This window comes from Tasmannia lanceolata, unplaced genomic scaffold (genome assembly GCF_043159265.1).
Source record: "Tasmannia lanceolata isolate RefF3 unplaced genomic scaffold, GAP_Taslan_0.1 ptg000019l, whole genome shotgun sequence".
In the NCBI taxonomy this organism is placed as follows: domain Eukaryota; kingdom Viridiplantae; phylum Streptophyta; class Magnoliopsida; order Canellales; family Winteraceae; genus Tasmannia; species Tasmannia lanceolata.
In genome coordinates this window covers 18,193,930-18,338,108 of record NW_027518696.1, presented here as the reverse complement: position 1 = coordinate 18,338,108, position 144,179 = coordinate 18,193,930, and the positions used below count along the sequence as shown (strand labels likewise).

At 38.0% G+C, this 144,179-nt stretch overlaps 5 protein-coding genes and 1 long non-coding RNA gene across 12 annotated transcripts; 5 read left to right on the top strand and 1 right to left on the bottom strand.

The window, feature by feature from the left end:
* Positions 1–19,922: 19,922 nt before the first annotated feature.
* On the top strand, positions 19,923–21,466 carry LOC143852387 (uncharacterized). Its single transcript, XM_077361768.1, has 3 exons — positions 19,923–20,030; positions 20,147–20,906; positions 20,994–21,466. Exons 1-3 carry the CDS (start codon positions 19,923–19,925, stop codon positions 21,464–21,466), a joined length of 1,341 nt encoding a protein of 446 aa, XP_077217883.1.
* Positions 21,467–21,839: 373 nt separating this feature from the next.
* Positions 21,840–22,769, top strand: LOC143852386 (uncharacterized). Its single transcript, XM_077361767.1, has 2 exons — positions 21,840–22,115; positions 22,203–22,769. The coding sequence occupies exons 1-2, from the start codon at positions 21,840–21,842 to the stop codon at positions 22,767–22,769; spliced, it is 843 nt and encodes a 280-aa protein (XP_077217882.1).
* An 18,765-nt stretch (positions 22,770–41,534) lies between these two features.
* On the top strand, positions 41,535–69,659 carry LOC143852633 (glycosyltransferase-like protein). The gene is made up of 11 exons (XM_077362116.1): positions 41,535–41,977; positions 43,203–43,352; positions 43,527–43,579; positions 57,075–57,183; positions 57,504–57,638; positions 57,716–57,760; positions 62,747–62,934; positions 63,107–63,248; positions 68,490–68,536; positions 68,806–68,893; positions 69,011–69,659. Exons 1-11 carry the CDS (start codon positions 41,633–41,635, stop codon positions 69,311–69,313), a joined length of 1,605 nt encoding a protein of 534 aa, XP_077218231.1. The 5' UTR covers positions 41,535–41,632; the 3' UTR covers positions 69,314–69,659.
* Positions 69,660–71,398: 1,739 nt separating this feature from the next.
* On the top strand, positions 71,399–124,797 carry ARP (apurinic endonuclease-redox protein). 3 transcript variants are annotated; one of them, XM_077361888.1, is made up of 13 exons: positions 71,399–71,486; positions 72,161–72,326; positions 72,417–72,514; positions 85,383–85,462; positions 85,638–85,901; positions 92,373–92,680; positions 94,056–94,163; positions 100,646–100,783; positions 100,911–100,958; positions 105,987–106,067; positions 108,543–108,702; positions 111,851–112,006; positions 124,487–124,797. In XM_077361888.1, exons 1-12 carry the CDS (start codon positions 71,455–71,457, stop codon positions 111,970–111,972), a joined length of 1,605 nt encoding a protein of 534 aa, XP_077218003.1. In that variant the 5' UTR covers positions 71,399–71,454; the 3' UTR covers positions 111,973–112,006; positions 124,487–124,797. The 3 variants fall into 3 exon arrangements, with proteins under 3 accessions (XP_077218003.1, XP_077218002.1, XP_077218004.1); XM_077361887.1 differs by lacking the exon at positions 124,487–124,797 and having other exon boundaries at positions 111,851–112,277; XM_077361889.1 differs by lacking the exons at positions 71,399–71,486; positions 124,487–124,797 and adding an exon at positions 71,973–72,074 and having other exon boundaries at positions 111,851–112,277.
* Positions 121,410–124,797, top strand: HCF153 (high chlorophyll fluorescence 153). Its single transcript, XM_077361890.1, has 2 exons — positions 121,410–121,762; positions 124,487–124,797. Exons 1-2 carry the CDS (start codon positions 121,448–121,450, stop codon positions 124,601–124,603), a joined length of 432 nt encoding a protein of 143 aa, XP_077218005.1. The 5' UTR covers positions 121,410–121,447; the 3' UTR covers positions 124,604–124,797.
* A 9,153-nt stretch (positions 124,798–133,950) lies between these two features.
* LOC143853106 (uncharacterized) lies at positions 133,951–138,463 on the bottom strand. 5 transcript variants are annotated; one of them, XR_013237021.1, is made up of 4 exons: positions 138,107–138,463; positions 137,197–137,272; positions 135,041–135,171; positions 133,951–134,485 (listed from the first exon to the last, which is right to left on the bottom strand). It is a non-coding gene; the product is annotated as an uncharacterized LOC143853106 (long non-coding RNA). The 5 variants fall into 5 exon arrangements; XR_013237022.1 differs by lacking the exon at positions 138,107–138,463 and adding an exon at positions 137,439–137,547 and having other exon boundaries at positions 135,041–135,409; XR_013237019.1 differs by lacking the exon at positions 138,107–138,463 and adding an exon at positions 137,439–137,542.
* Between the last annotated feature and the right edge of the window lie 5,716 nt (positions 138,464–144,179).

Here is a 144,179-nt window from a genome sequence, read left to right as displayed (position 1 = left end):
TCTTATTTTTCTTCTTCTTTCTCCAAATCAACTTAGATCTTGTGAAAGGAATTGAGGCCAATTGATAGATTTTCTCGCAGAGAATACAACAAAGATTAAGAATAGGAAAATGATAGCGAGAATGGACTGTAGATCTCAGATCTAATGGAGGAAGAAGAAGATTTTGTTCAACACTCAGATCCAGAAATAACAAAACTCATAGATGGAAGAAAATGATAGGAGATAACGTAGATTTGCCGGATTCCGGTAAGATTTTTGCCATAAATAGAGTTTAGTCAGCAAAAATGGGTTAGGGTTTGAGTTTACAAGGCCAAGACATGGTAGAGATGAAGAGATTTGGGATGATAAAAGCTGATTGAGGAATAGAACAAGACATCTAAACGGAGGAGAATCCGACCGGAGCTCGGCCGGAGTTTGGCCGAAAAAAATGGAGGCTAGGTTAGGGTTTCAGCCAAAATTTCTCTCTTCTCTCTCTCTCTCTCTCTCTCTCTCTCTCTCTCTCTCTCTCTCTCTGATTTTAGATCAGAAATGAACTCCCCCCTTCAAGCTCCCTCACGAACTCTATTTATAGATACAAGGAAGTGAGTGATGGTGAGAGTGACTGTTAGAGAGATTTTTGGCCATGGAAATGGTAGCTCCCCTCTTCTTTTCTCCTCCAAACCCTCTATTCTCTCCCTCTGCTCTCGCCCTTTTTTTTTAAACCCCTAATCGATCATATAAGAGAGAAATGATATATTCTGACCCCCTATTTGATTCGGGACAACCACCCACTAGATAATTCAACCCCCTCTTTGCATAAGAAAATGGTAAATTCAGCTCCTCTCTCTTAATGTATTTTCTAATTACATTTTGTTGTATATGGGAATGGGTATGGGCACATCCCTGTTTTAATAAACTGCCACCCCTTTCATTATGAAAAATGGTATACTCGCCCCTTTTTCATGCCTCTGGACAGATTCTTTGGACCATATTTTTCATGAATTTTATGCATTGGGTGATTCAGATAAGAACGAGGGTGAGCATACATCATTTTACTCTTTAAAAACATATCAACACAGTCATTTTGTGATAATTGCACCAATTAATTTTTGTCTTTTCCTCCTGTCATTCTCAAATGACCTTAATGATGGCACTTCTTAACTTCTTTTTTTTTTAGAATACAAAGGCTATTGATATCAACCCAACCAAGCTTTATAAATTTACTTCACTTTCTATTTCATCACAGAATTGATGTTAAACACAAACCTAGCTTTGATAATAACACAAACTCGACTTGTCTTTTCCTCCCGAAAATATTAAAATAAGGCTGCGGGTAAGCATTGGGGCTCAAGGACTTGGAAAAAGGAATGCCGACACCAAAATCCAGGGTTATTTCATAATTTTTTCGATTTTTGTAGGAATGAAGGAGTTGGGGTGACTGGAATACCACTAGGGTTCATAATCACTTGGGCCGTCCGAATTCTCAAAAAATGATCTACATACAGGGAACTTTCAGGCTTTTGAGTTCGTTTCGCGTTTAGAGCTCGGTTCTTCGGAAGCTAATTAGTTTTCGGGATTTTTATTCGAATTTGGGGAAGAAAGGGTCTGGTCAAAATGGGGTGTCTACAACGGCACGTTGGATCATCTACTAGGTCTCTAATACGATCAAAATAGTTAGAATAGATAATTAGTAGATATTAATAGATAGGTATTATATTCTATTTAGAGATTTAGTAGATAATTAGTAGATATTAATAGATAGATATTATTTTCTATTTAGAGTTTAGTGAGAACTTTTATTCTTATTGGCTATTGCTTTATTTAGCTTTATTAGGAGTCTTCAGTTAGGAAAGTAACGTGAGAGAGGGATTGTGGAGAATAAAAAAATGATTGAAAATTTCTATTCACCATCATGAATTAAAAAAAAACATCTTCTTCTTCCTCTATTCTTCTGTTGTTCTTGATGTTATCCCCCCAGATGTGGGATTAATTAAGTCTCTCTTCCAAGCGCCGTATTAGTCTCCTTATTACGGGTCATTGCTTATTTTATTCGTTGTTTTGCATTGATCTCTACCCTAAATATTGTATCTATGTGATGATTAAACCAAGTTATTTATTGGGGTCGACAGTAGACGAGTTTTTATAGGTGTAAGCCCGTATGATACAGTATTTTTCAAAAGGTATTGTACGACTTACACCATAGGATGATCTAAACCATCCATTTTATGGCCCACAACATAAATACGTTGTGCCCCAAAAATTATTTTCATAGGATGATCCCAGCCCACCGATCCATTGAGTTTTCCAAAATATTCAATTCATCTATGATCTGTGGGAGCCGGTTTTTTCCCCCGCGCGTAGAACAGCAGGGGGTCACCACATCGGGTTCTCTCGGGAGTGTATATTTGATCTGCGTTACTTGCGGACTAGGGACCGAAATCCTAACTTCACAAGAATGAGAAACTCAGAGTTGCCACCTAGGTCAGGGCCTAGGACCCATGCATGTTCTTCCAAGCAAATGAGTATTGGAACTCGAATTTCGTTGGAAGAACAGTAACCAAAGGGGTTCTTTTGATCTAGGCCTAGAACCTTATATTTTGCTATGTTTGGTTAAGGCATGGTCCTTACAGATATCTAGGTAAGGGTTATGGTTACAATCGGGGAAGGTGTTAGGCACCCCTCTTGCCCGGATGAATTCAGTCTCTAGACTTAAATTGGCATTTTTAGAAGAATTTAAACCAGGATAACTTATCTTTTTTATCCTTTATTTAGGTTATGCTTAATTCCAGAATGTAAATAAACATGAATTTACAAAAAGACTGAAAATAAGCGGTAGTTATCCTGATCGATGTCGTAAGTTGTATACGGATTTAGGAAGATCTCGCAACTACTCACGATTAGGTTAACTTAAAACAAACGGAAAAAGACAGTGCAGAAACAAAGGTAGAGGGATTTATATCATAAGTTCTGAGGGTGACGTAAGCTGAAGATCTTATGATGTCACCACCTCGTACCTTTGTAAAGGATATTACATAAAGCGGTTAAATAAATGTAATTTTACCAAGAGCTGAGGAGAAATAGGCAAGGTAGCTGCACTATTCTTGAAAATAGAGGGTTCCGAGGCTGCGAAGTTTTCAGCGGCGTAACGGCGCTGTGTTGACGAAGAGACTTTGGGTTTGCCGAGATTTCAGCAGAACAACGGCGCTATTTAGATAATAGGGCCTTGGGTTCTTCGAAATTCAGCAGTGCAACGGCGCTGTGTTGGCGAAGGGGCTTCGGGTTTGCCGAGATTTTGGCAGAACAACGACGCTATTATTGAAAAATAGATCGTGGTTCTGTGAAATTCGACAGAACAACGACGCTATTTGAAGAAAGTCGCTCCGAACCTTTGGAATTTTGGCAGAATGCCGACACCCTGTGTGAGCTACCTAGAGTTTCTCTACTTTCTCTCTTCTAGAAATAAATAGACTAGGGTTTTTTGGATTTCTACAAGGGTTCGGTGTATTCAAGAAGGGGGTGAAAATATCACAAAGAGGGGGGAGAGGGGGGTGTTTTAACAAAAAACAAGGGGAGAGGGAGGCAAAAGCTTGATTTACTCTTACCACCTATTTATAGGTTTGGGGGGGTAAAGTTTGGTCATTTCGACAAAATTTGCCAGGGGCAAAATTTGTGATGTCATCTGGATGAGATGACATCACATTTCGAAAGGCGCGATGTTTCGTCTTCTTTCCTGTCTCGATAAATGTGATTTTTTGTCTTTTATCGGTGAGTTTCGAACGTTTGTAACTTCTCCGATTGAATTCCGATTCACGCGTAGTCAGGTCTGTTGAATTCCTCGCTCTGGGGGCTTTCCAATGAACCTAATATCATACGCTTTTGGGAAATGAAGTGTCCTTTGGGTGAAAACAAAAGTTTCCAACCCAAAGTTAGCTTACCGATTAAAATGCTGTGTGCAAACGGGCTTACCGGTTTATGCCGTAAAAGGCATGAGCTGTGTAAAACAGGCTTTCGGTTTGCCGAAAAAGGCAGGTGTTGTGTAAAAACAGGCTTTCCGGTTGTTAAAACGGCTTTCGAAAATCATTTTCTTCTGAAAACACCTTAAAGAGAGATTGAGAGAAACCGAACCGGTGCTCTGGGACTCGTCATAAGGTTCTTCCTCCCGACACCTATCATTAGTACAACCTTGACAAAATTGGGTGTCTACATGATCGTAGGGCTAGGATCATCCTATGCAAATGAATTTTCGGTAACTACCCATCTATATTGTGGCCCATCAAATGGACGGTTTGGATCATTCTGTGGTGTAAGTCATACGGTATTTTTTGACAAGTACTAGTCTCATTGAGGAATAATGCTTATTAGAACGCAACCTCACTGTAAATATATTGTACCACACAACCTACATCACAGTGGGTCCCACACTTGATTGATCCAAACTGTTGCTGTAAGAGATCGCCTTGGATCTCATATGACCCAAAAATGAATCCAATCATCCAAATCTAGCATCTAATAATGTTTTTTTTTCCTTTCTTGTTGTTGAACATCTAGGCCAAAAATAACGTACAAGCAACGGTTCACATTCAATGACAAAAAATGCACATTATTTGATAGAGAAAACGGTTTCTACACACGATTGTAGATAAGTTATCTACACACTAGCTTAAAATACAGTGAGGGCTCAGATTGTTTGGGTGTTCCAAAGCATTCATTAGATGGGCCTTCACATAGATAGGGTGTGCCAAAAAAATCAATTTCATAGGATCATCCTAACCCTTCGAACCGTGGAGGCAAAAAATGGACAGATTTGTGAAGGTTTATACACGTCCATTTTACCTCCACTAATCGTAGGGTTGGGATGATCCTATGGAGCTGATTTTTTGTGGACACCCTATCTATGTGAGGGCCAATCAAATGAATGCTTTGGATCACCCAAACAATATGGGTCCCCACCGTATTTTAAGCTAGTGTGTAGATAACTTATCTACACTTGTGTGTAGAAACCGTTTTCTTATGTTACCGATACCCCCCCCCCCCAACAGTTTCTGTGAGAATGGTTCACTGCTTGAGGATAAAGTTACCCCCTTTAACGTTTTTATTTGCCTTTAAAACTTAATGAATAACGTTAAGAGGGGAATAACGTTAAGAGGGGGGAGGGATATCATTTCCCATAATAAATTGCCTCTATAAGATTTTAGCACATTCCTCTCAATGTTTTTTATGATAAATTCTCTTTCGAGGCCTTTAGAAAGAGGAACAACCAAAATCTTTTAGATTTCACATCCTAACCATATATCATTCTATCAAAGATTTGATCTCTGACATTGTCTTAGCAACCTAGTTGTCACAATAAATAATCCGCACATGTTTCATTCATATTAGTATGTCTAACAATATATTCATTAGCCATTATGTTGCTACTATAAGAAACCACTTCTCTAGAGCTGAAAAAACATTTAGGCACATCGACTTATATTCATTTGGATCAAAGTTCCAAGTAGCACCACTGTAACATTCAACTACATCATGATATTTCTTGTATATAACCCATGATAAAATGTATCCAAGTATTGTATGTGGTTAATGCTTTTCAATGCGTCATTCTAGGATTTATACTGCTTGCTCAAGTTTCAAGTTTCCTACTATAAAGGCAAAGTTATTAACATAGTGTACCTCATGCTCATAATCACACTTGGGTATTTGAGCTTACATTTTATCTGTTATTTTCATCATCATTTTGACACTTTGATCATATAAAGTGGAAACATGTTAACTATTGAATTCGTCAGTTCTCGTCACACTTGGATCATATAAAGTGGAAACATGTTAACTGTTGAATTCGTTAGTTCTTGTGAGAATCCTTTCACGCCGGTCTCCTCATGAATTTCTTGTACACACATATGTTACCGACATTAAGGCAATAGCCATTAAAAAGTAGTTTTTTGAGCTACCCATGCCACTGCTTGGGAGCTTGCTTTAGTAAGTAGATAGACTTAGTAAGCTTGTAAAGTTTCATTCATTGTCCCAATGTTATTGTGGACCCGCGATCTCGAGGCTGCCCGAGGGGGCCTCTCGATCTCCACGTGATGGAGAGCTCTGCCAAAGCTCTCTCAAAGTAGCGACCTCACAGCATGAGTTACTGGCGAATGTATGTGATACCTCTTGATTCGGAGTTAAAGATCAGAACCAAGACGTACCTAAAATTAAGAAGAGTCGCCATCCATGGATTTAGGCCATGGAACCCATAAAAATACTCTGTTTGCAATGAAAACTAGAAATTAACAAGGTCCGTGCCTAGTTACGAGTGGAAAAAGTGTTAGGCACCTCGCTCACCCGAGCGCACTCGGTCTCTTATGACATTTTCATTATTTTTTAAGAATCTTGGGTGAAAATCATGTGAAATGAGAACATGTATCCCTGAGAAGACGTCTACCTAAGCATGCATAACCCTAGGATGTGCAAAAGAAAACAACAATCCTAACTCATCACATCTAAGAATGCAATAAACAAACGCATGCACAACTACAGCTAAGCAGATATAATGAGATAGGATAAGCTGAAAAAACAGTAAAGAGCTATAGCTAAGCATGTGAATAAACAGATAAACAAAATATGATAAGCAGGTAAATGAGATGAGATAAGCAAATAAATGACGTAAGATAAGCAAGTAAGTAAACAAATAAGCAAAGCAATAAAGAAACGAATATGCTACAGCTAAGCATGTGAGCAGGAGATAGTAAATAAGCAAGCAATAAGAAGCTACAGCTAAACACATAATCAAGATAAATCTATGTCAAATGTGTCAATAAACCAATCAAAGAATCAAAGAAACAGTAAAAGGGGTTTACGAAAGCAAAGGGACTTATAGGCTCGAGAGGGCAATCGTCCTTACCTACAGCCTGTGTCCAATGAAATCAACTCTCATAAGAGCGTTGACTTCAAAGTGCAGTTGACAACAACCTTTTTCTTCCTTGTTATTGGTTGAAAACTGTTTTTTTCTTAGGTTTTTGAAAACCATATTATTAACTTTGAAAATAAGCTAAAATTATTTTGATTGAAAGATTTTGAAAGGTTTAAAAGATTTTTGATTTAAAAGTTCGATTCAAAGGTTTGACTGGACTTGGGATGAGAGTCCCAAGCTGCCTACGTACCTCGTGGAAGAGGATCAAGTCAACGTAGTTCGGAAAATAACTTTTTCAAAATACATTTTTAGTGTTTTTAGCTTTTTTGTGTCTTTTAGATTTTTATTGTTTTTGTATTTTTATGTATTTTAACCCTTTTAGCCAAAGGGAACCTATATGACCACAACCCGTGATCCACAGCCTGGCAGAGTGTCAAACTCTAAGAGGCAAAATCCCTATGGCCTAAGGGTATCCTAAACAAGTAAACTAATGTCCCAGAAATAAATAAATTGATCCCAAGAAGGTAAAGCTCTAACTAGACTGATCTAGTCTCTATGAAAACGAAGATGTCTAAGATAAAGGATAAAACCCCTAACTAAAGGACTAACTCCTAAGCTGTGACCCAAAGAAGGGTGCTAATAAGACAAGGCATGTCTTCTATAGGAAAGGGAAACAAATAGGGGTGCTTGGGAGGCTGAGCTAGTCTCCTAATGGAGAGAACAACTATGACCAGTGCGACAAAGCATGTCTCCTATGGAGGGCTCCAAGTATCCTTATCATTGTCCCTGCAATAATAAACAAGGTATAAAGTATCTAAAAAAACTAAGTTACTCTTTAACTTAATAGGGGGTGTTCTAACAATGAGACTTGGATAGTCTCCTAAAGGGGGCACTACTTAATGAGACAAAGCATGTCTCCTAAAGGTATGACTTCTCTAAAAAGACAAAACTTGTCTCCTAAAAGGGGAGGCTCCGGATAGCTCCATCATAGCCCTTGCTATGATAAGGGGATCTAATGTCTAATGTACATATCTAAAAGATTGAGCAAGTCTAGCAAAAGAAAGAGGGGAACGCTATTAGGATTAGGCAAGTCCCCTAAAAGACAGGCTCTTGATGACTCTTTCATTGCCCTTGCAATGATAAGGATAGAGAACTAAAATATTTCTAGGGACTAAACAAGTCCCCTAAATGAAAGGGAAAAGGGGAAAATGCTACTTGGACCGAGCAAGTCTCCTAAAGGATGGGCTCTACTTGAAATCTCAAATCGGTAGTGAAACTCAAACCAAATCCTTCCCAGAGATTATGCATATTCAAAGTCAACACCCAAAGAGATATAAGACTACATGCCCAATCACAAGGTCTTCATTACTTGAATTAAGCATCACAAGGTCAAGATACAACCGGTGTAAAAGAAAGAAAACTAATACTATTATACTCTAAATATGTAAGCATTGGCACTACCTTGACTCAATAAACACATTCATCTTATTCAGCTCCTACCATAAGAGATTCATTATGATTACCTAAAAGCCTCAAAAGAAACAATCTGAGCTAAAATAATAACTAGTTTTACACATGTAACTTACATAATTAACCCTAAATGAGATATCAGTTTTATTATGTGTGCAACTGTAGAAATTCAAGGGTCCAAAACTGTAGCAAATAAAGGACTTATCAAAACCAATTTAAACTTTTGTTAGAATCAACAATTTTGAAGCTCCTGGAAGGAGACATTGACATGGTATCAAAACCCAATAAATTGAATGGGTGTACCCAAAAAAATATTCCCCCAATCATGAAAACATGGAACCAAAGGAGACACCCTTTCCAAGTATTGTGAACAAAGGGCTAAGTAAAGACATGCACATGACTTTTAGTCTATCTGGACTGATTATGCGGACTACTTTTTCTTGTGCACTTTAACACACACCTGGTAGAAGACCTTCACCTAGTAGTAGAACTTGATGAGTTGAATGAACGAGATACAGAAAATCAATAAGGATAAACAAAACATTCAGTTTCGAATTGTTAACCATGCTCCCTTTACTCGAAATCAGATACACATTTCAAAACAAACAGGGGCTGCATCTTACCATTAATATTTCCCAACTGAAAGCATCACGAGAGCTACACCCAATAAGCCATATTGACCATGACATGAAAGATAAAAGACGTCTAACCAAGCTTTTCAAAGGGATTAGAACAAGGACTTCAACAAGGTAACACAAAGAGAACATGCAAAAGTTGAAACACAATGGTATTGGTTTAATTCTTCTTATTCTACACTTAATCTTCTTGTGTCAACCCTCTCAGGTTTCTATGTTTGCCCTGTTACAACTCATCTTTTCCTCTTTAATTAATTTCTTTTAAAGAAAATGAGAAATCAGTGAAGTGATCAAGGCATAGGGGTGCGCATATTGAAGGCCAACATCAACACCACCATGTTCATACAGTAGTATTCAACCTAATCTATCCCTTTTAACAGATTATGAAAATTATGAAAAGAGATCAGATAAATCAAATTATTCAGAAAATACAGGCCACATAATTCCAAATGATAAAATAGGGTAATGGCAATAGTAAACCTATAGGCACTCTGTTTCATCAATTGTATTCTATCCAATTTATCAATCAGCAAGTGTATAATGTGAGCTTCCATCTAAACCAAACAAATGCCCTAAAAGAAAACTTCAACCCTAAAAGAATACTCAGATTCAAAAGGATAAGATGTAATGATTTAAAACAGGAAATACCCATTCATATGAAATGAGGAGATGAATTAGGCTTGTGTGATTAATAAATAACTAAAGCACTAGAGTTGACTCAGGTTCTTTAAAACAATTAGTTCAAACAAGAACATCTTATTAACTTATATTTTTACTAAAATTGGGACACTTATGTGGACAAGTCAATCTGTTATAGGCTTACAGCTAATGAAACAAAGTTTTACTGACATTATTTCTTTCATAAGGTTAGAAAATACACTTATTTCCTATACATAGTAAATCTTTATTGTCCTACTATATACACAAGGCATTTCATACCATAACTACAACCTGAACTTGAGTCATGCTCTCTGTACTTCATATATACACTCTATCCAATATAATGTTCGTGCTAATACTATAATGTGATGCTCCAGGGACAGCACAAAATTGACTTCTTCTTTTTTATCAAACAAAATGAACTAAAAAAAAATATGAGTTCCTTTTGCATCATATGCTTTACTAGTCTATCAAAGTTCAATTTTGTAAACCATCTCATAACCTAATTCAATGTGAGTATCAAAGTAGAATTACATCCGAAAAATCAACAGTACTTGGACCTCAAATAATTGCAGATTTTTCTCATGACATTCCCCTAAAACCTATACAACTATGCATTAATTGCAAGAATCAATTACAACCATGTTAAATTTGAACCAACACTATTATGTCATATGTATAAAGTGTATAAAGCGTCATCACTCTACCCTTGAATCAAATAAATACAAGACAATACTACTTACAAAATCCTTGATCTTGTGATATGTAAATACCATGGATATATGTATATTTATTAGTATATAGCACCCGATGAATAAAAGGAGCAAATGTGATTTTACTACCACTGAGATATTTATATTGAAATCATCTAAAACGTATTATTTTGGTACCACCTTAAAATTTTAGGAAATAAATATGCCTATTATTATACAAAATGAAGTAAAACAAACAGTTCAACTTGTTGTTTATTACAATTACTAAAGAAAATCAACTACATGACAGAGCATATAACTAAGTTCTCTAATAGCTTGTATTTTCTAAAAAAAACACAGAAAATCAAGTAGACGTCAACAGTGTTTCAAGCAATTTTATCCTTGGAAATACAAAATCATGTAAAGACCTATACAATTTCCACACTAACGTTGAAATAAGAACAATTGTGTAACTAAAAACTATTCTATTGTCTTTTACAACCTTTTCCAAAAGAGTAAATATAGTGTAATGACATGATTTTACAATGAAAAGCTTCATCTGTCATTAATAAAACATTTAATCGCTGAAATTCATGATAAGATCACTTATTTAACAGATATTACACTACAAATCATAAGACTCATTCACTGATTATTTCAATATTTCAAGGATCAGAACATGAAATTAAAAACCAAATTAATTCATAAAAAAAAATCGTTGATGTGATCAATCAAAACAAATATTCAGATTAATTATCTAATTTCAGCGTAAATAAATCAGTTAAGATATAAGACCTAGCTCTACACACAAAGGAACAAAGGAATAAAATTACGTTCTTTAATGAGTAGAAATCTTACTCAAGAATAACTAAGAGGACAACATCAATGCCTTGATAGCGATCAGAATGCTCAAATCCTGATGAAAATTGGTTGAAATGTAGTAAAATTGCTCGGATCTACTCGAATCTCTATCTTGAATAAAAGGATTTGGAACAAAAATACAAAATGACTCTGATTTAGATGAGCCTTATAAAGCCAGCTGAAATCAATCAAATAGAAAGCTCTCTTTCTCTTTGATCTTCTCACAAATATAAATGATCTGATCCAAGATCAGCACATGTAGATCTGAAATCAAGGCACTCGCTAGGGTTTGAAAGAGTTTGTAATGGTGCAAGACGTGAAAATCAACCAAAGAAAGTAGGCTAGCAAAGAAAAATCAGATGAGGATGTGTGACTGGAGCTCCGGTAGGGTCGCCGGAGAGAGTAGCCGGAGAAGAAGGGAAGAGATGAGCTAGGGTTGGATTTTTCTCTAGGTTTCCATCTAGATTTCTCTCCCTCTGATTTTTCCCCCAAAATAAAAATGAAAGCAGCCCCCCTCAAAATGAGCTCCTCGATTCTTTTTATTGGAAGATAATAAATTCGACCCCCTCTATTACCTTGTACGTCCCTCATTTAGATAATCAACCCCCCTTCAAAGGAAGTGCTATTAGTACAACTATGTTTTACTATTTACACCAATTTGTTTTGCCCCTCTACACTAGCTGATCTATGAATTGATATACGCACTCCCTAGCCTTAGTGATACACCCCCTGTTGGTTTAAACAAAAGGAAATGATATTAACACACCTACAATTTGGTATTCGCACAACCCAACCTGATATTTGCACTTACTAATCTTTTCTTATTAGGCAATTTTCATCGATTTTTTCTAAAATTTTACGGACACCTAAATGGGATTCTAACCTACCCTAGAGTTAAATTTGGGACAATAGTTTACTAATTTGAAGGGATTTTATTCAAACAAGGTTATTTAGGGTTCGGTCAAAATGGGGTGCTTACAGTTATATAACTCTCTTATGGATCCATGTAGACTTCTTCATCTAATTCACCATTTAGGCAAGGTCTTGCATATCCATCAGGTGAGGCAAAAGGTTATGGGATCCACTATGACAATCAACAATCTAAAGGTGGAGATCCTTGCAATAAGAGCACAAGTATAGAAGAAGTCATTTCCTTCTCTTTATGTGTACCCGTTTTGCGAACTTAAATCGGGATCCACCTACTTGCATCTTCTTCTTAAACATCTACTTACAACCTGTTGTTTTGCAACTAGGTAATAAATCAAGTAATATCCACATGTTAAAAAAAGGGCGGCCCAGTGCGCGAGGCTTCCGCCATTGCGGGGTCTAGGGAGGGCTAGATGTACACAACCTTACCCCTGCTTTGCAGAGAGGCTGTTTCCATGACTCGGACCCGTAATATCTACATGTTATTAGACATTATTAAATGTATTTCATCCTCTATGGTTTCTCTCCATCAAAGTACATCATGAGATGTCATGACCTTAAATTCCATATAATCTTTTCTCTAAATATTCTTCCTTTTACTGATAGAAGACACATATGATTCAATCTTGTTCTCCTTTCACCTTTTAAATGGAATTTTTTTTATGAAATTCGCATACACAACTTTCACAATCGTATGTGGATGATGAGTTTCAAGTTATGAAAATTTGTAGCCCTAACTTGTCATGGAGTATCCAATGAAGGCACAATCAACGTAATATCCTACTGCAACTATAAATAACTCATTATTGTCTTAACAATAACTAGACAAAATTCATTGCCAATGTAGACATCCAATGTTGGAGTTTATGTGTGTGTGTGTGTGTGTGTGTGTGTGTGTGTGTGTGTGTGTGTGTGTGTGTGTGTGTGTGTTTGTTTATTTGTTTGTTTGTTTAATTAATCATATTTGTAGAGGGGCTAAAATTATGTTTGAAACTCTTATTTTTCAGCTGAATCTTCAAAATTCTATACAAATTGTTTTATGACTTAAAATTATGCCTTCTCGTTAGAATTGGGCCAAAATTGAATTCTACGAAGAAAGACCAGAGTCGCCACCTAGGATTGGTCATAGGACCCATAATGGGTATGTGTAGACACTAGACACCGTTTTGCTTTCCCAATAGCGGATATGTTAAAATTATGCAAGTAATTTAGTATTTAACTAAGGCACTAGAAGTTAATAAACAGGTGAAATGGAGGTATGATGGTCTATGATACCAAAGGGACTGCCCATAGGTCCTTTGCGATTGCATGTGCAGCTTGTGAGCGCACTTGCAAATGTAGAGGACCGTGGGTTAGCATCATGACTTCCAATGGTTCTACGTCCGTGCTCGCTTAACTTTGCCAGGACACAGTGCGTTTGGAGGTTTGACCAAGTCCCTAGGGCATTTCCAAGCAAGAAAATACCTCATTTGCTTCAAAATCTAATTAGACTATCTAATAGTTTTCAAATGAAAATAAACTAACTATGAAAGCTAAGAAGTGATATTATAATAAACTAGCTAAGATAAGAAAACTAGTTAAATTAAATAAAGCAAGTGAAAAATAATTAGAAAGTTATACGCCCCCATGTGGAACTCACAAAGTGTGTAGAGAGGGCCCACATATAACTCTTAAAGGAGACAGGGTGGTCCCACACATCACTCCCCAAGGAGGTAGAATGTTCTTGCGAGCTTCCTCCTCTTACTTTGGAGTATTTTTTATGAGTACAAGCCTCGATTTTAGTATCCAATGCATTTCTCATGGGCTTAGATCCTTTTATAGACCTCAAAAATTGAGTTATGGACCAGATTAATATTTTGAGTTGAGAAAGTTGCCTCTTGGGCCTTTTTCTTGACTTGCTAGGTTTCCTGGAATTCCGGATTTACATGTTTATATTTGCCATCTGCTCTATGGAGCCACAACTTTAGAGTTTAGGATTTCTAAGGATTTCACATCTTGAAGTGTGAAATTACCTTTCTATCCGTAGTGGGTTTGGGTCCACACATACCATGCGGTTGCCTTCTATTGGGTGCCTGTTTTATTCCCATCTGCCTGCAGATGTGGAAATAAAATATGCAAAAATCATTAAGGGTTTGTTTAGATGCTGGTAGTGTAGTTGGTTAAGTAGAGTACGGGGAGGACACATGAATTGGAAAACCCTGGTAATTCCTACGTTTTCGTTGTTTGGTTAAAAAAATATTCTCGGGATTTTACAAAAAAGGACAATCGTATCATGTTTCTTTTTCGTAAAATTCCCTTTACATCCTAAATTGGCATTATGCGTGCCTGTTTAAATCGTCTTCTTCATTACAATGGAATCTTCATCAGGCTTGAACAAAAAAGAACAACCAGAGTTAGCGGAAGGGGCGTTCTTGATGGATGGGAAGGATGGACGGCGGGAGGAATCTGATGCTTGGTTGGAGAGAGGGGGGAGAGAGAGAGACAGAGAGAGAATCTCCATCGAATGCCCGTGCTTTTCCTTCATTTTGGGATTGCTTCTCGAGGATGCACCAGGATGCCACGTCACCCGACAAAGCCCAACATCCTTGGCGAACCCCGTGCTCTATTTTCTAAATTAGCAACCAAGTATCGCATTCTTCATACATGGCATTCAAAAACCAAGATATACCCTGCCTTAACAAGGATTTGTTGCATCCAAAAAGAGTCTAAGCGTGCTTCAACTTAATTGCATTATTGAATCTAGTATTTTTGTTCTTAATTACAGGCCCATAACACTTATAAGTTACTTATGCATCGCTTCATGCTCATGAAAAATAATTTTGAGAATTTTGAGGTATTCATATGAAGTTGAATTACCATTTTGAATAGTTTAAACTTGGCAAGTGAGATTAAATTATATCTCCTTTAACACACAAATGAAAGGACCTTCAAGCTACGTTCATATATCTCTAGTAGTTTCAAGGCCAACTACTAGATTGAGCACTTATTTTGTCTACAACATCCTGATGTTTAGAGTTTTTAGTAATTTGTCTTTTCAATTTACTATCATTTTTTTAATTCGAGGGTTTGATCCATGATTTTTCATTCAAGGAAGTTGATACGATCCTTCCATTTAGTAGTACCTAATGTTGTCGTAGCCTAGACGTTAATAGTGAGGTTCAAACAAAGAAAGGCTTATGATGGATACTTATGCACCCAATGTTAGAGTTGGTGCCCTAAAACCCAATATATTTCGCATATTAATCAATAAAAGTTTTTTTCATGACAATTAATGGGTACCTAAAAATTAAATATGTGTGACATGCTACCTGTTATTGACACGTATTTGTCCTTAGGTAGCCAAGTAGGAAACCCATACTCATGAATTCACAGATCCTAGGGAGCAAGGAGATATGGGATTCTGGTTCTTTGCAGACCTTAATAGTTCCTAATTGGGGTTGAGGTTGAGGTTGGACACCTCATCTTTTATTCAACTAACATCTATCTTGCCAACATGCACGAGATGTGGAGTGACTTATCTCAATCACTCTGGTAGTGGACCCTAAGCAAGATAGAATGGGTACGACAATGAGATTGAGTACTGAACATGATCGCATTAGAATAGCTTGTGGACATGAGACAGTTGAGCTATTCTACGAGACATGACCCTTTACATGTCCTTTGACCTGAGGGGTCATATTGGTCTGTTGGCGAGTCTCTCATTCTTGGTCTATCTAACCATGATTCTCTTGGAGTGACTAGAGGGTAGTACTGGAGTATTGGACAAACTTTCGAGGTCAATAGTGATACCCGACATGGAATTCTCCACTTATTTTATATGATAACATCTACGGTTTTTGTCAAAGCAGTAAGCCTTGAAAATTCCTGGCCAGATGGATTTGATAAAGTGTATATCAGAATTATTTCACAAAACAAGTTTTGAAATATTTCTAGCAATTACATTTGCGGGCCAGCACTGCTTGACTGAAAGGTATATCGTGAGTGAGTCCAGGGGGTAGTTGATATCCACTCCCGTAGGACTCAACTCAGTAGATGTGGACTTGCAGAAAGGACTTGCACATTTGATGTGATTAACAGTATGATGATTTGACGGTTATCTACAGGGTTATGTCTCGATGGAGGCCACTGACTCAATGCGATTGTAGCATTGGCTACCGAGCAATAATCGTAGTGGGGCCCACTTGTGGGTTCTGCAGGATCTATCGTTGAATCCCTGCTATGATCCCACTCACTACTCGATTGACCTATTATAATCTATTGGATAGATATCCCGCATTTATTTGGTTGCTTACACGAACTAATTTTGTGGCATTGGATGTATTGAAATGATATATACAATGTATATAGTGTATATGCACTATGAGATACATTCGGAGTACCAAAATGGTTAAGTATAAACTATAAGGGTATTCTGGAAATTATAGAAAAATATGGATGGAGCTTTTATCCCATTGGATGGGAGGAAATATGTTTATTTAATTAAAAATTAAATAAACAATTGCAAGTTCAGCTTATAGAATGGCTTTACTAAAACAGTCATAACTTACTCATCTATTGGCCAAAATTAATTTGTAAGTACTCGTTTCGAAGGATTTTGAAAGCTCTACAACTTTGTAGTTTATGATTTTTTCTAATTCGACCATTTACTTATCCAAAAAATGAGATCGAAATTTGACCTACAGGCTTATAGCGGGAATGTAGAAAAATGAAAGAATAGATGAGATATTTTTGGGATTGTTTTTATCCAATAAAGCAACCCACATTTTTACTTAGAAAAAACCTCAATTTAGGGATTTCTAAAAGTTCAAGAGTTTCTAAAAATATTCCCCACATTGTTTGGTTTCTATTTTCAAAAAAGAAAACTAGCTTGTTTCTAAATTGGAGCTTCCAGTTATGGCTAGTTTCCATTATTTTTTGAATTTATCTAAAACTTTGGATTGTACATATGAAAATTGAGAACTCTATAAATACAAGACAAATGAATAGAGTTTGCAAGAGCTCTTCCATAATTACATGTGCTGGAAATTGGTAGAGACACTCCAAAGTCTTTCTCTTCTTCTTCTCCTTCAATTCCATCAACTAGTTTTGTCTTTTCTAAGTCAAAGACAAACATCCAAGCAAGCTCAATTGATCTAAATACATATTCTCATATTATAATTTGATTTAGATCAGATTATAAAGTAAACAAAGAGTTGTTTACAAGATCCTTTGTGCAACAAAAAGAATCCATCGGTTCAACTTGTGATTTCGCATCGATTAGATCGTTGGCGAATTTTCGAGGAGTAGATCACGCAGACGTTTTTCTTCTCATTAGCAAAATAAGGTATTTATATTTATTTTTATTAAATCACATTAAAATCAATTAGTCCCTAAGAATTCTAGGTTAGAGCAAAAATTTAATTCTACACGGTTTATTCTTTTACAACATGTAGCGATTTATTTGAGGTTTTACAACAAATGTAACACACAGATACGAGATAAGGCATAGCAAGTGACGGAAAAAAAAAAAAAAAAGCAAACGCGATTTCCATAAAAAATTTATGCTACTTCAATTAGGGGTCTTCCCCTATTTTTCAATGGCTTTTCATGTTCCATTCACTCCCACCCTCAAGTCTCTCCCTCTCCACCCATATCTCTCAACTGGCCCACGAAGAATCTATGAAATATTTTGTTTCATTGTTGCCAAACACATGGCCTGAGAGTATAATATGCAATGTTTTTCTCTCTTAACCCACACTAAAGAAAGAAAAGAATAACTTCCAATATATAATATATTTCTACAAAATAGTTACAAAAGATGACAAAATAGTTACTATGTTTTTGTAAAAAGTAGTTACAAGAAAATGAGGTACCTAATTGTAGGAAAAGATTAAACAGAGGCAATTAACTAAAAGAAAATGTGGTAACTAATTTGAGGAGTTATGCACATATGACATATCTTTCTCGAGTCACACACATTTCTTAATCAATTGGACAACAAAAAATACAAAAATTGGGCTCATAAAGAAGTCTACCTTCCTGAAAAAAACTCGATCTTCTAAAAACTCAATAATTAAAGTCTCCCTCCATTCCGAGCTAGATTAAGATTAATTATAAACAAGTAGATGCCTAAGACTTCAATATTCATTTTGAAAGTAATCTTTAAAACCAAAGTTGATGAAAGAAGAAAGTAGAATGCTACTTTGATTACCAATGTTGACCTTAAGTCATAGTCTTTCTAATAATTTTTTGAGTTATTAATTTTTAAACTTTTATACTATGGGAAATGTTATCAACACTACTGTATTTTGATGAGGGCACTCCTCACTTCATTAAAAGTGTGATATGGCCCCCACCATAGGATGATCCAAACCGTCCATTAGATGGGCCACCATAGGATGATCCAAAAATCATTTCCGTAGTTTGATCCTAACCCTCCGATCTATAGAAGGTTAGGATCAACCTTCTAACATTCAGATCAGAAGGTTAGGTTCATCCTATGGAAATGATTTTTGAGGCACAACCTATTTAGGTTGTGGCTGTGGTCCATCTAATGGACAGTTTGGATCATCCTATGGTGCGGGCCATACCGTACTTTTAATAAAGTGAGGACTGCCCTCATCAAAATACAGTAGTGCTGATAACATTTCCCTATGGGCCTGTTCAGTTGCCCGTTTTTTGCGGAAACGGAAAGGAAACGGACCTCAAATCCTCGGAAAATGACCCAAAGTAGTCGTTTTGTTGGCAGGGAAAGGAAAGCGCGACTGAAGAGGTGGAATCCTTGAAATCCGACGTGTGAACGTATTTTCCGTGAGATCAAATCCGACCAAAATAGACGGATTTCTCACGGATTTGCGATTAAGGGCATGGGGAACCCAAATTATTCTCGCCTCTTTCGAGTTTTGGTGGAGAGAAAACAAAACCCTCGTCGTCTTCTCTTTCAAGATGCTTGCAGAGCAGACGCTTCCAAAGCAGAGGTAAGGTTCGAAACCCTATCTTCTTCCTCTATTTCGTTTTCCCCCCTTTTTTATCTAGTTTTTTTTCTTGTTCTATCTCATTTTCTTCTTCGAAACCCTATCTTTTTTGCTTTAATCTGTGTTCTTCTTCTAAACCACGTATTTGCCTTCGATCTGTGTTGTATTTTCATCTTATTTTCGCATTTTTTGTTGTCATCCCTCTTTGAACCGCCATTTTTGCCACAAACCCTATTTTCTATATCAGTTTCTACTTCGAAACCCTATTTTTTCGTTCAATCTGTCTTTTTGTTCTAAACCCTCATATTTGAAGCTTGTATTTTCATTTGTTTTGCCATTTTAACCCTCATTTTTTTGTTGTGAACCCTTTGAAGCAGCATTTTTGGGTTGATCTCTGTTTTTTGCAGATTTTGGATAAGATCCATGTTTATCAGATTTGAAGCAAACCAGATTTTGGTTGTAAACCCTTTGAAGCAGTTATAAACCCTCTTTGAACTGCCATTTTTGGGTTGATGTCTGTGTTTTTTAGATGTTGGGGTGTTTCATTTGTTGTGAGTTATATTCAATTCATTTTTTTCTCATGAGTTACAGGGGCTTATTTGATCTCCCTTGTTTTGCAGGGGACACCAATTTGTAATTTTCATTTCTCTGAAGAGACCCTAACTTGCAAGGTAATAAATCTTATGTTCCTTTATCTTTATCTTGTTGTTCTAATCATTTATGATGTTCCTTTTTCTTTATCTTGTTGTTGATCCATTATTAGTTTGCTTCATGATTTTAATCTTGTTTGTATGTGATATTAGCATTGTAGGATGGCATTCTGGTTGAATGTTGAGATGGGGTATTAATGGTGGTTTTGTTTGGAGAATATGGTAGTGTTAATGGTGGTGCTAGTGGTGGGTTTTTTGGAGAATTTGGTGGTGGTTATGGTGTTATGGATGGGTTATGGATGTGGGTTGGTGGTTTTCCTGACTGTGTTATTTGTGATTATGTTGATTGTTTTTTTTTTTTTAAGATGCCTTATTTGTGATTGTGTTGTATTTTCCATTCAGTTATTGAGTTCTTATTTAGAGTAAGATGCCTCGTTTTCCTACAAGAAGGAGGAAGAAAGAGTTGAGGCGTAGGAATGAGTTAGTTCGGCAAGCAGTTGCACTACTAATGGCTGGTGCTGCTGCCATCTTAGTACTTTGGAAAGAGTACTATGAAAAGTATCTTCTCAGAGCTCCCTATGAAAGCAATTACTTAACGCGTCGTACGTTTATTTCTTTTGTCATCGATTCAGATGAACATTGTCATAACTTGCTACGGATGAACGCCAGCTGCTTTCGTCAATTTGTTGAAATATTTAAACGGGCGGGAACCCTAGAAGATACAATCCATTGTAAGGTGGAGGAGCAAGTTGCCATCTTCTTGCATATTGTGGCACATAATCAGAGGGTTAGGACTATTAGAGCATGTGCTAGACGTTCAGGGGCGACTGTTTCGACGTATTTCAACAAAGTACTAAAGACAATTTTAGGTATGCAAGATTTCTTCATCAAACCACCGACAGGTGAGACACCATCGCAGATTGAGGGGAATCCTAGGTGGATGCCATATTTCAAGGATTACATCGGTGCAATAGACGGGACATACATACGTGCTAAAGTACGTATTGAAGACAAACCTGCCTACTTTTGTCGTAAGCATTTTATAGCTCAAAATGTTTTGGCGGCCTGTGACTTTGACTTAAAATTCACGTATATCCTAGCCGGATGGGAGGGTTCGGCTTCCGACTCGAGAGTGTTAGCGGATGCATTAACAAGGGCTGACAAGATTCCACTTATTCCAGGTACATTGTATGTCACATAGTTACATTCTAGTAAACAAGTTCCCACGTATTACTAGTTGCTGATATAGAATATTTTTTTATTTGTAGGAAAGTTTTACCTCGCCGATGGCGGGTACCCTCTCTTACGACATTTCATTACCCCACATCGTAAGACCGCATACCACCTAAATGAGTGGAGTGGGCGGCGTCCACGGACTAGTGATGAGTTGTTCAATCATAGACACTCGTCCTGTCGAAATGTCATTGAGCGCACATTTGGCGTCTTGAAGAAGCGTTTCAATATTCTTAATGAAGAACCAATGTACAATATGGAGAAGCAGATTGACATCTTCTTAGCATGTTGTTGCATCCATAATCATATTCGGCGTTTCATGCCTAATGATTCAATACTAGAAGATGTGGACAACTTTCTAGCTAGACAACTCTTGGTACAAACTGTGGAAGATGAGGACATACCACGAGATCCTCCTGAATCAAGGGATGATGACAAAAGAGCAGGAGAGGAAATTAGAAACCCGCTTAGCACACAGATGTGGAATGATTTCAGTAGACGTCATTGACGTTAGAGGATTATAGTTTCACTCCATATATGGTTGAAGTAAATTTGTTATGTTTTCATGGTTATATGACTCTTTTACTGTTTTGAGTAACTTTATTATGTTCTAATAGTTGTATGTGTGTTTATTCAAATAACTATGTTGTTATTAGTGTGATGGATTAAAATTTTGAAGGAAGATAGTAGCTAGTTGTTTTGGATGATGTATGCTGTATCTTTTGATGGTTGTATGTGTATTTATTTAAGTTGTTATACATCTCAGGTTGTTATATGGATGTATGACTCCTAACGACCATATATGTGTATATTGAATCAGAATGATAAGTGCGCCACAAACCTCGCAGAAGAGGGGGAAGAATGTCATTTGGAATGACCAAATGGACAAGGTGCTCGTAAATACCCTTCTAGTTCAAATCGCAGAGGGGTATAAAATCCCAAATGGTTTTAAGGATCATGCTTATGTAGCTGCGGCCACTGCAATGAATGCCTTGTTCAACCTCCAACTCAATAAGGAGCACATAAAAAACCGCATCAAGACTATGAAAGAAACATACAAGAGTGTTTGCATCATCCTGAGTAGAAGCGGTTTTGGTTGGGACAATGAGACCAAAATGGTCACCTGCGAGAGAGAGGTCTACGATGACTACGTCGCTGTAAGAAACACTTCCTCTCAAGATACAATCTTCTTTATAGTAATACCATATCCAATATCTTCTTATTTTTTATGCTCCTTCTCACAGGCTCATCCAAAACATAAGAAACACTTCACTACCCATCATGTTTTGCATGACGATATGTGCAAAATCTTTGGAGATGAGTTCGCGAAAGGGGCCGGGGCTAGGACGCGTGAGAATCCAAGCATAGCAAGTTCGCAACCAGTCAGTCTTGATGACATTGGGGATGACTTTGCAGATGACCATACCCCCATGTCTCACCACCCACCATCTCCAGAAGCAGATCCTACTAATGGTGGTAGTGAGACATCTCCCTTAAGACGGGATGGTACCAGACGACAGAGGACTCGTCAGGGTGGGGCACATTTGGATAGTATGTCGCGTATCTCAACAAGCATGGACAATGTTGCCGATGCCCTCATAGGTGATCGTCTCCCTGCTTACCTTGCACAGCTTCGCGAAGCTGTTAGAGGGGTTGGGGGTTTTTCGCAGGATATCTTGTTGAGGACCACGGAGTACCTCACAATAAATCCATCTCAGGCGCATCTTTTCATCATGTACAAAGAGGATGAGAGGAGGTCGTACATCAGGAGGAAGATGGCTCGTTTCATCAGGCAACAGATGGATGATTGAGGATGGTTATGGTGGTAGTTACTGTTATATGAACAATGCTTTTTATGACACTTTTTGGGTGATGGTTATGGTGGTAGTTACTGTTATATGATCTTTACAGTCTTTGTTTTATTTTGGATAGTGGTTATTTATTTTGGATGTTCGTAGCTATGGTGGTAGCTTTTATTTTGGATGTTAGTAGTTATGGCGGTAGTTATTTTTATCTGTATGGGATCTTTGACATTTGGATGACGGTTAATGGCAGACGGTGCATATTTTCTATTTTGACATTTGGATGATGCTTTGATATCTTTTCACCGAAAATATGTTGTCTTTTTGTTAGGTGAGTATGGGGAAGCAGAAGTACTATGCTGTCTTTAATGGCAGGATGCCTGGGATTTACTACAGTTGGCCAGAGTGCCATGAGCAAGTTGACAAATTTAGCGGAGCGTGCTACCGCTCATTTGGGACGTTGGCGGAGGCTCAATCACAGCTAGACGCATATTTCGAGAGAGCCAAGTATTGGAGCAGCGAAAGGGTTGAGGAGGTTGAGGAGTTGCGAAATGAAAGGGTTGAGGAGGTAGAGGAGTTGCGAAATGAAAGGGCAGAGGTGGTGCCACATAGGGTGTTACCATGGGTTTCCCTCTTTCTTGTTGGTTCCATTTTATTGCTTTTAAAATCAGCTTCTTAAGTTTTTTGTAGGCATTTGGTAGTGTGGGACATGATCCCGCGAGAGGGGCGTGGGGCGCGAGCCGCCGCGCGCTCTCCTTTGGTCTCTCGTTCCCACGCGATTGGTGTGTGCATTTTAATATTGATTTGAATTCGTCTTTCCTGTGGACTTGGGATCACTAAGGCAATCCGAATTCCACACGAAAGAGACTGACAGAGTCGCCACCTAGATGTGGGATCTAGGACCCATAATTAACCAGAAATCTAGACTCGCTACCTGGTTACGAGAATGGAAGGTATGGGGAGTTATCCACCACATGCACCATTCTTGTCCGATAATCGGTCTTCGATTCCAAAAGCTAACTCTTTTAAATTTATTTTAAATGGCTCATTCAACTCTATGTTAATGTGCGAACTAAGTGACATGCATCCTAGAATCTAATTTCAATGTGAATCCTAGATGTGTATCTTGATTTATTAATTTGTCTGGATTCATTCTACGTGAAAGTTCTCCTAGAATTCTAATTTCATGGAAAACCCTAACTGATTTGATTAAGTATTTACAAGAAAATTAATATACAAAACACCACAATTTGTTGTGGTGCCGACTCGCGGGTGGTATGCCGTCAGACATCCAAGCTGCCTACGTACCCAAGCCTCACTGGGATCAGAGTCGACGTAGTTCGGTGCACCTAAGCTAAGCTACATATGCCTAACTCAACTAGGACACCGACTTAGACGGATTTGACTGTTTCAACAGTTTTAAGAGGAATTATTTAATTCAAGTTGAGGATTTTATTATCTTAGGATTTCATCTAAGATGCTATATGATTCTTATCTGAATGCAAGTTGTCCCTTAGACTAATGCAGGTTTTGCCTACATCCTAGTTTACTAGGCTTGTCCTAGGGAAAGATCGGGTGACTAGTGTAACTAGACCTATGGTACGGTTGCTATTCATAGCAAGCGTCCGTGATGAGGCTGGACTCCTAACTCTAGGACTCCCTAAAACCTAGGACACGGCACGACACCAGTGTTCCTAAATTGGGCTCTAATGGTTCTTAGATTGGAAACCATAATCCAATGGTTCCGAAAGACACAAGATAAATCGATTTAAGTTCTCGAGGTTAATGAGTTTCAGATTTCGAAGATTTTCAGTTTCTAGACATTTAAGGATTACCAATGGTTCTAGGGTTCACCAATTTCGGCCTTGAATGGCATCCAAAGGAGGGAATCGTGCGCTCTTTCCTTGTGCAATTTAATACTTAGGTTATAGCATCTTATTGCCTGGCAGAATCTCAGGATTTCCGTGGACACTAACCTCGGAGCCAACAACATGCTATAACTTAAATATTCAAATTGTCAAAGATCAAGTTGCAATTGGGATACGATTATGGATGCACTGGCCATTTTTCCAGGAAAATCTAAAGATCCTAAAATTTCTGTTTCAATGGATTAAGGAGTGAACATGTGACAGAATTTTAAAGTTCTTTAGGAATTTTTATATGATTTTCAATTAATTTCGAATTTTCCATGGATTTTATCAATTTTAAGCATATGAGCGGTTTTACAAGTGAAATTGTTGCAAATAAATTCGAAATGATTTGAAATTTCTACAGCAGCAAGATGAAAATGTATGTAGCTTACAGGATGAGTTTTGCATATTTTTACATTAAATTCACATTTAATCTTGATTAAACCATTAAATGTCCAGATTGCACAATTAACACATAAACTAGTAGAAATATAACTCTAAATTCTATGAAATTTCTACAGAAATACTATATGAATCAAAATAGCATGCAGTGAGATTTTCATGAATTTTAGAAATTATTTACTACCAATTTCGGATTTTACAATTTCCAGACCAGATTATAAATTAACACTACATCCCATATTAAAACAGATCCAAATCACACGAAAATTTTACAGTAACAAGTAATATGGAAGATAAGACTACTGTAAAAATTTTATGAATTTTAATGATGATCTGATGTTAGTAAAAATTCTCCTAAAATCTGATAAGTTTCAAAGAAAATATTAAATAATATACCAAATAAACTCCAAAAATCTTTACAAATTCATGGTAAAATGAATCAGTAACATATTATTTTCCCACGAAATTTCATTAATTTTAGAATCTGTTTGGTATATAATTTAATTTTTCTTCGTCAAAAGATGTTTTTTGAAGAGTTTTCCATTTTTAAAACACAATTTGCGGAAAAAATCAGAAAAATTCGGAAAAATACAGAAATATTTTGAGAACAATGCACCTACCTGTGGTGAAGATCTCCGCCCAATCCAAAAAATATAAAAAATCCTGCCGCCGCCGATCCGCTCCGCCGTCTTTCGCTTTCTCTGGAGTGTTTAGAGGGAGTGATTGAGGGAGTGAAGAGATAATGGAAGAAGAATATTAGGGAGAGGGATGGAAGAATATCTTGAGGAAAGGGATTGGAGGGAGTGATTAGAAGAGATAATGGAAGAGAAAGAGATAATGGAAGATAAATTTCTTTTTTTTTTTTTCCTCTTCTTATGGATGGGAAGGGAGATATATATAGGGAGAGAAAGAGAGAGAGAGAGATATGTTGGTGGAGAGCTCATCATGTTGTCCCTCTTAGTGGAGAATCCATCATTATTGTTCTTAGTGGAGGGCCCATCATGTTTCTTAGTGGAGAGTCCATCATTATTGCTCTTAGTGGAGGGCCCATCATGTTTCTTAGTGGAGAGTCCATCATTATTGCTCTTAGTGGAGGGCCCATCATGTTTCTTAGTGGAGAGTCCATCATTATTGCTCTTAGTGGAGGGCCCATCATGTTGTCTTAGTGGAGAGCTACCATCATTGCTCTTCATAAGAGGCCTCACAAGAGGCCCCACTGAGGCCCCACAACGCGGGCCCCACAATGTGGGCCCTCGGTTGATTCGATTTTAAACAAATGTTCAATGCGGGCCCACCAAACGAGTCCAAATTTAATCAAAATGCATCATGCGGCCCCACCAAATGGGTCCAACTTTCTCGATCCAAATTTAATCGAAGCACCCAATGCGGGCCCACCAAACGGGTCCCAATTCTCTCTGGTTTAGATTTTTCTGAATAATCCTTCTCAACATTTAGCGGGAAAATACGAAACACGACGGAAACGACCAAAAATATTTAGAAATGTAACAAACGGATGCGGGAAAGAAAGACATTGGAAAACCGACGGAAAACAAACCCTAATTTCTTTATCGATTAAGGTAGAGCAAAATGGGGTGTCTACAGATGCCCCTCTTTGGTAGAGATGACGTAGTCATCGAATACCAAAGTCAAAATGACAGAGCCATTTTGCGTAGCTTTAATCGACAAAAGACTCTACACAAACGGAACTTAGACGCAAACATTTACTACCTAATGCAAGGCCCTAAATGAAATCCTAGAATTAGAACATAATAAGAAATCCTGATGCGGTGCCGTTCACAAACGGGCAACGAGAGAATGAGATACCACTTTCGAATGGATTCCGAACAGAAAGAACAAAGATCGTTCTCAAGCGGTTTTTTTTTTTTTTTTTTTTTTTTTTTTAAAAAGAAAATGAGACATCTTTCACAAGCGGGCTCAAGGAGGATAAGAGACCATTCACAAATGGATTCAGAAAATGAGGTACCGTTCACAAACGGGCTCAAGGAGAAGACGAGACCATTCACAAATGGATTCGAGAAACGAGGCACCGTTCACAAACGGGCTCAAGGAAAACATGAGACCATTCACAAATAGACTCAGAAAATGAGGTACCGTTCACAAACGGGCTCAAGGAGAATAAAAAGACCATTCACAAATGGGCTCAGAAAATGAGGTACCGTTCACCAACGGGCTCAAGGAGAAGACGAGACCATTCACAAATGGATTCGAGAAACGAGGCACCGTTCACAAACGGGCTCAAGGAAAACATGAGACCATTCACAAATAGAATCAGAAAATGAGGTACCGTTCACAAACGGGCTCAAGGAGAATAAAAAGACCATTCACAAATGGGCTCAGAAAATGAGGTACCGTTCACCAACGGGCTCAAGGAGAAGACGAGACCATTCACAAATGGATTTGAGAAACGAGGCACCGTTCACAAACGGGCTCAAGGAAAACATGAGACCATTCACAAATAGACTCAGAAAATGAGGTACCGTTCACAAACGGGCTTAAGGAGAAGACGAGACCATTCACAAATGGACTCGAGAAACGAGGCACCGTTCACAAACGGGCTCTAGGAGAACATGAGACCATTCATAAATGGACTCGAGAAATGAGGCACCGTTCACAAATGGGCTCAAAGAAACAAGATAGCTTCAACCACGAAGAATTTAGAGATTTTTCATAAACTTGAATTTGACGTAGGATTGGATTTGATGAATTTTTGATTTTTCAGAAATAAGGCAGCGTCCACAAACGGGCTCAAGGAGGACATGAGACCATTTACAAATAGACTCAGAAAATGAAGTACCGTTCACAAACGGGCTTAAGGAGAAGACGGGACCATTTACAAATGGACTCGAGAAATGAGGCACCGTTCACAAACGGGCTCAAAGAAACAAGATAGCTTTGATTGATGAACTCAACAACGAAGAATTTAGAGTTTTTTCATGAACTTGAATTTGACATAGGATTGGATTTGATGAATTTTTGATTTTTCAGAAATAAGGCACCGTCCACAAACGGGCTCAAGGAGGACATGAGACCGTAAATGGACTCAGAAAAATGAGACACCGTTCACAAACGGGTTCAAGGAGAAGACGAGACCATTTACAAATGGACTCGAGAAACGAGGCACCGTTCACAAACGGGCTCTAGGAGAACATGAGACCATTCATAAATGGACTCGAGAAATGAGGCACCGTTCACAAATGGGCTCAAAGAAACAAGATAGCTTCAACCACGAAGAATTTAGAGATTTTTCATAAACTTGAATTTGACGTAGGATTGGATTTGATGAATTTTTGATTTTTCAGAAATAAGGCAGCGTCCACAAACGGGCTCAAGGAGGACATGAGACCATTCACAAATAGACTCAGAAAATGAAGTACCGTTCACAAACGGGCTTAAGGAGAAGACGGGACCATTTACAAATGGACTCGAGAAATGAGGCACCGTTCACAAACGGGCTCAAAGAAACAAGATAGCTTTGATTGATGAACTCAACAACGAAGAATTTAGAGTTTTTTCATGAACTTGAATTTGACATAGGATTGGATTTGATGAATTTTTGATTTTTCAGAAATAAGGCACCGTCCACAAACGGGCTCAAGGAGGACATGAGACCGTAAATGGACTCAGAAAAATGAGACACCGTTCACAAACGGGTTCAAGGAGAAGACGAGACCATTTACAAATGGACTCGAGAAAAGAGGCACCGTTCACAAACAGGCTCAAAGAAACAAGATAGCTTTGATTGATGAATTCAACAACGAAGAATTTAGAGTTTTTTCATGAACTTGAATTTGACATAGGATTGGATTTGATGAATTTTTGATTTTTCAGAAATAAGGCACCGTCCACAAACGGGCTCAAGGAGGACATGAGACCGTAAATGGACTCAGAAAAATGAGACACCGTTCACAAACGGGTTCAAGGAGAAGACGAGACCATTTACAAATGGACTCGAGAAAAGAGGCACCGTTCACAAACAGGCTCAAAGAAACAAGATAGCTTTGATTGATGAATTCAATAACGAAGAATTTAGAGATTTTTCATGAACTTGAATTTGACATAGGATTGGATTTGATGAATTTTTGATTTTTTTGAACTTAATGAAATCGAGGATGTTATAGATCGTGCCTGACAAAGATATCGGAAACTAGGACTTTGACGAATGATGAAACGGCAAACCGAAGAACCATTACTAACAAGAATGGATTAGAAACACTTTTATGAAACTTCAACAAGATTTTTCTCAAAGAGACTGCTGGTCTTGTCTTTGGGGATTTGGATGACTGAAACCTTGAACAAGACACTTGAAATTGGTAATCTAGAACAACGGCTCTCTTGGATATAATCATGGAAAAGTGGGACTTGCCTCTTGATAGGTGTTTAGATAAACATTTCTTGACCAGGAAAGTATTTAACTAACTGGAAGGAAATTCTGAATTTTAACGGTTCATCTTTCTGAGAAATTGGCTCGACCATCATTGCATCTGAGGCTCTTCCAAGCTTAAGATGCCTTCCTGGGGTATGATCTTTTTACGGAAGCTGGGCTTTCTGATGTTTCTACTTCTGAATTCTTCTGGGTTGATCATCTTTGAAATATAGCTGTTTGACTAGATTCTCGAACTTTTTCAGGTACAATCGCAGGGAGCTGACGAGGCCGGGCCTCCTTCACCGAGACAGTTGCATCATTTGGACATATGGATGACGATTGACTCTTTTTAAATAGAAAACTTAGATAAAAGGCACTACTCAAAGGATTGAGGAGCTCTAAAGGAGTGAACATAGAATAACAACGATTGATTAACTACACTGACAGACACAGTAATGCTTCTGACTTAGTTAACGTTTTATTTGATAAGTCTATCCTTTCAAGGAATATTTTTTTCAATTGGTAAACACTGGACTTTTTCCTTAAAACAGTAATGCCTCAATGATTTAATTACAACTCCTAGGATTGCTTAGCTCCAATGCCCCCAGTTTTGAGGATGTCACTTGAATTTGTTTGAACTTCAATTGATCTTCAGTCCTGATACCGGCTGTAACCTTCTTATAAATTTGCTTGAACTTCAGTTGATCTTCAGTCTTGATACTGGCTGTAGCCTTCTTATAATGATTCTCTTACCGTGACCAAGTCACCTCTTCAGGGTTTTTAACTTGGCGGACCGTGGTAGCCTTAACTTTTGCCTGAACCGTCTTTCTAGGTTTTCGATTCAGCAGGCTATCCCCTTAGCTTTTGCCTAAGCCGCCCTTTCGGGTTTTCAACTTAACAGGGGAATGATCTTAAATTTTGCCTAAACCGCCCTTTCAGGTTTTCAGTCTAGCAGATCTTCAAACTCCATTTTTTTTTATTCATCATCATTTTTTTTTGTTTCGGGACCTAGATCATTAGTTCTGAACACCGGAAGGACTTTATAGGTAGGATAGGGCTTTTCAAAGAATGGCTTAAGGTTCAACAAAGATTTCGACCGAACCTGTGAATAGGTTGCCTACATATCCCAAGGTAGGAATCAGGTCGTGTATAGTTCAGGGCGAATGCCCCTAGTTTGAAGATAAATTGTTCGAAAGTTTATTGATTTTTCTTTTTTTTTCTTCTTTCTGGAATAATTGACTTCTCTTCTTTAGGAACTTGTCCCTTTTTTTTTTCTGAAAGGATTGAATTTCTTTTTTTTTTTTTGGATTGATTGAATTGCTTTTCTTTTTTGAATTGACCGAACTCAGTTTAACCGAGCTGCCTACGTACCCCAGTGTAGGGATCAGGTCTCGCGTAGTTCGGGGCGAATGCCCTTAGTTTGATGGGTTTTCAAGAAAATTTCATTTAGGCTCGAAGGGTTTGCAAACCAGTATTCTTTTGACGTTGGGTTCTGATTTTGGGATTTATTCGGCCAAAGGAGGCCTTCCGATGTTCAGATTGGGAGTCGATCTAGTTTACTAGAGTCCCTCTGGTACTGATTATTTATTTTTTTATTTTCTTTTTCTTTTTTTTACGGAGTTTGACGGCATTTTCAGGTAAGAGATAATAAATCTTCTTCTTTCAAGATTCTAATACGTGCCTTCGACTTTCATAGAGCGAAACTTGTTCTTCGACATCCTCCATCTATGGATTTGTAACTCTTGATATCTGATGATCACTTTTCAATGCTTGCTCTTGAACTTCTTATCTCGAATTTGATGGCTTCATGTTATGAATTTGAGAACCAAGGTCATTGATTGGAAATATGAAAGTTGTTTCCACTCCATGCCCCTTGCATAGCATATGATATTCACTTCATTCTTTCTTGAACCTTCTATCTGGGTCTTTCTCTTGGCATTAATGGTAACACTTACCGGACCATCTTTTTATCCTCAAAATGGGTTTACCAATTCTTCACACTTTTCAGAGGGTAATGTATTTTCAATCGGCATTTACTGGATCAAGGTTTCAGTGCCAGTGTTTACCACTTTAATTTCATCTTTGAAAGGCTGAGATTGGCGCTCCTCCTCTTGTTTGAGCATAGGCTGCAACCTTAGAGGAGTTTCGTCAATTTTGTCCTCATTTGAGGAGGGAGTCTTATTTTAAGATCAGAAGCACACTTAAGAAACAGACACCAATGAACTTTTGGAACTGAAATTTTTATTTAAAGAAAAGGCTATTACATCTGATGACATATCCTGAACATTCTCAGGATTCACAACTCTAAATAAAAAAGAGAAGCAGAAGATATCTTGCCTGGACTAGGCATTGACCTTGAAATGTAAGACCGGACTCAACAATTGTACTGACCATGATTACTGATTCGCATAGGGGAATGCCCCTAGTTCAAGGATTATGATAGTGAACTCTGAAGGACTTAGCAAAATATTCTTGAAAAAGGTTGCCCTTAGAGTAAGAAAAGACCAAGGGTACAAGCAAGATTGGATCATCTGGACCAGGCATGATCAAATGATTGAGACACAATTTCCGCCAATGAAGACACAATCGAATCCCACAAGAGACGAATGATAGACACATGATCAAAATGTGAGATTGCATAGGATTACTTTCAACGGGTAGATCAAGAATAACTAATCCTATGAGATCTTTGGAAATGATGGGATTTATATCCTAACCCCAAAGGAAAAGTTTTTAGTCTTCGCACATTTTAACAGTGTTACCTGAAGGCATCAACCCTAATCCTAATCTAGCGGAGTGGAGAGAGGATCTCGACTCATGACTTTGTTTGTGTACCTAGGACCGATCGTAGCCATTGGAAGATGGACTACGGCCTAATCTAGACACAAATGGGTAAGATATCCTAAACTAGGCTCACACATGTGGTGCACATGTGTTCGTATACTGCATGCATGTGTGGGTTAATCTAGGGGTAAGGCCAAGAGTCCCCTTAGCGCGAATCCATGTTCGATATACTGTACCAGTGTCCGGCGTATCAGTACGTGAACAAGAGATCCGTTTACGCACCATAAAGGTACTAGGCTAAGGGTGGAATGCTTCTCTAGCACAGAGGCACCAGGTGATGAAATCCCAGTCAACCATGCTAGATAACACTCCGGGTTCCTAAAATAGGACGTGTGTGCATGTGAAATGCAAGGGTTTAGATGCAAGTGATGTAAGTGTGTGCAATAAGTTCGCGCAATCTATGATGCCTTCAGGTTTTGTTAAATTAAGTTCGAGTAAAATGTGATGAGAAAATAAAACGAGACAAACTAATCTAACAAGTATAGAGTTTTTATGAGCCAGTTAAATTAAATTCAAATGAATTATCTTTTGAAATTTTAATGAAGTTAGGTGGTCCCCAGCAGAGTCGCCAGACTGTGGGACATGATCCCGCGAGAGGGGCGTGGGGCGCGAGCCGCCGCGCGCTCTCCTTTGGTCTCTCGTTCCCACGCGATTGGTGTGTGCATTTTAATATTGATTTGAATTCGTCTTTCCTGTGGACTTGGGATCACTAAGGCAATCCGAATTCCACACGAAAGAGACTGACAGAGTCGCCACCTAGATGTGGGATCTAGGACCCATAATTAACCAGAAATCTAGACTCGCTACCTGGTTACGAGAATGGAAGGTATGGGGAGTTATCCACCACATGCACCATTCTTGTCCGATAATCGGTCTTCGATTCCAAAAGCTAACTCTTTTAAATTTATTTTAAATGGCTCATTCAACTCTATGTTAATGTGCGAACTAAGTGACATGCATCCTAGAATCTAATTTCAATGTGAATCCTAGATGTGTATCTTGATTTATTAATTTGTCTGGATTCATTCTACGTGAAAGTTCTCCTAGAATTCTAATTTCATGGAAAACCCTAACTGATTTGATTAAGTATTTACAAGAAAATTAATATACAAAACACCACAATTTGTTGTGGTGCCGACTCGCGGGTGGTATGCCGTCAGACATCCAAGCTGCCTACGTACCCAAGCCTCACTGGGATCAGAGTCGACGTAGTTCGGTGCACCTAAGCTAAGCTACATATGCCTAACTCAACTAGGACACCGACTTAGACGGATTTGACTGTTTCAACAGTTTTAAGAGGAATTATTTAATTCAAGTTGAGGATTTTATTATCTTAGGATTTCATCTAAGATGCTATATGATTCTTATCTGAATGCAAGTTGTCCCTTAGACTAATGCAGGTTTTGCCTACATCCTAGTTTACTAGGCTTGTCCTAGGGAAAGATCGGGTGACTAGTGTAACTAGACCTATGGTACGGTTGCTATTCATAGCAAGCGTCCGTGATGAGGCTGGACTCCTAACTCTAGGACTCCCTAAAACCTAGGACACGGCACGACACCAGTGTTCCTAAATTGGGCTCTAATGGTTCTTAGATTGGAAACCATAATCCAATGGTTCCGAAAGACACAAGATAAATCGATTTAAGTTCTCGAGGTTAATGAGTTTCAGATTTCGAAGATTTTCAGTTTCTAGACATTTAAGGATTACCAATGGTTCTAGGGTTCACCAATTTCGGCCTTGAATGGCATCCAAAGGAGGGAATCGTGCGCTCTTTCCTTGTGCAATTTAATACTTAGGTTATAGCATCTTATTGCCTGGCAGAATCTCAGGATTTCCGTGGACACTAACCTCGGAGCCAACAACATGCTATAACTTAAATATTCAAATTGTCAAAGATCAAGTTGCAATTGGGATACGATTATGGATGCACTGGCCATTTTTCCAGGAAAATCTAAAGATCCTAAAATTTCTGTTTCAATGGATTAAGGAGTGAACATGTGACAGAATTTTAAAGTTCTTTAGGAATTTTTATATGATTTTCAATTAATTTCGAATTTTCCATGGATTTTATCAATTTTAAGCATATGAGCGGTTTTACAAGTGAAATTGTTGCAAATAAATTCGAAATGATTTGAAATTTCTACAGCAGCAAGATGAAAATGTATGTAGCTTACAGGATGAGTTTTGCATATTTTTACATTAAATTCACATTTAATCTTGATTAAACCATTAAATGTCCAGATTGCACAATTAACACATAAACTAGTAGAAATATAACTCTAAATTCTATGAAATTTCTACAGAAATACTATATGAATCAAAATAGCATGCAGTGAGATTTTCATGAATTTTAGAAATTATTTACTACCAATTTCGGATTTTACAATTTCCAGACCAGATTATAAATTAACACTACATCCCATATTAAAACAGATCCAAATCACACGAAAATTTTACAGTAACAAGTAATATGGAAGATAAGACTACTGTAAAAATTTTATGAATTTTAATGATGATCTGATGTTAGTAAAAATTCTCCTAAAATCTGATAAGTTTCAAAGAAAATATTAAATAATATACCAAATAAACTCCAAAAATCTTTACAAATTCATGGTAAAATGAATCAGTAACATATTATTTTCCCACGAAATTTCATTAATTTTAGAATCTGTTTGGTATATAATTTAATTTTTCTTCGTCAAAAGATGTTTTTTGAAGAGTTTTCCATTTTTAAAACACAATTTGCGGAAAAAATCAGAAAAATTCGGAAAAATACAGAAATATTTTGAGAACAATGCACCTACCTGTGGTGAAGATCTCCGCCCAATCCAAAAAATATAAAAAATCCTGCCGCCGCCGATCCGCTCCGCCGTCTTTCGCTTTCTCTGGAGTGTTTAGAGGGAGTGATTGAGGGAGTGAAGAGATAATGGAAGAAGAATATTAGGGAGAGGGATGGAAGAATATCTTGAGGAAAGGGATTGGAGGGAGTGATTAGAAGAGATAATGGAAGAGAAAGAGATAATGGAAGATAAATTTCTTTTTTTTTTTTTCCTCTTCTTATGGATGGGAAGGGAGATATATATAGGGAGAGAAAGAGAGAGAGAGAGATATGTTGGTGGAGAGCTCATCATGTTGTCCCTCTTAGTGGAGAATCCATCATTATTGTTCTTAGTGGAGGGCCCATCATGTTTCTTAGTGGAGAGTCCATCATTATTGCTCTTAGTGGAGGGCCCATCATGTTTCTTAGTGGAGAGTCCATCATTATTGCTCTTAGTGGAGGGCCCATCATGTTTCTTAGTGGAGAGTCCATCATTATTGCTCTTAGTGGAGGGCCCATCATGTTGTCTTAGTGGAGAGCTACCATCATTGCTCTTCATAAGAGGCCTCACAAGAGGCCCCACTGAGGCCCCACAACGCGGGCCCCACAATGTGGGCCCTCGGTTGATTCGATTTTAAACAAATGTTCAATGCGGGCCCACCAAACGAGTCCAAATTTAATCAAAATGCATCATGCGGCCCCACCAAATGGGTCCAACTTTCTCGATCCAAATTTAATCGAAGCACCCAATGCGGGCCCACCAAACGGGTCCCAATTCTCTCTGGTTTAGATTTTTCTGAATAATCCTTCTCAACATTTAGCGGGAAAATACGAAACACGACGGAAACGACCAAAAATATTTAGAAATGTAACAAACGGATGCGGGAAAGAAAGACATTGGAAAACCGACGGAAAACAAACCCTAATTTCTTTATCGATTAAGGTAGAGCAAAATGGGGTGTCTACAGGTAGGCATTTAGTTTGTTCTTGAGAAAGAAGTTTCACCTAGCTGATAGGTTTGTTCTTTGCATGCGGGCCGAGGAGACCTGCAACCATGACTGTCTTCACTACAACTTCACAAGCAGACTTTTGAGTTGGATTTTTGGTGTTTTTGGTTTGCAATAAATCATCCCCAAGTCAGTCCAACCAGTTGCTGCTGGACTGTTGGTGCTACCACGTTGGTACTTTGAATCGTTTTGGTCCCAAACCAATTTTCTATGGTTTGGACTATTTCAATCGAGATGGACAGTAGATAATATGTAGATTAGTGAAAGTGTTCAGGAATATTTTCACTCTTTTCTTTTATTTTCTTTCTTTCTTTTTTTTTAAATGGCCAGTCTACACTCTCATCACCCACCCAAGAGGCTCTTTGCTAGATCTTTAGAACTTCTGATTAAGATCCTTATCTTTTTCAATGTAAGTATCTTGTTATCAATAATGAATAAAGTCTTACCCTGTGCCTTTTGAGTTCGTTTTACAGCATGTACAATGTCTTATTTTCTCTCATTGGTAACTTTCATTACCATTTGAAAGTGTGGGTAAGGGATTTGGGGATGAGTTCCCTTGCACCAGAGGGTTAAAGACAAAGTACAGATGCTCAGAAATTTCAGAGGTTTCAAGTGATCTTTTTTTTTTCTTTATTAAAGTTGATTTTGGAATGTTTAAGATGTGCTGAAAATATCATCGCCCAAAAGAAAATATTGTTACCTAATTGCAATTCATGGATATTCTTCTCATTTTCATCAGATTATTAACTTCATTCATAAAGTTTTCATTTTTTTTTTTTTTGGACACAGAATACTGTAAATCTATTAACCATTGTCTAATTTCTGTACATGGACATCAAATCTGCAAGGAACCAAATTCATATCTAGCTGGGCACTTGAACAACCTTCAAAGATTAATAGTGTTGATTTGATTTTTTATAATGGAGCATAAAATGATTTACATTGTTGGAACGTATTGCACTGTCAGAACCAATTTTGGTCCAAACTCCCTACTCCATTAGCCTGAAGCTCTACTACTGGATTCAATTACAGATGGAATATGCTGTTCTGTCAAAGAATGTTAAGATATTGCAATATTTTGTAAATATCTGGGCAATTTATTTTTTAACCAGGTGACCTTATACCTATAATTTTGGGTGCATTGCTCAAAGCCTAGACAGTGGCCCTTGACAAAGCTAGTAAGCGAAGCAGTATGTAGGTTGTTTTGTTTTGTTTATGGGTTGTTCTGTTTTAGATGCATGTTCTCCTTTTGATACTTGTAGTTTGTCTCTATGCTTTATCTCATTGGATTTAGTTTACCATGAATGGTTGGATGAGTTGGTTTCTTTCATTTCTCTCCTTCTCGTTTACTCTATCCAGGAATAGAGAATTTTCTCAATTTTATGTAGGCTGCTGTTTGGAGAAGGGGTTGAAGATAGGGAATTAGGCACTTGTGTTTGTCATCTATGTTAAAATGGGTATTGAATCAGAGATAGAGTTGCACAGATTGTTGAATGAAAGCACTTTGATAATCAACAAGTGCCATGACCAGATGGATTAATTGCTGTTAGCAATTGTTCCTTCTTTGAAGACCTGGAAAGAAGAAAAAAAAGCATGTGCACTAATTGATATGTACGTGAAATACAGATGTTCATGGAATGATACTCCTAATTAAATGATTAATACATGCACGTTCAGCTGTAAGGTGTCTCTTCTCGTTAGTTTGAAGTAGGAAACTCATAAATAAGATCCCGATGATTTGAGATTATCTGGTTGAATTTCAATCCGATCGTCAACCTTTCCAAAACCTTAATTTTTTCAAGAAAGAAGTCAAGAACCACCACCTCGTAGCAGATTTGGTCTTGGTGGCTATTCACTCCCGAAAACGACCTCACTGGGAAATCGCTTTTTCTACGAAATTGCCTGGCAACTGCCTATATTGCATGACAAGCCCTTATATTTAGAAGAATGCTACACTCAAGGGTGACACCCGAGTTTAGCATTCTACTTATTTAAATATGTGCAAATATTTTACAAATGCCAACAAAACTCCCTCTCCGGCCCTTCTCACAACTGACCCCACAAATATTCCATGGAATTTTTTTTCAACATTTCCAAACATGGCCTTTTTGTTCCCAATAAGTACCTTGATTTCTTAATTATTAATGTTTGGTTGCCCATATTTTTACCTGAAAAAATACAAATTAACTCCGTATAATTTCTCATAGAAAATGATATTTCCACCACTTCTGTGATGTTTCTTTTCCGTTTCCCTGGCAACTGAACGCACATTCCTGTTGTTTCTTTACTGTTTCTTTTCCGTTTCTTGGCAACTGAACGCGCACTCTTACTGCTTTCTTAGCAGTTTCTTTTCCTTTCCGTTTTCTTCTGCCACGTCATTTCCTTTTCCTTTCCGTTTCCTGTGCGCAACTGAACAGGCCCTATATTATTTTATACATTTGAAACAAATTTGAGAATTCATTTTGATCATTTCGTTAGAAAGTCAATTATAATATATTTCTAATTTTACATATTACTTATTTTAGGTTTTTTTGGAAAAAAGTTTTCATACTTTAAGACATCCATATTTAATTAAAGGAAATGATCGATATCAGCACAACCATATTTTGATACTTTCATAAACCATCTTGTCTTTTAGTATTTAAAGAGCTGCCAAAAGGTTATTAAATTTTCAAAAAAAATCTCTACCAGGCTACCAGCCAATTAAAGAGGAAAAGACAGCTTGTTTGTGCAAACATCAAAATACGGTTGTGCTGATAACATTTCCCTTGATTAATTGCAAAATAGATTTACGAACATGTCGAGTTGAATGATTGTATCACATCGACTGCTTGTCGAAATGAGATGATAGGAATAAATTTTAAACTTTGCTGAACTTTATTCTTGTAATCAAAGAATTAATCTTGTGAAAATTGGTTACATAATAATAATAAGAGGAAAATGATTGTGAGCTTGAAGCTCATATAGCTTATATGAGCTTGAGGGCCCAAACACATGTGAGCCCTTGAGGGCCCAAACACATGTGAGCCCACATTGTTAGGATGATCCAAAACATTCATTTGAAAGGCCCATCCAAAAGTGGAGGGCAAAATGGACAGACACCGTTTACCACAAATCTGCGCATTTTTGCCCTTCGTTTTTGGAGTTGTTAGGATGATCCAATGGAGCTGATTTTTGGTACACACCCTATCTATGATGGGGCCTTGTAAATGAATGGTTTGGATCACCACAAAAAATGTGGGACCCATGTGTTTGGGCCCTCAAGCTCATATAAGCTATATGAGCTTCAAGCTCACAATCATTTTCCTCTAATAATAATAATAATAATCATAAAATGGTGGGAAGCCGATCTTTGGTTTAGTAGCTCATACATTTTGTCCTCACCTTGTTCAATCAAAATTGTGCAGCTATTGGGCCCTCCCTTGGTTTAGCAGCTCATACATTGCCATGATCAAATAATTCTATCCATCTGAGGCCTTGCAAAATGAAATAAAGCAAAAATAAAAGAGAAAGGGAATAACCATTTGATGGGCAAAAAAACTACAGAATCGTCGGATAATAGTGAGTTTAGAATCATTGGAAGATGATTGGTCCTCATGATCAATTGGACCATCCAGATCTTAGTATGATGAGACCAATGAGCTGACTTGGGAGACACTGTATGCTCATTCTCCTTGTTTTTTAAGTAATCTGATACGCACCATGGACTGCATTTTCCTTCTTCACTAAGGTAACAACGGAGTGAATTATAAGTATACTTCTTAAAGTTTATTTTAACAAATGGATAATGCTATAAAGAAGATCAGATTTATGATTTCTTCCTAATGATCATCCTCAGGGCCCACATTTTCCACTTGCAAGCAATCGGGTTCGTTCATTGGCCGGTGAACAAATGTTCGGATCGGGTCCGCGATCAGACGGTCAATACCAGTTCAATCCGATCTTAATGCCCCACCTTGATCTGAAATCGGTTCAGATGTATGTAGGGCTAAGATCGTTTTGTAAATAAAGATTGTAACATCTTTCATTAGTTAAAAGAAATCGCCAAGTGATTCTGACCATTGATTTGATGGGTCCCATGTTGATTCAAAGATCACATTGACAAGATTGAGGCCTGCAAAGAATCAATGGCTTAAATACATTTTTTTCACCACCCTTGATCAAGGGTATTATAGATCACCCAATTAGAGTGGGATTAGAAAGACAAACTCATCTTGAATGAAAAACACCATGACTCCGTGCTCACGCTTGATCAAAGGTCTAGAATCATCAGATGAAGGTGGGACCAAGGGCAATAGGCCGGCCTTGTATTATCCAACAGTATTCATCTACACAATCACCGTACACGTGGCAGTGGGTGGTCAATGCCCTAATTATAACAAATAAACAAGGGAAGCGTTATATTTGCCCCCTTTTCTTCCCTGAAACAGCCCATTCTTGTGTATGTATGGCTATTGTTTTACATTAGGGCTGTCCCTGGGAAGAAAAGGGCCCGATTATATCATTTCCCAAAAACAAAGCTACTTATATTGGCACTACGATGTTTTAATATTTGCACCAACCCATCTTGTCTTTTATTATTTAAACAGTTGTCAAAGGTTATTACGGTTCCCAAAAACCTCTCAGAAAGTCAGAAGCCAATTAAAATAGCCAAGACAATCTGAATTCGCACAATTATAAAAAATTGTAGTGCCAATATCAGTATCCAATCTTTCAAAAAGGCAAACACTTCTTCTAAAACGGGATCCCATTCAGAAAATAAAAACAACATAAAAATGACCTTTGATTTTGTCATTTCCTCTTGATTTTACTCATTTGGTGGGATGTGAGCTCAGGTACTTGTCTCCCTGCCCACGTGTCAAATCAAAAGAAGTTGTCTTTTTTTCCAAACGGAATCCCGTCTTGCTAGCAGCCCTCAAAAAACGTTACTCATTAATTAAGTCAGAAAACTTTTCGCCCCACTGTAGTATAATCCACCCCCTGTAACGTGAATTGTGGAGCAGGACTTTAACACTTTTTGACTTTAAATCAACGTTAAAGGAGGGTGTATTATCGTAAAGTAGGAGCGAAAATTCGAACAGGTTCTTGTCTTCCTGCTCAGGTGTCAAATCAAAAGACGTTGTCTTTTTTCCCAAACGGAATCCCGTCTTGCTAGCAGCCCTAAAAAAACGTTACTCATTAATTAAGTTAGAAAACTTTTCGCCCCCCGGTAGTATAATACACACCCTGCAACGTGAATTGTGGAGCAGGACTTTAGCACTTTTTGACTTTAAATCAACGTTAAAAGGAGGGTGTATTATCCTAAAGTAGGAGCGAAAATTCGAAAAGAGTCTTCTCGTATTTAATTAAATCTCCCCCTTTCTTTGCAGTTTCTTTGCAGTTTCATTCATAGTTATTCACTACAAAATTCATTACAAATAACTTTTGTTAACTCCACCTCCGTTTCGTAAAACACAAAGAAATACATAAAACACAATCTCTGAGCTTTGTTCTTCATTTTTTTTCCATGGCGGGGCTCTACGCCCCTTTTAGGGCGGCTCAGCCCTCACATCAAACCTTCACCTCAAAGCTTCTTCTTCTTCTAACACTTCTTCCTCTAACCCTAGCTGCTTTTGCTTTTATCCTTCAATGGCGTGGGGGTTTAAATGATCCCTCCTCTCGTTGGCCTTCAGATAATCATCAATTCCCTGGAATGGGAAATAGTCCTTTAAGTACTCAATCTCATTCCTCCTCTTCTTCTTCCTCTTCATCTTCTTCTGATTGTTTGGAAATTCTAGGTCGAAGCTCTTCCCCTTCTTTCCCTTATTATAAGGGTTGGAAGTTCGATTTCAATTCCGATCTGCACCCTAGGGTAAGGTTCTAGCTATTCTTTTTTGTAATTTGTTTCGTTTTTTAGGGTTTTCTCTTTTGAATTTTGATCTCATCTCTTTTGGATTGGAGCTGGTCGATCTTTATTTGGATCGGGGACTTTGGGGGATTAGGGTTCTGTTTAGAAATGTTGACATCTGATGTTTTTATGTGCTTATATTGCTTGTTTAGGTTTTTTTTTTTTTTTTTTTTTTCTTTTTTCTCAATTGTAGTTTCCCATGGATTGGGAGTTTTAAAATGGGATTTGGAGATTTGGGTTCTGTTTAGAAATGCTTGACGGTTTTTATTTCATTTAGTACATTTTTTTTTTGTCACTTGAATTTTATTGATTTTTTTTTTTTGAAATGATTGAAAATTATTTAATTAGAGATAATTATATACTATTTTTTGAAATTTTATTTTATTTAGTACATTTTTTTATCATTTGGATTTTATTAGAGATAATTATATACTGTTTTGTGACATTTGAATTTCATATTATTTTTTCCCTCTATCTATATTGTTGTTCTTGTTTGCTTCTGGTTGGATTTTACATGTATTGGTGTGAGAATGCATTTGAGTTCTGTTTAGAGATGTTTTATGAGGTCCGCGTGAGCTTATGTTTTTTATCTGACTTTATTTTCTTTGTATGGTGGTTTAGCTTTCTATTTTGTTTGCAATGATGGTGTATCTTGTCTCGGCTTCATCTCTATCGTGTCAATGTGGATTTCTGTACAGGTTGGAGTGGATTGAGGACATGATATTTGTGTTCTTCCTTGAAATACTCTGTTTGTGTTTTTTTATTATCTTAGTTTATATTCTCTGTTAGTTTTTCTTGTTTGTAACTTTCACATATTTGGCCTGAACCAGCATAGTAATGATGAATGGCTATTTGTGAATGTTTTATTCCCTGTTTTGTTTTGGGTTGGTCGATATCTTCTCATTTAAATCTGTTGCTACATTTTCTTCATGGTTAAGAGTATTTATAAATTTTGTCCTGGGGCTTGTTATATTTCTCAATCCATTTTCAGGCAAAGGTGTCTCCTCAAAAGACAGTTCATGTGTTATCTGTTTTCCAATAAAAAACCCTGAAAGCATATTTAGTTATTCGAGCTTAACCATGCTTCATGATTGTTTATAAACATCATATATGCTAATTTTCATGGTTTTCTTCCTGCATGACAAGTCTGCTAATGTTCCTGGTGACTAACTGTGATTCTAACACACAGATATGTATTACGACAAGTACTTCAGCTAGTTTGGAACAGATTCTACCGTGGATCTTTTACCATAAGTCCATTGGTGTTGCCACCTTCTTTTTATTCGTTGAAGGGAAGGCTGCGTCTTCTAATGTATCTGCAGTCCTGGAAGCCATTCATGTGAGTTGTTTTTTAGGCTTTGTTTTCCGCGTTTCTTTCTCAAGAGCTTGTTATACAAATTTTTCTTTTTGTGTTTCTTTAGCTCCATCTTTTGGTGTTCTGAATAAGGTCCCCCTTTTCAGCTCCATCTTTTGGTGTTCTGAATAAGTTATTGGTTCTAAAATTCTTTGGCAGGGAGTGAAAGTAATATATAGAACCAGAGAGCTAGAGGAGAAACAGGCCAAAAGGTGTGTTCACTCTGTGACTTTGGTGGTGGATCTTGTTTGCTAAAGAAACTAGCCTGAGAGCAGTTTTAAGTTCTTTCTCTTAGCTTACAAAGATTTTCAGTAGACATAGAATGCATATTCAAATATTTTGAACATTGGACACCCAGAATTCTTACATCTCTAGACTCGGTTCGAACAATGCCTTCTGAAATATTTGTAGTTCTGCGTTTAAAATCTTAGAATATCCATGTACGTAGACAGAATTACATTATAAAAATATTAACCATAATTAATATTCTAAAGAACAATTGAAAATGTAGATTTATTACCTAGGTTGCCATGGTTACTCAGTTATTCACTAAAATTTATTAACAGTGTTGTTGTTGCCTAGATTGCAGAATTCTTGTTTGAGCTTCAGTACTTCATGTTTCATATGAATACATGCTTTTCAATCTTCAGAAGTTATGGTGCAAACTCAGGCGTTGACGTGTTATTCCGGAGAACTTTTAAGAGCTAGATGGATCAATCTTCAAGTAAAGTAGCACATTCAATCCAAAAATCTGATTAAGCATTGGATATGAATGCAAATCGTGTTAGGGTTTTAGTTAATTATTATTTTTTTTGAAAAGAAAAGGGGTTTCACTTAATTAGTTAACCATTGAGATAATTCAACAATAAGATTGAAATCTGATACCAAACATTCTTTGCGGTAACAATTCACACACACAAAAAAAAACAATATATAAATATAAGCAGCAAGTATTGAAGGTCTGTCTACACATTTAAAACTAAGGAAATATAAGCTCTAGGGCCAAAACATAACCGCTTATCAGTGGAAGTAGTCTTAAGAATGAAATAGACGCAAAGTTAGAAGGCCAAAGGGTTTCGGTGAGTCAAAATTAGATCAAATGGGCTGGAAAAAACAATTCAAGGAGATTTTACCCAGAAGGTAAGCACACTGCTTTTGGATCTCGTGTAAAGGAGTCCCAAGACATGTGGTGGAGAAGCTGGAAAGCCTGATCAATCCAAGGAAACAACAGTCATCACCAATATCTCAAGCCAGGGGGGTAATAGGGTAGGAAGATGCACGTGTGCAGCCTGTGCAATGAGATCAGTGGTAAGGTAAATAAATCTGCAGCAAGATGATGAAAAATTGAGAAAAACCAGTGAGACAACCCCGCAAACAGCAAGGTGCAGAGGAAAATCATGAAAACAATGAGAATGAGGGAAAGAAGGGGCTGTATGTGTCGAACAGTCCCTAAACAACACTCCTATAGACTGCGGGGACGTCAGGAGAGAAGACAAGAAGGTAGGAAGGCGGACGGAAAGTAAAGGGGAGAAGGTGATTGGTGATTGGGACCATCCTATGGTCCAAATTTTAATTTTTAGGTGTCTTGTAAGTCCCTTAAGTTATAGGAGTACCATAGTCTTCTCCCATAAAAATCAATTTTCTTTTGTGAGATGAGTGTAATAAATTGGCACCACATGTATTACGGGAATTTTAAGTGGGGAACAAGTGTTTTTAGTCATTAAAGGGTATTTTAGTATAAAAGTGCTAAAAATTGGGAAATGTTATCAGCACTACTGTATTTTGATGAGGGCACTCCTCACCTTATTAAAAGTACGGTATGGCCCCCACCATAGGATGATCCAAACCGTCCATTAGATGGGCCGCAGCCTAAATAGGTTGTGCCCCAAAAATCATTTCCATTGGTTGATTCTTAACCCTCTGATCTGAATGTTAGAGGGTTGATCCTAACCCTCTATAAATCGGAGGGTTAGGATCAACCTATGGAAATTATTTTTGGGGCACAACCTATTTAGGATGTGGCCCATCTAATGGATGGTTGGGATCATCCTATGGTGCGGGCCATACCGTACTTTTAATAAAGTGAGGAGTGCCCTCATCAAAATACAGTAGTGTTGATAACATTTCCCTAAGAATTTTGTTTAGGTTTTTAGAACTTCCTGGTTCATTTCATTTTTTATTTCTATTGTTAGCCTCATGACATCGTTTTTTTTTTTTGAAAATTGTAGCAAATTTCATTAAACAGAAAAGATCGACGTGGTCGATACAAGAGCAAAAAACAACAAAGCAATAAAGGAAAATGCTCAACTCAACTCAACTAAGCCTTTGTCCCAAACTAGTTGGGGTCGGCTATTGAATCCTTTAGAAAATTTTCATGAAGAAGGTGAAAAGATCTACCCGGCTCAAATTGACTAAGTCTAATCCTGACACTAGTTGGTTCCATTTCATGGATCATTTTCTTCCATTCTATCCTATCCAAGGTCATGTTCTCTGTTATGTTCCTAGCCCTCAAGTCTTTCCTTACTGTTTCTACCCACGTTGTTTTCGGTTTGCCCCTACCTCTTTTTACTCCATCAACTTGGCACGAGTCACTTCTTCTCACTGGTGCATCTAAAGGCCTACGTTGGATATGCCCAAACCATCTTAAGCGGCGCTCTCTCATCTTCTCCTCAATTGGTGCCACCCCCAGCTTTTTATGGATGTCTTCCAATAAAGGAAAATAGAACAAGGAAAAGGACTCAAGGCAGCAGTGAATCAAATAGAGCCAACAAATCCCTGGGAACCCTAGACTATCTGCCACCTTATTGGCTGAACTACGGACATGATGGAATACTAGAGATAAAGATCTCATCCAATCAAGCATCTCATCAAACAATCTATCAAAACTCCAAGGGGGTTTTTGCGATCCTTTGAGCCACTGGATTACATTTAGAGAGTCCCCGTCTACCATCACATTATGAAGGCAGTCTCTTACCACTAACTTCAAGCCTTGGTATACTTCACGGGCTTGCTTCCGTAGCATCCGCCTCCCCAATAGGACCCAAGAAAGCCCACAACACTTCCCCTAATTCATTTCTTAGGACACCCCCACCTCGGCTAGACCGGGATTTCCCAAGCTTGAGCCAACAAAGTTGAGAATTTCCGCACTATAGCAAACTTCACTCTATTTCTCTCACAGGTCATAGGCAGATACAAATGGAAACCGGGGGAGGGACTTTACCCATGAAATTGTAAGTTCTATTATCTTTACGAACAAGAAGGCGGGCTGCTTAGAAAGACCTTTGAACACTTGCATTTCTTCTCTTCCATAACACCCATATTGTAGCTTGGAAGAATATATTCTAAAGAATTTTACCTTTTTTCTTCCACGGAGTCGGCGACCATTCTTGTAGGAGGTCAATGAGTTTCGCAGGGAAGACCCAACTCATGCCAAATCTACTCAACAATTTGCACCAAATCTCCCTAGCAACTTTGCAATGAATGAGAAGGTGTATTATATTTTCCCCAGCCTCTAAGCAGGGAGAATAATGGTCAATGATGGGAATCTTCCTTTTGCAAAGGAAATCTACTATCTGTATCCTCTTGCGGAGCGCCACCCATCCGAAGGTACCCACTCTAGGTGGAGCTTGGAATGTCCACACTCTTGCTACCTTGGAGGACACTGGTTAGGCTCTAGTTTATGGTAGAATGGCTTAATTGAGAAATTGCCAGATGTATTCCAGACCCAAACCCGTTTGTCTTTCCCATCTTGTTTTATGTAGCCCTCTTCAAGTAATTATAAAAGTCTAGCAATGGATGGAAGTTCTCTATCAAAGAAATTCCATCTGAACAGAGGCTTTTGAGGCTTCTAGATTACACGCTCCTGTACTTTCTCCATATTATCCTTTACAAGGCCATCCTTGCTCATTGCAATGATAAATAAATTCGGAAACAATTCTTTTAGAGTCTGAGCACTATTTGTCTACCTAGAATTAGATTCTCTCCCCAGAATAGACCCTATATCTAATACCATCTTCAAACAAGAAATAGACCCAGAATAGACCCCTATCTAGCCTCAAGGCACTTTTCTTTTAATAATAATAATAATAATAATAATAATAATATTGATAATGGATGATGAATGCTATGTAATTATGAATGCTATGGAATGATGAAGGAATAAAGATTTGAAGTTTTTGTTTCCTTGGGTGGATGTGATGTATACTCTTTGCAAAGGTGCGATGCCTTGATCTTTCCTTAGTTGAGAAGCCTCAAGATTGCTACCGTGATTCTAGCATAATCTTCTTCATCTTTGGTGAGATGCAAAGGAAAAATCTTGGTAGGATGCCTTGATATAAGTATCTTGTTTCCCATGTAATCTCTATTTTCTTCTTTTTTTTCTCTTTTCTTGGTTTCTTCCACACAAACAATCTGCTCGAGAACCGAAAATATTCACTTCCCTTGCCGAAAACCTACAAGTTTCTCTCCTTATTGCGGGGGGCTTTGCACGAAAATCTCCAAGCCTCTCCACGTAGGGTCTTCACATTGGTATTTATAGGAGAGGTTACGTAATACGTACCAACCCACCAATAGGATATAAAACCTCTCAAGTCATTAACTCGAATGACTTATGTGATAGGTGGGCTATGTATAACCTATAAAAGTGAGACTAAAGGTAAGTTGGTGTGAGCCCTTGGTGATCTTGACAACCCGGCATCTAGGCTCCCAAAATAGAAACAAACTAAAAATTTTAAGTGTCTAAAAAATAGAAACTAGCCTAAATGTCCAAAATTGTTACTAATAAAAAATGATAGCATAAGCATAAATACAATCATTAAAAAAAAAGCATAAATACACACTTAGAAACCATCACATAAGCAAGACAACCATCCATAATTGTTTTCAAACATTGAACACCTAGTGACATGCACTGATGCACATGTTTGATAATGTAAGCATAAATACACACTTAGAAACCATCACATAAGCAAGACAACCATCCATAATTGTTTTCAAACATTGAACACCTAGTGACATGCGCTGATGCACATGTCTGATAATGTAGTACATACTAAATCTCGCATGAAATTCATATAAATATTTATACATAATACATGCACCATGCAATTTGTATAAATACAATTATGTAATACCTATTGATATAGTATTCCACTACTACACTTACGATTTTGGTTTATGCATTTCGGTCATTTCTGTTTCGTTTCAGTGGGGATGGAAATGGAAACATGTTGGCCGTTTCGTGTCGGTTTCAGTAGAAATTTAAAACCATGGGGATACCCTGAACTTTTGACTTGATAATTGGTATGAAGGAGGCACTTGCCTTGTATGAGTTTGGCTTGTTGTATTGTTGGCCTACTTAAAAGACATTGTTTCCCTTACTCTTTATTGCTGTTACTATAGGTTTTGTACAAGCAAATTCCATTGAATTAAGTTGTGATGAGCTAAAAAGTCGACTGAAAGAAGTCTTGGTGTGCATTTTCATACCAGCTCATGCTGTCGTTTCCTTCCTTAGAAACTTACCATTTAGTGGATTCATTGCATTTGGGATAATTGTTTGTAGAGTAGTGTTTTGTTCCATGTGATGCTGGAGCTCGCCCTTTCCTATCTGTAATATTCGAGGTTTGAAGAAGAGAAAATAGAAGGGAAGAAGTAAGAAGTGAAAATGAAAATTAGGGGTTTCTTTTGTTTTTAAAGGTAAATAGGGATATTTTTAGAATTCTTAAATGGTGTGTATATTTGGGGTTTTGAATAACTCAAGTGAAAGGAAGTGGGACCTATCACGTGAGCCTTGAAAAGGGTTGAAATATGTTAACTTGCATTTTGGGTTAACAAGTTGTGACTTTGGTGGAGAATACAAGTTCCAGCTTTTCTTCCAAGATGGGCCCCACCATAGTTACCACAAGCTTCCTCTCAAGGTCAAAAGCTTGCTTCAGAAACTAAAATTTTCTTGCTTTAAAAATTTAGGAGAAGCGCACTTCCTATTTAGGCGATTATTGTTTTTGTGATGGAGTGTTTTTATCCTTGAAATTAATCTTATGTGAAATTTTCTTCAAAAAAACTTATCCTGATTGCTAAGGGTAATTTTGCATTATAGTTTAAAATCAGACCTTTGTGACTGAAATTCAAAATTGTAAGATTATAAATCCCTAAAACATGTAACCCGATCAACCGTGAAGCTATGATACCCAAATATGGATACGGCTGGACATGGGAACAAAGATATGACTCGGCATTTTCTAAAATGTAGGACCCAAATATATGGATGGGAGTGTCCCACGTCATGAAATACGACACGACATCTATAGGGAAACTGGGATTGAACCTAGGACCTCAAGGTTGAGAAACAAAGCCTCAACCAATTGACCTATAGCCCCAACCCCTTATTTGGATAGGGTTCATGTTTTCTTTTCTTCTGGGTAACAAAGTCTTATCTATTGTAAGAATGAGTCTTAGTTATACTTTGCTTAGAGATATATTTGAGTTTAGACCGAGTCGAAATTGAGATTGTGTCTCATTATAATAACTGACTCCCATGGGATATGCCAATGTTTAGTGAGAGTAATCCACTAGTTACTGGCAATAGTGAGAGTATGTTTATTTGCATAATTGCTAGCGAAGTAGTGATAGTGAGAATGTAAATATCTTAAAACTTAAGGAGATTTAACTTAGGCGATGGAAGTAATAATAATGGGAATGTAAATATCTTAAAACTTAAGTAGATTTAACTTAGGCGATGGAAGTAATAATAATATAAAATAAAAGTTGTAAGACTCACATATTCAAAGTTATAATGGTAAATATAAGATGCTAAGATGCAAAGAACATGGTAGTTAATTTAAATAGAGGCATACATTTGAAAGCAGGAGTATCAATGAAGTATCTGCCTATTGTGTCGTGTCAGACAGTACTCTGGGCCTTTAGAAGTATCCAACTATCATAGTCGTGAAGTCCTCCGGAACTTGTTACCCTACCCTACATTCACCCTCCTTTCATCAATTATCGTAACCTTATCTCTTCCTATATGGGTTTCCAATGACGCTTCTGGCATGCTTCAGGCTCACCTCCCATGATTCTTTGCACCAACTTCCTCTTCTTTGATCCATTGGCTCGCTTTCTCTATCTTCTCTGATCTTCTTTTTCCATTTTTTTCCCTTGATTTCCCCCCTATTCTCTTGAATTTCATGATAAGGGCATTTTGATTATTTCCATAACAACAAAAATGAGAGCTTTAGTTCGAAAATCAAAGAGGTATATCAGCCGCTAACTGGAATTTAGGCAATAATGAATTAATAAATGAGCATAATGAATGTAAACAATGGAAAACCAGATATGGATTGAGTTATCATATAACTTCTAACATACTGGTCATCAGAATATCGGATGGGGTGTAATGGGGATTTTGGTGTCTGATATTAATTTGACCCTTTACCTACGGGAAATTCATGAGTATCTGTCATTTATCAGCTCAATGTATAAGTGTATTGGCTATATCAGCATGGATTGACTGATACGGCTTTCATATCTACTTGGCATCATCTTGCTTTTTGAGTTTTTTTTTGTTTTGCCTAAAAATGTAAGCTGGACTTCATTTTTCTCCTTTTTTTTAGTTTTCTTCTTCTTTTCTTTGAGGCAGAGTTATTTGACAAAATTCCATCAAGATCTACTTGAATCAAGCATAAAAAACATGATTTAAAGCAAATCAGTGGATCAAAGGCATATTAAAAGAATTTGGGATGTTGAAAACCGAGAGATATACAATCTCTCAAAACAGGATCAAACTCGATGTGCAGCCAATGACAAGATGAGATTGAAGAAAATCAAACACACAAACAAAAAAACACAAGATTTATGTGGTTCGGTAGCGTGCATGCATCCACGGAAGAAAGGAGTTTCAATATTTCGATTTGGGTTACAAACTATCTTTTCTTCCTTTCCTCTCAACCAATAAAATGCCCAAAACGCTCTTGGACCTGTAACCCCAATATGCGACCTATTATATTAATCCCATTGCGTCATTAATTACCGAAATACCCTCAACTCGCATGTATGTCACGCACATTAATCTGCTGGGGTGATGTATCACCACTAGAATACAAGACATCGACACAACAGGGTATCCCTCCATTTGAGCTAAAAGACCTAAGATTTTCCCCTTCTTTGTTTTGAATTCGTTCTAGAACATATTAAATATGCATGATTCATTTACTATGCATATGCTTTTGGCAATAATTGAAAAGATTTGGTGGTTGTTAATGTAGAAATATAGAGAAGGAAGAAAGAGGGAAAGAGGAGATTATATCAAAAAAAGAGGGAAAGAAGAGAGATTTCATCTAATAGGGTTGTGTGTTCTACAAGTACAACACACCCTCCCCTCATCGTACCCCGACCCCAACCAAATTAGCCTACCCTCATCGTACCACGTACTAGGCTACCATCGTTCCCCATTCCCGTTCCCGTTCCCGTACCGCACACCGGAACGAACCGTGTTCTAGGTAACATTGGAAGGGGCTGGTTGTGCCTCGCATTTAGCCTTGATTTCTTTTGACACAAGCTTTAGACTTCCATATTTAACCTTCTCCGATCTTCCAATTGCTAGACCAACAATCTGTAAGTAACCACCAAATGTAAATCTGCCATGGACCCAGCTTCAATAAACCATTCATGGGTTCAGTTATTTTATTAGTTTATTTTGCATTAACAATAAACCAACAGGTATGAAGTCATTTCTTCAATATCAGTTATCCTGATCATAGCTGCTTAAATGGCATTAACAATTCCTTGTGTGTTATTGCTTTTAGTGTTTTTGAGGTTTTTTGACTGATTTTTTCTGGTGCATTTGTTATTTTATTAGTATATTTTGTGTTTTTTTTTGGTTTTTGCTGTTTTTACTACCTTACTTTTTTTGTCCATGTTAGTATCTAATTTGTCACTAATTTTTTTTTTGAATGATTCTAATTTGTCACTAAAGTGCAAAATTTCCATCTTTAATCAGTCATATACATAGTTGTAAATTCCATTTCGGTCGCCATTTCGTTTTGGCCACCGAAACGAAATTTCGATGGGATTTCGGTCATTTCGGTCGAAACTTTTCGTTCACACAAAAAATATATTAAAAAATATGAGAAAAATCCAAAAAAATAAAAAATCAATAGAAAAAGATGAAAAACTAATAAATAGTCCAAAATATGTGTCATAAAAGGCATATTCATTACTTAAACACATAAAGTCTTGCACAAGTCCAACTGATAGTCTGATACATAGAAAAACATAAAAAAAAGAGATATATGAAAGTGAAACATAGACAATAGCTAATAGCAACAATTCTCAGTCATCATAACCCGGATGATCATACTCAATGTCTTCTTCGTCGTCGTCATCGTCGTCATCACCACCTGGACTACCAGTAGGGACATCTTCTTCAAGAGGCATGAGAAAGTCGTCGTCGTCGTCGTCGTCCCCGGCCCCAACCACAACAGTAGGTGCTTCAAGATTTTCCCACCCAATGTCTTCCGGCGTGAATATGACATCTTCTTCTTCTGCAACCCAATCCATCATGACATCCAGATGGTCTATGCTCAAAGGGTCACTAATGGTAGATGATTTTTTCAACAAGTCCCTGAAAAGGAAAACATTAAGTTTAATGTCAAAGGTTAAACTTAAAAGCTTAAAGTGATGAGGTGAGAGTTGAAAATATTATATTACGTTGTATACCTTTCTTGAAACTTAAGATTGTAATGGACAAACACCAAGTCATCTAATCTCTGGTGCACCAACCTATTTCTCTTTGCAGAGTGAATGTGTTCGAAGGTGCTCCAATTCCTTTCACACCCAGTCGCACTGCAAGTCTGACTGAGGATTCTGATCGCAAAAGTCTGTAATTCTTCCACGTCACCTCCGAATAGATTCCACCATGCAACTGTAAAGTAACAAATAGTAAAGCATTATTTGTTGAGAAACTGAAAGTTAAAATGAATTATACTTAATTAAGCAAACAACTCAAATATACCTGGTCCCAACTTCGTTCGGTTGCGGATTGCAAGCTTCATTCCAAACATACCCTTAGCCTCTCGATAATCCTCAATCTGATTGGTGATGAGGTCTTGTGTAGCTTCATCAGTTACCAGTCGAGTGATGCATGCCAACAAGCCTTTGATTACTTCACTGTGCCTAGAGAAGGTATGAGTGAAAAAGAGAGCAGGGTTAAGAAAATATCCTGCTGCATGGAGGGGACTCTGGAGTTGCCTATCCCATATTTGGTCGATGATCCTCCAGATGGGCATGTAATCTGATTTTCTCTTCAACCTCTCCTTGATGTTCTCTTTGGCCTTATCCATGGCCTCATATAGGTAACCCATCGCCGGTTTGTCCTATCGATCTACCAAACGCAACACTCTCACTAAAGGCTCGCTGATATTTAGAATGTACTTGCATTGGTCCCAAAAAGATTTATCCAACACAGTACTAACTACCCCTTCACTCAGTGGGTGTTGGACAAACCTACTATTATTATACTCATCAGACACAAACATCTGCTGAAGTGCTTTCCGATTCAACACCAGACTTTGTATGCTAATGAAAGTTGTAGCAAATCCGGTTGCAGCAGGGCGGCACAACTCCTTCCCACCTATGAACTTCTTCCTCATCAAATTCAAGAGGCTTCCATGGTTGTAGATGAACTTTGTAATCGTTCGAGCCCTCTCAATTGTGGTTGCTATGTGAGGAAATACAGTCGGTTTGCACAGATGCTCCAAGATGAGATCTAAGCAATGAGCTGCGCACGGAGTCCAGAAGAATGTACTCAACGCGGCTTCTAGTCTTTTCCCAGCAGCTTTGTAACTTGGCTCACTTTCAGTTACAAATTGCACCACATATTCCGGATTCACCTCTCCGAGAATCTTTTCAAAGATATTGTATAATTCATCGGCATTCTTCACTATGCCAGATGCATCAACGGATTTGAGGAATATGACTCCTTTAGTGCAGTACACCAAAAAGTTGATTAGGGAACGTTATATGGTGTTTGTCCATCCATCTGCCATAATGCTACAGCCAGTGTATCTCCATGACATCTTAATCTCCTCCAAGTAGTTGTTTACCTCATCCACTGTATTCTTCAAAATGGAACCCCTTAAAGCATGATAAGTAGGTGCCTTATAACCCGAACCCACGGCATTCACAGCATCAAACATAGGTTGCCAGAAAGGTGAATTGGCAACGTTGAAAGGGAGATTGGCATCATAGCAAAGCATGCCAACCGCCATGTCTGCTCTATCCACTGTTTCGTTGGTTGTCAAAGCACTTTGAATGCTTGGCTGGGCTCCAGGGGTTGTTCGTGGTACAAAGAAATTCCTGATCCCTACTGTGATTCTCTTTTTCTTCCTTTTTGTACCACTCGGTTCTACAAGAACTTCCTTATCCCTTCGTTGAGGCAATGGTGTGCCAATGTCTTCATCCTGCTCTTCTTCTTCGTCTGGTGTGCCATAAAAACCTCAAACCTCTGCTCTGGATAGGCTAATCCTAGCCCTTTCTTTTCTCTTTGCATCTAAAAGTTGCTTCATTCGATATTTTACATCTTCAATCACTTTTTTGCATGATGCTACTTCACCAGGAACAGCCGCTAAATGTTCTTTCAAGCAGGTTATACCTCCACCCGATATGACTTTGCCACAAAATATGCAAGTTACTTTATTTTTTTGACCCGGAACTAATGTACCGTAAGCCCATGCCGGGTCATCCGATCTAGCGGGTGCCGAACCAATAGAGGATGCTCCTGCAGAAGGTCCCGAGCCCGACCCACTCATTCTGAAATGAAGTAGAAGAAGGGGGAAAATGAATTAGAAGAAAGAAAATTGAAACAAATTACAAAAAAATGAAGTAGAAGGGAACAAATGAAGTAAGAAATAAAAGAAAGGAAATGGAAAGAAATAAAGAGAACCTTGAGGTTGAACTTGATTTGAAGAGAATAAGATAATATTAGCCTTCCCTCACTTGAAATTTGTAGGGTAACTTGTAAGCATTCACTTGAAATTTGTAGTGTAACTTGTAATTTGCAAGTCTTAGGAAATAGTTCTTATAGTTATAAGTTGAAGGTAGGCCTTCCCTTTGCTTCAAAATGGACTTGGATTGAGTTAAAGAAGAGTGTAGATTTGTAGGAAATTTATTAGAATAGATAGTGTAAGTGAAAGTAGAAAAGATAAGGAGAATCACTTATGTGAAGGTGGAGGAGAAGAAGGTAGGGGAAATGCTATTTATAGAGTTTTTTATTGTTTGTGCAAGTAAAAATGACTAGAATACCCTTCCTAACAGCTATAAACGGTCACATTTGGAGGCTAAAATGGTCAAAAACCCAAAAGAGCCGTTACAGGGGCATTGATGTAACTTCTGCAAACAACAGTCAAACTAGCCGTTATAGCCAATTTCGGACGAAATTCAAAATTTCGTCCATTTCGGACGAAACGAAATTTTGATTTCTTTGTTCTCTTTGTGTAACATAAATTGTGTAGATGTGTTAATGTATTATGTACTGATATTGTTCATTTGTTTCTTCATTTTAGTTCAAGTAGTAGCAAAAACTTGACTGTGGAGCAAACAGAACGGGCCTTTAAAGGCTGTCCAACACTGTAGAAACATCACAAATGGCATTGAAGTGGTCATCATACCATAGCTACATGTTGAACAACCAACAAACTATGCCAATATGCGGTCGAAATGCAACATATTAGTGTTTTTTGGACCTTGAGCGATAAAAGATATTATCGCTGAAAAATCCACTGTCATGCGATGCATATCGTTTTGGAGCTTGGCCGATACACTTATCGATACAGATTTTTAAATCCTTGGTGGCCATTAGGCTTAAAGTCTGAAACAATTTGTATACTGAATAAATCAACAAACAAACATTTGTTAGTGTAAAGCTCCCAAGCATGGATGACGAGCCACATGTTGATTCAATGTAGATTGTCTAAGCCCTGAGCTTATGTGGTACTTGGTATGTACCTGTAATCAATGTGAGACTAACCACAAATAATAACGAAAAATGTAACTATTAACATAAAATAAACATAGACAAGCTTAACAAGTTTAATCTCTTTGTTTTGTGTGGACTTTCAAAAGTTTTACTTGGTTTGACAAGGCACTGTTGACCCAAAACCAAAAATGAGTGTATTGATGGTCTTATAGCTCTTTGATTCTCTGATTACCTACTTCTGAGCAAGCGTGATTTGCTCAAATTCATTTGTTGGATGAAGAAAGAGTCCCATCCTGGACAGTGATTCCCCTTTTGATCAAATTCTGTGTCCAATTTCATATTTCAAAAGTTGTCAATGAGTTGGCGAATAGTTTAGCTACTAATGGATTTAACTTGATTAATATACCAGTGTCCTTGTTTCAATTTAATCCTGCAGAATTGCACAACACACCCAGCATAATATTTTTCACGGACTCATGTTTAATACTTTAAAAAATGGATTATTTTAATTTTTTATGCATCATAATTTTTTATGGCACTAGAAATTTGTCATTAACTAGATCACTGATGCACGGGATGACTGTTCTTCCGCCACTCATTCATCTGAAAACATCTTCCAAATCTGGCAAGAATTTTATAAATAGGATTGCAGTCTAACTAAAGCCAAATTACAGTAGTTGTTACCATGAACTTTTATGCATGTGCTGAGATGTTCATTTGTCGTTTTTCTGGATCTGTAGCCGAATCTGGAATGAGACCTGGCTTTCAAGCTTCTTTTACAAGCCGTGCAATTATGAGCTCTTTGTCAAACAATCGCTTAATATGGAGATGGCTATTGTCATGGCACGGGTATGAATAATTCTGTTATCGTTCAAACATTCAATTGTTTTCTTGATATACGACAATAATTCTGTTATCATTGCCAGCAAGCGTTTAAGTTTCTTGTCCTCATAGTTTGATAGTGTAGGGGAAATTTGTTTAATTTTGATGTTTGGTTCATAACTCTTTTTGGATAGAGCTATTCCGCCAGGATTGTCTTAACCCTGATATGAAATATGGGTTTATACAATTCTTCAGAGCTGTTTAATAATTTTGTTATAGTATTCAAATATTGCATTGTAGTTATCCTACCTTTGAAACATAAATTTAGGATGTCACTTGTTTCGCAGGATGCAGGCATGGAATGGATCATCCATCTTGACACTGATGAGCTAATACATCCAGCTGGTGCTCAGGAATACTCTTTAAGGCAATTGCTCTTGGATGTTCCTAGCAATGTTGATATGGTTATTTTTCCAAATTATGTGAGAGAAACAGCTATTTCTTTTACTTGAGAACTTTTTGGCATTTAGCAGGTCCAGTGACATGTTTTCTGTTTCAGGAGAGTAGTATTGAGCGAGATGATATAAAAGAACCATTTAGTGAGGTAAATGATCTCTCATTCTGTTTTCTCATTCACTTTTATGTTAAAGAATCATAATTATTAAATGGTTGTTATTGTGTAAATTGCTTCCCTATTTATGTTCCCCTTCATAACCACCATTATAGTGACAACTATTCATACATCTTGAATTGTTAGAATGATGTCTACTTGACAACATCAGGGTGTAGCGCACTAAGTTATCTTGGTTTGAGATTTTTCTTAATGGGAGAAATCTTGTTTCATCTTTCTAAATTGCAGTGTTCCACTCTCCTCATAACGAAGGTCGTAACCACTTTCAGTATTTAACATTTATTTTAGCCCAAAGATCCTGAAAGATCTCCTCAGCCGTTTAGTTAACAATACCAAATTTTGGATCCTAAGATCTTTTAATTCCAAGCTCTACGGCACTCTTAAGTTTACATATGTGGGGACATTTAACCGAATGAAATTTCTTGAAGGGTGGATAATCATGCTAGAGAAAGTTCCTTGAATTTTCCATTTTTCTCGGTCATTGTATTAGGAATTTCAATGTTAAAGAAACTAAGTTGGAATATTGGCCAAAGTCGTCATCAATAGAGTTACTCAAGCAGGAAAATAGAGGTGTTCCCCGTCAATCTTTTTGATTTTAGATTCCATCTGCTCCACTATCTGGCCCTAGTCATGGTTGCTAAGGCCCCACCTTCTTAAGAGGGGGCCCAAAATAGTAAATACCTTGTGTAGAACCAGGGTTGGGGGGAGGGGGGGGGATGGGATCTGACATCACAAAATTGAGCCATAGATGCCAGGATTTCCTTATTACTAGCATTATTCGTCTAATTGAGGACTAACTTTGTTGATCCTTTTTTTTAAATATTAACTTTGTTGATCCTTAGACCAGTAAATGCAATCAAAACATTGATGTATTTATGTTGATTCTTAGAAGCTCTAAATAATAGTATCATCAACACATTTAAGATGGGAAACCACTAAAACACCATGGGCCATTCCTAGTCCATGAAAAAAAGCCCACCTCTGAGGCCCGCCTAAAGAGATATCCGATTGATTCTACCTCTATAGTTAAAAACAAAGGGTAAACCACTAAAACATGATCCATGTCAAGCCCCTGCTAGTAGGCCACCTCTGAGGCCCTCCTAAAGAGATATCCAATTGATTCTACCACCAATGTAAAATAAAGGGGGAAGTGTCACTATCATCAATATTGATATCGTCACTATCATCAACATCGATATCATCAATAAGATAACCTTTAGGCTTGTCATCCAGGAACTTGTTTGAAAATACCGTAATGAAAGGAACATAGGAGTTTGTCGCTAGGGATTTGGCCAAATAGGATCGTCCAGATGCCCTTGCCCTAGATCCCTAGAGGAAGTGAAATAACCTCTTTGGTCTTCATTAGTGAGAACAAAGAAGTGGCCACTGGCCAGAAGAGATAGGCCGCTACACCCACCTCATTCTTCTTAAGACCATCCATTAGTGAAAACAAAAAGGTGGACAAAGAGATAGATCGTTGCACCCACCACCTCCACCTGAAGACCAAATCCCATCCTTTGAACAATCCACATAAATTGCAGCCGTTCTGAGCTTTTTTTTATCATGACCATAGGTCCCAACCTCCTTACATAATAATGTCATTCATAAGAGATCACAATTCCATCAAGAATTCGACATCCAACAGCAAAACCACTCTATATGGATCGGACTAATGAGGTCATTACAGATTTAGTACAACAAGACATAAATTTAGACATAATCTTATAGACACCTCCAACTTGACTTATTGGCTCTTTTGTATCCTATGCATTTCTAACCTTAGGAATAAAGGCAATGACGTATTAATGGTAGGAGTAAAATGGTGGCAAAAGTAGAATACTTCCATCTACAACATAATCCTCTAAAAAAAGAATGCTATTGGATATCCATGAGGGACAGACATCTTATCCTTCTGAAGGTTGAAAACCACTTTTGTGACTTATTGAATCCTTAGAGTTAGGGCTTTCAACTATTCTACCCTGGTTTGCAAGGAAAATCCTCATCAATCTATAGGCAATCTTTACTCTCCGAAAAGAAGTGGAATGAAAAGTAATTAACAACTGCTTCCTTTGTTCCTTTTATGGCCTCATGTTTATCCTCCCTCTGCCTAAGGTTTTTGGATCAGATTTTCAACCCCAGGAGTTGTTATTCTATGGAAAGATGCTGAGTTAGTTTAATCTGTTCTTGTTTCGAGGCATATTTTAAAGTAGCTATTCTATGGAAATGTTCTGGATTATGTTCCTTGGTCTCAAAACAGAATACAAACGGTTGGTGACCAGGTTGCTTTAGATTCTTGAAGGTTGTTATGTCAGCCTGTCGAGTCTGGATAAGCGGGTTTGGATCTGGAACTCCTCAGTTGAATTTTCTGTCAAATCATTCTATTTCTCCCTCGTGTCTTCCCCTTCTCTCTCCAGAGTAGCCAAGGTTTGATCAGTTCAGGCTCTGCCTAGTGTTTCTACCTTCGGTTGGGCTGCTCTTCAAGACAGAATTCAAACGGTTGATTTCTTGCGCAAGCGAGAAAGATTGATCATAGATCATTGTTTGATGTGCATTGAGGACGGAGAGACAGCTGGCCACTTACTTTTGCACTGTAAAATTGCAAGAGGCGTGTGGGGTGGACTATTAGATAGATTTGGCCACCTACTTTTGCACTGTAAAATTGTGAGAGGCGTGTGGGGTGGACTATTAGATAGATTTGGCATATCTTGGGTCTTTTCCACCAAACTTGTGGACCTTTTTGAGGGTTGGTCTTTGGTCTCCTGGAGGAAAAAGGGAAAGATTTTATGGAATGTAGGCTTCTTAGCCACAATTTCGGTTTTATGGAAAGAAAGGAATGCTCGGCGGGTACTCGATCTATTGGGTGAAGATTGTGCCTTGCTTCAGATTTGTGTCTGCTTTTGAGTTATGGCATGATTGGAGGGGTTTTTGCCTTTGTTCAGAAAATAATCCACAGACAGTGCAGAATTGGGCACCGCTTGATTCCGGATTCGTAAAGCTTAATTTTGATGGATCGAGCCTTGGAAATCCCGGACCCTCAGGTATCGGGGGTATTCTTAGTGACGATTTGGGATTAGTTAGATGGGCTTTTTCTGGTCCTATAGGGGTGGCTGGCGCAAGTGAAGATGAACTGTGTACCATCCTCCAAGGGTTCAAGCTCTTGAATCGAGAAGTATTGGATAAGGTTGTGGTGGAGGGGCGACTTCCTTGATGTTATTCATTGGCTCAAGAGAGCATCTTTTATCCCTTGGAGATTTGCGGCCTTTTTTTATGAGATTCATGATTTACTTAGAGGTCGCGAGATTTCTTTTAGGCACGCGAGAAGGATTGCAAATAATGAAGCCGATAAGCTTGCTAGGGATGACATTTCCAAAGAGGGGTTGGAGCTCTTTGATTTCCTGCTGCCTTGACTATCCTTTCTTCTGTATTGGGGATGTTTTTCTCTCGTTTCTTCTGTTCTATCTCATTCTTTGTGTTTTTCTTGACCACGGTCCCTTACCAATGAAATCCTTAGCCATTAGAAAAAAGGTCATTGGTCTCAAGCCATAATGCTGACAATCTCTGATGGCAAGACCAAGGTTGCCAGAGCGGGAATCGAAAGCGGGAATCGAAACGGGAATCGAAGGCTCGCAGGGAAGAATCCTGCTCTAGGTTGCCAGAGCGGAAATCGAAGCGGGAATCGAAGGCTCCCAGGGAAGAATACTGCTTCCTTGGGCAAGACACCTCTTGGTCATTAATTTCAGTTGATTATTACTTCAAAGAGAACATCTGCATGCTCTCTCTGAATTAGATAAAGGGGATATCTCCTCCATGTTATCATATGAAGGTCTGGGATCTCGATTTCACTTGGATTTTTCCGATATACTTAATTGCTCAAATCCTACTTCTTCCATTAACTATGCGGTACTTTGTGGGTTATTAACTTTCAAAATAGTCTCAAGTCTCAACTCGGGACTATTCTTTAAGTACTTCGACTTCCACCATTTAACTACAAAAGGTTTGATGTTCTTATTATTATTTTTTTCATGAAATAATGACTAAATTTATTAAGATGGAAATAGCAGTTACATTAGGGGCAGAGATTGTCCCCAGTTATCCTTTTTGATAGCGGGAGTGTGCTCCCCTAGGGATTGCTTAGACCTGAGGGTTTATGTAATTTATATGGGACATCTTGTCCCCTCTTATGTAATTCTCTCCCTTACGGATTAAAATTTCCGTTCCCTTTCAAAATAAAAAAACTAAAAAATCATCCTATAAGTCCTTCCTTTTCTTTGAAATAGCAACCACAGAAGGTTTGAAGTTCTAGCACATAAACACCATTAATTCAAAGTTCCAAATATAAAGGCAGCTGGTCTCCTTAATTCCTCTTCGTATTGAGAAGCATTGGCGTTTGGTCCAATTTAGGTTAGGAAGGATCCTTCGAAGGGTCATACCATTCTTTTAGAATCATAGACCCTAATCGCGTAGAAAATCATAGCATTTATGTGTTTTTAGGGGATTTGTACCTCTAGGAAATAAGGGTTATTTCTTGAATGGTAGTGGGAACTATTCCATTCACTCCATCTCTTCTCTCCTCTCTCCTCTCTCCCTCTACTACTCCACCGTTCAACAACTCCAACTGGACCGAAAGAAATGATATGACTTTCTGTCAGTGCGGCTTACATTTTGTTCAACAAAGAAAATATATATGAAACTTACATAATAGAAACCGACATATATCCCAGACAACTGAAATTGCGTCCTGTGGCTAATGGTAGAAGTATATTGCATTACACATACAAATCCAATATTCTTTCTCGCTAAATGTTGATTTTCACTGCTTGGATAGAAGAACAAAAACCTCTTTATTGTGAAAATTTGTACTTTCTACTAAATATCATTCCAGTGATTTTCATTATTTGTCTTATCCACGGTGTATTCTATGATTCTATCTACATCTAATTCTAATGTCTTTTCTGATAGGTCTCAATGTTCAAGAAGAATTATGATCATCTTCTGAAAGAGACATACTTTGGCCTGTACAAGGAAGCAACACGTGGTAACCCAAACTACTTCTTGACTTATGGAAATGGAAAATCAGCTGCTCGGATTCAAGACCATCTTCGTCCTAATGGTGCACACAGATGGCATAACTATATGAAGACTCCAAAGTAGGATATTTCACTGTTAATCATATTTACAGTTAGATGTTTAGGATTGTGACTCTTTCATAGGTTGTGTTATTTCATTAATAAGAGTGCTTATTAATTTGAATTCAAGTTAGTTTAGCATCTGTGCACTGTAAGAAACATTCCTAATTATACGGCATGGTATCCTTGCTAGTGAGATCAAATTGGAGGAGGCTGCAGTCCTACACTACACATACACCAAATTTCAAGATTTGACTTCAAGACGCGATCGATGTGGCTGCAAACCTACAAAGGAGGACGTCAAAAGATGCTTCATGTTGGAATTTGACAGAGCTGTGAGTGTTTATTCCTGTATATATTTATATCAACTCTCTTTGCCCCCCCCCCCCCCCCCCCCCTTTCTCTGCATCTTACAACCCATACTTAGAAATGACAGCAAGTATTGATCATTTGCCGTTTTATTGAAATGGTAAGCGTCAAATTTTGGCAGCAATAAATAGGAGTTGGCTAAAGAAATTGTCACAAATTGATGTTAAGCTTTGTAAGATAACCTGTAAGTGTTGTATCAAATGCAGTTTGAAACTTTGAATCATACTTCCAATCTGAAGCAAGAATGCACTATTGATATGCATTAATGGAGGGAAGAATGCATGCGAATTTCTAAGCGTAGTTATTACAAGGACATTAAATGTGGGAGAGCATAGGGTCCTAGCACTTGAACCTATTTCTAGTCTCTTTCATATGTGATGCTCCTTTCTAGTCTGCAATTGTTCATCTCAGATATATCAGCATTATATCTTCATAGGTGTTAAAGTATAAAAGATAAATAACTCCTTTCTCCAACAGGTAAAGCTTTTAGAGAAGTTGGTAAGTTAACATGGTATCAGAGCCAAAGGTCTCGAGTTCAAACCTCCCGGATAGCAAAAATCCACATGCGATGGTCGGCCCAAAGTGGGACCACATGTGCCACGTGTTTGCCAAGTGAGCCACACGTGCGGGGGAGGGCTAAAGTATGAAAGATAAATAACACCTTTCTCCAACAGCTTAAGCTTTTGGAGAAGTTGGTAATTTGACAATAGGAAACAACATTATGTCTGCATTATGTCTTCTATTATTATTAATTTTTTTTTGTGAAAAAATGTTGTCTTCAATTTTTGCACTTCTCATTTGCCCAATGAGTACTGTTTTATGTGTCAAGCCTTCATTTTTTATTCTTTTAGCGCTCTCTACTTTTGACAACCTTATTATGGTTTTGTACATTTTTTTTTTCAAAATGATGGTTTTGTACATATTACTGTTTCGTTAATGACAATCCTTACTTTTATTATTATGTGCTACCGTGAAGGTTCTCTGAGTTGAAGCGTGCACATGCGTGCAGCTTATTCAAACAGAATTTTTTTTCTGCTTAGGATTTCCAGCATGGTCCTAGGAGACTGGTGAGGACAATTTTCATTTCGATCTAGGGACAAATGATCTGTGGAGGATCTTTATGAGGACAATAGGTCAATTTGGAAGTGGATTTTGGAATCTGTTGAAGAGTGGATAACTGGATAAGCATGCACCTTATATTTTGCTAGGCGTTGTTGCTCGTTAGGCTATTATTGCATTGAGATGGGAAACTTGAACAAGTGATAATTTCAAAGAAATCCATTAAAAAAAAGAAGAAGATTTTATTCCAGGAAAGCTATTGATACCAGAGAAATTGCATGTCTTCTAGGGAAAAAAGTATCACCAATGCAAATTGACCTAGTTTCAGAACACCAAAATACAGGGTGCTTCAGAAGCAATATTGAGTCATCCACTCACCCTTAAGATGTACCCTCGAACCAATGCCAATGTTTCAAATTTGACACATGTTGGGGAAACTTGGTAATGCAGATATTATGATTTATTTCCGCATTATTTAGTTTCTAGTATTTTTATTTCCATGTTATTAGTTTTTAGGATTTTATTTTCCATTTTATTTTTAGGAATTCTTATTTTAGTAGGTATTTAACTTCCCGGTCATACATCACTTGGAATGAGAGAAATAGGAGGATCTTTAAATATAATTGCAATTTATGGAGATTTTGGTTATTTATGGAGACTTTGGTTTTAGAAAAAATTCTTAAGAGGATGAGGACGATGATGATCTATGACGAAGAGAGGGCTTCCACTAATGACCCAACCCACAAAGAGACGTCGGGAGATCTTCTTCGGAAGCAATGGAAATTATTTAAGCTAGAGACTCAAGTTTGCCCTTTGACACTTTATAGCCTCTGTGGGACAGACACGGTCAAAGACACCCACTCGCCGTTGTACAAACATTTGCGTGGAGGCAGAACTGGGAAGCTAACAAGGTGGTGGGCATCCGGCTAACAAGATGGTGGAAGAAAGGATTGCTTGCAGAAAAACCCTGGATTCTTGGATCGGGTTCCAGAGGATCTCCTCATTGATATGCCGGATTTCGAAATCCAACACATCTTGGGGGAGTTGGAGAAGTGTTCGGCATAGGTGAAGAGTGGATAAGCATGTAAAAACTGACGTTTAAAGATGAGTTGCTGCTGGAGTTTTCTGAAAGGAGGGTGGTTTCCATAGCGTTCGGGACATTGTTAGAATTTTAGGTCTTTTTGGTGACATAAGTGCAAATGCGAAGGATTAAGGAAGTTTTTGGGTGTTCAAGGTCATAGCATAGGGTATCTTTAGTTCTGTTCTTGGGACTCCTGGTCCCAACCCTTGTAAAGATGTTTGAAAGATTGAAATAAACTGTCATTTTTAAAAATAAAAAATAAAAAATAAAATAAAAAAAATAAAAAAAAATAAAATAAAAAAAATAAAAAATAAAAATAAATATATATATATATATATATATATATATATATATATATATATAATTGCAATTTGATTGACAAACTCATTAGGGATGTGAAGAATCAATCTGTTTGTCAGCTGTTGGACAGAAATTAGTTTTGGTGGGTGTTGGTCCAAGTTTTCTTCATAAACTTGGAGACCCTCATTCTTTATTGCTGAATAAAAGAGAAGTGTACTTCCATTCGGAGGTCATCTCCTCCCAATACGATCAAGCCTGATGTTGATAGTAGTTCTATGGAGAATCTCAGTCCTGCGGCATGGGTGTTCTGTTAGGGATGACAGTAAAGGTGTTTCCACCCCTCTTGGTGTGTCTGCAAAAGAGGCCGAGGAGAGAACTTTGCTTACTGGTAATCACATTTTCTTTAGTGAGTTTGGTGGTTTGCTTTGAGTTGAGGGGAATTTCTCTAACATATTAGCTTGTGTCCCTGTCAAATTCCAAGTCTGGTCCTTGGAGTTTAGTGCACATCATTTGCGTGATTTGGGAGATTAGCAGTGGAGGTCATAGTTTTAAATTTCGGCCGAAATATTTCGGTTTGGACCGAAACTGAAATTAGATTGAATCGAATTTTTACATAATTTCCCTGCCGAAATTTCGACGATATCCAAAATTTCGGCCAAAATTTTAATCGTTTTTCACCCTTATTTACAAAATTTCTACCGAAATGGCTGAAATTTCCACCGAAATTTTGTACTTTTTGGTGGAAATTTTAAGAAAAACAGAATTTTTGTCAAATTTTTACATGATTTCGGCCGAAATTTCCACCGAAACCGACACCGAAACTAACATTTAAAACCTTGGTGGAGGTAACATCTATTTTCTCGTGTGTCTACTCAGGAGATGCAAATGATGTGGTGGATTCTTTAGCAAGAGAGGGTGTAAATAGAGATGTTCTGTTTGTGGGAAAACCCCTGCCTCGTCTGTAATTTTGCTTTTCTCTTAATAAATTCTTGCTATAGCTAGTTCAGAATATTAAAAAAAAACTTTGTTATCATTTCAGAAAAAAATTGGCACATATTTTCCATCAATCAATCTCTGATCAATCCAGTTCCTTTGATCACTCAATTACTTATCTGAATGAAACGTCTAAGCTCATTGATCCAGTCCATTTTCTGCCGTTGGTTTCTTCTAGTTCCCCAATTGTTTAGTTGTTAATCATTTTGGTCAATCTTGAAATATGTTGTCAGGCTAGCTTTCCAACATACTTAAATTCCTCATCTCTTTTTGTCACATCTCGTTTAGTCGTTACTGATAAATGTGCAGTGCTGGTTTCAAAGTTATGTAAGGTGGTAAAAAGTAAAAACCATAGTGACCAGAAAACTCCTAGTTGGATGGGAGGCTTGCTTTCCCATAAACTCGTTTCCCAAACTTAGGGGAAGCATGCTTACAAAGAAACAGTTTTGACCTTACAACTCTGATAGCTAGGAAACAATATAGTTTACCCATATCTGTGGTACGTACTTGTTCTGGCATGTATTTCTTAGAAAGATTATATATATTTTTGAATGGTAATTAGAAAGATTATCTTTCTCTACTCATTTTTAGTAATTGCAATGATGTCTAAATTTACTGAGAGAATCACAGCCTAACTGTCTTGTCTCCATTCAAATACAGAGTAATCCACACTATTACGCCGATGCCCATACTTTGTGGCAATAGAGTTGAACTTCTCAAACCAAGCACGGGGAGATTACTTCAGCCTATATATTGCCTTTCACTTGTAGACCTTCCTTAACTCCCCCTGAACAACAACATACCCAGGAGGTTGCCCGTATAAACTTCTTCATGCAGATCACCATGAAGAAAGTCATTTTTGACATCTAGCTGCCACACCAATTGCTTTAAATTGACTACAATTGAATACGATCCTTGATCTAGTTTAGCTTTGCAGTAGGTGCAAAAGCTTCCGAGTAGTTAATGCCAAATGTCTTGATATACCATTTGGCAACCAATCGGGCCTTCAATCTTTCAATCATATTGTCAGGTAGATACTTTACTCCAGAAACCTAGTGACATCCCATCTTGTGTTTCCTTGCAGGTAATTTTGATAAGAGTTCTGCTATGGAGACCGATTTGGGGACCTAGAGTGGAACCGAACAAATCCCTACATGCTACATGGCATTGGAGGGGTAGTTTTGCCATATAAGGGGAAAAAAGCCAAAAATCACGGAAACAAGATTGCTAAGTTGTGAAGAGGCTATTAGTTCGGTTCCACTCTTGGTCCCCAAATTGGTCTCCATATCATTATTCTTTTGATAATTCACACTTTTGTTTTAACTTTAACACACTCATCTTATCATCCATTCCCTTCTGTCATCCATTATGAGAAAGTGCTTCTTTGCAATTACGAGGTATAACTATATTGGAAAGAGACATTACAAACTTTCATAAGGGGATAACGAGTCAAAGGAAACAAAATTTGCAATGGGATGATGAGTACAAGACCTTTTTCCTTTATGAACAACAATTGGATCACTTGAAGGACAAGAGACAATCTCCGGCTCCTCGCATGCTAGAAACAGTTGAGTGATGGTCAAAGTCACATATCGTACTTTTCGGTGTATAGACCTATAGAAGTGGCCTTGAGGCATCATATCATCATCAAGAGCAGATATTAATTATATTTAATGTGCATGGCATATGTATTTACTAATCTTTATAATGCTTTTTTTCAAATGGTTTCTTCCTTTTATGAACTGCTCTTATTAACTGAGCATTTGTGCTGCAGGCATTCATAATTGCTTCAACTGCTACTGAAGAGGAAATGCTGCGCTGGTAATACTCAACTGCATAGAGTATATTTCTCCCTATTGTCGTGGCATCTTTAAAATGGGGATTTGATGTGTGATGTTTCCCCAGTGTCCCATTTACTGGTTAAAATATTTATTTAATGTCTAATGCCTTACTTTCTCCTCTTCAAGACTGCCGATTATTTCCACTTTGTTGTTCGTGGTAGCAAAGGAAAAAAATAGCTGGGTCTTTCTATTTTTGCTTGGGGTACCTTTACTTCAAAAGTAGCCCATGTTTTTTATGTCCATTTCCAGGTACCGTGAACACATTGTATGGACAGATAAAGCACTAAACATGAAGCTTCTCAGGAAGGGCGTCTTGACCCGTATATATGCTCCAATGGTAACTTTCAGTACTTGAATAACTTAAAAATTAATAAAGAAAACTGCCCAATTATTCATCTCTTTAAGTGCCCACGTCAAAAGGGTCATTGCTCATCTACTCGCTCTTCTCTCACAGGCCATAGTTCAAGGTTTAAGGGAGTCTGGCATTTTCAGTTCTGCAATTGCGTCTGCACGCAAACCCTCAAAGGAGAAATTTTTATCATCCATCGAACAAAACCCACGAAGCAGCAATTCTTCGGAACTCCCTAGTGCTAGAGCCAGTGGGTCCCAATCACTTCCCTCGAAGAGTAATAGAAAGAACAGCGGCAAAGAATCTCAGGCAACTGCAAGGAAGGTCTTGGAGATTGTTGATGTTACTCATGAAGCAATTCCTCCATTGTCTCCCCCAGGCTTGGATGACATCCATATGGGAACATGATAATCCTTATTTCTTGATTGCTTCTCCCGGTTCGAATGGTCTGAAAATCCGGATTTCACATACATGTTTACAGTGAAGAATCAGGAGATAGCAGTCTGTGTGGACTCTTCCCGATCATTACCCAAGCGCTGGTGTACATTTTCAGGTTATGTGATAGTTGAGGAGTGGGAGTTGGATTGTTGATCCATGACTCTGGGCTTGGCATCTCAGACATGTTTCAATTGCCTGAGGTACCAATTGAAAATCTTGGTTTGTTTCATTATTTTATGTATAGAAAACTGAAATGGTGATGTTTTTCCTCTACGAGACTGATGATTTTTAAAGAATGACAAATCCCCATTTTTCATTTCGAAATCTCTGTTGGTAGGCAAGAGAAGGTTGTTACTGATGTGGGTTCTGGTTGTAGCTGTCTCAGTTCTTGGGGGAATTACAGATAGAGAAGTGTTGGGTCGTTTGTGAAAAATCAATTCATATAGAGGATTTTCTAATTATCCATTGGATCTTAGCGATCCTATCAGGGGCCCACGTCTTACATACTGCATTTGATCAAACGATCTAGATCGTCTGATCAATTGCCTCATTCTTGGGCCATTGTTTTAGAATGTTACATGTAACCTTAGGGTGTGTTCGGCAACCATTAAATAACCGCATTCTCCACTTTTTTAGGCGTTAAGAATGTGAAAGCGCAAAAGTATCTCAAAAAATTGTGTTCGGCAATCCGGCCCACTAAGCCCGTTTCTAAACTTTTGCTTTCTTTTAAGGCTAAAAGCAATGATTCTTTGGAGTGACTAACAGTCTTTTCTAAGATTCTCATCAACACCTGTTTAATTGGGGGAGAATGAGAAGCGTTGCTGAAAATGCCCTTAATTGTTTTAGGATGTTATAATTAGATGGTCTAAATAAGAATAAGGCTTCTCCTGTTCTTGTTTGTTGTTTGTAGGTCATCTAGCTAATAGAGTGGTTAGATTTTTAAATGGTTTGTATTGTTGAATGATAAGCTCTTAATCATTCTTCTTTAGAATATTTAATTCATGTGAGAGCAGCCATACAGGCTCAGATTTTGTCTTATTCATTTAATTCATCTGAGCCCTGTGCGTCTGTGTTCAATTAGATGCAGACGAGAGGAATGAATGTCTTTTTTCTATATTCTTTCTTCTGAAAGTTTCCTAATCTATTTGTCTTATTAAAGGGCATAACATTTTAAAGAAAACATTATAACTAATTCACTTTTATGCTCTTCCTAAAAGATACTTATTGGGCCCTACTTTTGCCTCTTTTTAGGCAATAATATCTACCATCGGCAAGCATAATTTTTTTTTCTTCTTCTGAAGGCAAAGGTAGATTTCATCACATCGGCAATAATATCCACCATCGGCAAGCATAATATCTACCAAGACCGAGGAGGTCCTGCAACAGGCTAAAGATGTACAAGCAATAATCATAAATATAAATCGGCAAGCATAAATTCGGCTAAATGTTTTTGAGATCATCTTAATCAGATGATCCTAAGCATATTTATGAGTTATGACTAGGGGTGGCAACGGTTCGGTTTCGGTTTGACCCCCGAACCGAACCAAACCGAAATTTGAATTGGTTCGGCCAAACTGAAACCAAACTGAAATTTGAATTTTCGGTTCGGTTCGGCCAATTTCGCCACCCCTTACTCATAATCATTGGAAATCGGGGGCAACGGTTCGGTTTGAAATTTGAATCGGTTTGGTTCTTAACCAAACCGAAATTTGAATTGGTTTGGTAACCGAAGATTGCCACCCCTAGTTATCACTACTTTATTACACTAGAGAGGGCTGTCCCAAGTAAAAACAAGGGGCGAATATATCATATCCTTCTTTAATTTCACATAGATTCCCTCCAATACCCTCTCTTTGGACCCAAAGATTGTGGGAAATGATATCAACACAACTGCTTTAATAATTGCACAAACGCAGCTTGTCTTTTCTTTTTTTAATTGGTTGGTATGAGCATTTTGGGAACTGTAATAACCCTTAAATATCAAAAGACAAGGTGGGCCAGTGCAATTATCAAAACATGGTTGTGCTGATATCATTTCAGAAAATTGCATTTTACCCCAATTTGGTTCCCACCTCTCATTTTCCCCTTTATTTTGGCGGTTCGCAGGGCAGATGCGACTATCCTGCGCCACTCTCTGCTTAACGTACGCACCCCTCTTTTCACCCCTCTTGTTTCTTGCCCTAATCTTCACTCCTTTAAACATTCAAATTAGATAAAAGAAGAAAAAAAATAAAAATGAAAAGCAGATTATAGATTTGCTTTTCATTTTTGAAGCTTTATTATTTTTCTTTTGTGAAAGAAAGCAGTGGGTTTTTTTCTTAGGAGTTTTTTTTCCTTGAACATTCACAGTTACCAAATGAAAATGGGTTTTTTTTTCTTACTCAGAAAAACCTAAAATGTATAAACTTATTGGATTTTTTTTAGGGTTTCAAATGAATATGCAGGCTGTTTATTTGAGGTTTTAAAATTAATGTAGATTCTTAGGAGTTTTAATCATAAGCTCAGGTCCAAATATCCAATCAGTATGATTTATAGGATTTAAATTAATCTAGATTCTTAAGAGTTTCAATACATTCTAGTTGCACAATGGCATTCCTATTTACTAGTTATTGGTTCTCTCTAACTTGTATTGTAGAGGCTATTGAAGATAAATATTCACTTTGATGGAAGAAAAAGGACTAATTATTTGAAATTTTTCAAAGGGAGTTAAACAGAAGTTTTCAATTATTTGGTAATTATTTTGATATTCCAATAGAGAAACTTATCTTTTGTATATCTGTATTCTTAGATTTCTCATTGCAAAACTCTATGTTCTAGTTTTGCAGTGCCCCCAATAAAATTGACACTTGGGCTGTTGAGTTTATCGAAAGTAAGGGCGATGAGATCTAAACAACTTGTTTTGAATTTGTCCACATCTGTATCATCGACCTTGGGCCGTTGCAGAGATAAGGAACCACAACATGCTAGAAAGAGCCCCATTGAGGTTATACACATTTATCTTCCATGTCATGACTCAATTATTTAATATTTCATGGTATAAAATTTTCTGTGACTATGGTTCGTTCTCATATAGGAGGATTTGGTGAAAAACCATGTTGAAATTCAGAGTGTCAGGCAAGACCTGTCAAAACTCGAAACAATGACTGTGCAACAGCTTCGAGAAATGATGAGGTAAGCACTAGTTGGAATGCACACAATTCCGAATGACCACTACAATACTTTACTTTGTGGAAGTTTGTTTCTGTTGCTCTATCTTTGTTACTTATGATATAAGAGTATGTACTGTCTCTTTTTCTGAAGTATGACCACAGGCCATCAGACTCGATTCTTTTTTTTTTTTTTTGAATGATCCGCGACATCTGTTGTCCTCAATTCTTTTAGAAGTAAAATGTGCGTTTTAATTATCAAAAGGGTTTTACATGAGGGGTGGGGGCCCCCCACTCACAGTTTTAGAAAAGGGTTGAAGAGGGGTTTGTCTGGGGATGAAAAAAATCTGGGTTTTCTTTTTGTCTTGCGCACGAGTGGGAGTGAGGGTTGCTCCGTTCTCCTTCGTCCACCCCCCATGCCCAAGAGCCAAAGCTGATCCTTGCTCTCATTGGGGTTTTTCAAGAGCCATCCCATAGTTACTGGAAACTTCCTAGTTGGAGGGAAAGCTCGCTCTCGTTGTTAACTTTCAATGATTGTTCCCACCCATTTTCTCTTTACTTTCTTTAGAGCTTTTTGTTTTCTGCATTTTCTCTTTTCGAAACCCCTTGATTTCCGCTTTCGCTTCCCACATCGCTTCTTGCACTCCCTTCCCGCTCTGGCAACTCCGAGCTATCCCTCGGTGCTTACCTCACATGGGGATCCTCTTGCAGCTTCATCTCCTGTTCATTGTTTTTAGAGCATCATCATAGTGTATCGATTCGTGAGAATGGAGTTCATAGCACAACAGTTCGTGTCAGAGGCATTTCCAGCGTGGATCAGTGTTGATTAGCCCTTATCTTTCATTTTTAAATCACTACAAGCTGTATCACATTTTGATGTTTGAAATGTTTATTAGAGAATTGTTCCAACTTATTTTCATATCTGTATTTGTAATTTTACAGTTCAATATAGCTCAATTTAAACCATTCGTGCTCCATTTACACACTTGTTTGTTCGTGCTTTGGTTTTGGCATTTATTTGTGAAATCACTCCACCGTTTGCGTGTTAGAAATTTGGTGTTTTATATCTTCTTCATTTATTTGTGGTGTCACAGTGTCACTAGCTCAAATGAAAAAAAAGGAAGAAAGGAGAACGAAGTAAAGAAGACAGAAAACATTTGCTGGGAAAGAGTTGTAGCTTCTTTACGTCATTATAGGACATAATGCTAATTAGTTTAAGGGATACCACTAATATGTTCAATGCCCTATCAAATAGACTAAAACGCTCTTCGCACTCCACCTCATGCTGGAGCATAAATGTCATGAATGCCTAGCTTGTAACGAATAAAACCCAATCTACCAAGACTTATAGCTTGTGAAGACATCTGCCAACTTATTATGTGATCGAACAAAAGGGGTAGAAGTTTCCTTGTTGATCACATTATCCAAAAAAAAAATAAAAAATGACAATCAACCAAGACAAGTTCAATGCTCTCATGAAACATTGGATTATTAGCTATGCAAGTGGTTGCCTGGTTATCACAATATAACGTCAACGAAGACTTGACCTTGAAACCTGGGTTCTCCAAGAAGGAATGCATCCAAACCTATTTGCATGTGGTGAGCGCCTTGACTCTCTACTTAGCCGTGATGCTTGACCTTGGTACTATATGCTTTTTGCTTTTTTTTTTTTTTCTAATTTTCTATATGACAAGATTTCTTCCAACATACGTAAAATGTCTCATAGTGGACCTCTTCTTTGAAGGTGAACTAGCCCAATCTGAACATTTGCTTTCCATATGCCCATTAGACTGTTGGAAATGATTCTATCGAATAAAGCTAACAGGAAGGCTGTTGGAAATTAGGCTTTGAAACTAAATCAATGGGTGAAAGCGGAACCGAGAGGGTAGCTTCAATTAATTTTGAAGGGAATAATAGTAATGGTGGCTGTAAAAGGAGCTTTTAAATGATTCTTAGGTAGATCGGGTACGACATTCCTTGGTTGATGAAGTCATGAAACAATGATAGAGGTGTTGGGCGCTAATTCAAAGAATCAAGTTATTAATCATAATAACTTGAGTCTTGTGACGATAATGCGCTAGAGTTGGATCTTATAGAAACCTTAGCTGCATTATTTAATCAAAATTTTAATGATCATCCTTAGATGGATATAGTGACAGAACCTGAAAAGGACCAAATGTTGGATCTATGAAAGGACCTTGGGATTACATAAATCGTGCCTTTTGAAACAAGGGGGGAATTTTTGCACAAAGCCAGTTAGAAATAAAAAAGGAAAAGAAAAATGAGAATTAAGTGGACTGAATAATTTTGGGTGTGGTATAGCAAGAAAATGTCGCTTCACTCAAATTAGAAATTGGAAAAACATTATATTGGAAAGAGGTTTGAAAGCCAAGGCATCCCCCAAATGGTCGGCCCCTCTTAGTGGTTTCATCAAACTAACCTTTTGCCAAGCCGGCGTGGTAAGAGTATTCTGTGACTTAAGTGGAAATGTAGTGATGATAGTTCCAAAGGGAAACCGGGCCAAGCCGGTGTGGTAAGAGTGTTCTGTGACTCAAGTGCAAATGCAGTGTTGGCTTTATCCGGGCCAGCTGGAGAAATGTGATTCTAATGAGGCAGAAGTGAGATTTATTTCTTATCGAAGTGGACACTTGATCATTGAAGGTGATTCATTGAAGGTGATATCATGGACAAGCACAAAAGCTATGAGACCGTGGAGACTAGCTGAAGTTATTGCGAAAATTCTTGACATTTGTCTCAAAATTAATCCAGCAATTCAACATATTTTTAGATTGCCTAATGAAATGACAAATCAACTATTGAAGGGGTAGATAGGGTGGATTTAGTCATCAGCAATTCGTTCCCATTGTAGATCAGTCCCTATAGTATGTTGGGTTGCTGTTAGATGTCTTTGGGTAAACTGAAGGGCTGCTGTGGGGGATCATGGGATTAATGTCCAAAGGGATATCACACTTTGTTTGTTTTCGATTTGTAGATGAGACAAATTGTCCCTTGTGGATTTTTCTTGTATGTTGCTCTTTATTGGAACTTTTTGTTTTTTTGAATGACTCTGTGTTGGAACTTCTGACTTTCTAAGTTTCAATTAAGTTTCCTCCAGTTCAAAACCAAAAAAATTGATGCCTTTGTTCTCAGCAAAATTTATGCATAAATAGAAATCACACATAAAACAGATTGAAATCAAATTTGCCTCTTGCAAGAAGTGGTTTTATTAGTGCTTTTATTGGCTGCTCCGCCAATGAAGTGACGGATAGCCTTGCAAAAGCGGGAGTGTCCTTGGAGTCTTTGCCGCTTTATGATTCTCTTCATCCTTGATTTTCCCTGCTGTGTATTTGCTTATGTTTTTTTTGCTTTTTCCTCCTTTGTATGGACAATCTCGGTCTTCTTTATTTTTCATAATATATTTGGCTACCTCTTTCAAAAAAAAAGAAAGAAAGAAAGAAGGGGTTTTATTAAATTGGTGGGATGTACACTTCCGGTTCTAATGGCGGTTAATTTCATTTCTCAAAGAAAGATGCCAAGTTCATCTACAAGCTAATGAACGGAGTTATTAGGGAGTTTGGGAAGATGAATGTTGTTCTAATTGTCATTGATAGTGGGAGCAACCTCAAGAAGTGTGGGTAGAAGATAGTGTGCTCTTCAAATTAAAACATCTTTTGAGCGTTGTGTGCAAATGACATTTGGTAAATATCAGTGAAGAATTTAGTTTATAAGGCTAGATCAATGACCTACTGCAGATAGAACCATAGGAATATACTAACCATAATAAGGAGCATTTGTATGCGTGGGTGTGTTGGGGGGTTTGGTGGGGGGGGGGGGCGCTTGGTCTGCCCTGAGCTTTCTTGATTTGCCACTAACTACAGTGCCCTCTAGAGTATGCTGGGCAAGGTTCGTCTGAAGCAATTGTTCCTTTTCCATGAGTGTAATGACTGTAGGGAGAGCATGAGTCTACGGGAAAGATGGCTAAGGAGATCATTCTAGACCTTCCTTTTGGGAGAAGTGCAGGAGTATCGTCAGTATATTGAAGCCCATTGTGAAGGTATTGAGGATGGTAGATGGGGATAGAAGCCTACCACTAGCTCGATGTCCCATGCCATACGATTGGTAAAGGAAATCGTGAAATCGGCTGCGCCTTGGTCCTTTCAGGGATACTTTAAGATCATTTCCGAGAGACGGACAAAGATGCTTCTTCACCCACTATGAGTGGGTGAGGGAGGTTGGAGAGCCGAAGTTGGATGCTTCGGTAGGTGGGTCGAGTCCTCTACCTTGCTGTAGACACATGGCATCCCTCAGTCCGTCGCAGTTTGACTAAGGACAAGGTTGTTGATTGGTCTACGAAGTCCCGTTAGGTACTGACAAGGGCAATTTGGCTCGGTCTTGGCCTTCTAGTGATAGTGGGGGTTTGTGTGGGAGGTGCTGGACTTTTTGGTGGCGGTGGAAGCATTGTGAGAGGTGAGACTTCTAAGGCCCTTAGCCCATTCACAAGGGAGCAAGGGTTTGAGTATGCCACACAGGACCATGGTGCATGACCCCAGCCACGAACAAGGCTGTTCCAACGACGACAGAGTTATTGGTCCAATGATGAAGTAGATGACTCCAAACATGCTCATTCTCATTATGTTTTTAATGGACAGTACGAGGCCGCCAGGATGGAAAAAAAAGGAAAAGAAGAAAGGAATATGTTTCCCTGATGAGGAATCCAAGATGACAAGAGACCCAATGGAAGCAGAGCTTAGCGGGAAAATTAAAGCTTGCATCGAGAGAGCAGAACAAACTTTAGGATAGGGAGTATTGGGGATTTCAGAGGAAGAGATGGAGTGTCAGAGGAAGAAGAGAAGGAGGTGTCGAAAATGGACGAGGTATCCTCAGAAGAGGACAAGGAAGAAGTATCAGAAGAAGAAGAAAAAGGCTTCCCTGATGAGTTTGAAAAAATGACGACAATGGGAGACCACCTGGGAATAGGGTATTAGGAAAATCTTGGAGAGACAAAGAAAATATTCTTTGACATAGAGAAGAGGAACGCGGGGAAAAAAAGGCAAAACCCCAAGGAAAGGGAATAAATAGCTCAATGCCCTCAGGTAAGGGTTAATTCAATTCTCACCAATGTATCCTTGTATAGTTTTTCCTTGGTTAAGATTTCCCTCAGTCTTCGATTTCTGATGTAGACGGTTAACCAGATAGTAAGTTTTTGCTAGATTTTGTCGAAGTTAAAGCATCGGTGAAGGAAGGTTTAGCTGCAGTTGATACCTTCCATGAAAAATGGTTCTGAAAGCTACTAGGAGTACCCGGTTTTCAAGGAAAACATGGTTCTTGGCCTTTGTGTAGGGTCTTTATTAAGGTGACAGTAATGTCTTAGGTAAGGAAGAATCGTTTTGTAAAAGGATAGATTTGGAAAGTTTTTCTCCCAGGGCCATGGAGCTCCTCCCTAGGCTTCATGTGAAGGAGCAAATGGGGGACTCCTGGTTTCTTGAAATGTAACCTTCGTATGTTATCAATAAATCTTGTCGCTTTTCAAATAAAAAGTAAAAAATAAAAATTGACAGTACGAGCATTGTAGGTGGGAGTTCAAGTGGTATTGATGTTGGGAGTTCCTCCAATTTGGCTCTTCTGGTTATGGACCGATTGATGCATCTTCTGAGAGGTTGGGATTCGATTGCTTCTAATGGGTATGGCTTATGTTTATGGTACCCATGGGAGATGACAAACAAATATAGTCGCAGAGCGAGTCGTAGTGTATGTGATGCCATATGACTTGTATGTGTACCCATATGTAGAGGCGTCGTCTTCATCTGGGCAACACTGTCAGTACCTGGTGCTATTGCCATGTACCCACATTTGGGATTGCTAATGCAGGTTGAGCGCTAGGGCTTCGATTATTATGCCTAAGGATGTCAGCATTTATATGGCTTAGCATGCCGTGCAGGCAAACTACCTGATCATCGAGGAGCAAATTCATTAGCTAATGCACTGTGTCCATCATGACAGAGAGATGAATGATGGTATGGATCGGGCTCAGAACTCTATATTGTATTGACATAGGGTTGGGGTCCCTGGGGTATGCGTGGTTACTACATTTTCTTTACATTGTACATTTTCATTATATTGTACTTTCTTAATGAAATTAATGAATGAAGTGCTTTTTTACTTTTCTGTTTCCTACTTTTATTCAGTGTACATTTTAAGTTTAGAATGGACCTTACTATTTAAGACATGCATGCCAACAAATATCACTAGATGTTCGATATTGTTAAACCATTACGTATGGTTGTCTTGCTTATGTGATGGTTTCTAAAAGTGTATTTGTGCTTAGTCTAGTATTTCTTGAAGTTTCAATTTAAAATTTTATCATTTGCATACATTTTTGTGATATTATAAGATTTTCAGTTAGTTTTTCAACTGAAACTGATTTTTCAATTTCTTGGCGATTAAAGCACATACTGAAACCGAAAATGAAACCTGAAACCTTGATCGGATATTGGTTTATAGGATATTGAGTTCATTGACACACCTATGGATCCGAATGTTATTTCAAGACTATGATTTAGCTGACACTTTGAATTTATTGCCGACGCACGTGTTCTGCTGTGTCTGACAAGACGCGCGTGTCCACCCTTGTCGACACTCCTTTGGACACTTTTAAATGTACAACTATAAGTGTTAGACTTGTTGTGGGTGTGTGGACATGTTTTTGTGTAGTGTCAAGCGTGACATTCTGTTTTATTATTGCATATTGCGTTTACCTCTTTTATAATTAACTATTCTTTTATTATAAACTCTTTTTCAGCTCTTCTTTAACTAATATTTGTTGTTGTATGATATATACTTTCTATTTTAGCCGTGTCCCCGTCTCTAAATTTTGGGGGCTTGCCGTGTCCGACACTACGTGTCAGTGTAGACACGCGGCACCCGTGTCCGTGTCCACAAATCATAGTTGCAGGATCAAATAGAGTTCTTTGAGGATCTTGGTTTAATACATAAGTCTGGTTGATAAGCTTATTTACTTGATAATTACTCGTCCTTACATTGCCCTTGCAATGTGTTAAGTTAGTTAACGTGTTCTCCCAGTGTTCCTCACTCTCAAGCAGTTCAACACATCTTACAATATCTAAAAGGTGCTCCAGGTAAAGGCATTATTTTCGAGCCCAAAATAGTCATTTGAGTGTTGAGAGTTATTCTGATGTTGATTGGACACGATATCCATCAAATAGACGGTCCGCTACTTGATTTGGAGGAAACTTTATAACTACCAAAAGTAAAAAGCAGAGTGTGGTTGCCAGGTCAAGTGCTAAGCAGAGTACATGGCAATGGCTTATAGCTTCACACTGTGTGTACGTTGATGTGGTTGATGACTCGAATGCTTGGGATGGGGTTTAAAGGTTGAAGAGCTTATCAAGATGTTTTGTGACAACCAAATAACTACTCATTATAAGCAATTTTGTGTTTCATGAGATGGCTATACTTATTGAAGAAGATTATCATTTCGTTAGAGAAAAGGTCTCAAGCAATGTCATCCGATGGCTTAGGGGTTGCTGTGTGCCTCCTTGGAGATTTGTTCAGCTCTTCGATGAGATCCAAGACTGCGTGGCTGGGTCTTCGTTCATCTTTAATCATGTTAGCAGATGAGCCGACGACGCGGCAGATAGCCTTGCAAGAATGGGCGTAGATAAGGAAGGGTTGGAAATGTTTGGCTTCCTCTCCCCTTTTGTGTTGTTTCTTGCTTTTGTCCCCTCCTTATGATGTAGTTGTACTTTGCTTGGGGCTGACCATCTTGGTCCTCCCTTTTGTTTTAAATGAAAGCTTTCTAACATTCTAAAAAACGAGAGAAAAGGTTCTAAGGAAACCTATATTTACTCCGTTGTTAAGTCGAAAGATCAATTTGTAGTTATATTTGGTATTTTTTGTGACCACTTCTAGAAGATTTGTTCTAAGCTGGGCACAAGTGACATTTATGCTCTAGCATGAGGGGGAGGGAGTGTTGACATTTTAGGGTAGATAACTCTTTTTGTGTCTTTTTTCACTTATGAATGGCAGTTTGTAATTTTCTCTCATGCATGTTAATTAAGCGAGTTGACTTATGAGTGCCGTAGTGATGCAGATAGTTGGCCAATAAGTGGCATATTTGCCTTTCTTTCATAATTATTGCCTTCCCCTCTTGCTTAATTAATACTCACTACCACTAGTCTCTTGCTTGCCTTTTTTTTTTTTATCTTTCTTTTTCCTCACAATAAATGTACAGAACCTAAAGTAAGCAAGTGGGAGACATTTGAATATCCTCCTCTCTTTCTTTAGTAAGTTTACTTACCTTGACCTGTGATTACAGGTAACAGGAAGGCAACTTGTCTTTCTAGTCAAAGTAAGGAGGGTTGCTTGCTAGACAAGTAAACTTATAAAAGAAATATGCAAATGTAAATAGGGAACTTACCTTTTCTGATATGACTTTCTAAAAAAAGGAACTATCATGTGTTTCCTTCTCACGAACTAGAGATGGAGAACGAGGAGGAGATGAAGAACGAGGAGACGGCCAGAAAACCCAGGGATATGATCTATGCTGTTGAACCCTTTTGTTTCCCATCTAAAGGCAGCCCAAGATGGGAATGCAAGGGAGGGGTTATTCTATTATGCTTGTGCCTGATTATAGAACTAATAGGGCATGATTTATAAAGGGCATAGTGGAAGGGTTTGTTTGATTTGTCAGCACCCCTAAGGTCTTGGATTGATTGAATACTATAGAATATGAGATCTCTCAAATTGATGAAGCAATTGTCGTTCAGAGTAATGACAACATCGGGTTGAGCATTGTCGAAGATCTATCGAAATCCATAGAGACAATTGAAGCTAGCAAACCTATATTTGACACTGATGCAAGATTTGAGGCGATCCGAAGTGATGAGAATAAGGGGCTATTGTGGGATTAAAATAGAGTATTCTCGATTTGGGGTTTGGCAACCCAACCAAGGACAATTGGTTACGGATAGGACTGGGTTTGGGGTTTGTAGAAATTTACAGAACTTGGGGTGGTTGTTGGGGCGATCCGAAGTGATGCGTATAAGGGGCTATTGTGGGATTAAAATAGAGTATTCTCCATTAAAATAGAGTATTCTCGATTTGACAATAGAGTATTCTCAATTTGTGGGATTAAAATAGAGTATTCTCGATTTGGGTTTTGCCAACCCAACCAAGGACAATTGGTTATGGATAGGACTGGGTTTGGGGTTTGTAGAAATTTACAGAACTTGAGGTGGTTGTTGGTCACAGTTTGGAAAGAAATTGGGTTGGGACTGAGATTCTAGGGGTGTTAATGGTGGGCTGTTATAAAAAAAAGGTTAAGATAGCAAATTTTGAGGTGAAATTTCCGACGATCAGCGGCTCAATCCATCGGAGTTGTCTTGGTACCAGAGCCAAGTACTCATAACGAACCTCTTCCCATAACGAATCTCTTCCCGGTCCTACATCAAATTCTATTAGTTCTGTGATCAGGTACAAGCATAATAGAATAACCCCTCCATTGCATTCTCATCTTGGGCTGCCTTTAGGTGGAAAAAAGGGGTTCAACAACCTAGATCAATCACTGTGTTTTTCGGCCGCCTCCTCGTTCTCCATCTCCAGTTTGTGAGAAGGAAACACATGATAGTTTCTTTTTTTAGAAAGTCATTTCAGAAAAGGTGAGTGCCCTATTTACACCTGCATATTTCTTTTATAAGTTTACTTGTCTAGCAAGTAACCCTCCTTACTTTGACTAGAAAGGCAAGTTGCCTGTAATCACAGGTCAATGTAAGTAAACTTACTAAAGAAGAGAAGAGGGTATTCGTACATTTATTGGGAGGAAAAGGAAAGATAAAAAAAGCAAACAAGAGACTAGTGGTAGTGAGTATTAATTAAGGAAGAGGGGAAGGCAATAAGTACAGCATGCAAGCTACATATTTTAGGAAAGTTACTTTTTGAGGAGGACAACTAAACAAAGCAGCTTTAGCAATTGGTATTTAACTTCAGGCAAGTGGTATTTTTGGAACAAGTTACTTTTTCAAATCACCCCCTTTTTCTCCCTACACACCTCCCTACAATATTACTTTTCTTGTTTTAAAGCCATTACTTTCTACCCCTTGTTTCCCGTGGACACCCCGCTTATTTCCATCACTTTCTTATAATATTAAGATAAGTTACGCCCCCTTTCCTATTTTAAGCACCCCTTCCTTTGATAAAGATCAATTTGACCTCATTTTTTACCTTTGGGCACCCCAAGAAAAAAAATCAAAAAAGAAAAAAGAAAAAGAAATTGATTTTTTTCCTCTCTCTTCATTCTCTACATTTTCTCTCCTCTCTCTTCATTCTCTACATTTTCTCTCCTCTCTCTTCATTCTCTACATTTTCTTTCTCCTCTCTCTATCACATTTTCTCTCTCTTCACTCGGGCATTCCCATTTGATCTCACCGTCAACGCGAAAGTTGTTCGGGACTACTTGAGGAGTATATCGAGCCCACTTTCAGCAGTCAACAACGAGTGCAAGCACTACAACGATCAATCGTCAGTCTATTTTGGTTTGACCGCTAATCCGAGCCATCCGGGAATCCGATCTGAGATCTGCGAAAAGCATTATGTTCCTTTTGACATGACAGACAGATGGACGGTTGAATTCATTTTTCAACACTGATCCCAATGGCTCCACCATTTGTTCCATATTTTGATTGGTACAACGATCTATATTTGCAAGGTTATTATGAGGATGCGTGTCTAGAATGGATCAAGGCCATAGTTGTAAATTTCGTTTCGGTGGCCATTTCGTTTTGGCCACCGAAATGAAATTTTCTAGAGAATTTCGTTCTAAACTTTTAGGTAAATTTTGATAAATTTCATCAAATTTCTGTCAATTTCGGCCGAAATCTGGAACAAAACAAAATTTTTGTCATTTCGTTTCGGTTTTCAGCCAAAACCGAAACGTTTCGTCCATTTCGGACGAAACGAAACGAAATTTACAACTGTGATCAAGGCTCTTGATGCATAACATAAGTACTATGGTTATGATCATCAGATAACCATTCGCCGAGTCAAGGATACAGTGTACGACGACTCCAGGTCAAAATGGAGATTCTTCGTGCTAGAGCGCAAGTACTCAGGCAAGCCACCATTCAGTCTATGGGAAGATGTTCATTATGAGTTTATGAGTATTTATGCATATCAGTATCATCAGAGGTTTAAACCTAAGCGAGCAGTGTATAGACGAAGATTGATGCATGAAGAAGCCGCTCGACAAGAAGAAACTGTTCAACTTGAACAAGAAGCTGAAGTTCAGGCCATATTGGAAAGGATAGTGCGTGACTTGGATGAGAGGAAATTGACAAATCAATCAGCTGAGAAGGACTTTGCTAACACTACTGAGGAGCCGCCTGATGATCCAACTGACATTGTGGATGAGACCTTTATAGTTGTTGAGCCCTTGCTTATGTCAGATACAAAGTCCATGATGGCTGATACAGAATCAGAGATGGAAGATATAGAGTCAGAGAGTCCAGTGATTGATGATTCATTGCCAGAGCATGCAGAGCACGAGCAGTTCATTGAGGATGCTGATTCCATATCAGTACATGAGCATAGTGACATGATTGATTCTACAGTAGATGTTCTGCTCGAGATGATTGTGGAGGTTGAGGCAGAGGATTTTAGTGCACATGATGATCATCAGGGGATAGTCAGCCTGACATCACTGAGCCAGATGCTGTTCTAGCAGTTGGTTTTGTTCCTGATTCCATTGAGCCAAATTTGATACTAGCCGATGCTGACCTTATTAAGGCTAGTCATGGATTGCTAGTTTGGTACTGCCCATAGTTGTCATGCCGATCCCACCGATCCAGGAAGAGTACATTGCTATCTTCCCAGCCAGTTTACTTCTCCCGTGCAGTTTGTGTTCGTATGATTCTTCATTCAAGATTTCTTCCCTATTGCTCCGCCGGTATATCAAACTACTCTCACGATTGTCACGAGCATTAGACATCACGAGTTTTTCTGACGGAGTACGACTCCTACTACTTGATTGGGTTGTGTACATATTTGATCCAGAAGGACTAGAACTCGAGGTCGTGTTCTTTTCAAGCGGGGGAGAATGATGCAAATAGTAGGCCAATAAGTGGCATATTTGCCCATTAGGATTTATTTCCATGTTATTTACTTTCTAGGATACCATGTTTTAGTTTTGGGGCTTTAGTTTTCCATGTTATTTAAAATTAGGGAATTTGATTATTTTCCATGGAATTTGATTTCAGTTGCCTAGAAATAGGCCTTATGTAGTAGAGATTTTAAGCTGGATAATTAATAAAATTGATTGGCTTCTCCCCTCTACAGGTTTCTTCTTCTCCCCTAATTTCCTCTCTTCTTCTTCTCTTCTTCCCCTGTTCTTCTTCTATTCTTCTCCTTCTCGTCTATTCTTCTTCTCTTTCTCCTCTTTCTTCTATTTTTCCTCCCGGTCCTACATCACAAAGTATGTAATTTTCTGTCATGCATGTTAATTAAACGAGAGAAAACTTCTGAGGTTTGATTGAATACTTCTATCAACCTCTCAAATTTTCTCCTTTCCCTCTTTTGATTGAATACTTCTCTCAACCTCCCGAACTTTCTCCTTCTCTCTCTTTTCTTCAATTACTCTCCTTCGCTCTTCTTTTCTTCTTGTCTCCACGTCTGTTATTTATTCTTTCTATTCTAACAAAAGATGCAAGGGAGTTTTCTTGTCCTTCCTCGTTGGGTTATATGGTTCTTTGATATAGAAAATAAAGCAGTTGGATTGTTTTTTTTGAAAGATATAAGCAGTTGGATGTTACTGTTTTGAATAATTGTAAATCCTTTTTCCTGATTTCATAAGGTACCTTTTGATCATGTTCTCGAATTTCCAGGAGTGTAGGGATTCCCACTAAAGGTAGTAAACGGGACCTTGTATCAGCCTTGAAGTGTTTCCTGGTTAACCAGGAAGACGGTATGCATTTGCATTTGCATGGGTTTTTCATAAATTCTCAGGAGTTACGTTACATATACCCATTATTTTTTTTGAAAAAAAAAATAGTTGGTTTATCTGACGTATATATAAAATTTCCCAGGAGTACATTACATAAACCCACTATTAATCTTGTATTTATCTTTTCCGTCTGCAGGTCAGAGTCCTTTGGTAGCAGGCGAGGATGTATCCTCAGTAGTGAAACCAATGCCTCCTAAAAATGCACCATCGAAAAGGAAGGCTGATAAAACATCTTTTGAAGACTATTCCCATAATATGAACAATATTTCAGAAGCTTCAGGATCTCAACCAAAGAAAGTTAAGGGAAAACCAACATTGGTTGAGAGTTCCAGTCTTGAAGTTTGTTCCAAAACTGTCCTAATGAAAAATAACGTGACAAACAAAACAAACAGGGTTTCAGGTATTCCTTTTACTTTTCTCATGTGTATATCATTTCTGCAGTGGAAAGTGTCCATTTTAGCATTGTTAAAAATTCCATTGTCCCATTTGATGTAGGGACAGATGTGGGCCATAGTGGTGGGCGTGTCCCCCCTTGTTGCTTTAAGAGCAACTTTGTTTTAAACTTAAAAGTGAGCTTAAGTCTATGGTGGCCCCTTTTTTGTTTTGTTTTAAAGATGCTAAGGATGTATGAACGACATGCTTGTTTTGGATTTTATTTTGGCTTGTGCATGATTGACAGAAGGGATGTCCCCATCTCCTTCATCCACCGCACCCCCAAGAGTCGAGGCTAATAATCCTTTCTCGTGCTGGGTTTTTCTCCAGGAGCTGATCCCTTGACTCCTCTAGTGTTCCAGCTAGTTTAGTTTGAAGTTCCTTTCTTTCTTTCTATATTTTGGTTCTTAAGTGCAACAGTTTTTGGTTTATTTGAATCGCTTCTTGGTGGGTCATCTCCATAATCCACGAATCTGTATTCCTGATAATTTACAATACATTGGAACCCTTTTTTGGTCCATTTGCAATTGCTTACATCTTGCTGTGATTTGGATGATATTTGTGGGAAAACATGCCACCTTTTGTTGTTGAAACTTGCTATTGCAGCTTAGGGTTTTTATAGTGGTATCAGAGCTTTGCTCCTACCATCGTGTGCGGAACTTGGGTGCAGCCTTATAGTTACAAGCATGACACAAGGAGGAACGAACTTAAACCTAGTTCTGTGGCTTGACTGGAAGATGCTTTAGATTCCATTGTTGATCAAACTAGATTAGAAATTATGAGATCCTATGGAAGGAATGTTTAATGCCATGCTTGAACTCGTGGCTCAGATTTCTGTGAATCTTGATTAGAGACGAGCTCCACAAAGGCCCCAACATGAAGGGAAAACCTCCAATAGGGCTGTCTGTCAAGATTATGTGAGGGTCTGTTCAGTTGCACGAAGGAAACGGAAAATAAAAGGAAATGACGTGGCAGAAAGACATGGAAAGGAAAAGAAACTGCTAAGAAAGCAGTAGGAGTGCACATTCAGTTGCCAGGACATCACATAATATGTTCTTTACCACATATAAAGCAAGTTACGCCCCCTAAGCACTACCAAATTGGGAATATGTTCGCAAGCTTCACAAGTGACAGCTGGTCTTCAATAAAATGTAGGTGGCAGCTGGTCTTCAACACATGGCTTGGTAAAAATAATTCCCAAATCCAAACATTTGCCTGTGCTTGGAGTACTCGAAATTATTCTTTATAGTAGGTCTGTAGAACCGTGGATTCCAAATACTATAGCCATGGAGTCGTGAACCTTGTATCCAAATTGTTTAACAAACCATGCTAATGCAATTAAAGAGGCTATGTTGGTCGTCTGAGCACATTCCTGATTTCCACTCTAATGTTCATCTCTGAGTATCTGTCTATTTGGAGTCGGTTCTTGTTATTCAAGATATTATTGGAACTCATTTAATTTGTTAACAACAAAAGAGACACTTGAGGCTCTTTATTGCATTCGATTCACCTTTATACAAGTGGCAGCCATCAGAGACATGCGATTGCCAGGTTGCTAACCAAATCCCCAAGTTACACATGTACAAGCCTTGGACTTATCTACTCACAGAAACTGTTTGGAGATGAGGGATCGGATCAGAAAAGACAAAAATAGATGGCAACATTCATTTAATGGCCATGAAAGCTAAGCAGTTTGGACTTATCTACTCACAGCTTTGGACTTATCTAAGCTAAGCTCAGCAGTTACACATGCACATGCCTTGGACTTATCTACTCACAGCTTCGTTAGATTTGGGTTCAATCTTGACGGAAGTCTCGGAAAGGAAAATGAAATTCGACTATATTTCACAGATTTGAACCGGCGGAAATGGCCTTGCCACGCGAAATAAGTGGGATTCCACTTGGGACTTGCAAAATCCTAGCGCTTTCTGCCCCTCGCCAACAAAACGACCATTTAAGCTCATTTCCACGGAAAAGGCCCCCTTTTCCGTTTCAAGGGTGCAACTGAACAGACCCTGAGCGAAAGATCTGTTTTGAAACGGGAAGCATATATAATGAGAGGGGAAGATTGCAAAAAAAATGCAAATGGTGATGTTTGATGGGGAGAGAGTGTAACCACTAGTGCACAGTACAAAAATTGCAAATTTTACTCTCAGCTTGCCACATTGTAGCTCGAAGGGGTTGGTCATGATATATGGTTCGATTGATTGAATACACAAGGACATGGATCTGTTTGGACCTTTGACTACTTTAGGCAAAGGGTGTTAATCAGATTTGAAAAATGTAATGAAGATGAATACTTCCGGAACCATTCAAAGGAAAAAAAAAAGAATACTTCCGGAAAAAAAGGCCATTCGCAAGCAGACAACTACGGTGGGAAATCGTGTTGAAGAATTTCTGAAAATTTTCATGATGGTTCCAAACATTTCTGAGGGAGGAATCATGTTCCTTTTTTATTGAAGAATTTCAAATGGGGCCATTTCGGAGAAGGGCTCCTTTTAAGAAGAAGAATCCATCACCTTCAAAGCGAAACCAGTCCCCAAAACCGCCTTTTCCTTTGCAAAGGTTCTCAGGATTACCACATTTGGGAAAGAGGAACGACGAGGAGTGCAACGAATTGCGATGGAAATAGTTTTGTTTCCATCATACGATGCCATGGGACCAAAGTCACCGATGTCAAGGCAAGGGCCAAATCCACTATATCAAGGTGATGTCTGATGTTGCAGATTCAATTGAGGAAACTAACCCCAAGAGACCCTACACATCCCAATCTCAAGCACAATAGTGACATTGAGTAGTGCAAATAGTTCTTACCATCAAAGTACCGGTAGAGGTGTTAGACGAAAAGATAATTGTCGTGATCGATGGCGAGGCTACTCAAAACTTATTGATAATGAGTTTATAGTGAAGAAAGGACTGAAATCTAAAACATTCATGGGTTTCAACGTTGCCACAGGCACTGTGAGCATTGTGCCATGCAATAGAATTGCCACCTGATAGGGGGTTTCAACATGTGATTGAATTGGAAGCGGAAACACAACCCATCATGATGACTCCCTATATATTTCCTAAGGTATAACTGGATGAAATTGAGAAGGCCATTAAGGAGATACTTAATATGTGTCACATACGTTCTAGTAGCAGCCTATTTGTATCTTCAGTAGTGCTAGTGAAAATGAAAGATGAAACCCTACGGATGTGCATCAATTTCAGGTCCCTTGCACTAGAAGACAGTAAAAAATAGGTATCCTATCCCTAGGGTCAACTAGCTGATATATGAGTTGCATGAGGCTATGTATTTCTCTAAAATCGATTTGAGGCTGGGCTATCACCAAACTGGGGTGATGGATGAAGGCGTGCACAAGATAACCTTCTTATGTCAATTTGGACACTATGAGTTCATGGTTATGCCTTTTCGTTTGAACAATTCTCCAACCACTTTCCAATCTGCCATGAATCATATTTTCAGAGTTTGCTCGAGAGATTTTGTGTTAGTCTTTTTCGATGATACTAACATTTGAAGCAGTTAGATTATGTTTTGAACATTTTGGAGCAGTAAGTCAACAACATTTTTAAGCTATAGTCCAAATGTCCAAATGAGAGTTTGGGATGACAGGAATTTATACCTTGTACACATAATCAGCAAGGAGTAAAGGTTGGTCAATAATAGATAGTTGCCATTCAGAATTGGCACTCGCCTCCTTGACTCAACTAAGAGGCTTCTTGGGTTTTCGCAGCTATTGTAGAAGATTCATTAGAGGATTCTATTCCTTGGCTGGACCTCTGACTGAATTGACAAAAAAGGGACCGTTATTCATGGAGTGATGAAGCCTAAAGAAGCTACGAAGGGCTGCAAAAGGTGATGGCCACTTGTCATATGAAGGGTTGCCCAAGTTTGTGTGTTTCTATGCCATATCAGTGTCCCATAATGATTTATTTTTTTAAAAAGTGTTCTGACTTCATGGACTGCCTAAGGACATTGTGAGTGACAAGGACAACTAATTTATGAGCATGGCTGGCAGGAGTGTTCAAACATTGTGGGATAGAACTAAATATGATCATAAGTTATCACCCCCAGTTGGATGGCTAAACTAAGATAGTTAACAAGTGGTTAGACGGATACCTAAGTTTCAGTGTAGCATATGCATGGATCAAATGACTTCATATGGGAGAGTACTGCTACAACTCCTATTATATGTCTATAAGGATGTCTCCCTCCATGGTTCTGAGGCCTCTAACTTCATCAATTTACCGGTTGGTGATAGTTGGGTACACCGAGCCAGAATTTTGTGCAAGAACTTAAGTTTATCTTGTGAGGATTGAAGGGGAACATCCAACTTGCCCATAACCAATGGAAAAATCATGCTGATTAGCATAGGATTAGAAGACACTTTAAAGTGGAAAATTTGGTTCATTTGAGATTGCAGCCCCATAGACAATCCACTCTAAAGAGAAGTGAAGCCGAACAGCATAGGGCACGTTTCTATGGCCCATATAGAGTCACACACAAAATTGGAGAGGTTGTTTATGAGCTTGATTAGCCGGAAAGTAGCAGAATACACAATTTGGTTCATGTTTCATGTCCGAAGAAGGCTCTAGGACACCACGTCTTTTCCTTCACCGGGATGCCTAAGGGATTGCCTATTTGGTTATGAAGCCCCTAAATTTATCGATTTGCTACTTGGTTCTAGTAGGGTACCCCGAGCTGTTATGCAAATGTCTTGTATTCTGGCATTATCTAGCACCTGACAGAATAATATACATGCCGCACATGCGGGTCTAGCTGTGCGGTCAGCTCACTGGGGGTGCAGGGGCAGCGCACTCCTGCTGGGTTTCCAGGGCAGAGCCCCAAAAGGAAAATTTAATTTTCAGTCTTTAGCTAAAGGGTATTTCAATAATGTTCTTGATGTAGTGGCATTGATATATAAGCTGCATATTAGGGTTACGGGTTGTGAGGTTTTCTTTGTGTTTTCTTGGCCTAGAAGGTAAGTTTTGCAACCCTAAACCGAAATAGTGAAACTCTTCTCCTCTGGACGTAGGCGCACTGCTGAACCATGTAAATCTTGTGTTCTTGTCTTTTGTGTGATTGTGTTTCTTGCATCCTTTCTTGTTGCTTGCTGCAAATAGTGTTTGATCCTTATTTGAGAAGGTATTTCTTCGTTTTCTACACAAGCTATGATTTTGATGCAAGAACGTAAGTTTATCTTGACGGCATTAAAGGACAGCATTCAACTTGCCAAGAACCAGCAGAAAAAGCATGCTGGTCAGCATAGGATTGAAAGATACTTTGAAGTGGGAGATGATGTTTATTTCAGACCACAGCCCTCTAGTCAATCCACTATAAAGAGCAGTGAAGTCAAAAGCTTAAGGCACATTTCTATAGCCCATATAGGGTCATGCGCAGAATTGGAAATGTTAAAGTATAAAAGATAAATAACGCCTTTCTCCAACAGCTTGAGCTTTTGGAGAAGTTGGCAAGTTAACATGGTATCAGAGCCAAAGGGCTCGAGTTCAAACCTCCTGGATAGCAAAAATCCACATGCGATGGTCGGCCCGAAGTGGGACCACATGTGCCACGTTTTTGCCAAGTGGGCCACACGTGCGGGGGAGTGTTGAAGTATAAAAGATAAATAACGCCTTTCTCCAACAGCTTAAGCTTTTGGAGAAGTTGGTAAGTTAACAGGAAAGGTTGCTTATGAGTGTGAGTTGCCGAGCAATCTTGAGAGGGGAGGACTTGTGATGTATCCTTTTGAAATAGGGACAGATGTGGGCCGTAGTTGTGGGGCATTCCCCCTTGGTGCCTTAGGAGCAACTTTGTTTTAAACTTAAAAGAGGTGTATGGTGGTCCCCATTTTCGTTTTCTTTCACGGGGCTGAAGTAGGTATGAACGGCATGATTGTTTTGGGTTTTATTTTTGCTTGTGCACAATTGAGTGAAGGGCTGTTCCCACCTCCTTCATCCCACCACACCCCCAATAGTCAAGGCTGATCTTTGCTCTTGCTGGGTTTTTCTCCAATGGCTGATCCCTTGAGTGTTCCAGCTAGTTTGGTTTGTAGTTCCTTTCTCTCTTTTTATCTTTGGGTTGTTTGGTAAGTGCAACAGATTTTGGTTTCTTCTAATTGCTTCTTGGTGGGTCATCCCCATAACCCACGAATTTGTATTCCTGCCTTATTCTCAGTTTATTTGCAATATATTGGAACCTTTTTATGCTCAATTTACAGTTGTTTGCATCTTGCTGTGATTTGGATGATATTTGTGGGAAAACAGTCTACCATTTGTTGTTGAAACTTGCTATTGTAAGTTAGGGTTTTTACAAAAATTTATTTCCTCTCAAACTTGCTACTTGAATTCATTTAGTCCGTTATATCTTTTGATTTTAACATGCGTGTCCTAACTTGATAAACGTTGCCTTTTCAACCATATATGGTGTCAACCTCAGCAAAGAGAGAAGTATCTTTGCAGATTCAAAATGATGTTGTCAGCTCTGCTAATGGAGTTGATGTGACCATGGATTCTAATGAACCTTGGATGGTTCTTTCCCACGTGAAGCCTCAGCCTGGTTGGGTTCCATACAATCCTAGAACCATGAGACCTCCACCACTTTCTGGTGATACAAAGTCAATGAAATTAATGTCCTGGAACGTTAATGGCTTAAGAGCTTTACTGAAATTGGAGGGCTTCTCTGCACTACAGCTTGCACAAAAAGAAAATTTTGATGTGTTATGCCTGCAAGAGACCAAATTGCAGGTGAGAATAAACAATTATCTTTTTCATCTTTACTTTCCATATATTTAGATTGAATATTGTCACCAGATCTTGTTCTCTCTTTTCAGATGGTATTGAGACAAATTTTCCTTGCCATTTACTGTTTGGGTTTCTGTTTGTTGGCTGAGATTTAAAACCTGACATGCTACTGAGTGATGGTGTAATTACATACCCATATGAGGGTATTCTTGCCATTCTAATTGTAACCCTAATATCACACACACACACACACACACACACACATATTTTGTGTGAGAGGGAGAGTGACAAACTCTCTCTTCTCTTCTCTCTTTTACTCATGGAAGATAGAATACCATGAACGGCTACTATGAAGGATCATGTGATGTAGGCAATGCAATGACATTCTTTTGCTTTAGTCTATTAGTGGTCTATTTTAAATGCTTGTTGGTGTTGAACCTACAACGTCTTTCTGATATCTAGTTTTTTGTATGACCGTACAATTATTATTTCAACGATACTCTAAAAGAGCTAAAGTAATGTGAACCAAAGTATGCCAAAAATTACAGCAAAAAAAAAAAAAAAAATTTTTTTTTTGCAGTGTTGAGATGACACCCAAAATATAGTGCTGCTCGTAATGTTGATCTTCAACAGAAATAACTAGATCTTCGCTAAACAAGGAAATATAGTTTCGAATCTCTGATATATATATTTTTTGTATGACCGTACAATTATTATTTCAACGATACTCTAAAAGAGCTAAAGTAATGTCAACCAAAGTATGCCAAAAATTATATCAAAAAAAAAAAAAATAAATAAAATAAAATCTTTTTGCAGTTTTGAGATGACACCCAAAATATAGTACTGCTCATAATGTTGATCTTCAACAGAAATAGCTAGATCTTCGCTAAACAAGGAAATTATAATGGTAAATACCTCTCACAATGCTGCTGGAATGATAAAATGAGATTCAAAACTCTACCTCCGCAGGAATTATCATCCACTAACTGATCCGAAAATATACCTCCGCAGGAATGATCATCCACGAACAGACTTAGATATATTCGTTGCTACATGGGATTGCTGTCTGAGTTTCAGTGTTTCTCCTCTTCTATGTTTCCCACGGCATTGCTGTATTATCTACTGGCCCATTTTTACTTGTTGCATGTCTAGTTACTGTAATTGAAGATTTTTATTTATTGATTCATTTTCATGTTATTAGTATTGTGCACCATTTTTATACATTAGATTTACATTTAATAAATAGACGAGGAGAACATTTATCCTTTCCACCGATAATTTTTTTACTTGTGTATTTACAATGTCACCTGTACTACACTGGTCCCCCAATCTCATTTGGTTGTCACCTACTTGTTGCATGGTTTTATTTTGAGAGCAGGAGAAGGATGTTGAGGGGATCAAGCATCTTATCGAGGGCTATGATAATAGTTTTTGGACATGCAGTGTTTCCAAACTTGGGTATTCTGGTACTGCAGTTATTTCACGGGTATGGTGATTATTTTCTGCATTCGATCTACTTGTTGTTGAGAAGGCATGTGGCAGTCATAAACAAAAGTATCTTTCTTCATTCTGCATCATAGTATTTTACACCTCTAATGGTGTTGGTCTTTTGGCAGTCATGTATTTTGAATGGCATTTCAGACTTTCTTGCCATCCTATGTTTTCTTATACATTCTAATTGCGTTCAACTGTAAGACAATTGGCATTTCAGACTTTCCTGTCATCCTATGTTTTCTTATACATTCTAGTTGCATTCAACTGTAAGGCGATTTGTTTTTTCTTTTTTGAATTTCATCTACGTTACTTTCCTGTCATCCTATGTTTTCTTATACATTCTAGTTGCATTCAACTGTAAGACGATTTATTTTTCCTTTTTTGAATTTCATCTACATAAATGATACTACTTTTTTCTTTTCTTCTTTTCTCTTTTTGAATTTCATCAGTTCAAATGATAGTACTGACGGAGCTGTTTTAGTTTCACTTTATGTTTCTCGATGACTTCACAGACTAATATACAGCTTGATTATGTGAAAGGCTTGGATATATGCCCCCATCTATTATATTTGTTGTGTCGAATGATTATTCTTCTAGAAATTACTCGGAATATCATTCTTTCATAATCATGATGATGTAGAAGTCCCACATGATAACTGATAAAATAATTTTATCCTGATTCCTGAGCCATTGACATACAAAATATATTGCATTGTCTCTTGATATTTGTTTTTATTTGTTGTTAGTTTTGATTTCTATTTTCTAGCAATTCACAATATTATAGAGCAGGTCAAGCTATGAAGATGTAGGCCCCAACTTTGAGAACCAAAAATGTGAACAAGAATTCTTTGTAGTCCTAGACGAATATTGGTTAGTTTATAACATGGTATATATTTAACTATAAAAGGCATGATTACCCTTGATTAGTATCAGAAAACTAAACCATCAAATACAGCTGAATGGTGAAATTCACTAAGTGATATAATCGGCCAATGCATCTTTTTGGTTTTTATCACTGTAAACTTCAATAGTCTTCATCCATACTATCTGAAAAGAAAAGTGGAGAAAGGAAGATGCAGAAGCAAGAAGAAATGATTCCTGTGATTTTTTCCACTCCTGTGATTTTTTTATATTTATAGTACCCAATGTACAAGGTTCCCAAGAATGCCCTTAGATCCATCCAATGGTGGGCCCTATAGGCCCTTAGTGTTGTTGCTGATATCATAGTTTTAAAACTCCACTGCGTCATCATGAACTCCCCCGAGTCGACTCCCTTTTACCTTGGCCGTGTTCCGCGTTTGCTGCCGTGTTCCGCGTTTTACCCTGTTGAGTCAATAAAAACTCCTTTGACTCTCACGAATTATGACTGCGCCAACCAAGTACTCAGCCACATCATTTTCTTCAGCCGCATTTTGAAACACTGGCTGATATGAAGAAAAATCATTGACAAATCATGAATTTATCCCTTGAAAATTTTTGTATACTTGGAGAGAAGTTAATGGGGTTGCAGATCTCTCCAAAACCTCCTCCCCCTATGCTAGTCTCGACTTCTCTATCTTCTATTACTCTGTATCTGCTTAATATTATATGGATAGGTTTGTACAATATTGTAATTCTGGATATTTTTATTAATATGCCTGGTAGGGGTGTTGCCTAACCCCAACTTTTCTACCCAAAAAATTATGACTGGATATTTTTATTAATATGCCTGGTACGGGTGTTGCCTAACCCTAACTTTCCTACCCAAAAAATTATGATAGGCCCTATCAATATAAATATACAAGCACTAACTCTTAAGAAACAAAAAATGATTGTGAGTGGGCAGTGAGCTATATCTCAAGCTCTTCAACCCCTTCCCATCCCTTGAGCAGTGCATAGATGTCATCTATGCCCAACCTGGAACAAATAATTCCATATTGACTGCATGCATGCATGATCGTTTGTAAATATGTTTGCCAGTTGATCATTTTGCGTCACATATGTTGTAGCTATCACTTTACTAATGATTCTTTCATAAACAAGATGACAATGAACTTCAATGTATTTGCTCCATTCATGAAACACAGTTTTGAGGAACCTTGAAACCCAATTTTTCCATCAATGTCTTTAGTCATATTAACTTATAGGTAGTGTGAGCCATTGCACGATCCTCTACCTCTGCACTGAATTGCACGACTAGTTCTCATTTCTTATTGTGTTAAGTAACTAGATTACCTTCAATTAAGGGAAAATAACCAGCAATTGATCATCAATTTGAAGATGATCTTTCCTAATCCACATCTGAAAAACTTTCCACCTTTAACTGATTTTTTTCTTTAACACAAGTCCTTTTCCTTTTTCCTGGTGCTCCCTTAAGATACCTTAGAATATGCCGAATATCTCCCCAATGATCAACGGTGGATCTTTGCATAAATTGGCTAACTACACTTACAAGAAAAGAAATATCCGGCCGTGTAATGATGAGGTAGATGAGTCATGAGCTTTTCCAACTAGTCAACAATATCACCTAGGATCTTAGAACAATTTCGCTTTGTTCTGGACCAACTTTGCAGTGGTGTCTATTGGAGTATCATTAGGCTTTGCTCCCAGCATTCTTGTTTCTGAATAGGGGTTTGTAAGATATTTCCTTTGAGACAGTCTGATCTAAAGTTCTAAACTGCGGATCACGCAACTTCAATCCCAAGGAAGTAGTATAATCAGCTCAAATCTTTGGTTTTCACATTATCTTATCATATCTTTTTATAGCACATATCTGTTTATGATTATTCCCAGTGACAACAATATTGTTGACAGGTGCTGCAAGAATCACAATCTGGTGCCCTTGTCTCCGTACGGAAACAGAAAGATCCACATTGCTAAGATAAAATTGACATTTTTAACGATAGAGTTGAACATAACAAACCAACCTGATCTCATAGATCACATTTTGTAATCAACATACTTTTCTGGACAACTTACGTAGGTAATTGCTCTATGTATAACTCCTAATGTAGATCGCCATGTAGAAAGGCGTTTTTAACATTTAGTTGCCACAATTGCTGATCAAGGTTTGCAGCAACAGGACACATCCATCAAAGATTCAGTATGCAATTTGAATGAGATAGAAAAAATGGTTTTCAATAAGGTAATTACCCTGAAAGAGTTTACTTTTGGAAAGTTTCTATTTATGTTCCGAAAGAAGTTTAGCTTGTTTATGACTATTTTAAAGTTGGAAAGTGTATAGGATTAGTAGCAATTGCTTTGGGAAAGTTTTAGAGTCGAAAAAAGGAGTCATTTATAAAGGTTTTAGAGTCATAAAAAAGGAGTCATTTAGGAAGGTTTTGAGCCATAAAAGAGGGTCCTTATTTTAGAGTCATCAAAGGGTGAGTATATGGCCTATAGAAGGACTCTTTGGATTGCTTGTCTAACGACTCTAACCATTACGACAATTGAAGTTTATGTTGTTTCTTGTTTGAATGGATTAGGTTTCATAAAGAAGAGTAGTGTAGAAGAAGAGTAAGAGATGTTAAGGTTTTAGAGTCGTAAAAAAGGAGTCATTTAGGAAGGTTTTGAGCCATAAAAGGGAGTCCTTACTTTGGGAAGGTTTTAGAGTCATCAAAGGGTGAGTATATGGTCAGTCCTGGGTAAGGACCGTGTCAAAAGCCCCTAAAAGCTAAACCAAGTATTTTCGCTGGAAAAGCTTCTAGAAAAGATATTTCTGACTGTTGTAACCTACAACCCCTGTCAGTGGAAAAGGCGGTTAAGATTAAAAACCTACTTTTTAAGAGCAATAAGAATAAAGGAAATTTAAAAGCCTTGAATGATCTCAATAGTCACATCAATAGGTTTCGTGTCAATCCTTCTAAAAAGGGCTCGTCGTTTCAAAAAGGTAAAGTCGTCTAGAAGGGGCGGGGTGTGTCCCGAGAACTATCTTTTAGATACAAAAGGAGGTCTTTCTCTATTTAAAAGAAATCTCTTGGGTTCTCGAAGAAAAGAAGAACCAAGAAAATTTAGTTTAGCCTCTAATTTTAGTCGCCTCCTCAAAGATTTTGGTAAGCCTTTCAAAGCCTCTTCAACTACTATGTCGACCGACACTGGTTCTTCACCAAGGAAGAGGAAGGCGGTCACATTTGAGATAGATGATTTACAGTTTCTTAGGGCGCTGCAATATGATGAAGCGATGGCGGGAGAAGTATGTCCTACGCCTAAGGAAATCTCTATGGGTTTCTTGAAGAGGCAATGGAAACAATTTAAGAAAGATGCACTGGCCAACAAGGATAGCCTTCTAAAGGTTTCAGGGAAGTCCGACCCAAAAGAGGCTTTTGTCAGAATCTATAAACTTTCTTTTTTTAAGGAAGCATTGGAAGAGGAGCGAAGAGCCTGTCGTCAGTGTTGGGAGGAGATTAGAGCGGCAGAGATTGAGCGTTTGGAGAAACTAATGGGTTACTCAGATGATGTAACTCAGGAGTCACGGGATTCCTTGGATCGAGAAGTCAGCATGGAGGTTCGGAATCGGATGGGAGAGGATCTGGAAAGACAAGAGGCGGACTCAAGGTTGATAGATTTTCTGGAATCAGAAGAGAACAGAGTCATTCCCTCTGATGAAATGGATGAGTTGTTGGCTATAGGGGATGTTTTCGGAATAGGTTTTGACGATGATTTGGAAGCCACAAAGAATTTTTTTTGGTCAATGGCTATTAGAGATTTGAAAGAATTAAGGAAGGTTGGTATTGAGAAGAAAGGTGAGGAAAAGGGAGCCGAGGGTAGTAACCATGAATGAAAGGCCTTCCGGCCCCGGGAAAAAAAGAAAAACGAGAGATCGCTAGAACATGAAGGAGAAAAGGAAAAAAAAGGAGAAAGGAAAAAGAGCAAGAAGAAAACTGTAATTGAATAGACAGAGAAGTGTTGGAAAAGGGAGGTACAACTCAGTTTTCTATCGTTGAATAGCACTGTGATTTGTCTGCCACTATCCAGAAATTGTCATTTTTCCATAGCTATAGCTTGAGAGATTTGTTCTTTCGTTTGGACTTTCCTGCCTGGATATTTTAGTTGCGCTTTATCTTCCTGGAAGCTTCTCTTTTCACCTCATCTTGGAGTTCCTGGAGGCAGGTTTCGGTAGTATCTGATGATTCGCTTAGCTTGGAGGCAGGTTTTGGTAGTTTCTGGTGATTCGTTCAGCTTGAAGTTTTAAGAGTTTTTGTTTAGGAGTTCTTTACCTATTCGCAGTTTCAAAAAGATAGGTGTGATAGTTTTAAAATGGTTATAGAAGATGTAAAGACTGCATTCAGCAGAATAGAGAAAAAAGGAATGCTTGGTTTCTATTGTAATTTTGGATATTTTGATTACTCTCTGAATTGGTCTCGGGTATGCCCGTGCCAATTCACCTTAATATTTTGTGTTGCAGGCTAGGACTTCTGGTCCCGAATGCTATCTGATTATTAATGAAATATGTCACTTTAAAAATAGAAAGAAAGGGGGTGAGTATATGGCTATAGAAGGCCTCTTTGGACTGGTTTTGTAACCATTACGAAAATTGAAGTTTATGTTGTTGCTTGTTTGAATGGATTTGGGTAGATGACGAAGAGTAGTGTAGAAGAAGATGAAGAGATGAAGGAGAAGTGAAAACTATAAGTGAAATGCATAAGAAGACAAAGCACCTCCCCTCCGTTCTATTAACATATGCATCTTATGTTACAATGACTAAAATACAATTAATGAGGGGCAACACTAAAGAATAGAATAGAGGTAACATACATCACACTTTATATGCCCATAACAACATTATTGTTCACTTTTATGTAGTTTGAAGAACAATTGTTTCCTAAGAAGGTACTCTTTTAAGTATTAGAAATAGGAGCAATGCTGGTTCCTAGTCTAAGCAATAAGATATAAGAGATTATTAATTTATGGAGCTTTAATTATTAGAGCCCCAACTTTAGTTCTTTTCCGGTATGTATTGAGGTTTCCTTCCCAAATATCCATCATGAAGATAACTCTAGGATGGACATTGGCTAAACGTGGGATAGGATATAGTGTTTTAGAAATATGTACTTGGATGCCTGATTTCTAAGGTTTAATTTTGTCTTTTTAGGGATGTTTAATGTCAGCCTTTTTCTGTAATTTTATCCTTCATTGATAAAGGTTACTGATATTGGCACTACAATTTTTTAATAATTGCACAAACTCAGCTTGTCTTTTCTGTTTTAATTGGCTTCTGGGTGCTTTTTGGGAACTGTAATAACGTCTGACACCTGTTTAAATATTAAAATACAAGAGAAATTGGTGAAATTTATTAAAACATAGTTGTGCCAACTGCCACTTTTAGTAGCCTTAATAAAAATTTTATTGTTTGAAAAAAAAAACATCTTGATTCTTGTTTATGTGCTTTCTAAGTTGTAATAGTATGAATCCTGCTTTCTTGTATGACTAGCTTGCGAATTCATAAAACCTTTTCTTGTATTTGATTGCAAAAATTAAGCCCTAACCTTCTTACAGATAAAGCCACTCTCTGTCAAATATGGGCTAGGCATACTGGATCATGACAGTGAAGGGCGGCTTGTGACAGTGGAGTTTGATACATTTTATTTAATCAGTGGATACATTCCTAATTCTGGAGATGGTTTGAGAAGACTGGTATTAAACTACATGTTCTTGCTTCTTTTACCTATTCTACTTTTTCTCCAGTGATTTATGTGTTTATTACAGTATTTTTTATTTGAGGACAACCTGTCCTAGGCTAATGGTCTTCCTTTTATTCTAGTCTTATAGGGTTGGAGAATGGGATTCTTCTTTGAGTAATTACATGAAAGTAAGTGCTTTATTGTTATTCTTTTCACATTTTTTTGTAAAAAATTTCTATCAAACCCTGGCTCTTTTCTTTATTCTAGGTTTATTTTATTCCATATACAAATTTCTTATTCTTCCTCCAGCTATTTTATGAGCTTATTTAATTGTTAATTTGTTGCTCATTAAAACAAAAAGAAGGGAACAAGGGGAAAAAAAAAAAAAAATTTACAATTTTGGCATTTCGCACCAAGCATCTACAAAGAACCCCAATGTTTGTTAATTTAACTGCCTTCGAGTTTCCTTCTGTATGAATTTGGGTGGAAGAAGATCCATAAAATCTCAACCGCAACACCTTCGTGATGGATGGCTAAGATAATTCCACGGGGTGCTAAGCTCTCTTAATCTAGTTGGTGGTAATTAAGGAATCACCCTCCAGCTGCGTCTTGAGCAACCGCTAGTCGCCAAACATCTGTGACCGAACCAGTGCCTTTAATTTTTGCATCGATCACGTGATCATCACCACATGAGCTTGCATAAGCCAAAATAACTCCAGCATTAGGGTCACATGGTCTCCCTTATTTGAGTTTTTATATGGCTTAAGCCCTTATAGTCCCTTATTTTTCAAAAAGTACTGTACAGAACACATCATAGGATGATCCAAACCGTCCATAAGACAAAACACAACGCAAATAGGTTGTTCGCCAAAAATCATTTCCATAGGATGATCCTAGCCCTCCGATCTATAGAGGTTTCTATAATATGCAATTCTTTATAGATCGGAGGGTTGGGATTATCCTAGGGAAATGATTTTTGGGGAACAACCTATTTACATTGCGTTCCATCTTATTGAGGGTTTGGATCATCCTATCATGTGGGCCGTACAGTACTTTTTGAAAAATAAGGGACTATAAGGGCTGACACCATATAAAATCTCCCCTTGTAATATTCTTTTGAAGACCTTGCTCTTCAATTACCATAGCTTTTTTCCTCTTTTGGAGTTCTAAAGGCTTCAACAACAGCTTTGGGAATACTGGATGAAGAAACTACCACAACATACAATCTATAGGAAGAAAATAAGTTTCAGAAGACAAAATTACTATTTGGATGTGGGGTGCATGATTGAGTTTCTTCTTCATAGCAATGAGAAGATCTAGACCACTTCCGTTAAAGCTAACATCCCAATCTTAATCTTTCCTCCAACAAGCAAGCATACTGATTGTGCCTAGGAGCAATAATCTTGTCCATTATATGTGATTTGAAGACGTGGATCTCCATCTCTGCCTCTCAATGAATTAGCTCCTGATGAGAAGCCTTGTTGAGTGATTAGAGAAAAAATGGTCAGTCGTGATGCCTGAAGCTTGGCATGATAAATAAGATCGTCGCCTTCTCTTCCTATTAAATGATGTTACATCTGATAAGAAGCCTTGTTGGCAGATGTCGGGGTGTCTGCTCAAGATATAATGATTGATGGGATTTAGGATAGTGCGGAGCTCTCTCTCTCTCTCTCTCTCTCTCTCTCTCTCTCTCTCTCTCTCTCTCTCTCTCTCACACACACACACACACACACACACACACACACTGCGTCTGGCCACCCAAATGATGGGTGGTTGAAGTTCAACATTGATGTTAGCCGCAAGATTCTTAATAGGAGTAATGCCTTGATTCACTCAGCGGAGGTTGGGGAGTCTTCTTTGACTCTAATTCTCAGATTATTCTTTCCTTTGTGGGCCCTTGCTAAAGCTATGATGCTTTTGAGGCTGAAATTCATGCGCTTTGGAGTGGTATCAGGCTGGTCTCATAGATTGGTGTTTCTAAGTGTTGGATTGAGGGCTACTCCCCGAGCACTATTCGTTGCATTTGGGGGGGTTGGCTCCCTTTGGAGATTTAGACATTTGTTGAGTGAGATGTTCGATTTGTTGAGTATGGTGGCGTGCACTTACTCCCATATCCTCAGAGAAGGCAATGCTTCTGCTGATCGTTATGCTAACTACGGTGTTACAAGCCCCAAATTGTTGATTTTGCATGGGATGCCTAATTTGTAGAGTTTTTTTTATTTTGTATTTTCTGGTTTTTTTGGTGGGCGGTGTTTTGATTGGTGGTTTGAGTTGCTGCTCCCCCATTTTGTTGGGGTGTTACTCTATTTTGGTTGTTTTTTAAACCTTACATATTTTAAAAAAAAAAAATCGTAGGGTTTCAGTGTCCCTGTTTCACAGCATGGTGAAGAGAGTGAACCTTGCTTTTGTGGAAGAATACAAGAGGCAGCTTCCTCTGCAAATGTTTATTTTGTTATGTCTATGCTATAGATGTAGTTATTTAACATACCCTTGGTTACATGACTAGTCCTGAGTTGAAAAGGAAAAGTACAGATGAACAAGAAATATGATACAAATATCGTTCGTACATTCAACACAGGTTACTTGTGGCTGATGTCAGATGTATGGCTGCTGGGGTCACATACAAGATCGTCTACCCTTCTTAGTCCGTTGTACTACAGAAAACCAAACTGTTACCGACTTAACATCTAGAGAAAGAAAAGAAGGGAATTTGTTGAGCAAGTGTTAAATAAAGAGGCATTTAGGTCAACTTAGTTTTCTTAGAAATTACACATCAAGTTTTTTTTCTTCATTTGAAATCTGGGTTCTTCTACTTATTGCATATAGGTCAACTTAGTTTTCTTAGAAATTACGCATCAAGTTTTTTTTTTTCAATCACATACATGCCCCTTAACATAAACATAATGATATTAGTAATCTAAAGAACACTATCTAGATTGGATCCCAAGAGAAACATGGCCAAACTACCATGTCTTGAATTTGCAATGATCTGAACCCAAAGTGAAGCAAACTGTATATATATATGAGAAAACGGTTCCTACACACATGTGTAGATAAGTTATCTACACACTAGCTTAAAATACAGTGGGGACCATATTATTTGGGTGATCCAAACCGTTCATTTTTAAGGCCCTCACATAGATAGGGTGTCCACAAAAAATCAGATCCATAGGATCATCCTAACCATTCAAACTGTGGAGGCAAAAATTGGACTAATTTGTGAAGGTTTAAAGACATCCATTTTACCTCCACAAATCGTAGGGTTAGGATGATCCTATGAATCTGATTTTTTGTAGACACCCTATCTATGTGAGGGCCTTTAAAATGGATGGCTTGGATCACCCAAACAATGTGGGCCCCGATTGTATTTTAAGCTAGTGTGTAGAGAACTCTCTACACATATGTGTAGGAACCGTTTTCTCTCTCTCTCTCTCTCTCTCTCTATATATATATATATATATATATATATATATATATATATATATGAGGAAAGTTTTTCTAGTCGGCCGACTAGAGAAGCTTCTCTAGTCCGCCGATCAAAAAACACAGTGTGCCCACATTATTTGGATAATCCAAAACATTCATTTGATAGGCCCTGGCATAGATCGGGTGTGCCCAAAAAATCAGCTACATAGGATCATCCTAAACCTTTGATTTGTGGAGGTTAAAAATGGACAGATTTGTGGAGTTTATACGCGTCCATTTTAACCTCTATAAATCGAAGGGTTAGGATGATCCTATGGAGATGATTTTTTAGGCACATCCTATCTATGTCAGGGCCCATCAAATGAATGCTTTGGATCATCAAAACAACGTGGGGTCACTGTGTTTTTAACCTCCACTGTCCATTTTTTAACCTCCACAAATCGAAGGGCTAGGATGATCCTATGGAGCTGATTTTTTGGGCACACCCTATCTATGATAGGGCCCATCAAATGAATGCTTTGGATCATCCAAACAACATGGGCCCACTGTGTTTTTGGTCGGCGGACTAGAGAAGCTTCTCTAGTCGGCCGACTATATATATATATATATAGTTTGTGAGCAGCTGCGCAGATAGTTATCTGAGCATGTAATTTTAAAACAAGGGTGGGCCCACATTTTGGGGGTGATCCTAAGCATTCATTTGATCATCTTAGGGTGTCCATTTGTGGAGGGAAAAATGGACAGATACTGTTTGTCCACAAATCTGCCCATTTTTTCCCTCCTTAGGATCACCCTCAAAATATGGGCCCACCCTTGTTTTAAAATTCCATACTCAGATAAGCTATCTGAGCAGCTGCTCACAAACTATTTCCTCGAAATATATATATATATATATATATATATATATATATATATATATATATATATATATATATATATATATATATATAGAGAGAGAGAGAGAGAGAGAGAGAGAGAGAACAGTTCCTACACATATGTGTAGATAAGTTATCTACACACTAACTTAAAATACAGTGGGGGCCACATTATTTGGGTGATCCAAACCATTCATTTTTAAGGCCCTCACATAGATAGGGTGTCCACAAAAAATCAGATCCATAGGATCATCCTAACCATTCGAACTGTGGAGGCAAAAAATGGACTAGTTTGTGAAGGTTTAAAGACATCCATTTTACCTCCACAAATCGTAGGGTTGGGATGATCCTATGGATCTGATTTTTTGTAGACACCCTATCTATGTGAGGGCCTTTAAAATGGATGGCTTGGATCACCCAAACAATGTGGGCCCCCACTGTATTTTAAGCTTGTGTGTAGAGAACTCTCTACACATGTGTAGGAACCGTTTTCTCATATATATATATATATATATATGCAGTTTTTTTGGGCAGACCCTATCTATATGAGGGCCTATCAAATGAATGTTTTGGATCATCCAAACAATGTGGGCCCCCTATCTTTGGGACCTCTAGCTCATATAATCTTATATGAGCTCTAGCTCACAAACATTTTCCCTTATATATTGATTTTATGTATATTGCTTTCCAGTTAATTCCTATCAAATGAATGCTTTGGGTCATCTAAACAATGTGGGCCCCCTATGTTTGTGACCTCTAGCTCATATAATCTTATATGAGCTCTAGCTCACAAACATTTTCCCTATATATATATATATAGAGTTTGATTTATGCATATTGCTTTCCAGTTAATTAGCCAATGTGCTTTTTCCTAGCATTGTTACTGAAAATGGTTGTTCCTCATGCATGGTGCAGGATTTGGAAAAAAACAAACCTGTCATTTTGACTGGAGATCTGAACTGTGCTCATCAAGAAATAGACATTTTTAATCCAGCTGTAAGTGATAAAAAGACTAGATACCCTCAGAACTATCTTACTATTTGTCTTCTGTGTGGAAAAATTAAGCTGTCTGCCTCATGAAAGTTCCCTAGGAAGGTATAGTGAGTCTTCTGTTAGTTTATGTGAAGCAACCGATTTCTCCAAAAGCTGAAGCTGTTGGAGATGGCGTTATTTAATTTTTATACTTTAACACTCCCCCTCATGTGGCCCATTTTTTTAGGGTTGACCTATACGTGGCACATGTAGCTCCTCTTTTGGGTTGGCCATTACATGTGGATTTTTAATATCAAGGAGGTTTGAACTCAGGACCTATGCTTTGATACCATGTGAAACAACCAATTACTCCAAAAGCTGAAGCTGTTGTAGATGACATAATTTAATCTTTTATACTTTAACAGTTTGCAGATATACGTGTTAAGCAACACATTAGAAATTTGCTTTCTAAAAATATTCAAGGCATTGGGAACTATTTGCAGTAATAAACTTTTCTTACTTCAGCATGCGATATAGTTGAAATCTTGATTTGAAAACTAATAGATTGGCCTGGAATATTTGTATGCCAACACATTCATTAAGAAAAAGTGAAAAACTCATCTGGTTTATAATAAAATCATTTTAGATATTCTTTTTGTTAGTAAGAATCACCCTTGTTATGAACAAGTTGGGTGAGTCATATATGAATTCTGCTGGGGGACTATAAAATCAGGTGCGTAAGTGCTGATTTTTATTTCTAGTGCCTGAATTTTCGATTTAAGGATCGAAAATTTATAATCCTACATATGGGTATAAATATTACGACAATAGGCGTTTCACAATGAAATCTAGTTCTTATTTTCATATTATAAAAACGTTAGAACAATAAAAGTAGAACGTTATCAACAATCGGCATGCATGCCACACCTTACACCGTATATGCTGTTAAAAGAGTTCATTTAGTTTAAGGTAGATTTATATCACTGTTTTGTTTCAATGAAATTCCTTTACTTATGTTTATTTTTACATTATCAGGAGGGGACCATCATGGATGCCCCTATGGCATAGATTTTTTTTTTTTTACCGATATGGCATAGATTGTTAATAATTGAACTTTGACTATATAAAGCATGGAGGTCATGTTGTTGGATTTCAACCTCCACAATTTACTCTCTTTTCCTTTCTTGCTTCTCTTTCTCTCTCCTTTAATTTTGTTTCCAATTTCCTCCTTACAAATTGAATGGAGATGATTTATTGTTAGATCAACATGGTATCAAGGCAAAGATGATCACGATCCAGAAGAGGTATGTTCAAAAATTCAAAACCTTATCTCATTTCTCTTAACTCTTAACTCTCCCTTCCACCATGGTATTTGAGGCCTTAGACTTATTGGCTTCACTTCTATCAGAGTCTTTGCATCTAGGATCTTGTTTCCAGTCCAAAACCCTAGCTCCATCACTCAACCATTAGGAATCCCTAGCTCTACCATCCAATCAATTCTCAACCGTAACTTCGCAACGCTAACCATACTCGTAGCCCATTCAAAACCCAAATTCCCTTCCATCAACAGTTGGAGCAGATTTAAGTTTTGATCAACTTATTCTTTTTTTAGCGATGCCTAATTAATCAAAATTGTATGTGTTGGTCCATCGGTGCCTGAGGGCTTTCCTTCCTCGTAGAAAACACCCTTTGGTGTTCTAACTTCGGCTTATGTGCTAGATTTGGCAACTGTGTCCTGTTTCTTGCTCTTCCACGAGATCAAGGAATACCCAAGAAAGACACAAAAGCCCTATTAGCAAGGATGTAGAGTGCCACATATCTCTACATCCTGCCCAGTTAGAGTCAGAACAGGGAACAAGCGGCAATGATGAGGTGATGTGAAAGAATAGGTCAGTCCCATACCTGTTGTGGGAAGACGTTTGGGAGTTATCTAGTTGATATTGGATAGGCTTCCCTCTCATGTGTCTTGCTTTCGGCTTGGATGCCTTTGCTTACCGGCCTTCGCTTGAGGCTTGACCTTGCTGCGGAGTGGCATATAACGATTAGAATTGCTTAAATGTGCATGAAAGTGAGGCTTAAATAAGACGGTTGCTTTCAAGTCCTCCTTCCTTTATATAGTAGCTAATGACGAGATGAAAGCTCAGAGTGAAAGGGCTACCTCTTTGAATTTCATTGATGACGTGACATAATATACGCGTAATATAAGCCGATCATGTTTTGTGCGCATTATAATAATGATGATTTGTTTGGTCAAGAAATTAGGCTTTACGCTTTTATTGGATGTTCAGAATTTGTCCTAACGGAGATTTGCTAGCTGAAAATATAACATATTCAACTATGGGCTACATGTTAAAAAAGCATAGAATCTTTGAGTTCCAATTGTTAGCATGGAGATTTTAGCTTGTAAAAATAATGTTATATTTTCTAAATTCTAGCAATTATCTCCCTTACAGTACAAATTTGGCTATACTTCACACTGATACTTTGTAATTGACATAGGGAAACCGCCGAAGTGCTGGGTTTACAAATGAAGAAAGAGAATCATTTGAGACGAATTTTTTGTCCAAGGGTTTTGTGGATACTTTCAGACAACAACATCCTGGAGTAGTGGGCTATACCTACTGGGGTTATAGGCATGGTGGACGTAAAAATAATAAAGGTACCTTCTTTTGTTTTTGGTAGGTAAATATGCTCTTTGTTCTCATTTATGACAATTTCTGATGCATGACATAGTGCCCAATAAATAATGCATGATTTTGTAGTTCCCCTTATTCACTTTGCAGTTACGCTTTCATAGTTGGACTAATTTGTTGGATAATTTTGGACAAGTGCCTTGTGAAAATAAAGTTTAATAACCTTTCAAAATAATAAAATTTTCTCCATACCTTTAGCTTGGAATCATGAAGTTTTTGTCTATTTCATAAAGTGCAATAAATGCTGCTTAGGAAATTTATTGATAAGATTGTATCGAGTTTCTGTTAACCGTTATTGCCTTCTATAGTTGTTGTGAGTTGTATTCCTCCCATCCTTACCAACCTATGGTTGCCCTCAAACTACCTCCACCTCCCATCTAACTGCCCACACCCATCTCGTGTATGGAAGGGCCAAAATCTGGTCTGGAGGAGTTAATCCCGCCCATCTGATTCTTTCAAGCTCAGAAGCCATGGACTCTTCATGGCTAGCCTATGCTCAATCCTCTGGTTGTTTGTCTTGATGCCTGCTTGATATGCAATATCATCATTGTTGTCGTCGCCCATGCATTCTGCTCCATAATTTCTTTCTAGCACAAGATCCAATAACTCTCCCCTCCTCACTCTCCTATGCTTACCTTGTTTGTACCCCATCAACGCCTTCAAGATGGCTTCCCTAATCTCCTTAGGGCAACTTTGGCATTGTGTCACGTTTCTATAACCTCCTACAATGTGTTGTTTCAATCTAGTAGCACCGCCATAGCACATCCTTTTCCAAAAATAGCTACACATTGTTCTTTGCTTATTGCCATCAATAGGCTTCCCATGTTGCCATTCAATATTTTCATTCATTTCCCTATCCTAACGCCATATTTGCATGGTGATAGTGGTAGTTTTAATAAAATAATAAAAACAAACACTACATAAATAACACTAACCCATGACTTATACATAATACAAACACACCAGTGCATCACATTTCACATGTAATTCATATCATTCTAATTATGTAATCGTGGTTTTAAATGTCGGTCGAAACCAACACGAAACAGCCAACTTGTTTTCATTTTTATCCCACCGAAATGAAATCCTTCGATCGACGTGTATAGATTTTGACCAAAGTGCATAGAGAAGGCTGGGTTTTCACATTTTTACTTGATAAGTGCTTAATTTATATTTTTGCTTGATTCTTGCGTTATGGTGCAAATGCATCAACTAAGTGTTAATTTGATGTATTTGCATACGGATTAGTGCATGAATTGTTACTTTTCGTGGCTTTAAGAATTTAAAAATTGAATAAAAAGTAACCATTTTTGCATGTTGGGTTCTAATTTTATTATACTTGAATTCTTTTTTCCTGATTTACCCATTGAGGGAGTCAATTTTTTTGGTTTCAAAAATAATTATTGTGTGTATTTTTGTTAGAAAATCCTTTAAAATTATGGAAATCTTTTTTTTTTTGAAGGCCAAACTAATCATATATGCATGTTAGCTTCTTCCTTTTTCATATGTGGGTTACTCTTGCTCGAACTACCAATTAAGGAATTAGAATTTTTTATTTCAAAAATTAATTATTTTATTTATTTTTATTAGAAAATTCTATAAATTTGTATCATTATATCTTACCTCATTATATTGTACTTTTAATACCAATTAAAGGAGTCAGAATATTCTAAAAAATAATTATTTTATTTATATTTATTAGAAAATTCTTGAATTGTCTATCATTGTATTTCACCTCATTATATTGTGCTTTCTTTATTAAATTAATGAATAGAGTAGCTTTTTTCCTACATTTTTTTTGTTTATTTGAAGCATATGCGTTTCTACTCGTATGCGTTTTCAGTTCAGGATGGATCTTACAGTCCAGACATGCACGACAATGAATGGCATTAGGTGTTTGATCTTGTTAAACCATATGGATGGGTTTTCTTGCTTATTTAATAGCTTTTATGTGTTTATTTGTTCTTATTCTAGCATTTCTTGAAGTCCTATCTTAAATTTCCATAAATTTTTTGATTTTACAAAATTTCCACTGAAATCTATAACTGTTTTTTGAATGACAAAATCTGTAACTTAAACTGACATGTTTTCATTTCCATGGCTAAAGACATGCATACTGAAATTGACATTTAAATCTTGTATCTAAGACATGATATAGTATATCACAGAGTACTCTAAATAGAAAAAATATAATTTTCTCCTTTTAAATTTTTATTATTTTGTTAAAAATTAAAACAAAAATGAAAAATAGTTAGGAAATCTATTATTACTTGGGAGATAATAAATAAGCCCTCTATTTTCTTCCCTCCCACCTTTTTATTATTTTATGAAAAATTAAACATAAATGGCATATATTGAGGAAATATAGCATTAATTGGGAGATGATAAATCAGTCCCCTATTTTCTTCTCTCGCACCCCCTTTGATGGGCTTTTCTCAGTATTTCCCTCGTAGGCAGTCATTGACTTCTCATATATCTTTATCTGCTCAACTTAGACATCCAAGCTGGGCATTTTCCTATCCCTCGTCCAAAAACATGAGATCTTCATCGATGATAAACTGGACATTCCCCCACTTCTCTCCGAAAAAGTTCCAACACTGGCGGATTACTCAACCACCTCAGGGTTTGAAATGATTTATTTAATTTATAGAGATTGTTTTTCCACCAATGGATATCTTTTCTCTAAAATGACCTAAAGCATTTATCCTAGGAGTATGCAAATTGTGGGCCAGGCCAAAGTTCTAGTTATATGAATGAAACATATGCTATCGGGTTTTCATTTTTTCACATTATTGGATTATGCATCATGGATACTTGCCCTCTCTAGACAAAACTCCTTCAGTGTATAGAATTGCAGTTTGTTCTTTATTTTTTTCCCCATATTTTGCTGCAATTTTCGTTGATATGAACTTGGTCTGCGTCACATACTTAAATTTCGTAGAAATGATTTATTTAATATAGAGTTTTTCCATCAATGAACATCATCTCTCTGTTAATCGTGTGCTCTTATACACAGCAGTGATTAAATATATATGTAACTTAATGGTCTCTTATGGTCCATAAGGTGATGATTCTATCCCTTTTGACTTCAATCTTCTGTCTTATTGGTGATAGGCTGGCGGCTTGATTACTTCCTTGTCTCAGAAATAATAGCCAATAAAGTTCATGATTCCTACATTCTCCCAGATGTCACTGGTAGTGATCATTGCCCTATTGGCCTTATTCTGAAGCTCTAGATTCATGCCATAGAAAAGCTGCACTGGTTGCTAGGTATGTATATATTGAGTAGATTATTTTGTTTTTAAATTTTTGTTGAGTGAAAAGATGTTTAATTTTGTCAGCCAAAACTGAGGGACTGAATGGTTGGGATGATTTGCAATTTGATCCAATCTGGGTGTAGAATTGATTGTTTAAACTCTTCCTATGATTCTCAGTATGCCACAACAGACCTAATTTTGGAGATATTAGGAAAGACAAAGTACACAATTTGTTTGGATTGACTTGCTGCAATAGTTGGAAAGTTACATGGTTTTTGTTTTAATGATGGAAAGTTACATGCTTTAAAATGGGCTTGTTTAGGTTTTATTAAGGTTGAGGCTGTACCATATAGATTTAGTACAAAAAACTCATCACCTTCTTCTCCAGACATTATCTGCATTCATTTCTAAAATTTGAGTAATGGTCCTCTGTATACACTATGTGATCCTCTATAAACTAAACCAATCAAATGTATTTTTTTTTTTCAAAGTCGCTAAACCAATCAAATGTTCCTAGTCTTAAACCAGTAGATTTAAAATGATGAATTTCAATTGTACCTTTGACCTATAACGGGTAAAGATTTAAAGTGAAAATCAATCTTAAAATCAGTAAAAGTCATTTCAAATTAGATATGACATTTGAAATTTCATCCAAAATCATGCGGGATGCAGAATAAGGTGAGCAGATGGCCGGAGGATTGGCAGTGTCTCGATTGCCATTACCATAATTTCAGTTGGAGGAAAAGATGCAGAACCTGCAAGCAAGCTAAAGTGAAATTGATCTCTTCTTCGGGTTCGCTATTTGTGGGGGGTGGTGGTGATCTCAAAGGGAGAGCTAAGATAGGGGGAGGTAATAGCTTTGGGAACTGGTTTTGCCCTCCCAGTAAGTACCTTAACTTCAAGTGGCGGGACAAATGCCGTTGGTGTCGACGGATTAGAAACCCTTCAAAATGGGTAGCCCGTACTAGCCCAATACCTCTTCTAGAAGTTGATTGTGGTGAGGGTGAATGGTGGCCTGATACTGGTAAAATTTTCTCACATAAGGTTGGAGGGAACTCGATCTTGTCCATCTCGGGTAGGGAAGTGGAAGTTCGAATGTCTCATAGGGAAGAAGCCTATCTCATAGGGAAGAAGAAAAACCATAATGGATCTTTAGAGGACCTTTGGCTTTGGGCACAAAAGTCTTGGGATATTCCATCTTTACAATGTCCCTGTATCTTGGAGGAGGATGAGCTCCTTTTTATGTTTGAATCAAAACTGCAGGCCTCACAGATCCTCACTAAGGGACATGAGACACTAGGGAATCAATTACTCTCTCTCTCTCTCACCGTGGAATAGGGAGTTTCTTCAAGGTGAGGAAGCTCTATGGGTCAATTTCTACGGTATCCCATTACATGCTTGGGCCATATCAACGGTGGAAGCTATAGGGAGTCTTTTTGGTAAGGTCCTAGAAACAAAGATGGAAGGCAGTCACCAGCATTGTGTGAGCTTTGTCTCGGCCAAAATCCTAGCTCCACGATAGAATTCTTCAGGCTCCTTTGTTAAAATTAGGATCCTAGATCAGGTCTATACCATTGGGATTGAAATTCCATAAAAAATAAGTGCATGTTCAACCATTTTTGAGCTATCTAGCTCCTCGGGTAGGCGGCCGCCTTCTTTGATTGAAACCTCTTCGGGTCCTGCTGGCTTGGGCAATTCGACAACGCCACTGGTTGAAGACCCTCCAAAGACTCAGGGCTGGCTTTCCGATGAACCTTGCTGAATTCAAATTTCAAACCTAACCAATCAAATCTCATTGGCGCGTTGCCCAAGGATGGACTTGAGAAAAGTCTAGGGAAAGGTGTGATGGGACCTGGAAACAAGAGCTTTGGTCAAACTCGCCTGTCCCTGGTGGGGCCTAAGTCAAATGACTCTCCTGCCCCTAGGCGGAAAGTTGCGTGGCTGGATCTGTCCAACAAGATGAGTAAAAAGCTGGCTATGATTCAAGAGTAAGGAACACTTATTTTGGCGAGAGCCATCTTGGTTTAAAACTCAAGGCCAGGGTGGCAAGATCAATAGCAAAGGTTCTTACAAGCACTTTGGAGAAATTTTCGGGAGCTACTTTAGTAGGGAAAAGGGAGAAGAGCAGTAGGGTTTCGAAAACCTCTCAAACTAATCTCCCATTCGCCCAGTGCAGGTCTTGTTTATGGATAAGTCACTAGTAGCTTTCCCCAGTCACTAGAAGATATTGGTTCTTTGGGAATGAGTGTTCTGTTAGGATTACGCTACCCTTTTCGCCACGCCTATGCATTTAGAGCACATCTCTCTTTACTTATCTCTTTTATCTAGGAGGGGGAAGTTGTAAGGTCTTGGGATTGGAATTTTAGGGCATCACCAGTACAGTTTTCTGAAGAGAAGTCAGAAGCACAAAGGAGAGCTCTTTGGATTTGTTTGATATACTGGACGATCTATTTTCATCCTCAATCAAATAGGAATGAATAATCAAGGTAATACGCACCGAGTCGTCTTCTTGCTCTGGTGGTTGGAGTAGACGGTTATTTATGGAGATTCTGGTCTTAGAAAATATTCTCAAGAGGATGAGGGCGATGACCTACGATGAAGAGAGGGCTTCCATCAATGACCCAACCCACAAAGAGATGTTGAGAGATCTTCTCCGGAAGCAGTTTAAATTATTTAAGTTAGAGACTCAAGATTGTCCCTTCACTTTATACAACCTCTGTGGGATAGGCACGGTCAAAGATATCCACTCACCGTTGTATAAATATCCTTTCTTCAAATTGATTTTGAACCAAGAAAGGGCCGCAAGGAAGAAGAACTGGGAAGCTAATAAGGTCGTAGGCATTCGGCTGGTGGAAGAAAGGATCGCTAGCAGAAAAGACCCTGGATTCTTGGATCGGGTTTCGGAGGAACTTCTCATTGATATGCTGGATTTCCAAATCCAGCACATTATGGAGGAGTTGGAGAAGTGTTCGGCATAGATGAGCCGTTTAAAGGTCAGTTGCTGCTGGAGTTTTCTGAAAGGAGGGTGGTTCCCATAGCTTTCGGGACATTTTTAAAAGTTTAGGTCTTTTTGGGGACACAAGTGCAAATGCGAAGGCTTAGAGGAAGTTTTTTTAGGTGTTCAAGATCATAGCATAGGGTATCTTTTGTTCTCCTAGGACTCCTGGTCCCAACCCTTGTAAAGATGTTTGAAAGAAATAAACTTGTCATTTTTCGAAAAAAAAAAGAAAGTTGTACCTTTGACCTAATCAAGCGACCCATCTCAACTGGGCATGTATATTTCTAGGCTTTCACAGTTTTGGCTTGTATATTCATAATGACACCGCTGCTCAATACCTTAGTAGATCGACTCTATTACATAAGTTGATTCCTAACTTTTATCTCATATCATGACATAAGTAAGCAGTTCTTATTGTATCGGCCCCAAAACCTCGCTAATTGATCTTTACGGTGCTTCCTCTATCAATTAGATCACCATTTCTTTTCGATACTGATTGAAACTGCGTTGCTGTGTCAGAGGAAGGATAGCTATACTGATTCGGTATACTCTAAATACACCTTCGGTATATTGCCTCCTGCTTAGACTGATAAATCCAAGGCATATTGATTATATGCAATATATATGCAAATACATAGGATCCTCATTCTTTATTCGGCTCACCCTATATAATTATAATTAATAATTAGAAATAATTAATAATTCTAATTAGAATTGTTCATTTTTGATTGAAGGGAAAAAGAATGAATGAAAGAGTTTTCTAGTTGGCCAATACAGGGCATCTCGCGGATGAGAATTGGATCACAATGCAGCCATTCCTAACTCGGCTCTGAAAATGCAATTCCGAGAGGATAACAGTATGAGGGCATTGGATCCCTTCAAACCTGGAGAACATGTGATGTTGGCACCAGGATGGTGCAGGAGCTGAGCAATAAATTTTTATTATGGCTCTTCGTGCTTGCAAGGGCTACTTGAGCTATTGGAAGACAGAGAGGAAGGACGGTGAATAAAAGACTGATAGGGATACCAAAGGCTTTCGGTGAAGGAATGTGTGCCATTGGTAAGTGATAGGAGACCAAAGGCTTTTGGCGAAGGCATGTTTGCCTTTGGTACTATTAATTGTACTTTGCTATGTATGGATGACTCGAATTGAGAGAGGATTTAATGAGTTTTGGGCTCAAAAATCAATTCTCAAAATCCAAAACGATCATATTGACCCTGCCTTGGTTGGATCTTATAGAAGCTCTATTGCAATGCTTTTTCTAATAGCTACAAAAATGAATAAAAACGGTCATATGTGGAGAATTTTCGCACATTATATATTAGGGCAAGCTATCAATTATTAAAATGAATGAATAAACTTGGCCTTGCTGCCACGATCCACTGAGATTAAGCTCTACGTCGCATCGATTCGTAGTTAAAAATATTAAAAAAATGAATGAATAAACTAGTTGACGAGGTCCTTTTGCTAATTATTAAAAGAGGGTTGCTAGCAAAACGGGATTTCAGATAAAGACGAAATCCGTGACCCATACCCAAGTGACAAGGGAGTGAGCACGTATCCCTACTTTCGAATTTATTTTCCAAACAAAATCCTGTTCTGGAAGTGTTCTCCTTATTAAAATTGTACTCAAAGTAACAGTAATTAAAATATATCAATTTTCTGAGTAGAATAGTAGGAAATCTAGAAGGTGTGAACTCAAGTGTTATAGTATTAAGTGGACGCTTTAAGAAATAGTTTTTTTGATGAGAGAGAGAGAGATGTGCTTATTGACTGGGGTGAAGCTAGCTAGTAGAAGGGGTGGGTGTCTTTTCAATTAAGGATAACTGCAAGATATATAAAGGGAAATGTTATCAGCACTACCATATTTTTTTGATGACCGCACTCCTCACTTTATTAAAATGTACAGTGTGGCCCCCACCATAGGATGATCCAAACCGTCCATTAGATAGGCCACAACCTAAATAGGTTGTGCCCCAAAATCATTTCCGTAGGTTGATCCTAACCCTCTGATCTCTATAGAGGGTTAGGATCAACCCTCTAAGATTCAGTCTCTCCTATAGATCGGAGGGTTAGGATCAACCTATGGAAATGATTTTTAAAAATTCCTGTGACATAAGTATTTGAGAAAATAATTATTTAATAATAGATTAGTTTTTTTAAAAATTATTTTGCTAACGTTGTCAAAAAATATTCCAATAAAAATTCAGATTTAGCCTAATCGAACATTGAGTATAATAAGGATAATTATATTGAAGTATCATGCCTGTGGAGAGCTCTAACACACTCAAATTAATAATAATTAAATAAAAATTAACCAAACTTTCTATGATTAATTGCTTGATTATTACAATACAATGTAATTGAGTCCGCAACCTTTAAATTCATCACCAACGTTTTGCACCGTATTAGTTCCACATATTTTGTAAACTAGTGTGTATTCCTTAATACCTTTGAGGTATCTAAGTACATATTTTAAAGCTTTCCAGTGTAACAATCCTGGGATTTTTGGGCACCTGCCAAGCATTCCCACTACAAAAGCATAGGTCAAGTCGCATGAGTAACATAGGTTATATGAAGCTTCCCAGAGTTGAGGCAAACGAAACCTTTCCCATCTGGGCTTTATCCTCATGAGTTTTAGCACACAAACTTGTTGCTGAGTCTGTCTGCCTTTGATAGAGGCGTGTTCATAGGTTTTGCCTTTCCATTCCAAAATACTTTAGTAATGTATTGAAATACTTTTCTTGTGAAAGCACTAGCAATCAGTGCAGTCTATCTTTATGTATTTTATTGCCCGTGACGTATACTATCCCATTGAGGTCTTCATATCTTAGTTTCTAATAATAAATCCATATAAAGTGATAGAAGTATAGTATTCCTCTCACTCACCATTGTAAATTTAAAATGATCCCTTTTCGGTCATAACAAAAACGAAACCTTCCATGGCTCTATAAATATGGAAGTGGTTCAATTAATTTCCAAACCATTTTTCACAATGGAGTTTACTTCCTTTGTCATGGCCTCCATCTATAAATGTGATTTTGAACTATTAATTTCCTCCGAGTAAATAACATGTTCCTCATTAGTAGGGCTGCAACTCGAGCCGGGTAAAACCCGACCCGCATTGACCCGACCCGAAAATAGCCTGGGTCGGGTTCAGGTTTCATGGGTTTCGGGTCGAGCCGGGTTCAGCATTCAAAAGCCCGCATGAATCTCGGGTCGAGCCGGGTTTGAAGGGGCCCGACCCGACCCGACCCGAGTTACATAAGTTATAGTATGTACATTTTTTTCTATTTTAGTTAAAAGTTAAAGGGATAATTACATTTACACCCCCTCTAGTTTCTGACACATCCACTTCCACCCCTATAGTTTAAAACGTGACAAATACACCCTTGTAGTTTCAATTTGTTTAAGGTAGGCCCCCTCAGCTGAAGGTTCGTCCATAGATTGAAGGGTTAGGATGATCTGATGGAGCTGATTTTTTGGGCACACTCTAACTATGTCAGGACCCATCAAATGAACGCTTTGGATCATCCAAACAATGTGGGCCCACATTATTTGGATGATTTTTTGGTAGTGTTTGGATTCGCGTAGGGACCCACATTATTTGGATGATCCAAAGCGTTCATTTGATGGGTCCTGACATAGATATGGTGTGCCCAAAAAATCAGCTCCATTGGATCATCCTAACCCTTCAATCTATGGACGAACCTTCAGCTGAGGGGGCAAACCTTAAACAAATTGAAACTACAGGGGTGTATTTGTCACGTTTTAAACTATAGGGGTGGAAGTGGATGTGTCAGAAACTAGAGGGGGTGTAAATGTAATTATCCCAAAGTTAAAAGTGAAAACCCACGCACCCACTGTTACTGTATGTGAGTGTAATTTCTGCTTCTATGAGTTGAGTTGATTCAAGTGTTTGATTCAGCATTGTTTGATTGTAATTACAACATTGTTTGATTACAGCATTGTTTGATTCAAGTGTGATGTGAGTGTAATTACATCATTGTTTGATTCAAGTGTAATGTGAGTGTAATTTCTGCTTCTATGAGTTGAGTTGCCTTGCCAAACAAGAATTTTCCTTAAAAATTTGCGTCAACGTGAAAAAACCCGACCCAACCCGAACCGACCCGAGATTTATCATGGGTAGGGCCGGGTTTGGGAATCGTGGGTTTTCCGAAAAAAAACCCGACCCGACCCGACCCGAGATATTTCTCGGGTAGGGTTGGGTTCTCCAAAACCCGACCCGCCCGACCCGAGTTGCAGCCCTACTCATTAGAATGCTCACCTAAAAACGTAAAAATCCTATCGAAAATATATCCTTCACTTGGTCTAAGAGGTATTGTTTCCTTCTCAGTGACGAAAAAGGCTCCTCAAAAACAACCTTTGCACGTTTATTTCCATACAATATTAAAATATCTTCATAAGCTACACCATTCAGATATGGATTCCTTGTCATTCAAAAACTCGTAAAGCATTAGATTCGAAGTCTATGATAGGACTCAATTCGTAATTTAAGTTGTTGTAAGCATGGTTTTAAATTTCGACCAGAATCCGAAATTTCGGGTTCCGGTGGAGACCGAAACGGAATTGGCACATACCCCACATACCCGAAACATGTTATTATTTCGGTCGAAATTTCGTTATTTCCGAAATTTCGTGCGAAATTTTAGGGATTTTGACCAATTTTTTTGATTTTTGATTTATTTTATAATTATCCCGAAATTTCGACCGAAATTACCGAAATTTCAGGGATTTCAAAATTTCAGGGATAACCATTAAAAAGTTCTTCTTTATTAGTCGTCGATTTCGAGCGAAATTTCGATTTTAGTGGGGTCTGAAATCGGTATCGAAACCGAAATTTAAAACCTTGGTTGTAAGTAGTCTCACTCCGAAAATTCACAAGGAAATGAGTATAATTCATCATTGATCATATAATTTCTAGCAATGTTCCAGTCCTCTTCTCAACAACACAGTCTTCCTAACGAATATAAGGCATGGGGATTTATCACTAATATTATGTTCTTTGTAAAACAAATCAAACAAGTCCAAGGTTCATTCAACGCCTCTGTCAGTTCTAAGAACCTTAATCTTCTTAGCTGATTAGTTTTCAATTTCAAGTTTATATTCCTTTAACCTTATCATAAGCTTTATATTTCCTATCAATGAGGTACACATATATCTTTCTATTATCGCAGGTTTCACATTAACTAAAGTTTTCCCATGTGATACTTCTGATAACTCTCTCACCAATTAGTTTGTCCTTATAATCTAAGGTGTCACATGTATATTAGAGAAATTTTACATAATTTGTGAGTTTCCAAGTTCAAGTGATTAAATACAATTAATATATTATTAGGCTGATTCCAGAGCTTCTACACATCCTATCAATGATTCCATTATTAAAACATGATATAAGGATGTAACTTGTAAGCAGAATAAATTACCTAATTTCTAGCAACATTATATTTTCGCAATCATACTATGTAGAGGAATGATTTGTGCAAGGGCGCCCTTGCATAAAGAGCCAGAAAAGGGCTCTTGATTGGATCCACGTCATTAAGTGTAACCGATTTTACTTTTTCAATCAATGTTACAATCAATGTTACAACCGGGTGCACCAAAAATTGGGAAGATCAAAGGAAAAGTACATGTTTTCCCGTTCCTAGCATTATTTAGTGGCCATTTACTATTCAAAGGATAGTCTCTACTAGTTGTATATTTTTCATACACAAGCCTTTATTTCACTTTTACTTTCCTATAAAAAAACACAAGGAAAGTTAAGTAATGAGAACTATGTTCCTTTCCTTTCTACTTCTCTATTGCGTATCTCATAAAAGAGTTTTTATATGGCGTAAGCCCTTAAGCCCAGTTATTTTCAAAAATTACTCTAAGGGCGACACCATAGTATGATCCCAACTGCAGTTCCTCTATAGATTAGAGGGCTAGAATCATCCTTGGAAATGATCTTTTGGCCACAACCTATTTACGTTGTGGACCATCGAATGGACAGTTTGGATCATCCTATGGTGTGTACCATACATGCTTACACCATATAAAAAACGTCTATAGATTAGAGGGTTGGGATCATCCTATGAAAATGATTTTTTTGGGCACAACCATGGTTTTAAATTTCGACCGATTTGGTGGGACCGAAACCGAAATTTCTCAAAATTTGATATTTTGCGAAATACCAAATTTCAGTCCAAAATTTCGAAGCTTAATACCAAATTTTGGACCGAAATTTCGGATTTCGGTGGGTCCGAAATAGGTACCGAAACCGAAATTTAAAACCTTTGGGCATAACCTACTTATGTTGTAGCCCATCAAATGGACGGTTTGGATCCTATGGTGTGGCCCCTACATTATTTTTTGAAATGGTAGTACGAGCTTACACTATATAAAACCTGCTCATTAAAATCTTGGTAAAAATTCCCAAAGCAGAGAAAGAGAAAATGGCTTCAACTACTCTCTTCTGCCCGAGCCATGTACTCTTATTGAGGTCGTCTCCTTCAAATATCTTCTCCACCAGGAAAACCCTACTGCTATTCGGACCCCCCTCAGCTTCCCTTTCGCCCCCCTCAGCAATTCGCATAAATGATTTGAGCACCATTAAGAGAAGGAAAAGAGGTCTGGTGGTAACCCGCGCTGGTCCTCCGACCACTACAAATCTCATCTTCGCATTCGTATTCCCTCTCTCCCTTCTTGCTGTCACCATTTTTACCTCCATTAGAATAGCTGACAAGCTCGACCAGGATTTCATCGAAGAGGTAAATACTATGCATATACATATCAATTTTGTGTTGTTAGAGATTCCTTGAAACAGTATTTGGAACATCCAAATAGATTGGATTACTATGATGGGTTCTATTTTTTCGTAAAAATATCGATGCCCCTCAAGTGTTTGATATTAATCCCCACTGGTCTCTGACCACATCAAGTGTAACAAAAACGCTGTAAATTCCAACTTCAAAATCAAAGTCTACAAAAATGGTGGGAAATGGGCTACTTATAGAGCCCTTACGATGTAAAATGACTAAAAGACTACATCACCCTTAACTAAAGCCACTAAAATGCCATGAACAACTAGGCAAATAACCAAACTTGTGTAGTTATTATGTGATTATGGTTACGTAGTTTAGGCTTGTGGGGGTTAGTTACTGGTGATTTTTCTTGTAAGTAGGTGGATGGGCTTAAAACAGTATTGGGAACACCCGAATAGATTGGATTATTATTATTATAGCTCCTGTTTTTCGGGAAAAATTGCTGCCCGCCAAGTGTTTGATATTAATCCCCACTGGTCTCGAACAACATCAAGTGTAACAAAAAGGCCATGCTTGCTTGCTTGCTGATATGTGCATGTTATTTTGGTGTATATGGGGGAAGTTAGAGTGTAGTTATTATGTTACCAACCCAAATTGGTTCACAACTTGATTGATCTTCTTAAAGGGAAGATTGGCCTCTTAACCCACATCGAGGGAAGGGTCAGTGCTCCACTCTTATCCTACCTTCGTGATAAGTTCCTATCAAATTTTTTTTTTTTTTGAAAATTAAGATCCTATCAAATAACAAGCAGCTTACTTATCCTCCTAGGTACGTAACATATTGTGTGATTATTGTTATGTAGTTTAGGCTTGTGGCGGTTAGTTATTAGTGATGTGTCTTGTAAGTAGGTGGATGGGCCTGTAATGTGGCACTACCTTTTGCTTGTATTTAAGTAGTAATATTTTGTTGAAAAAAAGAGGAGAATTTGCAACAAAACCAGAAACTTATGTTTCGTGAAAGTCATGTTTCCTCTTGAATTGAACCGTTAGGTGGTCCGGTTCCTCAAATCAACCCCTCTCTCCCCTCTTTTTTTATATTTTATTTTGTTTATTTTTGTTACAGCCAATTTGGCATGTAACACTTGTTCACCATTTCCATCTCGGGCTTTTCTTTTAATATATCAGTGACCATTTAAAAAAAAACACCTGTTCACCATTTGTGGGTTTTGGGTGGTGTGTTGTCAGTCGATCAAGTTCATGGCAGTGATATCTTTAAGTTAGCTGACTTGATTTTGTTTCCATAGTTCAGTTTATAGATTGACTTGTGCTGTTTGTAGACTCATCATGTTTAATTCTTTTGGCTGGAGAAGTCCTGCATTTGGTAGATTTAAAGAGCCTGGCAACATTTCATACCTAGGAATGAATTATTTTGGCTTAGGATTTGGTCTTGCTACAATTTAGGACACATTGGTATTAATGAATAATGGCTTAGGATTTTTGTCTTCCACTCCGTCAAATTGTAGGCTCATCATGGCGATCTATGCATGAGTACGCACCTGGTTCAAAGGTCTAGGGAGGAAAATTTAGACAATACACTTTTGCAAATCAAACATGAAAGGAAGTTTTTGCTAGAAGTCTTGAAATGATCAGTGAGCATGTCTTGTTGATCTTCTTAGTGTGATAGAAGGGATTGTTCATCTTTTCTTTTTTTCTTTTTTCTAATTTAAATTTTAAAAGGTACAGTTTGGCCGTCATGCCATCCTTTTAGGTTTTTTCCATCAGATGCGCTTCTCACTCTTCTTTTGCAGTGACATGGCAGGTACATGTTCTGCACAGAGGTACAATCTTTTTGTTGGGCAGTAGTTATAGGCAAAAACAATACCATGGGCGTTTAGAAGAAAAAATTTCTTTTTTTGAGAAGAAAAAATTTCTTGTGGTGAATATAAGCGTCATGTGTAAGAAAACCGAGTAATTTAGAGACCTTCTCTTTGCCCATTGCAAGGTGGTGCAATCAATCTTGTCGGCAGTGCGGAGATGATTAGGGGTTCTTTGAATTTCCTTGTTCTCTCTCATAATTTGTTCAAAGAGTTGAAAATACGACCATTTAGGTGAAAAGGGGGCTTATTATTTGGTCCATATCTCCTTTTGATTTTGCAGAATTTTAGAATGGGATAAAGAGAAGGATCTCTGTAGATGAGTGCAATTTGATGGCTAGATTATTAGAGTTATCAAGAGTCATTTGGTCAGTTGTGATTTAGTGAGAAAAGAGTGTCGGAGTGTTGTCGGATTCCAACACTCCTACCCATAGCCATGAAACATAGTACGTATCTGCCATTGAAATGCCAAATTGAGAGTATTGCTTACCATACATTAGTAAATTCCAGTCGATTCTGAGAAGGTTAAATGACAAGAAAGGAATTCTTTCACAAGTAGTACCTCCCATCAACTGCTGTTTTGGAGTCCTCTTGGTGGTTGGATTTTCTGGATTTTCTATACAACAATTCCACCTAAAATTGAACATTTCTCTCTCTTTATGGTTCAGTAGTCCTTTGTATATTTTCACCAGCATCCTTGAAGGTTGAAGTGGCGGGAGCCTCGTGCACTAGGCTACCTTTTTCTTTTTATCCTTGAAGGTTGAAGAGGCCATTAACAACAGTTATATGGGTTACATCATGTCTTATTCTTTTGAAATTGTTGCTGATCAAGGGTTTTATTTTTATTTTTTATCAGCTCGCTTTAAATGAAGCGATAATGGAAGAGGAAGATAGCGATTTGGATGTTAGCATTTCTTTGGAGCAAGAAACTGCACCTCCACGCACTCGAAACCGTCCCAAGCGTGAAACTTAGAATGGGTTGAGTTGCTTTGCTTTACAATATTTCGACCTTTGAAACCCATTATGTGAAATATCAACAAGTAGGTGGTTTTCGTTCTGTTGTTGGCAAAAATATGCGTGTGAAAGAAACAGAGGGCAAACTTTTGTTGTAAATTAACAACACTGTCAATTAATCAGTAAAGCAGCTGCTTAGAACAATTGTTATAAGAGCTACCTCATTCATTTTTCCACTTAAAAATGGATGTAACATTTGTTTTGTGAGCAATGATAGACACAAGGGAGCCCTTGCATAAAGAGCCACAAAAGGGCTCTTCATTGGATCCACGTCATTTTCAGTTACATTTTAAAATCAATTGAAAAAGTAAAATCAGTTACATTTGATGATGTGGATCCAATCAATAGCCCTTTTTTGGCTCTTTATGGAAGGGCTCCCTTGTATCTATCATTCCTCTTGTTTTGTACTCATTCTACGTCGGAAAAACATAGCCTAAGCAATTCTTAGGTTAGTATTAAATTTAGAATACAAGTATGGTTGATCATCTAATGCATATTAACATTTTAATTAGCTGTTAGAGACTGTTACTGCTCTGAAAATGATATCACAAGCAATTATAGAAGTGGTAAATAAAGTGAGGAGTGACATTATGGAAATACAGGTCTTCATAAATGATTTCCCTTACCAAGTAGTGGTGCAACTTGGGTCGGGCTGAACCCGAGCCCGAGCCCAACCGGTTCAACCCGATCTCGGCTTGGGTTGGGTTCGAAAAAGCCAACCCAATTTAATTTCAGGTTGGGATATGTGATTCCTCTCTTATATTTTTTACTTTTCTGTGATTTTGAATGGCTAAAGATCCATGGGATCATTTTCTGTAAGTGATAAATAACATAGGTCACTGAGGTGATGGTGTTTTTCGACAATTAAATAAGGGCATTTTTGCTGTATGGTTCATTGTTTTGATTACAAATATGCATTCTCATTTTCAAAGTCTTTCTTTTCCGTTACTATAAAATATTAACTTAACAAAAAAGACAAATGAAAAGGGGTGAAATGACCAAAAACAGTGACAATATTGGCCCCACATTAACTAACATATCATAGTTGAATTAGAAGTCGAACGATTGACAGTGGTTAGGATCATGGTTTTAAATTTCGACCGAAATCCAAAATTTTGGACCGAAATTTTGGATTTCGGTGGGGACTGAAACCGAAATTTCCCGAAATCCCATTTTTCGCTAAATACCAAATTTTGACCGAAATTTCAAAATTAATTAAATACTCTTTTTAATTTCTTACCAAATTTCGACCGAAATTTCGGTTTTCCCAGGACCGAAACCGGTATTTTAAACCATGGTTAGGATATTGTACCATATATCCTTGTATCTCAATGTACCTAATTTCTTCAAAAAATAATTGATATAGTTCTTCTCAGATTGCAACTCAAGTAATCCCATGCTATGAGAAACCAATATTTATCTTGTCTCGTGTGAATGTTTTATAAAGCTATGTTTCCTTGGAAGTAAAATAGGCATAAATCAAATTTCACACCCATTTTCCACCCTAAAAATGGGTATTAACTTTGTTTAATGCTCGTTTTACGTCTAAAAAAAATGGAGCCTAACCATCTTGTCTTGATGAACAAAAATGGCCATGACTTAGTACCCACGGGGCATATGTGCTAGGTGATTGTGACCGTTGATCTAATGGGATAGTAGAGAAGTGACCCTTGGATCGGCAAGTTTGAATCAACAATCACAAGACATGTGTCCAGAATGGATTGTGGAGGATAGAAATTAAACCAATAAAAATACCAAGAGAAATATCAAAGTGAGTAAATTAAAAATGCAATAAGGTATTGGAAGTGGCAATGGTCTTGCTGCTAAGATCTATCAGCCCTACGTTGCATTGATTTGTATAAAAGAAAATACCAACACGAACTAGTAAAGGTGAGAAACATAGATTGGACAATCTCTAAAGCCATAAATTTTACTCTGTCCTTTATTCCATTACATGTAAAAAGGAGGAGTAAAACCCCACATCGATCAGTTCTTAGCTAAGCTTAAAATGCATAAAAAAACATCCTTCCCATTCCCCCATCAAGCTTGGAGTGAAATTAATTTGGCACACAGGCTGTTGGGTAGAAAAGCCCAATATTCTGTTCTATCCCTGGTGCTTGCTCCTGGTTCTCATTAAACATGTCAAATATGTTAGTGATTTTGCATTTTCAAAATCATGTATATTACATGTTTTAGTGTTTTGGAAAATGTTTTATCAAAAGCGTTTGGGAAAAAGAAAAAGTTTTCTTGGAAATATTTGCTTTTACAAAAGGATGTAGAAGTGTAGTTGAAAAGATAGTTCCACATCGGATGAGAGAAAAGAAAGAGAAGGGCTTATAAAGCACTACCTTTTCTAACTCTTGTTGATTGCACATTGGGTTGAACCCATGGTTGGACCCGCGGGACGGTGCAACGCACCGTTCGCACACGCGCACGCGCGCGCGCGGCGTGGGCAATGGGCTATAGGGCGCTTTATTGGCGCTTTTTTAGGCGCACTTTGCGAGGAGCGATTGGAGCCTTTAATTTTTCCAGATTTGATCTGCACCGTTGGATCAAGATGAAGGTGGACCGATCGGATGGGTGGGTCAAATGGTTCGCAGGCCCATCAAGCCGAATGGTTCAGTTGGGTTGGGCTTCGGTTCGGGCCTAACGGTGGGCCCGTTTCGGTTCGGGCCTAACGGTCGGCCCAACGGGCCCATGACTCCAACGGTCAAAGGGTGTGATCAAATGGGTTGTGTCCCTTTCCCCAACGGTCATGTGCCAAGGGGGTGCGATCCACATCATAGATGGTTGATCTAACGATGAAAAGTTGGAGAGAGGTTTTACTCAAGCCAACAGTCACATCTAGGATCGATCAGGACCGTTCAATATCAATGGGTGCGATCTAACGGTCAGATTTCAAACATTCTGGAAAGGTGCCCTGTAGAGGTGTTTTTCACACTGAAAAGACACCAGATGGTCTATAAAATGTGCAAACTTCAGTCATTTAAATAGAAATCGAATTGGCAATTCTGACTGATTTTACACTCTCTTCTACACTCGTACAAAAATCCCCAAGTATTTCTACATACTGTTTTTCTTTTGTTTACTGTTCTAGATACTGTTTTTCTGCAGAAACAGAATCTAGAGATTTCTCTAAGGCTTGAAATTTCGGAAGGGCATTTCGGGTTTGATTCCGCTAGTGCTACGCGTCATCAAACATTAGTAGGGCTTCCCTACTAGGCTTCATTGTATCTTGGAGGCAATTCGCGGATCCCCTTTGCACACTACTAGTGGGGGCGAATCTTGTCTTAAGGAAAGTGATATCACGCCTTGAAGCAACAAGTTTCTGTTTTCTATCATCAACAGTACCCTCAACAAACTTTCCAACAAAATATATATGTCTCTATAGCCCTTCCTGATCTCTTTGGCGTCCCTCGCGCCACATGTCGAAACAGATTCGAGTTGTAAGTCGCCTCATTAGTTTCTTACATGCCTTTGGACCCAAGGATTGGATGAGGAAGGGTTGGATGCTAGTTCTTGGAGGTTTGGGTTAGCGACACCTAAAAGGATTTGAATGTTGGAGCCCCTGAGGGCTTAGAGGGCGGATTTGTTTGGATCGTTCAGTCTCATCCGTTTGATGTTCCGCGATTTATAGTGTATAACTTCATGTGGGGGAGGCAAATTGTTGCCTTGCATTCCATAGCAAAACACCAATGGATTCTCCACCTGCATTAGGGTTGAAATGAAAAAATGGGAGCTTCAATCCTTAGAAAGAAAATTAGAGAGGACTTTAGTTGGTAGAAAATAGAGTAGGCGGGAGCCACCCTTATGTAATCCAAACTGTTAATCTACTAACCCTGACATTGACAGTTGACGGTCACTTTCGGATGATCCTAACGCTCGTTCAGGCCTTGTTCGTTTTAGACGCTCGTTCAGGCCTTGTTCGTTTTAGATTATGACAACCGATTGATAGTCCAAAACCTATTATTAGACTCAAAATTATGTTTAGTGAGGACTTTTGTTTTACAAATTCACATAAAGGAGCTTTTCGTAGCTTCTGCATGTTTTTCCTCCTTCCCAACATGATAAACCATAAGCGTTAGAAAATGATGGCACATTAAGCTTGAGGTTGAAATAAAGAGAAATGGATTCATGAACTTATTTAAGTGCTTGACCATCTCATAGAACTTTAAAACGAGTTTGAAGATGAAAATACAAAGGAAATGAGTTCATGAACTAGAGAGATAAACGTGCTTGATTGCCATCTTTTGATAATGACACTCTCTTAATTTTGGTGGGTTTCTACCCAACTCTATTGACATTACAGGATATGCTGACCCAATCTTGTAGGTGTTAACCCAATCTTGTCATGCCTAATTTTGCCTAGCGGGCTCCACCAATGGTTGATCTTGACCGTTGATCTTTTAGGTTTTATGCCATATCTTTAGTGACCCAAAAGATCACCCCAATTCCAGAATAATTTGGATAGGTTCTTGATCGGATGGCTCAAATCATCCAATATGCATTCTTTCTAACAGTTTGCAGATCTAAAATTGTGCTATACTGAATGATAGTCAGATCAGCCAAGGTTGAGACCGTTGGGGGTTATTCTTCACTGACATAGCAATCCTTGGATAACAAGGCCTCAACCCTTGAGCTACAGGCCCAACCCCTTAAAAGGCCCTTCTTGTGTTGGGTAGAAAAACTAAAGCAAGTTGGTTGTTAGGCATTAACCTTTTATAAGTGCCAAACACGATCATTGCTTTTGCTTTGTCTCAATTATAACAAATGCATATTCCCCATGATCCAATGAAGCCTAGGCAAAATAACTGACTTTTGTTGACAAACGAAAAATAAACCTTAACACCTTTGGATAATTGTAAGTGAAGAGGTGCCGTTTTTGTTTCTAAAAACCTTTGGCGGATCTCACTAGCTATCATGCAGTAGACCTCATGTTAGATATGCAAACGGTTAGAAAGAATTCAGATTGGATGTTTTGAACCATCCGACCAAGAACCTCCAAATGATTTTCGAATTGGTGTGATCTTTGGGTTTCAAAAGAATCCGCAACACTTTATCACACAGCTAATCATTGGCTGATGTTGTCTAATCGTTGGTTTGCGCCAGATTACTACTCTACGATCAAGTTCATAATCTGTAATTCATAATAGACTCTATCGGTTTAATTTGAATGGTAGATCAAGAGATCCGTTATATGACTGTTAGATAGTGAATGGTAGATCGAAAGAGATCCGTTACCTGACTGTTAGATAGTGATTAGTAGCGAGTCTATGGTTCATAGTATACCTCCTGATCATTGGATAAAATTTGCACTCCAGGTCGCGGTAGAAAACAATCATGATCAACAACCTTGATTGCACCAGCAAAAATATAAAGTGCCGAAGTGTGCCAGCAAAGCGCCACTTTGCACTTCTAGCACTCTATGGCCCATTGCCCATGTCCCAGCTTCACGTGTGTGCTTCGGTGCGTGCGCGCGATGCATTGCACCGTCTTATGGCCCACATAAATTAGATTTAGGCATGTGTATTAAGTAATATCCTACTAGAGGAAAATATATCACAATTAGACTTGAAATTCTTAAGCATGAATGAATGTATCTCACAATTAAATGTAGGATAAAGAATATCTAAAGCTGTTTTCATCAAGATATGGTAGAGATGAAGGTCTCTCTCTTCTAGAAAAGACTGGAGTCTATCTTGGTCCTGAACGAAGATGGCCGGGGGTGAGACTAAGGCTAGGCCGAGCAGATGGCCGGAGGATTGGCAGTGTCTCTATTGCCATTACCATAATTTCAGCTGGAGGAAAAAAATACAGAATTTTTATGCAAACCAGACAGAAATCGGTCTCTTTATTTGGAGGGAAAATTCCTCAAAGGAAGAGCTAAATCAGGCGTGGGTACTACCCTTGCGGGTTGGTGGTGCTCTCCCTGTAAGTATCTCAACTTTACCTGGCCGGATAACTGCCGTTGGTGTCATCAGATTAGAAACCCTTCTTAATGGGTACCTCGTTCTAGTCCAATTCCACGCCCGGAGGCGGATTATGGGGAGGGTGATCGGTGGCCAAACACTGGTAAAATTTTCTCACACGAGGAAGGAGGGATCTCGATCTTATCCATTTCGGGCAGGGAAGTGGATATTTGAATGGAGACCCTCAAAGCTTGTTTGATACGGAAGAAGAAAGATCATAATGAATCTTTAGAGGACCTTTGGCTTTGGGCATAAAAGTTTTGGGATATTTTATCCTTACATTGTCCATGCATCCTATAGCAGGATGAGGTCCTTTTTATGTTTGAATCAAATTTGCAGGCCTTACAGATCCTCTCCAAGGGACCAGGGGCTCTTGCGACTCAATTGCTTTCCCTCTCACCATGGAATAAGGAAATTCTTCAAGGAGAGGAAGCTCTGTGGGTCAAGTTTTATGGTATCCCTTTACATGCTTGGGCCATATCAACGATGGAGGCTATAGGAAATCTGTTTGGTAAGGTATTGGAAATAAAGATGGAAGGTAGTCACCAGCATTGTATGAGCTTTGTTTTGGCCAAAATACTAGCTCCTAGATGGAAGATTTCAAATTCCGTCTACACCATCGGGGTTGAAATCCCAGAAAAAATAGGTGAATGTACATCCAATCTTCAACCTTCTTCGTGGCCACAGGTTGAAGATCCCCTGAAGATTCAAGGTTGCATCTCCAATGGCCTCTCAGACCCCTTACATAATTCAAATTTCAAACCGATCCAATCAAATCTCACTGTTGCGCCGTCCAAGGCTGGATCTGAAATAGGCCTTGAGAAAGGCGTAATGGAACTTGGAAACTAGGATTTTGGTCAGACTAACCTGTCTTTGGTGGGGCTCGAGTCAATGACTTTCCTCCACCTAGGCGGAAAGTCACGTTGCTATATTTGCCCTCTAAAATGAGTATAAAAGCTGGTCATTATTCTTGGGTAAGGGAACATTTCTTTTGGCGAAAGCTTGCTTGGACTCAAGGCCAGGGTGTCAAAACCAAAAGAAAATTTTAACACAAGATTTTTGGAGAAATATTCAGGACCTTCTCTAGGAGGGGTAAAAGACAAAAGTAGCAGCCAGCTTCCAAAAGTTATTAAACTTCTTGCCCACTCACCAAGGGTAGGCTTTGCTTACGGATAAGTCTTTAGCAGTCTCCCCAATTTTTAGAAGATAGTAGTGTTTTGGAATCCCTCCTTCTAGTACATCCAGTAGAAGTGAGTTAATAGAGGCTATATCATGTTGTGGAAGTTTCCTTTCTTTATTATTTTTGACATTGGGGATCGGGCCTTATTTCATAATTAAGCAACCTGTCTCTGCGCGTCCACGCGTTTTGAGTGATTTTTAGTAGCGGGAAGTTATAAAGTCCTGGGTCTGGAATTTTAAGACTTCATTAGTTCAGTTTCTTGATAAGAAGTCAGTCGTGCAAAGGAGAGCTTTTTCGATTTACCTGGTACTCTCTCTCAATCAAACATGTATGGATAACGACTCTTCTTCTTATGCTGGTGGTAGGAGCGCTATTCATGGAGATTGTTGTTTTAGAAAATATTCTCAAAAGGATGAAGAGGATGGTCTATAATGAAGAGAAGGCTCTCATCAATGACCCGACTCACAAGGAGATGTCGGGAGACCTTCTTCGGAAACAATGGAAATCATTCAAGTTAGAGGCTCAAGACTGCTCGTCACCTTGTATAGGCTCTGTGGGACTGACTTGGTCGAAGATACCCATTCGCCGCTATATAAACACCCTTTCTTCAAATTCATGTTGAATGAGGAAAGGGCTGAGAGGAGGCTGAATTGGGAAGCCAACAATATAGTAGGCATCCGGCTGGTAGAGGAAAGGATCGCTAGCAGAAAAAACCCGAGATACCTGGATTGGATTCCAGAGGAATTACTAATTGAAATGCCGGATTTTCAAATCCGGCACATTATGGAGGAGTTGGAGAAATGCTCGGCATAGTTACTTTCAAGATCTCCGTAGGAAGATCACAAAGATTAGATATGATTATAGTTTTTGAATAAGTAGGAGGTGGATAGGTACTTTAGGTATATAGTGGTGGAAGCATTTCTTGTTGATTCACAGGTGTTCTTGGTTCATGGTGTTTCTGGAGTTTTTTGGGTGGAGTTTTTGGAAGTCAATCGATAGTATCTATAGCTGAGAGTGGACCTGTGGGTATTTTGGTTTTGTTCTTTTGGCTTAGGGTATACCCTAACCTATCATACTATGTAAAAGCACGAGGGGACTGTTGGTCCCCAGTGTAATCCCCAATGTAATTTTCATGGTATGAATACAATTGTCATTTAAAAATAAAAATAAAAATGTATCTCACAATTTGAACCTTTACTTAGAACATATCGAAGTCGATTAGAATTGTAAAGAAAATGAATATTTAAACTAGTGATTTTAGGTGATTAACCAGACATATTTTACGTACTAACCAAACATATTTTACCTACTAGTGATATTTAAGCATGCAATTAGTTTAATACATCATTTCAGACAAATGGCTATCCAAATTAACTATTATCTTTAAGCCTAAACAGCTATTCTATTCTTCTTTAAGGAGAAAAAAAGCATTATTCTCAACACACACACACACACACAAAGATTATACGGACATTCCCGTACTGTAGACACTACCATTCTCTTCTATATTGCTGTTTACACCACCATACTATTCTCTCATGCCCATATACAGTGAATATACCACTATATTTACAATTTAGGCATACACAGTACACTATCTTCTTCGTTTTCACTGTATAGACGACGCTGTATTTTTTGTTTCTATTCTGTATCAGAACACTATATTATCCACTTTTAGTGTATACAGAACATTGTATTCACTATTTCCACTGTATACAGAGTGCTACATTATTTGCTTCCAGTGTGTTATACGCAACATTATCCAGTACAGCCCATACACTAAACCTAATACAATTGGATAGTTTTATAAGGGATTTGCTTGGCAATTTCACGGAAAGCCATTTTGCTGCTCTCTTTTGCAGAAGACAACAGCCACACAGGCTCACTTTTACATATTTTGTCTTATTCATTTAATTAATCTGAGATGGCTGTTGTCCCCTGGAAAAGTCAACCCAACTGCAAAATGCCCTAGTGAATAACTATTATTTTAGAGTGCATATAATTGCACTAACTCAGTATTTAATTATTAAACAGCTGTCAAAAGTTATTACAGTTCCCAAAAAGCCCTCAGAAATCAATTGAAAAAGAAAAGATAAGCTGACTCAGTGCAATTATTAAAACATTGTAGTGCCAATATCAGTAGCCTTATTTCAGTATATAAAACTAAGAAATCAGAAGTCATTGGGTTCCAAAGTGCAAACTCCCCAAAGCCAAGGCATAGGTTGAGGTAACTGTAAGCATACCATTTGCACTATTGAGTCCTCCATGTGGGGGGTAATATTGCATTCAAGGACAACAGGTTTTGACCTGTCCCTTAACAGATCAGTCATTCTGACTCTTTATTATTCAAAATTCAACAGTAATATCTACGCAAGAATTTCAAACACTCCAATTTAACAAAGCATTGTCCATATAAAGTATGGGATTATTGTTTGATTTATTTCAGTTGATTTATGTTTTATATGTTTGATACTTTCGGTATTAGAACTTTACTTTTGATGATACTTCATACACATTTCCAACATGTAGCTTACCAATTTTATTGGTATTTTCGGTAGCTAAGGATATTGCAGGCGATCTTCTTATTAGGACAAGACACCTCCGAGGCTTTATTCGCCCCAGATATTTCAGCTGTACTCTCCGGAATGTCAGATTTGTAGGACATTTTCCACGTCGCAAACCCAGTCCGTATCTGAAATCCAACAATGACCATGTTAAGTACAAGTTTACTCTGCTTTTCTCTCAGCAGAGACATACACTGGTTACTGATAAAACATACTGAAACAGGAAATTAAAAGCACCTTTGATGGAAACAAGCCTAGGACTCTTTTCATTTAGAGCCATGGTTGGCAGCCATGGAAATTTTTTCCATGGAATATTAGTTTATCCAGTGCTGGGAGAGAGCAAGGACGGTGGAAGAGGAATAAATTGAAAGAGCTGAAAAACAAGGAAAAGAAACTCTAGTAAAAATAGAGTTTTATTTTTCCTATTTTTCAGCCACTTAACACCATCTCCTCACCATGAGCTCTCAATTCTTTCCCTCTCCCACTCTTTCTACCCTTTTCTCACCTGTAGGCAAACTAATATTCCCTGAAAAAAAAAAATTCATGGTTGCCAAACACGGCCTTAAAGAAGTAAGCAGCAAGGCAGCGAAAATGCATCTTAATTATAATGGAGATTGTCTATGTAAAATATTAAGTTCTACTTTCTAATTCAAGCTAAGATTAATTAATGCTTATGAACAAACCCAATAAGTAACGAGGATCCAGCAATGGCAAGACAAGCTGCAGGGCCAAGAAATCCAGAATTAGCTATCTTTATAAGCTCTGCATTAGCAACCCTTATAATCTCTGCTCGCTCATCATTGCTTTTCAATTGCTGCAAAACAAGAATCAATTCATAAAAGTTCAATAAAGACAACAGACAAGGTTAGTATAGTACAGCATAAACCAGTCAAAAGTGTAAAGAGATGAGGGCCATGATAACACCAACGAGAATCGAGAAATATTGTGATACTAGGTTCATATAAAAAAAATAAGGGAAATATCAGTACCTTGGGGTCTCTAGTTTAAAATTGGACCCTTACAGACCATCCAATGCCTTCTTTTCCTTTATACTATAGACTTCACTTCACCCGGTCAAATATATGAATATAAAGGAACAAGAAGAGTTGGATCAATTGATAAGACCTGCCTATATGTGTGTGTGTGTGTGTGTGTGTGTGTGTGTGTGTGTGTGTAGGCCCTATTGATTGAATCAATAGGAAGGGTGGACAAGACAAATTTATCTTGTCAAAGAATCAGCAAACTGTTCGGCATATGGAAATACACAAACATGAGACCACAGTAATGAATAGAATGTCAAAATGATAAACTAATGGGAGAGTTAACCTCATACATCAAGATGACCACAGTAATCCTTTTAGCAAGTCTGTGTGTTTGGATTACAAATTGGATGAATTATTCTGTATGAACGAACGAAATTATCCGAGTCATCACAAGATAGAATTCACACGTTATCATATTAAATACAAACAGGATGGTTATTTTACATTGTTGCATCCTTCTGCATTGTTCCACCACTCTTACTTGACTGCTTTGTTCTTTTGAGTGAGAACACTCAAAGTTGATTCTTGTAAAATCATTCCCTTCTTTGTAATTGAATTTGTAATCCGAACATAAACATTATGATTTAGCATAGCTGAAGTACGAAGAGATTCTAGTTCTTTTTTAATTTTTAACAATTTTCCTTTTCATCCATTTAGTTTAAACTTTAAAGTAAAAAGAAAATTGTCATGGAAGCACTTGCCTTGGCTTTTTCTCTTGTACTAACATTGAATGTATCTACATTGGATTTTAATAGGTAATTATTATCTAGGAAAAATAAGAACATGTGTTCAATACATTACACATGTATGCAACTAAATCATTTCTGCAAGTTCAATCACTGTGAGTTCATAAGTGTAGTATTTTCCTACTATTAGTAAAACATAAGGAAATTAAGTGGCATCTGAAAATTTGGTCTGAAGAACATATCATGAAAAAAACACTCACAGCTTGCTCAAGTGACTCTAGCTTCTTCTCAACTTCCTCAATTGACTCATACTTTTTCTCAATGTTATTTTTATCATTAGAAAGTGATTTGTAGCTGTCATCTTAACCACATAATGTTAATAGCATAAAAAGACAAAGAGATAGTGAAAAAGAAATAACAAAATAATGCAGAAAAATAAAGATGGTTATCTTTCTATGGCCATTTGATTTCTCAGTCTCTTTTCCCTTTAATTTTGAAAGATGCATATCATCCTAATAGACTTATCAATGATCTAACTATCTCAGTATTACTTTAAATGAGACAAACAGACTACAGTTGAATTAAGATACATTGAAATAACACCAGCATCATTTTACCAAAAGCAAACAAAATCCCCATCTAGTGAACGTATCTGGTTGTACCAGGCGTAAAACCAATTCCCTTGAGAACAGAAGTCAAATGAATCTCCAAATACAATTTTTTCCAGGACACCGATTAAAGAAACCTGGAAAATATGCTCCAAGCTAGGTTAGGAGTCCTCCAACCATGAGTTCGATCACAATGTTAAAAGCAAAAAATGTATTATCTTTTACTTCTCTTTTACTCTTAATTGTAGTCAAGTATCCAATCAAATGGTCACTGTTTGACGGTCTTGGCTAGCAAAAATCTTCTCCACGGAGACATGCTAAGAAGTTTTATAGCTAAATTAACAAAGACAATTCCCAACTTGGTTGCGTTTAAATCTAATAATCATATTTCAAGTTGCTTCTTGACATGTAAATGTTTACATTACAACTAATAGAAATCCTTACAAAATATAACCGCGAATGAAACTAAACCAATACTGAAGGCAGTCCAAATGCAACTCACCTGCCCATGCTGTCACAAGAGATGCTAGAGAGGTTGAGATTGTAAGAACTGCCACCCTATGTTTCTCAACAGCATTCTTAAACATCAATAGGAAATTACAAACAAACAACAAAAAAACAATTAGAAGTTGAAAGACACCCACATAACCATCAATTAAAATGATACATAAATTCCAAAAATAACAAAGAATTACAAATCCAAAACTAAAGCAACAAAAAACAATCTGGATCACTGTTACATGCCTAGATGGGTCCCACTTAGGGTAGAATAAATTAGTTAATATTTTGAGGAATTTTCTCCCTAGTTGTTTGATATGGATAAGAGCCTTAGAGATAAGGGTTACCTAGAGTGGCTTGGGTAGGAGTTTCAGAGGAAGTGGGCAAAGTGGTCAAGTGGATTTGCAAGCTACTTTCACAGAAAGCCATTTCTCGCCCGGCTTTTGCATGTGATGAGAGCCATGTCGGATAAATTAAATAAGACAAAATCAGCCAAAAATTCAACATGTGCGGCTGTCATCAAATGCAAAAGCCGGGCGCAAAATGGCTTTCCCCGAAAGTGGCTAGCAATTCTCATGTATATATTAGGGATTTGCTAGGAACCATGGCATAAAGGCATTTTGCGTCTGGCTGTTGCATGTAAGAGCAGCCACACAGGCTCACTTTTCAGCAGATTTTGTCTTATTCATTTGATTCATCATCAGAGGTGGCTGTTACTTCTATCATGCAAAAGCCAATAAATCAAAAGAGCAAGACTTGGCAAAACGCCAAAACATATCGACTAACCAAAGACCTAAACCAACCAACTAAATCACAAAAAGAAAAAAAGACAATGAATCAAAAGAACAAGAGAAGCAAAACCCATCAATTAACTTACTAAGGAAAAGAAAGGTGAGGAATTGAAAAAAGAGTACCTTGGTTGGATTGAAAGTTTCTTGAACAGCAGTCCAAGACTTCGAAGCAGTCCTTCTCAGGTAAGGGACAGTAACGTGCCGAAAATTCGAGACCCCAGAGAACTTGAGCCAATGCATCTTTACTCGATGGTAAAAACAAAATGAAACTCATCCAGGAGAAAAAGAGCCTACTTAAGAAGACAAACCTTCCTTGCAATACAAGCTAACAATACCTACCACGTTGTTGTTTCCATGGTTCAGATTAAGACTACGAATGGAGGGAACGAACTCAGCCCCACATAGACAGATGAGGAAAGGCCACATCTATGGTAAGAAATGAAAAATGGTGTCCGGGACTTTAAAAGATCGCGCACGCGTAGCTAATTTTAGTATTTGAGGATCTCAAAAAGACCAGGACCGTCTCACGCCATCCTATATTAGATTTTAGAGGGAATGCTAGACTCAAAGGCGCCCTTGCAAAATTAGGGGCAAAGGGCGCCCCTATCTAGCATCATTATACTATTTAATGAAAATACCCTCCAATTTTTATAATTTAAAATAGGAAAATCATAAATTCACCCGTTTCTTTACATGTGACAACCACCTCGAGTGTATCCAGTGTACATGGCAATCAGTCCAGTTGAATATTTCCCACGTAAAGACATCAGCCCCTCTGTACTCATAGATGGAATGGAGCTGGCTGTCCCAAGTTAAAAAAAGGGGCAGATATATGAATTCCCTTTAAAGTGTCTGTGTTTTGTTTTGCCATAAATAGTAAATAAGTTTCCTTTGACTCTCCCCTTTCACATTTAGTTTCTTTTTAAAATTCAACGGTGTAGAATGTAGGTAGGACTTTTAGGAGAACACTCCAATGGACCGTACAATTTGAAATGAATCATGACTGCATTTTGTGTTGGTGTCACAGGCATGATTTTTTTTTTTTTTTCCCTTAAAACCCGGAAAGATAACGACCCCAGGGTGGATCGGCAAGTATATATATAAAAGTTGGGACCATACAAGAGGAGGGGAAACCTCCTAGCCATCAATACAGGAAGTCGAAGCCCTAGAAAGAGAGTAAAGAGGAGGGGAAGCCTGTAACTCGTCAAAATAGCAAGCAAAAGCCATAGGAAAAAGACAACATTCAATGGTTATAAGGGAGGGTGCCCTTAGTTGATCTTGCTTCTGATGTTGGAAAGGCCAAGTGCATCACATCTTGCTGCCTCTCTTGCCAGGCGAGGCATGGAGGCCCAAGAGCGATAGAACAAATTGGATCTTGATGAGCAGCCGAAGTTTGCAAGGGCATCTGCAACTGAGTTTCCCACTCTGAATTGGTGATTGCAAGTGGGAGACAAAATGCAAAGGAGTGGTTGAATATCTTTCCAGAGATATTTGATTGCTCATGGGATTTGCCCTTTACCGTCGATGAGACCGATTAGAACTTTGCTATCTGATTCCACGATCATCTTGCTCATATTAAAGGCCTTGCAACAGTGGAGCCCGTCCACGATCATCTTGCTCGTAGTAAAGAGAGAAAGCTAAGATAACCGTTGATTTTTCATTTCGAATAACTCCTCCTCCACCTGCTTCTCCAGGGTTCCCCTTCGAAGCTCCATCTATGTTGAGCTTAAGAGTTCCTTTAGGGGGTCTCTTCCATAGAATCCAGCAATCATTTTGAATCCTTGGACGGCAAGGAAAAATGCCAAGTTGGGACAGAGAAAGAACCTCTAACAAGTTTGGTTCCTTGAGAGGAGAATGGGTACAATCCAGGTTTCTGATACCCTCTGAAATAGTGCTGATGATTCTATTGGTGGAATTAGATTTTCCTTCCATTCGTTTGCTACACCGCTCTTTCCAAATTTCCCAAGCTATGATGGGCGCTGTGAGGCTGAATAGATGGGCTGCTTGAGTTTTTCTTTTAGTTCATGCTTTCCACCAACTTATAATTATAGTCTTGATAGACTGAAATTGGATCAGATTGAAGTTCCAAAGGTTGGCAAACTCTCACCAAATAGATCGAGCTAACTCTCCTTCTATGAATAGGTGGTTCATGGTTTCCTTTTTATGGATCGAGCAACAAACACATTTGGATGGCCGCTAAATGTGACATTTGGTTGTCCTCGGTAGTGACCATCAAGGGGATGTGATTAAGCAATTCTTGATTCTGCCTTGAACCTTCTTCTGATAGGGCCTTTTCAAGGCATGATTGGTCAAGCTGTCCTCTACGAGATTACCTTTCCTGAAAATGAGTAATAACAAAATCCATAGCAGATAATATGTCCCTTATCTCTTTTAGAATATAGTGAATGTGCCAAGGGAACTTGTGTTTACCTTCGATGATATTGATGAGGACAAGACTATCAAATGTATCTACTAGATTTGTAGACATAACTCTTAGGAAATCTAGATATGTGCCTAGACATGATAAAGCATATGTATCTACTAGATTTGCTAACCCAAGCATTCGATGTCATTATTGTGGTATGCATGGTCATTATCAATTCCAATGTCATCAAAACTGGGTTAGAGATGGTGGAGGAACCAAGGCGACCTGGATTCCCAAAGCCCCCACCTAAATCTCTTATGATTTGACTTTAGATTTAGGGGCTTGTGCTTAAATGGAAAATCTTTTGGAAATTGTGCTTTAGTGCCCAAGGTTCAACCAATTTTGGTGCTTTTAAATCGTTGGCATAGATGGTTTTGAAAATCCCTCTTAAATTATCTTTTTAACCTTGATATTGTTTACATTTGACAAAGGGGGAGTTTGAAGTTGCTATTATACCCTATTTCGAAAACCCCGCTTGTTTTGGATGTTTCTTTTAAAAAGGAGGAGTTGTTTTGAATCTTCTTTGAGATTGGGGGGGGGGGGGAATTATTTGTATATTTCTAATCTCTTCCTTTTCCCTCACCCCTTATTTTTGTTGATGGCAAAGTGGGAGAGAATTTAAGATTTATATTTTACAAAGGGAGGGACAAATGTTGATATATTCATTTTACATAGGGGGAGAGATATTCCATTCATGCATTATTTTTACTTGGTATATATGTTAAATATGAATAGAAAATTTTATTAGCACATCTCTTGTGTGTTGTCATCATCAAAAAGGGGGAAATTGAAAGCTCAATGGTTCAACCCATGGCATTTCTATCTTGTTTTGATGATTCGAAACACAAGTGATTTTGGTTCTAATGATTTTGGTGTTTCAGTTGTAGAATTATTTTACAATCGACCAAAGTCAAGGGAGCTTGGATCAAGGCATTAGAGCATGTATGGAGCATCAAAATAAGCCTAAAGGAAGTGCAGAAGATCTAAGGAACAAAGGGCTTCAAGTGAAGAAGCATTGTTGAAGATCTAGTATGCTTTCAAGTCTTTAGAATGTATAAGTCCAATCCCAAATTAGAGGTGTTTTAGAGGCTTCAAGAGGACTAAAGAAAGTCACAAAACATGATAAAGAATGTGGCAAAAACCCATGGACCAAACCCTAAAAGATTGGCCAAGACAAAAATTAAAGTACAAAAATATACAAGGCCGATCGAGCAACCTGACCCAGTCAACCGAGAATAGATTGTTGTTAAAAATAAAAAAAGGGGCCAGTAACTTCTGGACGGTCGACCGGGCCTGGGAAATTTTCAAGTCGTTAGAGGCATAATGGCTAGTTTTCGAAAATACCCAATATTTACATTTTTGCCCCTCAAACGACTACTTTTGTCCCTAAACTATAGATATGGGTTCCATAACCCTCTAAAATTAACTACAACAATCCTAAACTAAATAGGTACATCATTTGAGTTAGAAATACACTCTGGAGCCTCTCTTACACCTTAGAGAAGGGATTTGGATATAGGATTCAAATTGTACATCTTCTTGAATTGTTGTAGCCTTTCAAAGGCATTTGCTTTCTTCTTTCTTGAGTGAGTCAAGCCTTATAGTTGGCAAGTGTTGGGAGACGCGGAGCCATCTTTGACAAAAAGTATGGGGAGACATGGAGCCATCTCCGACGGCGAGTTGTGAGGAGCGGAGCCTTCCTTGTAATCGGTTTAATCCCCACCCTTAAGAGGATTGGGTGTTGAAGCCATCAAGGTTCTTGGTGGAGTGGAAGTAGGTTTCACTGTGGATCTAAGAACCGAACCACTATAAATATCTCGATGCACTCTTTTCCTACTCTTTACTTTCATTATTTTGTGCATTTGAGTTTTAGCTTCTGTTGTGCATATTGCTTGTTTGTCAATTGTTTTAAATTTCTTAATTAACAAGGGCAAAGTGTTTAATGACCCAATTCACCCCCTTTCTTGGGTTACCTATTGGGATTTCAATGTTAAAAAGAGTTTTATTTGGTTTTCAGAATGTTATTTAAGCTTTCTAAGTAATAAGTAGAGTCTTTTCCCACCAATATCACTTGGTTTCTTTTAGGTATGAGGGTTTTAAATAGGCCCCCACACATGTATTATGGGACTTTCAGGTGGAGAGAGAGTTTCTAAAGTTATTAAGGGGTATTTTAGTCCAAAAAAATTTGATATTTTTAAGGGTTTTATAACTCTTCTTTTTCTTATATGTTGTAAGTCTTACGACATTTTTCTTTTTATAAATGATGAATATTGAATGAAGGAAACTTTCTCTCCTCTTCTATTGAAGGCGTGGATTTCTCTTCTCTTTAAGGTATTTCTCATCCTATTTTTCTCTCTTTCTCTTCCCTAATTTCTTCCCTAATATCTTCTTTGATTTCTTCTATTTCTTTCTCTTCCCTCTTTCGTATCCCTATTTTCTCCAGGATCTTATAAAATTTTTCATATATTTAGCTTCCCTTTATTTAAATTGACGAATAGCCTCTTGTTCATCTTGAACTTTCACAGTGGCTGAATCACTTGGTTGCTGATCGGCTTGATCAATGCCCGTTGATTAACTTGGCAAAATTAACAAAATATCACTTTTTGTCAAATTTGGAAATTAAAGCCTTCTATACCATTATCTGAATTTTAACCTATAATTCCCTAGAAATCTCTTTGGAAAACAATAATTTACCAGTTTTTAATTCCTTTTGCCCCTTTTGAAATCCTTTGCCTAATTTTATAGTCATCCTATTTTGAATATTTTGCTGAAACCCAAAGAATGAAGCAATAAACTTAGCTAGCGGATTTTTTGTTTTGTTTATTTTAATTGGATTTGCATTTTAGAAAAAGAAAAGGCCTCTTTCCATGTATTTGTGGGGTCTTATTTGGTTCCCATAAATGCCTAAAACATGCAACATTTACAATTGCTTTGTCGTGGTTCGGTAACTATAACAGATCTACTTTGGTATGCTTATTTTGCATGTCTTGCATCATGTCTACGCTACTACCTCAAAATATGCCCTAGTAAGTTTCCTTAATTAGGTTGAACCTTAATTTATCCATTGAACTAGGAATTCCTAGATAACGTCTTGCTACACTCCCTTGTAGGATTCCCTAGATTAGGTTCATCTTACATCATTAGCTTTTAGAGGTTTTTGTAAGATGTTTCTTCTAATTAGGGAGAAATCCCTTTTCCATAGAATTCGTGCGAGTAAGAAGTTCTACAAGCTTGAGCTACAAACTTTTTTCTCTTGTTTTTAACTTTTGAACCTTGTAGTTTGCCATGATTTCTCATAGTTGTGTATCCGGCGCCGGGAGGTTGTCTCTCCCGAGCGCGAGTCCACGCGGGGTGTTGTCCCGGGAATGTGTTTTCTCTCTCTCTTTTTTTTTCATCGGGGCATTTTCTCTGGCCCTCGTTAGTTGATTTTGAATACATTTGTGTTTCTGATGAAGTTGGGATATAATCCGAACTTCACCAAAAATACAATGACCAGAGTCGCCACTTAGGTTAGGGCCTAGGACTCATAATTAACTCTGTAAGCAAGGTCTCGAAAGAAATATGAGTAAGGGATATGGTTACACTGGGGGGAAGGGATTAGGTAGCCCCCCATGCCCGGGTTAACCCGGTCTCTCGACCTGACTTGGCGGGTATGAGAAAAATTAGTTAAAATTGGTTTTAAATCCTTGTTACAATCAAGCTTATTCCCCGGTTGGGATTTAACAGAAAAAGCAAAGAAAGCGAGAAATGAGGAAGTGGGTTTATTCCTAA

Bases quoted from the DNA above. Each gene is read 5' to 3' on its own strand.
- LOC143852387 (XM_077361768.1), top strand. From the start codon at position 19,923: ATGGTGGTTTTGTTTGGAGAATATGGTAGTGTTAATGGTGGTGCTAGT. The intron at 20,031-20,146 runs GTTGGTGGTTTT...GTTCTTATTTAG, and splicing joins TGGATGGGTTATGGATGTGG to AGTAAGATGCCTCGTTTTCC. The intron at 20,907-20,993 runs GTACATTGTATG...TTTTATTTGTAG, and splicing joins CAAGATTCCACTTATTCCAG to GAAAGTTTTACCTCGCCGAT.
- LOC143852386 (XM_077361767.1), top strand. From the start codon at position 21,840: ATGGACAAGGTGCTCGTAAATACCCTTCTAGTTCAAATCGCAGAGGGG. The intron at 22,116-22,202 runs GTAAGAAACACT...TCCTTCTCACAG, and splicing joins TCTACGATGACTACGTCGCT to GCTCATCCAAAACATAAGAA.
- LOC143852633 (XM_077362116.1), top strand. From the start codon at position 41,633: ATGGCGGGGCTCTACGCCCCTTTTAGGGCGGCTCAGCCCTCACATCAA. The intron at 41,978-43,202 runs GTAAGGTTCTAG...TCTAACACACAG, and splicing joins ATTCCGATCTGCACCCTAGG to ATATGTATTACGACAAGTAC. The intron at 43,580-57,074 runs GTGTGTTCACTC...CTGGATCTGTAG, and splicing joins GAGGAGAAACAGGCCAAAAG to CCGAATCTGGAATGAGACCT.
- ARP (XM_077361888.1), top strand. From the start codon at position 71,455: ATGCGACTATCCTGCGCCACTCTCTGCTTAAC. The intron at 72,515-85,382 runs GTAAGCACTAGT...TCGAATTTCCAG, and splicing joins CAGCTTCGAGAAATGATGAG to GAGTGTAGGGATTCCCACTA. The intron at 94,164-100,645 runs GTATGGTGATTA...ACCTTCTTACAG, and splicing joins GTACTGCAGTTATTTCACGG to ATAAAGCCACTCTCTGTCAA.
- HCF153 (XM_077361890.1), top strand. From the start codon at position 121,448: ATGGCTTCAACTACTCTCTTCTGCCCGAGCCATGTACTCTTATTGAGG. The intron at 121,763-124,486 runs GTAAATACTATG...ATTTTTTATCAG, and splicing joins ACCAGGATTTCATCGAAGAG to CTCGCTTTAAATGAAGCGAT.